General features: G+C 38.2%; 1 protein-coding gene and 1 pseudogene across 1 annotated transcript; one reads left to right on the top strand and one right to left on the bottom strand.

Moving 5' to 3' along the window:
* Window positions 1–45928: 45928 nt before the first annotated feature.
* Window positions 45929–47235, bottom strand: LOC100619790 (thioredoxin domain-containing protein 15-like; annotated as a pseudogene).
* Window positions 47236–48475: 1240 nt separating this feature from the next.
* On the top strand, window positions 48476–128423 carry MTAP (methylthioadenosine phosphorylase). The gene is made up of 8 exons (XM_007498070.3): window positions 48476–48880; window positions 69600–69686; window positions 71940–71998; window positions 75157–75324; window positions 103997–104099; window positions 115842–116081; window positions 121894–122016; window positions 125307–128423. The coding sequence occupies exons 1-8, from the start codon at window positions 48848–48850 to the stop codon at window positions 125343–125345; spliced, it is 852 nt and encodes a 283-aa protein (XP_007498132.1). The 5' UTR covers window positions 48476–48847; the 3' UTR covers window positions 125346–128423.
* Window positions 128424–144179: the final 15756 nt, after the last annotated feature.

Raw genomic sequence — 144179 nt, 5'->3', positions numbered from 1 at the left:
AGTGATAAGGACTGATCTCTTTTCTTTGCCCCAGCTATCTAAGGGCTTGGGCCTTTGGCCCAGCCTAAGCAGAGGGGGTATTTAAGCCCTATTCCCTTTTCTCCCCTTTCTCTCTCTCTCTCTCTCTCTCTCTCTCTCTCTCTCTCTCTCTCTCTCTCTCTCTCTCTCTCTCTCTCTCTCTCTCTCTCTCTCTCTTTCTCTCTATCTCTAATACCTTTCTTCCTCCTGTTTGTAATTAAAAACTCCATAAAAGGTTGACTGCTGACTTGAGTTTTCATTTAGGAATTACATAGCTGAATTCCTTGGCGACCTTAAATTAATATATATCAATCTTTTAAAGTGATTTCCATATCACATTGGCCAATTCCACCCTGGATGGTCAACAACTCTGCATCCACAGAGGTTACCCGTCCAAGAGCACTCAGTGTAATACTGAAGCAAGACTTCCCACACACCAGAACGTCTTCCAGTATAGAAGTATATATAGTATAGAAGGGGAAGCCTATAGATAGACCCCAAACTCCAGAGGCCAGACTGATCTGGGGCCAATGGAAGAGAAAGCACAAAAGAGGTCCCACAAAGATATCACCCAAAAGATGGGAGTTCCAGGAGTCAAAGAAAAGGCTTCTTACTACCTGAGAAGCTGTGTCCTCATGGAAGATCCAGGGTACAGGAGTAGCGTTCAGAAGAGCCAAAAACGTTGGGCATCAAAATGTTATGGTGTATGGATGTGTACCCCTGGGGTTTGGGAAGGATACCTTTTGCAAGAATGCAAGACTCCAAAACTTAGCTTAAAAACAAAAAGAGAAATTTATTAATTTAGAAAGTAATGTTGAGAATGGCCAGGAGGATAGCAAGGTGGGACAGCAAGATGGGGAGCAGTTGGGGGCAGCTGGGTAGCTCAGTGGATTAAGAGCTGGTCCTAGAGACGGGAGGTCCTAGGTTCAAATCTGGCCTCAGCCACTTCCTAGCTGTGTGACCCTGGGCAAGTCACTTCACCCCCATTGCCTAGCCCTTACCACTCTTCTGCCGTGGAGCCAATACACAGTATTGACTCCAAGACGGAAGGTAAGGGTTTTAAACCCAGGAGAACTATTATCAGGGAAACTCCCTTGCCTTGCATCCTCCTGACTCTGAACCTAGAAAGACCCAATGAACCCCCCTAGGGTCCTGAGATGTTTATCCTCTTTGATAGTCCTCTAGATTTAAGATGGACAAAGAGATGAATCTTCATGCCTCCAGGCAGACTCCAGTCAGATGACCACCCCACCCCACCAAATGCCTGAGGGGATAACACTCTAGGTCACATCCACAACATAGCATCTGTTGTAAAGAGTATAAAATCCCCAGAACTGATGTCATCTGGGGGACAGCTTTTCCATCCATGCTGTCCCCATGGAGGAACAGTCTTTCCATTCATGCTGTCCTCCCAAGGAACTGCTCCCCATCTTGCTGTCCCACCTTGCTATCCTCCTGGCCATTCTCAACATTACTTTCTAAATTAATAAATTTCTTTTAGTTTTTAAACTAAGTTTTGGAGTCTTGCCTTCTTGCAAACGGTATCCTTCCCGAGCCCTAGGGGTACACATCTGAACCCCATAACAAAAATGTCCATATCTATTTTTTACAAAATAGCATAGGTCCATAGTGGTGAACGCCTATGGCACATGTGCCAGAGGGGGCACTCAGAGCCCTTTCTGTGGGCACATGTGCCTCACCCCAGCACAGTGTTTGCCAGAGTTCATTACTAGAAAGCCAGCAGGGAAAGCTGCTCTTCTCCCCCTCTCCACATGATTGAGTAACCTGCCCCTCTCCCCAGTAGCCCAATGGGAGTGTTTCCTCCATCCCCTGTCTGGGGTAAGTCTCAAGGTGGGAAGGGGGTCCTCACATGCAGCATGAGGGTTGCAGTTTGGGCACTCGATCTCTAAAAGGTTTGTCATCACTGCCATAGATGATTCGTGAAAAAGTAAGTTACTGTAATCTTTTCAGAATTCATCCTATCCAACCACATGCTAATTTATTTACAAAAAAATTTAAGGTCATAATCCATTGACATCGGTTAGGATTATTTCACCCTCAGCATGTTATAATAGGTGCAGAGTTGGTTCACCTTAGAGTCAGGAAGAACAAAGTTCATATTCTGCCTCTGAAACATATTATTTACATGACTATAGGCAACTTACTCTAAGTCATAAGATATTCTTTATGATTATAATTTGCCGGTAAGATTGCCAATATGCATCAGTGGAGGGAATTTCTAGTCTTGAAATTTCTCATAGAACTGAAATCTGTACAGAAAATCAAGGAAAACAACAAACAAAAATCACCATCGCTTTTTAATGGTCATTATATTATTCTGAAGAAATGCTTGAGTACAAGAAAGTCGGGGGATTTGCTAAGAAGATTTGTATGAGCAGATACAGAGTAAAAGCATATACAAAATGTTAATGGAAAAAATACAATAAAATATATCTGAATTTTAAATAGGGTAATGACTTAATTACTAGTCAATTCCAGAGGAGAGAAAAAATTTTAAAACAACCAAAAAACTTACTTCCCTCTTCTTGGAAGGATGATGGTAGGTAGCCATCTCAACATGCTATGTGTGCTGGTTTGTTTCTCTTAATTACTTTCTTTCTTATAAAAGAAGATTTTATTACAAGGGGAGGGCGGTATTAGAAAGAAATGACTGTGGTATATATATATATATATATATATATATATATATATATATATATATATATATATACATATATAAACTTAAGCAACAAAAAAAAACCTTAGTTTTTCTTCACATAAGAACAAAAAACAAAGTATGAGGAAAATGTGCATAATGCTTTGCCTACTTCACTGAAAATGTGTTCAATTCTTTATGAATTATTAACTTTATACATATTTACATTTATTATATGTAAATGAAAATTCAAGTTTCTCTGAAATTTCTTCATTCTATACTGGTGAAGAAAGAGTTACTATGACCTGATCAGAAACAATAACCTATTAAGGTATATCCTGGTTAAAAGATTATGATCAAGTACTTCTATCCACACAATGGATACTCTGTCCTATCTGTAGGTGATCACTCCCACACCAGAGAAAGAATTACAATTAAATCATAGAAAATCATGTTTCTTCTGTAGACAAATATACAAGCATAACTTGGAAAAAGCGTGTTATGACAATTGGGTGTTTTTTTCCCCTTTTTATAAAAAATAAAGGCCTGAAGGAAATTCTAGCTCAAGAGCCTTGGCCAGATGACATAGCAATTTATCCTCCTCTCATTCATAAACAAAGGAGAACCTGAGTATCATCCCACATGAATACTCAATTCTGATTTTTTTTTTTTGTAATAGAAATAATCCACCGGTTTCATCTGCCAAGACTGGTAGCATTGGGTGTTTAGTGACATTTAAAGTAGAATCATACCATTAATTAAGCATGCCAGACTAGGTTTTCCCTCTTTAGTTCATTTCAAGTGACCTGAATTCCTTATATAGCTTTCTTTCAAAACTTTTCTACACACAATAAGACTTGAGTCTTTCCTCAGCTGCTGGAGATGGAAGAAAAATCCACAAATATGCAAAATTAGTGGTTGTCGATTAGGATGAGCTCATTTGAGACTAGCAGATTCAAGAAGAGAGACAGAGACAAGAGAGAGACAAAGAGTCACAGGCAGACAGACAGATACAGACAGAGCAGAGACTCATCTTGAGATGACTTGGGATAGCTGCTGCTTCCAGATTATGCTGATTTTCCCTCCCACATTATGGATTCCTTCACCAGGACAAGATGCTCACTGAGAAAGTGCTATAAACAGGTAGGAGGATGTTACTAATTCATTCCATCTGCTTTAGGTAGTAAAAGTATTATGTGATGTGTCTTTAAACACATGCTCGAAAGAAGAAATAATGTGAAACAATTCATTGGTCCATATGGTTTCAAAGAGAAGGTAAAGGAATCAGTAACCTGAATTCAGGACCAAACTCTGTTACTCTATTATTTATTCCTTAACCTTACAGAAGGAATTTCATTTTTTTTTAAACCCTTACCTTCCATCTTGGAGTCAATACTGTGTATTGGCTCCAAGGCAGAAGAGTGGTAAGGGCTAGGCAATGGGGGTCAAGTGACTTGCCCAGGGTCACACAGCTGGGTAGTGGCTGAGGCCAGATTTGAACCTAGGACCTCCCATCTCTAGGGCTAGCTCTCAATCCACTGAGCTACCCAGTTGCCCCCTTTTTTTTTTAACACTGTTTCTTCTCAGTTGCCAATTAAGTACTCATGCTGCCAACTTACTCCATAAAACTTGTTTCAAGGATTTTTGTACTTGTTAAATTTGTAGAGATCCCTTAAAGGAAAGCATCCTACAAGCTGCAAAATACTGGTATGTAAATTTTGTTCAATGCAGTCTTTAGAAAATTTTTTCTTTAGGAGAAATGTCTTGTATTTTTTTAGATGACCATAATTTAGCATTTAATAAAGAAGTTGTACAGAGAGAAAAAAAAAAGGTTCGACAAGATAAATAATGCACTGTAGGTAGTATATGACTTGTGAGCTTTAAAAAAATCTATTCACTTAATTTATTAGGCTTGTTTTTAATTAAAGCAGAATTTAAGATGAAGCTCAGCTGTTAGATCTCAGTTTTAAGTCTATTTCTCCCTATTGAATTAATTTCTGTGTCCCTTTTCTTTGTAACATTTATATTATCACAGAATCTAGGCCAGGGGTCCCCAAACTTTTTTACACAGGGGGCCAGTTCAATGTCCCTCAGACCATTGGAGGGCCAAACTATAAAAACCTAACCCTAATGGGGCAGCTCCCCCAGATCGCCCCTCACCATGCTGATGTCTTCCATTGTGCAGCCACACAATCCTTTTCATGGAGCCTCATTCTAAGGTGCCAGGCAAAGAATTATGTCACCAGAAGTAGTACTGTACGTGAGTGACCCCGCGCTTTGCTGCTCCACCACATACAGTGCTCCTCTCACTGACCATCAATGACCATCAACTTCCCTTCTGGAATTGTGGTGGGGGCCGGATACATGGCCTCAGGGGGCTGCATGTGGCACATGGGCCATAGTTTCAGGACCCCTGATGTAGGACCTAGAAAGAACATCTGAGGTTATTCAATAAATGCATTACCAATATGAAAATTCATTCACTGATAACATCCTCAAAAAGTGCTCAGCCTCTTCTATATATATATATTTTTAAACCCTTACCTTCTGTCTTGGAATCAATACTGTGCTTAGCCTTTTCTTGAAAACTTCCAGTGATATGTTGGAATGGAAATAAGCATTTCAAGTCTATTGTTCTTTTTTTTTTTTGGAATACTTTATTTAATTGGTCAATTTAGAACATTATTCCTTGGTTACAAGAATCAAATTCTTTCCCTCCCCTACACCACCCCTTCCCCTAGCTGACTTGCAATTCCACTGGGTTTTACATGTGTCCTTGATCAGAACCCTTATCCATGTTGTTGGGGTTTGCATTAGGATGTTCCTTTAGTGTCTATATATCCCCAATCATATCGCCCTTGACCCATGTAATCAAGCAATTGTTTTTCTTCTGTGTTTTTACTCCCACAGTTTTTCCTCTGAATGTGGATAGTGTTGTTTCTTGTAGATCCCTCCAAGTTGTTCTTATCACTGCATTGCCATTAATGGAGAAGTCCATTATATTCCATTGTAACACAATGTATCAGTCTCTGTGTACAATGTTCTCCTGGTTCTGCTCCTCTCACTCTGCATCACTTCCTGGAGGTCATACCAGTCCCCATGGAATTCCTCCACTTTATTATTCCTTTTAGCACACTAGTATTCCATCACCAACATATACCACAATTTGTTCAGTCATTCTCCAATTGAAGGGCATCCCCTCATTTTCCAATTTTTTGCCACTACAAAGAGCGTAGCTATGAATATTCTTGTACAAGTCTTTTTCCTTATTGGGGTGCAAGCCCAGCAGTGCTATGGCTGGACCAAAGGGAAAACAGTCTTTTAGTGCCCATTGGGCATAATTCCAAATTGCCCTCCAGAATGGTTGGATCAATTCACAACTCCACCAGCAATGCATTAATGTCCTGACTTTGCCACATCCCCTCCGACATTCATTACTTTCCTTTGCTGTCATGTTAGCCTATCTGTTAGGTGTGAGATGATACCTCAGAGTTGTTTTGATTTGCATCTCTCTGATTATAAGAGAATTAGAATACTTTTTCATGTGCTTATAATAGTTTTGATTTCTTTAACTGAAAATTGACTATTCATGTCCCTTGCCCATTTATCAATTGGAGAATGGCTTGATTTTTTTTACAATTGATTTAGCTCTTTACAAATTGAAGTAATTAAACCTTTGTCAGAGGTTTTTGTTATGAAATCCCCCCCCCAATTTATTCCCTCTCTTCTATTTTTGGTTGCAATGGTTTTGTTTGTTCAAAAAAAATTTTAATTTAATGTAATCAAAATTATTTATTTTACATTTGATGATTTTTTTTCTAGCTCTTGCTTTGTCTTAAAATCTTTCCTTTCCCAAAGATCTGACATGTATACTGTTCTGTGTAGACCTAATTTGCTTATAGTTTCCTTCTTTATATTCAGGTCATTCACCCCTTCAGAATTTATCTTGGTGTAGGGTGTGAGATGTTGATCCAAACCTAATCTCTCCCATACTGTCTTCCAATTTTCCCAGCAGTTTTTATCAAATAGTGGATTTTTGTCCCAAAAGCTGGGATCTTTGTGTTTGTCATAGACTGTCTTGCTGAGGTCACTTATCCCGAGTCTATTCCACTGATCTTCCTTTCTGTGTCTTAGCCAGTGCCGTTTTGTTTCGATGACCACTGCTTTATAGTATAGTTTGAGATCTGGGACTGCAAGGCCACCTTCCCTTGCAGTTTTTTTCATGATTTCCCTGAATATCCTTGACCTTTTGTTCTTCCAAATGAACTTTGTCATGATTTTTTCTAATTCAGTAAACAATCTTTTTGGTAGTTTAATGGATATGACACTAAATAAGTAAATAAGTTTGGGTAGGATGGTAATTTTTACTATGTTAGCTTGTCCTACCCAAGAGCAACCAATGTTTTTCCAATTGCTTAGATCTAGTTTTAATTGTGTGGAGAGTGTTTTGTAGTTGTGTTCATATATATAGTTCCTGTGTTTGTCTCAGCAGATAGATTCCTAAGTATTTTATATTGTCTAGGTTGATTTTTAATGGAATTTCTCTTTCCAGTTCTTGCTGCTGAAATGTGTTGGAGATATATAGAAAAGCCTAATGTTCTAAGCACTTTTCATAAATATTATTTCATTTGATGCTCACAACAATCCTTTGAGATAAGTACTATTATTGTCTTTTTTTTTCAGTAGAGAAAACTGAGTTTAAGTACTTGTCCAGGGTCACAAGGCTAGTAATTGTTTGAGGACAGATGTATCCTGACTCCATGCTCAGATCTCTATTGAGCCACCACCTGGCTCTAGCTCTCTCATATTGTCTCCTAGGGTAGCCCATTCCACTTTATGGATATCTCTAATTATTAAGATACTTTCTTTGCACAAAACCTAATTTCAGTTCTCTCTGACTTCTACCTACTGCTCCTAGCTCTATCCTCTGGAGCCTAATAGAACAAGTGGAACACCTCTTCCATATATATGCCAAAGCCATGAAATTCTTTTTCCCCCCATACTTTGTCTTAGAATGAATACTCAGTATTGGTTCTAAGGCAGAAGAGCAGTAAGGGCTAGGCAATGGGGGTCAAGTGACTTGTACAGTCACATAGCTAGGAAGTGTCTGAGGCCATATTTGAACCCAGGTCTCCTAAATCCAGTCTGTTTTCTTCTAGGTAAACGAGGGAGTAAATTAAATGAAAACTAGACTTCAGAGAAAGTTAGGTAGGTTTAGTTAAGGGCGAGGAAAGGAAAGTTTGATCTCTGGCAGCTTTGCAGGGACCAAAGCTCTCCACCCAGGTTGGGGAGAAAAGGGTGCCAAAACCCACACTTCTCTCTTCTTTTATTCTCCCTCTGACACCTCCCACAAAGGAAGTGGGACGTGTCAGAGGAAGTTGCGGTTGAGAGTCCTGGGAGATGGAGTCTCTCAGGGTTTAGGTCCACTTCAAAAAACATACAGTGCTCTCTATCCACTGAGCTACCTAGCTATCTCCTGAAATTCTTGAAGAAAACGATCATGACCCCTTTTCTCATACCTAAATAGCTCCAGTTCCTACAACTGATTCTTATTTTATTTATTAAATTTTTCAGGTACAGTTTTTGACAATATTTTCTGACATTTTAAGATTCAGATTTTCCCCCTCCTCCCCATCACACAGGTGATAGTCTGAGATAGGTTATACCAGTACTTCCACGCAATATAAAACACATCACACAGACAATAAAAATCTCATGAAGGAAATAAAGTGGAAGATGGCATGCTTTTGATCTGCACACAGACCCCAGTTACTTCATTGTCTGTGGAAACTATTTTCATTGAGTCCACCTACAACTGATTCTTGTAAGATATGTTCTCTCGTAATACCAGTCAATCAACTCCTTCCAGACTTTCTTAGCTGGTCTATGTCTTTCCTAAAATGTAGGTGCCCCAAAGAGAAAACAGTACTTCATATTGCCTGACTGTAACAGACTTAGCATGGTTTAGTTCATCTGGCCAGATGGTTTACTGGAACTATTACATACCTCATTCTACTCCACTATAGACTAATTTCCAAGTTATAATCATCTCATTAATGATTACTTTTGGATCTGGGGCATATGGGGTGATAGGATAGACTTCTACCTCTGGTGTGAGGGTTTCCTGAGCCCCTTTCAGGGCTACTTTCTTCCTTTGGCATCCATTTGCCTCCCAGCTCTCACCTATAGCTCCAAGAAGCTGTATCACACACAACAGCTACACTCCAGTAAACCATCTGGCCAGGTTGAAGATACGTAACACGTCTCAGACCCTTTGGTGAACTAGTGACATATCTATCCCAAGCATGTAAAAATTTCCCCCTTGCAGAAGGGGCAGCTGAGAACAATTTATTCCAATGGCCCTGAAGGCAGCTAAAGCAGATGCTTTAAAAAAACTGATAGCTTGGTTAGGCATTGAAGAAGCCAAGGTCTTCCACTGCATCTTGAGCCATCACCAGTCCTCTTGACTTTTTGTCCTGCCACTGAACTTGGATGACTGGAAGAGAGAGTAAGACTGATAACTTTGTGTAATTCTGCTTCATTTAAATTCAATTCATACACAAGCCAAGATATCACCCTCTGATATTATTGGTCATCTTCAAAAATGAAGAACCACTAACAACAACAACTTTACATCTAATAAAGTAATTCCAAAATGACCCAACTTTACTCATTCCTAGCTTATATGTCTTCATTTCATCCATAAGCACAGCATAAGAGGCTTTGTCAAATGCTTTGCTGAAAGTGAAGTCTGTTATACCAATAGTATTCCTCCAATATGCCTAGTACCCAATGAAAAAGGAAATTAGGTTAGTCTGGTATGACCCATTCTTGGTCAAGAAAAGCAAAACTCTGAATTTGGAATCAGAATATGTGGCAGAGTGTAAAGAGAACTGACTCCGTGCTTAGTGGATCTGGGTTGAAATTCCTACTATTGATAGTTATTACTTATGTGGCTTTGGGAAATTCACTTAAACCAATCTTACTAAGCCGTGATTCCCTTAGCTATAAAATAAGATCTACATCAACTCTGAGGTCTCACCTCCATATTGGTCATTTTTGTAAGAGTACGTTCTTACAAAATCAAAACCCCAAAATAAAACGGTAAATACACTGCTGTGAAAGATAGTATGCTTTGACATTCAAAACTCGACAGTTCTGTCTCTGGAGGTGGATAGCATTCCGTGATGAGTCTTTCAAGAATGTCTCAGATCATTGCATTGTTGAGAGTAGCCAAGTTTTCACACTTAATAATCATCATCCAATATTGCTCTTACTGTGTACAATACTACCTGGTTCTACTTATTTTGCTCTGCATCATTTCATGCAACTCTTTCCAGCTTTTTCTGAAATCATCCTGCTTATCATTCCTTATAGCACAACAGTATTCTATTACCAATATGTACCACAATTTGTTCAGCTTTACCCTGATTGATGGCCATCCCCTCAATTTCCAATTCTTTGCCACCACAAAAAGAGCTGCTATAAATATTTTTGCACAAGTAGGTCCTTTCCCCTTTTTTATTTCTTTGGGATATAGATGAAGCCTCAGACCTAAATCCTATGACTTAGGTCCCAATCCTGGCTGGGCACCACAAACTTGATAACATTGGAAATCACTTAACTTTTCTGAGTCTCGCTTTTACCATCTTGGAGTAATTAGTTTGATTTCTAACATCTTTTTGAGCTCTAAATTCCAAGATCATATGGTGTGGTGGGTCAGAGAACTGCATTAGGTATCAGGAGACCTAACTACAGTAGATTTAGAAAATGAATTAAAAGGCATTTATTAATCATCTACTATATGACTGGCCATATGAGAGTAGTTGAAGTAGTGTGGAAGAGCAGGTCCTGAGAACTGAAGAGACAGAGGAAGTTAAAACTAAAATGTTTCAGGGGCAGCTAGGTGGCTCAATGGATTGAGAGCCAAGTCTAGAGACAGGAGGTCCTGGGTTCAAATCTGGAATGATACTTCCCAGCTGTGTGACTCTGGACAAGTTACTTAACCCACATTGCCTAGGCCTTACTGCTCTTCTGCCTTGGAACCAATACACAGTATTGATTCCAAGATAGAAGGAAAGCATTTAAAAAAAACAAAAAAAAAGTAAATGTTTGAAGTGATATCATATGTTGATGTCCCCTGGTAATAAGGACTTAGAAGTTGGGACAAAGAAAAAGATGGTGATCCAAGCACTGAACTCCTTTAGAAAATAAGAATTATTTTGGAGTCAGATAGATAATTGTTACAAGGACCAAGATTGGATAATAAATTGGAATGAAGTGAATCTAAAAGAAGGGGAGGTTATTGTGCAATTGAAGTAGAGAGAATCTAGATAAATTGAAAGAGACAGAAAGAAGCATAGGTCATTCCAATTCCATTTCTAGCACTAGTGTGTTTTAAGGCTAATATAAAGTGAAGTTAGTTTGGTAGGGAGTAACCAGGGACACAATGTTAGATGTTAGATGTTCAGGGAGGTCTCTATAAGTTTGAATATCTGGAAGGATTTCAAGGGGAAGAAATCTAAAATGAAGAGAAATGTATTAACTACAAAAAAGTTATTCTGGAGGGTAAGAAGAGGTGAGCAGGGTTAGAGCAGGTCATGGAAGTGGTAGGGTTGAGATGAATAGAAATTGGGCAACCAAAAAAGGAAGGGAGGAATGGAGGGAGGGAAGGCAGCTATATTCAATATCATTAGGATTAGGAAAGAAAGAATAGCTAGATGGGTAAGGTGGGCTGGTTATTAGAAAGGGTTGAATCCAAGAAGAGAGCATTTGAGTCATCCTTAAATTGGTGGTCTTTGTAGGTCATGTAAGGCTCAGTCTCCTTGTGTCTCAGGCTCACATTCGAATGGCAGTCTGTATAGGGTGTGAAGGGAAAGTTCCTTTAGGTGATAGTTTGGAAAATTCATAAGCTACTCCTATCTCAGGCCATTGAGGCAAGTGGGATAATAATACCTCTCTTGACTCATAGGGTCCTCCCTCACTATTCCCCATGACATGCAATCCCAGACAACCTAGATTAAAATCACAAAATATAAAGTAGGTGTTACCACAATAATGTAGTCACACTTGATGAATTTATGCTTAATGTGTAAACAAGATGTCATTTACACTTTATAATCCCTTTATGAGGTATGAAGTGAACCTCTTTTGGTCAAGAAGGGAATCATAACCAGGTGGCAAACAAGTCAGTTGTGACTCTCAGGGTTTTTAAAAATCTAGAAGAATTTCACTGGTTTTCCATTTCAGAAGATTCCAGGCTCAAGAGACCCTTGCAGAAGACCTTTCCAACAAAAGATAGAGAGCAGGAGTTGTCAGTCTTTTTGTGTGTCATGGACCCTTTTGGCATATAGAGGAAACCTATGGATCTCTCTTCAGAATCATGTTTTTAAACACAAAATAAAATACAAAGGATTACAAAGGAAACTGGTTATATTGAAATACATTATTAAAAATTTTAAACAAAACAAAAGTTGATAGTATCTACTTGAAACTCCATTAACATATTATTATGGTCTCTTTGAAAGGAAATGCTGAGTTAATAGTTATAACTACCATTCTATGAGGTGCTTTTTTCAATGGAGAGAGAGAGAATTTATATGAGTTTAACTTTGAATTATCAGAGAAATTAAGGAGAACACAGAGAAAGTGAGAAGAAAATTATTTCTTGTTAGAACTTTCTTAACTATCATTTTATGGAATCAAAAAACATTTTAATGAGAATTTTTTTGAGGAGTGGATTTGGTAACTATTAGAAGATGGAATGTAACAGAAAACTGAAGGGATTGTTTCCCTGCCTATACAAGGAAATAAATTGGAGAAGACAGAGAAAGATGATTGAAATACCTTCATTCTTTAGGAAATTTTATAGCAGCAATGGTGAACTTTTTAGAGAACTGCAGGGCCCTGCCCCCTCCACTCCCACCTCCACCTCCCTCTAGTGCTGTGCCAGTCCCCCCCAGAAATTGCATGCTGTTCCCTCCCCGCCACATGCTGGGTATGCCACCCCCACCCCACCCCTTACCCCACACAGGGTAATGTTACAAGGGAATCACTTTAAAAGACTGATATATATTAATTTAAGGTCGCCAAGGAATTCAGCTATGTAATTCCTAAATGAAAACTCAAGTTTGCAGTCAATCTTTTATGGAGTTTAATTATAATAGGAGTAAGAAAGGAATTAGAGATAGAGAGAGAGAAAAAGGGAGAGAAGGGAATAGGGCTTAAATACCCCTTCTGTTTAGGCTGGGCCAAAAGGCCCAAGCCCTTAGATAGCTGGGGCAAAGAAAAGAGATCAGTCCCTATTACTCACGTGACCAAAATGGAGAAACAGTCTCAGAGGGCCCCACCTTCAGCTTCCTTCAGAGCAGGCTTCCCAGAGCACACCGCCACTACTTCCACAAACCCTCAACCACCCCCCCCCCCGAGACTTCAGACCCTCCTATCTTTAAGGAAACCATCCAAGTTCCTCCCCTCAGTTCTCCCATCTACCAATCACTGTTCATCAATTTCCCTGTGCCAATGGAGGCTCTAGCTTAACCCAGGACCGCCCAGAGGTTTCTGGCTTTTGCACATGTCTGTTGAAGGTCATATTTTCAAATGATTAAATCTTTACTCCTTTGCTACAGCCCTTTCTAAATCCTGTTAACCTGAGTAGGGTAGAGATTGGAATAATTAAATTTTGATCTAGGCTGCAGCCCTTACTCAATCCTGTTAGGACTGAATAGGGTGGAGATTTATTCCAAGTATCTCCATTGTATCAATTCTAAAATCAATCAAGACTCAAAGAAATTCCTGTTCTATGCTTAAGCATAGGTCAAAGTCCTTTCCATTGTTCAGAAAAGGGTTTCTGTCCTAAAGTAATCTTAAGAAGGGAAGAGAAGGAACCTCCCATGCCAATGGGGTTCCCATTCCAATAGACTATCAGTAAGAAATTTTCCAAGTATGAAATATCCCAATGGTGAAATTTCCAACATTTATAAGTCTAAGGAATTTTGAGGTTTACAGTAAGGAGAAAGCACTCCCATTGGGCTGCTGGATGGCAGGGTGGCTGAAGTGATGAATGTCCTCAGCTAATGTAGAGAGGGGGAGGGAAATGGCCCAAGTGCTCTGCTCCCCTCCAGCTATGCCCCCATCACCACCACTGTGAGCTGTCCACCTTGCCCCCAGTGCACTCCCATTGGGCTGCTAGGCAAAGAGGTGAGGATGTGAAAAAATGTCATCAAATATGGTTTGGAGGGGGAGTGGAGCAGCTCTCTGGAGTGTCTCTGCCTTTCTAGTAACAAAATTGGGGGTTGGGGAGAAAATGGGGGGGGGGTTGATGAGTGCCCACATCACTGCTTTATAGTGTTTGTCTTTTGAAGAGACTAAATTTGTTATCCTGAGTAAATCAAATTGTGTGGGACTGTGTTCTCAGAAATAATGAGAAATTAAATGTCATTACAAAGAATGACTCCAGCTGTGAACTTTTTCACAGTTAAAATATTATTAATATTTTTGGATTGTTTTCATTGCTAATAAATTATATATTTAAGTAATTTTTAAAATTTCATTCCAGGACATTAAGGAATATAATGGAGATGTAACTACTTCTGAGAGAGCAGGTTTCTCTAGTTTATTAAATAAATAATGCTTAATGAATTGGCAGGGAGCTCTGGGTTTAGTTGATTAGAAATATTTTGAAATTTTACTAATTAATGAGCTATAGAAACATATTCATGGGTTATTTTAGAACTCAAGATGATAAAATTAAACATGAGAGAGTAAAATTGTAGAAAAAGTGAAGTTAATGACCCCTATAACCCTGTTACATGTGGAGGAATTGACCTTCCTAACACTGTTACACATTATTCATTTGATCCTTAAAATAATATAGTCAGCTAAGTACTATATTTGTTATTACTCCTACTTACAGAATAAGAAAAAGATTCAGAAAAGCTAAGTGACTTGCCCAGAGTCATACAACTAGAGTCAAATCAAGGATTCAAACATAGATTTCTTCTGACTCTAGGTCTAGCACTCTTTGTAAAGAGAAAGTATACTCTAGATTGTTACTAAATGAGAGATCTGATACTTTTATTTTTTATAGAGCATAAGAAACTTTAAGGAAAGTGTTCCAAGAGTTAGGATTTACTATCTGCAACAGTTCCACCCCCTCTTACCCAGTCATGCTGAATTGGTCAATGAGCTACACTGCAAATACCCACATAGCTAAGTCATTACTGATGAAAAGAAAATGACTAATTAGTTCTTACTCTTTTGACTAGCCTATGTATAATTAAAAATCTATTACTCTAAGGGGGCAGCTGGGTAGCTCAGTGGATTGAGAACCAGGCCTAGAGATGGGAGGTCTTAGGTTCAAATCTGACCTCAGCCACTTCCTAGCTGTGTGACCCTGGGCAAGTCACTTGACCCCCATTGCCTAGCCCTTACCACTCTTCTGCCTTGGAGCCAATACACAGTATTGACTCCAAGATGGAAGGTAAGGACTTAAAAAAAAAATCTATTACCCTAAAAAAGAACTACATTTCCCAGGAGCCCACTAGACTTCCTGTCATTCCGTACTTCCTGAAGATAGGGGATATTAGGCAGGGACGTGGAAGGTCCCACATCTTTACTTTCTATCCTGAGCTTGGTGGTGGTAAGGCAGGTATTTGAATTGGCTGATCAGCCATGGGCGCGTGGTCTTTATTTTGTATCTTCTTTATTCCTTGATTTCTAATGATCATTAATAAATCTCTTAACATATAATATTTTTATTAGAGATTTAATTTTTATACCTAGCTTTCCTACTGATCATGTACCAATGATCAATGGATCATTCACCAATGGAGTACCCTACAACTCATGTGGTAAAATTACAAGAGATAAGTCACTAGAGATAAAGTTTAAAAGCCTTAAAGAAAATGCAAAGAAGTTTTTCTATTTTGTTATTCCTTTAAGAGGTATGAAGAAGCTCCCCCATCCATATGATGAAATTTTAGGGTGACTAGGATCTGGATATTAGAAGGATCAGTCCATTCCCCAGTAGCCAGCCAGTCAGTCAGTTCTATAAACTATTTGTAGTCTCTCTAAATGCTTCTTTCCCAGCAGTTTAGAAGATGGTGAGCAAAGGAATAACTTTTCAGAGAAACCCACTCTTCATTTTGACCCTTTGTATCTTTTCCAAAAATAGGGAGAGGTGATTTCTCTGCCCTCTACCCCCACCCCTGGCAGCAGAGTCACTTGTTAAACAAAATTTGCTATATTCAGCAAAGATCAGGCCCCTGAGAGTCCAGCTACAGAATCAAGGTAAACTCCAGAGATAAGCAGGAATATGGAACCCAAATAAGCAACCTGCTCAGCAGAGATGCTATACCTGGAAAAGCACTATGAGCACACCATGAGAAGAGAAAAGACATCAGGGACTTAAGGTATCAGAAGGGTAAGTTGCCTTGGCCATGTGCCTTCCCTATTCACATGACTATAAGATACTCTTTCCTTCATGCTTATATCTTACCTCTGAAGTTGTAATTTATTCTCTGTGTGTATGTGTGTCTGTGTTTCTTTGTCTTTCTGTTTCTGCCTGTCTCTTCTCTCTCCCTCTCTCCCTCCCTCCCCCATCTCTCTGAATTTGGATATGTATATAGGTTTATTATTTGTATATAACTTTATGCATTTTTCCCCATTACAAAACTCCTTGAGAGTGGGAGATTTTGGTTTTTTGTATCACCAACTCTTAGCACAATGCCTGGCACAAAGTAGGTGCTTAATAAATGCTTGTTGATTTGACCTAATCTATAGTCATATATTACTATATATGTTTGTCATGTCATTCTGTTAAAAGGTGTTTCTCTTGGTCCTTCACCAGATGCAGCACTTTCTAGTCCAAATGCCATATTTTCAAAGGTGGATTTTATTTTTCTGATTAAATTCAAATAATGTAATAGAACTTGGAAATTCATTTGCACTTGTGTGTTCACCTATCTCTCATTTTTAAAATGTGAAAAAAAATGTTTAAAAAACTGGATAATACTTAATTTATTCCAAATATATCATGCTGCTCCATGTGTAGACTCTCCCCTGGTCATGAAATAGTGGGAATAAGCTCTTCTTGTTATTCTTTGGAAAAGAAAGGAGCATTATAGTCATCTCACATTGGCTGGACACCTAAAGTTCCTTTTTCTCTGGATATTTTTCTTGTTAATGAAGTAGGGGAGCCCTTAAGATAGTCCAAAAAAATAAGTGACTTGAACCAGATGACCAGTGAGGTCATTTTTACTCCTAGATCTTATGATTCTATAGTTTCATCATGTAGTGATGAGGATCTTGGTCACCAACTAAATACTTTACTCCTTGAGGGACTTAATAACTAAGGTGAGAATTTAAGTATGAGTTCATAGTGTTTTATTTCAAAAACATGAACAAACATGTTGCTAACCAAGGAGTACTGCTAATTCAAGCCTAGTAATGAGAGCATGTGGTCATGTGTTTGTCCTATTAATGATAATAGCTCACATTTATATACGTATACATCATCCAATAAATTATTATTATTAAAAATGAAAAATTCTCCTTTCTTACTGAGTTCCCATTGTAAAATGGGGGGTTCCAAATATAGTGTTTTATAAGACTAGATCCAAGCTTCTGATTTGCACTATTCTGAGCATTGAAAGTGAAAAGGGAAAGAGCTCGACCAAACAAAGAATTCAAGATTTCAGAGGCAATCTGACCCAAAGATAACCCCTTTAGTGCTTTCTCTTTCTTGTTATCAGGAATGCAAGCAAGTAAATCTGATTTTTTTTCCACTTAACATTTGTTACTATACCAAAATCTAAAATGAAGTTTAAAGATAATTGAAGAGATAGTAGAAAGAAACTTTTAACACATGTTAACATGGATTAGAATTATTTTTATTTACATTTAGACATTTATTATCTAGCCATGTGGTTTAGAAATAGAAGAACTAAAATTGAAATTATGTACCTGGCTGATATCTGTTCCTTCTTTAGCTAGATAGGCATTCTGCCAGGAATGTTTAAAGTTTCGGGTCAGTCAGCTGACATCCTGCTCCAAAACTAGTGAATCGACATACTTTTCTGAACAAGTATTTGAACTCTGAATGTTGTCATGGTTTTTTTTAAATCTACCATTAAAATATTTAGTTAAAGTAGTTAAGTATTTGTAACAAGTGTAGAACTGCGATTGGGATGGGAGAGTGTCCTTTGTTGGCACTTAAAATAATTTAGAAACATTTCTTCTATAATCAGAGGTTCTTTACCAGCGATCCATGAACTTTAAACATATACATGCACATATAAATACAAATGCATTTAAATGCAATATATATGTACATATATAAATCATTATTTCAATTAAAATGGTTTCCTTTGTCCTCCTATGTATTTTATTTTATGAGTTAGAAACATTGTTCTTGGAAGGTATCCATAGGCTTCACCAAATTGCTAAGAGCTTCAGAAAAAATAAAAAGCAGAGACAGCTAGATGGGTCAGTAGACAGAGAGCCAAGCATATTGACGGGAAGTCCTGGGTTCAAATTTGACCTCAGATATTTTCTTGTTGTGTGACCCTGGATAAGTCATTTAACCTCCACTATCTAGTCCTTATTGCTCTTCTGCCTTGTAACTGATATATAAAAAAAAATCCCTATTCAATCTCCATGGTTCTTTTTCTCTTGGCTAGCCAATTGAATTTTGGAAATCTTGAAAAATGAATATGACAAAGGAAGACTCATATTGAGTGAAGCTTGAACAATTTCCAGTAAACAATTACCATTTTTAGGGGATGAGATGAATTTTTTATATGCTTCTCATCAATGGACTAATGTACTTGATGTTCACAGGACTTTTAGAATAAGAAAAGGCCCTTCAAGAATATCTAATCCAACCCTTTTATTGTACAGATGAGGACATTCGAGTAAAGTGACTTGCTCAAGGCCACATGGGTAAAAAAAGACTCAAATCCCAGACTTTGGATTATAAACTCAGTGTTCTTTCCACTCTATCACACTACCTCTCTCTGTAAAGTGTTATTTCTTTACTAAGATATCTGCATTAATCAATCAGCATTTAAGTGCTTACTATATGCCAGACCCTGCTGAGTTACTTTCCTGTAAAAGAAGCTAGTGACAGTTCTAATAGCTAATAATAATAGCTAGTGCTTTCATAGTGAATACAGGTTTACAGAGTACTTTACAGATATTAGCTCATTTTATTCTCAAAATAATCCTAGGAGGCTGATGCTATTATTATCCCCATCTGTCAAATGAGGAAACTAAGGCAAAGGTTAAAGACTTGGCCAGGGTCACATAGCTAGTAGCCGTCTGGGGAAGGACTTAAACTCAGGTCTGATTCCAGGTTCAGTCCTCTCTCCACTGAGACACCTCGCTGCCTCCTTGGCTTCTTAGGACCTTTCCAGCTCTGAATCTATGCCTGCGGTCCTATGCTATTTTTCTACTTGATTTGACTGGTGTAACTATAGCTTTCGTCTCTTCTAACATTTTACTTCTTCTATTTCATCCTATTTTATTTTATTTTCCCCAAGTCATGAATGAGTTTTAGAATCATCATATAGTAGCATGCAGATATGCTGCCATCTGCAGGGCATTCCAGCTTTGGTTCAGCAGGTAAAAAATCAGAAAATCTCATTTGATTCCTGGGATTTTACACCTGGAAAAGACTCAGAGATCATCTCATCGGAATTGACATTCTATGGAAATGGAGGTCCAAAAAGAATGAAGAGATTTGCCCAATGACTTTGATGGCAGACCCAGAGTGAGATTGCAGCTCTCCAGAACAACACAATATTTTTTGCCACAGGGGGCTGCTCTTCTCTACTTTTCACTTCTCTATTTCTTGCAGGGAGACCATATGACGTAAGACATCTTGTAACTGTCAAAGCTTTTAAATACTTAGTTGAAATAATTAAAATTCTACCATTATTTGCTGCCCCCTCCTGGTCAAGTACCAGATATTATTGGGAATTTCATTCTTTCTAGTCTTAAAATGAACCAATAATGATAACTTGATTGCTTGAAAAGAGTGATGATTTTGATAGTATTTACTGATATAGAGCCCAGGCCTTTACAGCTTGGTAGGAAGCACCATGAATTTTTGTGGCAAAAAAAAAGAAAATGAAAATGAAAAAACATCATCGACTTGCCAAATTGTGAGTGAGAAACTTTAGTGAATTTAGCTAGATTTACTTTCAGATGGATTCAGGAATTTAATCCGTGTTCTTGCATGTCCTATTTCTGTGCTCACTACCACACTCCTTTTAGTTTCACTTGGGATTATTCTTGATTCTTTACTCTCCCCAACCCACCATAAACTGGGAAATTTGTACATTCATAAAATCTTGTGCAGAAATTGATCTTCTTCCTGCTCACATAACCAGTATCCTAGCTGAAGGCCTCATCATTTCAAATCTGGATTCTTTCAGTAGAATACAAAGTAGTGTCCCTGTCTCAAATTTCTCCCCTCTCCAAAGCATCCTCTATACAGGTGCCAAAGGGATATTCCTAAAGCACACATCCCAGGACAACTCCTCAAATTAACAAGCTCCGATGGGTCCTTAGTGTTTCTTTTTTTTTAATTTGGTCATTTCCAAACATTATTCATTGGAAACAAAGATAATTTTCTTTTCTTCCCTCCCCACCCTCCCCCCACCTCTCCCATAGGCGACGCGTGATTCCACTGGGTATCACATGTATTCTTGATTCAAACCCATTTCCATGTTGTTGGTATTTGCACTAGAGTGTTCATTTACAGTCTCTCCTCAGTCATATCCCCTCCACCCCTGTAGTCAAGCAGTTGCTTTTCCTCGGTGTTTTTACTCCCACAGTGTATCTTCTGCTTGTGGATAGTGTTTTTTAGATCCCTGCAGATTGTTCAGAGACATTGCATTGTCCCTAGTGGAGGAGTCCATCACCTTCGATTGTACCACATTGTATCAGTCTCTGTGTACAATGTTTTCCTGGTTCTGCTCCTCTCGCTCTGCATCACTTCCTGGAGGTTGTTCCAGTCCCCATGGAATTCCTCCACATTATTATTCCTTTGAGCACAATAGTATTCCATCACCAACATATACCACAATTTGTTCAGCCATTCCCCAATTGAAGGGCATCCCCTCATTTTCCAATTTTTGGCCACCACAAAGAACACAGCTATGAATATTCTTGTAAAATATTCTTGAAAAAAAAGTCTTTTTCCTTATATCTGGGGTATAAACTCAGCAGTCCTATGGCTGGATCAAAGGGAAGACAGTCTTTTAGTGCCCTTTGGGCATAGTTCCAAATTGCCCTCCAGAATGGTTGGATCAGTTCACAACTCCACCAGCAATGAATTAGTGTCCCTACTTTGCCACATCCCCTCCAGCATTCATTACTTTCCTTTGCTGTCATGTTAGCCACTGTGTTAGGTGTGAGGTGATACCTCAGAGTTGTTTTGATTTGCATCTCTCTGACTATAAGAGATTTAGAGCACTTCTTCATGTGCTTATTAATAGTTTTGATTTCTTTGACTGAAAACTGCCTATTCATGTCCCTTGCCCATTTATCAATTGGAGAATGGCTTGATTTTTTGTACAATTGATTTAGCTCTTTGTAAATTTGACTAATTAAACCTTTGTCAGAGGTTTTTATGAAGATTTTTTCCCAATTTGTTGCTACCCTTCTGATTTTAGTTACATTGGCTTTGTTTGTACAAAACCTTTTTAATTTGATGTAGTCAAAATAATTTATTTTACATTTTGTGACTCTTTCTAAGTCTTGCTTGGTTTTAAAATCTTTCCCTTCCCAAAGGTCTGACATGTATACTATTCTGTGTTTACCCAATTTACTTATAGTTTCCTTCTTTATGTTCAAGTCATTCACCCATTCTGAATTTATCTTGGTGTAGGGTGTGAGGTGTTGATCCAAACCTAATCTCTCCCACACTGTCTTCCAATTTTCCCAGCAGTTTTTATCAAATAATGGATTTTTTTCCCAAAAGCTGGAATCTTTGGGTTTGTCATAAACTGTCTTGCTGAGATCATTTACGCCAAGTCTATTCCACTGATCCTCCTTTCTGTCTCTTAGCCAGTACCAAATTGTTTTGATCTAGTGGTAGTCTCTGGGTGATCGAGAATGACTATTGTCTTTGTGCAGTTTCATCTATGGTGTGCTGTAGATGAAACTGCACAAAGACAGTAGCCAGTACCAAATTGTTTTGATAACCACTGCTTTATAGTATAGTTTGAGATCTGGGACTGCAAGTCCTCCTTCCTTTGCATTTCACATTCAGAGTTATTATTACTAGCTGTGTGTTTCCCAGCATTTTGATTTCTGCTCCTTTTCCTGCCTTTTCTTTCACTATTTCCTTCTACACCAATGTTTGCTTTTGTTCCCACCCTTATTTTACTTCCCTTTCTACTCCCCTCCCTATTTTTTTCCTTATTTTCCCTGTAGTCTTTCTAAAATTAACCCCCCCCCCTCCCTCCCTCTCTTGTACTGCTTCCCTCCCCACCCGACCATTTGTTACCCTTCTACTCCCCTATAGGGTGCAAATCTATTCTCTACCCCCAATGGATTGGATTGTTTTTCCCTCTTTGAGTCACTTTCAAAGCACGTAAAAGTTGAGTATTTCCTGTCTCCAACCTCTTTACCCTTCTAGTGTATTGATGTTCTCTCCCCTCCCTCCATGAGCTTCTTTATGACATATAAATTTACCCCCATTTGTTTCTTTTCCCATTTCTTTTAATATTAACCTATTTTAAGCTCTAGTTATATATATATGCATACTCATGCGTATGTATTTTTGCATGCATATATCTATATTTATGTCTTGTCCTTTCATCCTATACAGTTTGTTGCTGTTCCCTCTAAGTATACTTCTTTTTGCTGCCCAGGTAATAATAGCAGTTTTTAAGAGTTACCAATGACCTCTTTTCTTATAGGGATACATATCATTTTAACTTATTGAGTCTCTTAAAATTTTTTTTTTGTTTTTCTTTTTTCCCCTCTTTTTTAATTACCTTTTGATGATTCTCTTGAGTTCTGTGCTTGTACATCAAATTTTCTATTCAGGTCTGGTCTTTTCTTTACGAATTCTTGCAATTCTTCTATTTTGTTGAATGACCATACTTTCCCCTGAAAGAATATAGTCAATTTTGCTGGGTAGTTGATTCTTGGTTGTAGACCTAGTTCCCTTGCTTTCCAGAATATCGTATTCCATGCCTTTCTTTTTTTCAGTCTGGATGCAGCCAGATCCTGAGTTATCCTCACTGTGGTTCCTTGGTATCTGAATGACTTCTTCTTGGCAGCTTGTAATATCTTTTCTTTGGTCTGATAGTTCTTGAATTTGGCTATAACATTCCTGGGTGTTGTTAGTTGGGGATTAAGTACAGGAGGTGATCTGTGGATTCTATAAATCTCCACTTTTCCCTCTTGTTCAAGGATTTCGGGGCAGTTTTCTTTAATAATTTCCTGTAATATAATGTCCAGGCTTTTTCTTTTGTCATGGTCTTCTGGTAAGCCAATAATTCTTAAATTGTCTCTCCTTGAATGATTTTCTAAATCCTCTGTTTTGTGAATGAGATGCTTCATATTTTCCTCAATTTTTTCATTCTTTTGGTTTTGTTTTATAGTGTCCTGCTGCCTTGTGAGGTCACATGATTCTATTTGTTGTATTCTGGTTCTTAAAGACTGGATTTCATCCTTAGTTTTTTGGTAGTCCTTTTCCTTTTGGTCAGATTTTCTTTGGAGGTCATCTTTCATCTTCTTCACCTCATCTTTCATCTCCTTTGCCTCATTTTCCAGCTGGTTGATTTTGGCTTTCAAGATACTATTTTCTGTTTCCAGATGACATCTTAGTTTTTAAGTTCTTTTCCCAATTGTCTTCAGCCTCTCTTAATTGTGTTTTGAATTTCATTTTGAGTTCTTCCAAAGCCTGTATCCAATTAGCTGGGATTTCTGATTTTTCCTTTGCTGATCCCTCCCCCTCTGTTTCATTCACTCTTTGCTCATTACCTGTGCAGAAGCTGTCTATTGTAATTTCTTCTTTTTCTGTAGTTTGCTCAAGTTTACCCCTTCTTTGCTCCCCGTATTTGGCTGTGCTCTTGCTCCTCTCATTTTGTTTTGGTTTTGGGGCTGTCAGTTTTCCCTCTTGGAGCTTTGTCAGATCTCTTGGTACAGTCTCTAGGGGAGGAATGCTAGCTTCCCTGTCCTGTGGGGGCTTTTGATTGGATTGAGTTTAACTGGGTCGGGGCTGTATGTGGTATGAAGCTCTGAGGCTCTGAAGACTCCTGGAAGGCTGGGCTGCCCAGGCTCTCTCCAGTTCTCTCCAGCTGCTTCTCAGCTGTCTGCAAGTGCCTTTGCCCGCCTCCCTAAACTCTGAGGAGTTCTGATAGAATTATGTTCAACTGGTTTGGTCTGGATGTGCCCCAAGGCAATGGTGAGACTGGAGCCTAATGGAGGGACCCAGCCACGCCCCGTCTCTCCCTGGCTTCCTCCCCGCTGTCCAAGCTGGATGCGCCGAGCCCGGCACCCCGCTGCTCACAAGGTAGACCCACCAACCAGCACCTTTGCCCGCTCAGAGGTTCCCGCTGCTGCTGGGGGCTCAGCCCTCTAGGTTGTGGGGGAGGGGTCCTGGGACCTTCGCTCTGCCTTCCCCTTAGCCCTGAGTATTCTCGGATTCCAGCTTTGGGGGGGCGTACCTTTTGATTTGAGTCCAGAAGGAGGGTTCCCCGCTTCTGTCCTGTTTTTCAGCTTGAATTTCGGTACCCTAGGAGCATTCAGTCTGTATCGGTAAGGAAGGGTCTTCCACGAAGTCTGAACTTTTGCTGCTTGCTAAGCTGCCATCTTGACTCCGCATCCCCCTTTAGTGTTTCTAAAGTTAAATATGAATCCTGTTTGGTTTCACAATCTGACGTTAGCTTAACTTTCCAGACTTAAACATATTATTCTCTTTCATGAATTTAGTTTGACCCTACATGCTGTTCCTCAAACAAGACATTTTATCACTTGTCTCTCTACCTTCTCATAGACTGACCTCAGATCTATGATGTACTTTTTTTCCCACCTCTGTCTTTTAGAATCTAGAATAATTCAAACCTTCACTGGACTAATTTATTACTTAAGGCTATAAAGATTAAAATTAATAATCAATAACTAAATATTTATTTAAAATATTTATATTTTATAAAATTTTATTAATAATAACTAACGCAAAAGAACTGCCTGAATTCAGCCTGGTCACATGTCAAAAAGAGTGCATGGGAGGAGCATACATCCACTTAAATACTAACAATGTGATCTTGCCAACGTGGAAATGCAGGAGAGATTATAGGGAATTTGGGGAAATATTAAGGACTTCTGGGAAATGAAGTCAAAGGTTCAAAATCTCCATTTATACATACTCCCTGTGATCCTATTGAGAAACCAGTTTCCCCAAAAGGATAATGGAAACATAATCAACTTAAAAATTGCAATAATTTGTGGATAAAAGGGAGGGAACAAAACCAATGATTACTAGGTTGACAAAAAGCCAATTTGGGGGCAGTCCCCTTTGGCTTAAGAGTATACATTCAAAACAAAGGCATTTCAAACCCCCCCCCCCCCATAGTTCAATTCACATTCCAAAGTCTGGATCTTCTGGTACAGCATGTGGTCTCCGAAGGCATCTATCTTCATGACACATTCTGGATTCTGGGAGGTAGCAAGTTTCTTATCCTAAAAATGCTCAAATTTAAAAATTCACAACAACAACTTGGACCCCCTGAGGTGAATAATAACAAACACAGGGATCACTCAGGGATGCATGGCTGAATTATGCAGTATATAAATAAATTTGCAAAAGAAAATAAGAAAAATGAAAAAAGTCCAAATAAAAGAGAAAAACAACTTATGGATGAAATACAAAATGTAAAAGTCTTATGTAAAAAAATCTAAGTAAAGGAAAAACAAATCTATAATAGGTCCTTGAATCAGGACCCAATTAAAATGATTTAAGCAATTATGCATTTGCCCAATCAGTAGCCAGGACTATATAAAGTTTGCCACACCATGAAAGACAGAAATGGGACTAGATTTCAGCAGCAAATAGGAGCCTAGATGGTAGCGAAAGGGAGGTGCTTGATAGAATGTGGCTCAAGGAAGTCCTGCATTTAACACATGTTAAACAGCCATAACCTCGAACCCCAAACATGTTCAAGTCCTCTTGTCTTGGCTCAAAATTATATCAATCCCACTGAGATGTGGTTTCTTTGACCTTGTGCTCCATAGGCACTTTGTAGGTGCTCTGTGCTTCTTTAGCACTGTACAGTGGCTCTTTTGTATAGTCCCTTCTTCTGGAATCAGACAGAATCACAAAGCAAAGTCCCATAATTCTTTTAAACAATCAATGGCATCATTTTTAGAGTCTAAAGCTTTTGGGGTATGATTCATATGAGAACAAATGTATTTTAAACTTATATTACTGCAAAATAAAAAAATTAAAGAAAAGTCTTCTCAATACTGTTGACGTGCTTCATATACAAAAATGACAGAAAAAATAAAATTCAGAAACTATATTGCACATGCAAGGAAAAACAATAATAAAAAAGTTTTAAAAATAAAAAATATGTAGCTTAAAATCAGTGACACACTGTCAGTCATGTGTGAGTACAAATGATTTTCAAACTAAAACAGTAACAGTAGAAAATGCATATTCAAAGAAGTGCCAAAGTCCCCAAAATTCACAATACTCCAGTTAATTACAATAGCAAACAAACCCACTATCATATTTCACATAAGTTGCATAGTGGGGGGGAATATTGAGAGATGGGGACTGAATAGATATTACCCCAGGAAGCAGGTTGGGTAAGGTAAGGTTGAGGTATTCCAAGACACACCTTCCTTCTTGTTTTCCCTGCTAATGGAGTTTAACAGATGGTAAGTCACCCCTCCCCAGTCTTCTATGTTGAATATTTTAAATTCATTCTCTCCTACTACAGATGTTAAAAGACAATTTTTTAATAGTTGAAGGTTTAATTTATTCTCTTTTGAGAAAAGGGGAATAGAGAAATTAAAAGGAGAGAGGTGAAGGAATTCCCTAAGCTATAATCCCCTATCTCTGGTAGAAGTTTTCCCTCCCGAGGGAAAACAGTATTATATTCAGCTGGGATCTTCTCTGGGCCAGACTCTTTCAATTCAGCCAGTTCAAGAAGGGTAAAAGCCAAAACACTTCTTCAGCCTTCCTCTTTTAAAGAGGTTGGCCAGAGAGAAGTGAAGTCAAGTGGTGAAGTGACCAGACCACTGAAGAAGTGTCCATAAGGCAGCTTTGGCCAACTGCTCCTCCATTCCAACCTTCCATAGAATTCTCTCCCTTCCCCCTCTGAGTCTGGAGGATTCTATCTGCTCTCTTGAGCTGTTCTTTGCATTTCATCTCTTCAGTCTTTTGCCCATTTCTCTTGATCATAGTTGCTGTATGACATAAAAAACCCTATGAACTGATTAATATTTGTCACAATTTTTACAGATGTAGCAAATCTTTCAACCTTGGCAAATATATTTTTAAACAAACAAAGTAAAATTTATTTGGGTCTAGAACATTACTAAGAAATCTAGATTGTTCCGGTGGAAGTAAATTAAACTGAAGAGGTTTGCAGGAGCTCTTTTTGGCTTCCTAATTCATAGAAACACCGGGTAAGAACATTTCTTTGTTTCTCTACCTTTAATACAATGTTCTTTACATATAAATATTAAAAAAGTCATCCATTCAGAAACTACTAGTTACTAAAATTATTTCTTTTTTTTTTTTACTTTTTAAACATTATTTTATTTGGTTATTTACAAACATTATTCATTGGAAACAATGATCATTATCTTTTCCTCCCCCCGACCCCCTCCCACCACTTCTCCCATAGCCAGCTCACAATTCCACTGGGTGTTTCACATGTGTTCTTGGTTGGAACCCATTTCCATCTTGTTGGTATTTGCACTAGAGTGTTCATTTACAGTCTCTCCTCAGTCATATCCCCTCCACCCCTGTAGTCAAGCAGTTGCCTTTCCTCGGTGTTTTTACTCCCACAGTGTATCTTCTGCTTGTGGATAGTGTTTTTTAGATCCCTGCAGATTGTTCAGAGACATTGCATTGTCCCTAGTGGAGGAGTCCATCACCTTCGATTGTACCACATTGTATCAGTCTCTGTGTACAATGTTTTCCTGGTTCTGCTCCTCTCGCTCTGCATCACTTCCTGGAGGTTGTTCCAGTCTCCATGGAACTCCTCCACTTTATTATTCCTTTTAGCACAATAGTATTCCATCACCAACATATACCACAATGTGTTCAGCCATCCCCCAATTGAAGGGCATCCCCTCATTTTCCAATTTTTGGCCACCACAAAGAACACAGCTATGAATATTCTTGTACAAGTCTTTTTCCTTATATCTGGGGTATAAACTCAGCAGTCCTGTGGCTGGATCAAAGGGAAGACAGTCTTTTAGTGCCCTTTGGGCATAGTTCCAAATTGCCCTCCAGAATGGTTGGATCAGTTCACAACTCCACCAGCAATGAATTAATGTCCCTACTTTGCCACATCCCCTCCAGCATTCATTACTTTCCTTTGCTGTCATGTTAGCCACTGTGTTAGGTGTGAGGTGATACCTCAGAGTTGTTTTGATTTGCATCTCTCTGATTATAAGAGATTTAGAGCACTTCTTCATGTGCTTATTAATAGTTTTGATTTCTTTGACTGAAAACTGCCTATTCATGTCCCTTGCCCATTTATCAATTGGAGAATGGCTTGATTTTTTTGTACAATTGATTTAGCTCTTTGTAAATTTGACTAATTAAACCTTTGTCAGAGGTTTTTATGAAGATTGCTTCCCAATTTGTTGCTACCCTTCTGATTTTAGTTACATTGGTTTTGTTTGTACAAAACCTTTTTAATTTGATGTAGTCAAAATAATTTATTTTACATTTTGTGACTCTTTCTAAGTCTTGCTTGGTTTTAAAATCTTTCCCTTCCCAAAGGTCTGACATGTATACTATTCTGTGTTCACCTAATTTACTTATACTTTCCTTCTTTATGTTCAAGTCATTCACCCATTCTGAGTTTATCTTGGGTTAGGGTGTGAGATGTTGATTCAAACCTAATCTCTCCCACACTGTCTTCCAGTTTTCCCAGCAGTTTTTATCGAATAGTAGATTTTTGACCCAAAAGCTGGGATCTTTGGGTTTATCATATATTGTCTTGTTGAGGTCATTTACCCCAAGTCTATTCCACTGATCCTCCTTTCTTTCTCTTAGCCAGTACCAAATTGTTTTGATGACTGCTGCTTTGTAGTATAGTTTGAGATCTGGGACTGCAAGGCCCCCTTCCTTTGTATTTTTTTTCATTATTTACCTGGATATCCTTGATCCTTTGTTATTCCAAATGAACTTTGTTATGGTTTTTTCTAAATCAGTAAAGAAATTTTTTGGAAGTTCTATGGGTATGGCACTAAATAGATAGATAAGTTTGGGTAGGATGGTCATTTTTACTATATTGGCTCGTCCTACCCATGAGCAGTTAATGTTTTTCCAATTGCTCAAGTCTAGTTTTAGTTGTGTGGAGACTGTTTTGTAGTTGTATTCATATAGGTCCTGTGTTTGTCTCAGGAGATAGATTCCTATGTATTTATTTTATTTTGTCTAAGGTGATTTTGAATAGGATTTCTCTTTCTAGTTTTTGCTGCTGAACTATGTTGGAGATGTATAGAAATGCTGATGACTTATGCGGGTTTATTTTGTACCCTGCAACTTTGCTAAAGTTGTTGATTATTTCAATTAGTTTTTTGGCTGAATCTCTAGGATTCTTTAAGTAGACCATCATGTCATCTGCAAAGAGCGATAACTTAGTCTCCTCCTTGCCTATTTTGATGCCTTCAATTTCTTTTTCTTATCTAATTGCTACTGCTAGTGTTTCTAGTACAATGTCAAATAGTAGAGGTGATAATGGGCATCCTTGTCTCACTCCTGATCTTATTGGGAATGCATTTAGTTTACCCCTATTGCAGATGATATTGGCTGATGGTTTTAGATATATGCTGTTTATTATTTTTAGGAATGACCCTCCTATTCCTATGCTTTCTAGTGTTTTCAATAGGAATGGATATTGTTTTTTATCAAAGGCTTTTTCTGCGTCTATTGAAATAATCATGTGATTTTTGTTGGTTTGCTTGTTGTAATGGTCAATTATGTGGATGGTTTTCCTAATATTGAACCAGCCCTGCATCCCTTGTATAAATCCTACTTGATCATGGTGGATGACCCTTCTGATCACTTGCTGGAGCCTTTTTGCAAGTATCCTATTTAAGATTTTTGCATCTATATTCATTAGGGAGATTGGTCTATAATTTTCTTTCTCTGTTTTGGAGCTGCCTGGTTTTGGAATCAGCACCATATTTGTGTCATAAAAGGAGTTTGGTAGAATTCCCTCATTGCTTATTATGTCAAATAGTTTGTATAGTATTGGGATTAACTGTTCTCTGAATGTTTGATAGAATTCACTTGTGAATCCATCGGGCCCTGGGGATTTTTTCTTAGGGAGTTCTTTGATTAACTAGATTAATACAGATAAACTTAAAAAAATTTAAACCTTAAGGCAATTAGTAAATACAATAATATAAACAAGTGAGAAGGTGCAGGCAGGCAGTGCAGTCAAAATCCTGTTTTACAAATACCAATAGACTTGTTCTATATTATAGGAGGAGAATAAACTCAAAATAGTTAGCAATAAACTTCCAGATCTCTCTTAAAGTTTTCTTCCCCTCCCCTAGTATTTATCATCCATTTCCATCTCTTTTGTCATAGCTCTGAAGTTTCTGATAGAAACACTGGACATAATTTCCACTCTGCATGTTTTGAGTATTTAAGACTTTTAGAACTTTGTCAAAATATTTCAGTTTGGTTTGTAGTTTAAGTAGCATAGTTTGGTGCATATTCTTGAGGGGAAGTAAGCAGAATGGGAAATAACCAATGAAAATATAAGCTGCTAGTAAGAGATTCAAGCAGAACCAATATGTGCTTGCTAGCTCAAGCAATTCAAACTGTTCTTTGAGAATTTGAAGAATGGTTTGGAATAGCATTTTTTTCCCAAAAAAGGTAGAATAGAAAGGAAATTTTATTTTCTTTAGTTATATTTTAAGTTTATTAATGGGGAAGTGGAGAGGAAGGAGGGTAACAAAGAACCCAAAGTAATTTCCTTAATACTATCCTATAGGCTAACTTATCTAGGCTAAATAAATTAAGTTCCCCCCAAACAGAACCTCACAAACTGAGTCCAGTAGATGAGTCAAGATCCCAGAGGTAAAGTCCAAAGTAGGTCCAGAAGAGAAGTGATGGTTCTTCTTTGGTCTTCAGTCTAGCTGCTAGCAGCCTGTTCAAGTCTCTCTTTCCTCCCACTGGTATCTCACAAAGAACCAGAAATCTTGTAGAAAGGTGGAAATCACAGCTACCTCCAAAAGATTCACCAGGAAGTCTAGTTTCAGTTGGGACCACAACCCCCTTGGAATCTTGACCCAGACTCTCATGTGATTCTGTGTCACATGCTCCCTGTCAATCAAATGCACTCTTTCTTTGCTTACTATAGAGACTTGGAAAAGTATTGCTCTTTCACCTCCTCCCTAGGGGCAAAACTTCAAGGGAAAACAATAGTGTATTTGCATATGATAGATAGATAGATATTGCTCCTTGGTGTTTTAGGTCAAGAGAAAGAAGGAAAAAAATACAAACAGGCTTATTTCCCAAAACTGACTATAAATCCTAGGATTTGGAACTAACTGTGAAAAACCTTAGAAACACCCTTCTAAACTAGGAGTCCAGGATCAGCTTTAAAAAAAAAATCTGCTTGAAAATTAGAAGGTGTGGGGTTCTTTTCTCCTTGCTGAAAAATGGCTATGGCAGGCTAGAAACACACACGTGGATTGTGGAAAGGCATTGGGAAGGAAAGATTTTCATATCTGTCACCCTCTGTGAAGTGGCAGGCAGGTCTGGTTGCAGGCTATTGGAGGGCTAGAGACTGGGCAGGTACAGTTCAGGCTGCATCAGGAGCAGGTGGAGCACAGTGGCCATGATGGCCTGGAAAACAGGTGGATGGTCAGGAGCACAGGCTTGAAAAAATATATCTGTTCTATCTTAAAAAATATTTGATCAAATCTGACCTAAGACACTTCCCAGCTGTGTGACCCTGGGCAAGTCACTTGACCCCCATTGCCTAGCCCTTACCACTCTTCTGCCTTGGAGCCAATACACAGTATTGACTCCAAGAAGAAGGTAAGGGTTGAAAACAAACAAAAAAATATTTGAGAATTCTATCTCTTCATGATAAGCCAAAATATAAAAATTAAAATTAATATACAATAACTATTATAATTTATAAAGTTTTATTAATAATAACAACTAAATCAAAAGAACTGCCTAAATTCAGCCCAATCACAGGTCAAAAAGAGTGCATGGGAGGAGCTACATCCACTTAAATATCAATAATGTGATCTTGCCAAAGTGGAGACACCTGAGAGATTATAGGGAATTTGGGGAAATACTAAGGACTTCTGGGGAATTAAGTCAAAGGTTCAAAATCTCCATTTATACAAGGCCTTTATTGATCTCCAATGTTATTTATTGCTTTCCTTCATGATTATCTTATAGTTACTACATTGTACTTACTGAATATATTACTACCTTGTATTAACTTTGAATATATTTTGAAATCTATTTATATGTCTACATATTCATCTACCTCCCCCCCAAAAAAAATAGAATGTAAGCTTTTTAAAGGTGGGGATTGTATTTATTTTTGTCTTTGAATCCCTAAGGCCCAGGTGAGTGCTTGGCACAAGGAAGGAACTTAGTAAATGCTTGGTGACTGCTTTACTTAGAGAAAGGTGCCTCATATTGAATTGAACATGAAACTGCTGGCAATGGATATAGGAAGGGGTCACTCAGGGTTGACTGCCTGGAGTTCATGTGAGGTAGCAGAGCACTGGGCCAAAAATACCCAATCTGTAACAAAAGTCACTGCAACAGAGCTCTGAAGATGACCAAACAATTTATTAGGGATCATGGTGGTCCCTAATTAACTGGGTCCAAGACCTTCCTCAGGGGTCAAGGACCCCTCTCCTTAGGGTCAGGGAATCTAATAGCATTTGGAAGGATTCCAAATGGGGAAGTACAATTCCATGATTGGTCATCAGAAGTGGGAAGAGACCCTATGACTGGCTGAGGGGCATGTATATAAATCATAACCATTTTATCAGCTGGATTTTTTTTCAACCCTTACCTTCCATCTTAGAATCAATTCTGTGTATTGGTTCCAAAGCAGAAGAGTGATAAGGGCTAGGCAATAGGGGTTAAATGACTTGTCCAGGGTCACACAGCTAGGAAATATCTGAGGCCAGATTTGAACCCAGGACCTCATATTTCTAGACCTGGATCTCAATCCATTGAGCTATCCAGCTGTCCCCTTCAACTAACTTTTTTAAGGCTTTTAAATCATCAATTCTAGGGCATCAACTGCAGATCTTCTGAGCATGGGCATTCTACTTGCCACATCACCAGAGGTTTTCATGGGAAATAAAAAAGCTTGTATTTGATCATCAGTATCCTAGAGGATAAGGAATTTGTGGGAGAAAGGAAAAGGCACAAAGGAATAGAGACACTGTCAGTAATGTCTTGGGCCTTCTGCAAGGCCATCCAGGCATCTCTTGCAGGAGTTTGGTTGACAATAATCTGGCATTCAAGAGAACCATGCCAGGCGTCCTTAGGAAGTTGTGGTTTTAAAGCAAAGGGCACATAGGAGTGACAGTACTGATTCATAGGTGTGAGGGTGTTGCTGCTGGGATGTGTTTCCTCATGATAGACTTAACTAATAGAGTAGTATGATCCTTATAACCAATAGAATGCTAATTAATCCTAAGCTACACAACTCTAAATCCAACTGTGTACTTATCAAGCTCAACTCTATCCAAATCTCACTGTCATGACTGAGGCTGATATGAATTCTGATGTACTGAAAAGAACACTGGACTCAGATTTATAGACCATGTTAGTTTTGCCTCTTGCTACTTTAGGCGAGTCACGTAAACTTTCAGAGGCTCAGCTTCTTTGTCTATAAAATTGCAAGGGCTAGTTGTACTAAAGGATCTCTGAGGTCCCTTCCAGTTCTACCATCTTGCAAAACTCATCCTATATTAATCTCAGCTGGGGTGACTATTGCTATAACATAGTATATGTTATAATATTTTATTTCCTTCTTTCTTTTTAAAAAATTATCTTCCATCTTAGAATTAACACTCTGTATTAGTTCCAAGGCAGAAGAGCAGTAAGAGCTAGGCAATGTGGGTTAGTGACTTGCCCAGGATCACCTAGTTAGGAAGTATCTGAAACCACATTTGAACCCAGGACCTCCTATGTCTTAATCTGACTCTCAATCCATTGTCACCTGCCTGCCTCTATTATAATGTTTTCAAGAAACATTTTCCCATAACTCATAATAGGGTTTACTATTTGTTATTCTTGAACATTGAAAACTGGCTTCTCTTCATGACACTCTATTGAAACTCCTTTCTCAAGAGTCACCAAAGTCCTCTTAATTAATTGTTATAGCTTTTAAAAATTCAATTTAATTTAACCCCAACCCTAAGAACTGAAAACCACTAACTACTGTCTATTTCTTGATATTCCTTTCTTCTGCTGCAGAACAGCACCATCCAATTTTTCTTTCATTTCTCTGACTGCTCTTTATTTGCCTCTTTTGTTTGCATCTCTTCCTCCTGAATCCTAAAGAGGGTATCCCTTAAGGGTTTGTATTAACTCTACCTCTGACTGAATGAGAACTTGGGGTATTTCTGATAGGAGGAAGCAGTAGGCCAGAAAGCAGTCCTGGAAAGGAAACTGCTCTTGTGGGAGGAGAAAATTTCTTTTTCTTATCTCAACCCATCACTAATGATCATGCGATATAACAGAGGATCTATTCACTCATTAGGAGACAACCACTGTAGTAACTGGAGAATGTTTGACATACAGTTTAGGAAACATAGAAACTCAGCCACCGGATGGAAAAGGAAGTATTGATATCCCTTCTACATCATGGGAAGGGACACAGAATCCCCATGTTCTGGGAAAACTGCATAAAATTTTCTGGCCTTACCTTCATAACAGAGAAGTCTAGTTTTTTTTTTCCTTTTTATTTTATGGAATATTTAACCATACCTTATTGTAAAATTTAGGTCAAGTATTTGGTCATGGGTTATATGTAGGTCAATGTTATGCTATCTCTACATTTCTAGCCTTTGTATGTCATCTGCTGGCTTTTGTATTCTTTTCACAAACTTTAAGTTTTTACTTATTTTAACTTTAAAAAAGAAATTGTATATGTCTATGGTATTAAAAGATGAACTAGGTTGTGTGACCACGAAAATATAGGTTTCAAGACTGCGAATTGCCCAAACTGTAAAGATAATTTTTAGCATCTTGATTTTATATCAAAAATAAGTGGTCGCCATGGGAAAAATTCCCAAGTATGAAATACCCAAGTCAGCTGGGTATTGTGGAGATTTTAATTAATATAAATGAAGGACTTAAGGAAAGGGAAAGTGACAGAGTAAGAGGAAATAGTAGGAAAAGTCTAGGGCCTAGACCTGTCTCTTTAAGAGAGAAACTAAGTCAGTCTTTAATCACTCACCACAAGATCTTTCCAAGCAAAACTCTAGTGTTCAGAGACCCAGCAGCCTCCTCTGACTCCTGACCTCCAATTCAGCTACCAAAAGCTAAATCGAACTACCAGAACTGGTTCAGACAGCTCCTTTTAAAGAGAAATTTCTCTTGTGTCACTTCCCCTAAATTTTAACATCTACCAATCACAGTAGATGCTTTTCCTAGGACAGCCCATTCTTAGTTTTTAGTTCTCACCTTCTCTGGGTAGATTATATCTTCTGAGTACTTCACACCTCTTTGCTAAGCTTGCCCCTTGCAAGTTGCCTGATCTTTTAGTGATTAATTTGACATTCATAGGTACTTAGCACCCTTTTGTATTAGATCTAAAAATAGACCTAGCTTAAGGGCTTTTGCCTCACTATAAGTATGGGTTGGGGACTTTTTCATTGTTCAGTAAGGAGTTTACAACTTTATCTTCCCCTAAAGTATGCCTAAGTATGGGTGGAGTAATGTTAGAGTTCCCAATACATGCCTGACCAAGTACCTCCATTGTTTAAATGGGGAATAACCTTAACCATAACCTTAAGATAATGTTCCAACGTAGAGTCTGAGAAATTTTAAGATTCACAGTTGATATTATACAATGCTATATATTTGTATTTTTGTACATTTTTCTGGGTCATTAGCTGGCCTTAGCATATCATTTGCAGCTTCAACAAAATTCCCCCAAAATTCCCATTTAATTTCTTATGCCCAACTGAGATATGCCAGAACCAAGATGGGGAAAATTGTGATGTAGAAGGGGTACCTGTAGTTTCTAGGAATGGAAGCATCTAGTAGCAGAAAACAGAGCCAGCTCATGTTCTCAAGAGAGAACTAGCCCTGGCAATCAAAGCTTTACTTTACAACTTTACCAAAATTTTACAAAACTTTATTAGCTTTACTTCAGAGAGGAAAAGCCTTGGGAAACAGTTTAGAAGACAACCACCCACTCTAGTATCTGGAGAGTGTTTGAAACCCAGTCTCCGGATGAAAAAGGAAGTAGACAGAAATACTGCACCTAAGTGGGCTTGATCAGAGATCTAAGAGAGGAGAAAGGACCTGGGGATCTTCTGCAGTGCCAGCATATTAAATTGTCTTGCTCATGTGTTCCCTTTGCCCATTTCTTACTATGAATGTCCTCTAATTTTGACATAATTTTTCCATGGATAATTTGTATATAGCTCCAGAAGAATGTACCCCAACGTTATAGAGTAAATGTTTTATAGCTAGTACTCTCACTAAGATATTTAAAGTAAATGCCTTTGCTTTGAGCTCTTCAACTAGCTGACCATCAACAGGAACCACATCATAGGCATTTTGTGAAATACTATTTAATAAGTAGCCACCCACAAGTTATCTCCTTGAACCTAAAGTTGTTACTACCCTGTAGAAACCCAATTTTGAGTATGAGTTGGGAAATATCCCAGAGGAACTATTCCATAATAATATTTATATTATATTATATTTATAATAATAATTATCTAAACTCTTTCTTTTAGTAATTTTATCCTTTCCCATGACTTTACCAACTACTTTGTTGTAGGTGACTCCCAGGTCTTTCTTCTTCACCTCTCTCTTAGTTCCAGACATATTTCTAACTGTATACTAAAGGTTACCCCCAGGATACTTTGCCAGAAATTCAAACTCAGTATATCCCAAACTGCATTAAATATCTTAAAATTATAGAACTGGAAGAAATACCAATCTCTCATTATTCAGATGTCACTTGAGGCAGAGAGAGGATAAGTGACTTGTCTAAAAGAGCATAGATAATTAAGTAACAGAATCATGTTCTAAGACTTTGAATCTAACTCTCTTTCTACTGTACCATGATCCTCTATTTCTAAAAACATTCTTCTCCCTTTGGCTTCTTTATTTCAGTTCTTGGTACCATCATTCCATCAGTATTCAGACTAACAATTCAGTTCAATTCAAAAAGAAAATTTTATATTTGTTGATATAAAAATATTTCTTCAAATATTTAAGAAGAGTGAAAGGTATAATAGGTGCTGGAGATTTAAAGATGAAGAAAAATCTCCATGTCTGTCTTTAAAAAAATTGCAATCTACTAAAATAAGACATATAAAAATAAATATAATACACTCTAGTAGACTAAAGGTTTTGTATTTTCTCCAATAAAAATAGGGTGCCATTGATGGCTTTTGAACAGGGAATGACAGGGACATTATTTTGGCAGCTCTGTGGAAGATAGACAAAAAAAGGAAGAAGTTGGGCTACTTTAATAAAGTAGATAGGGAGTGATTTGGGCCTGAAGTGTAGGTTTGCGTGTTTGCGATGTTTATGGAGAGAAAAAAATTCCTTGCTTCTAGTTCTCCTGCTCACTCACTCCTTAATCTTTTACAGGCTGTTTTTTTTTTAACCTTAGTAGAAGTCACTGGGCCTGGAGTTGGGAAGACCTGAGTTCAAATTCTATCTAGACATTTCCTACCTGTATGACCTTGGTCAAGTCACTTAATCATTGTAGGTTTAGGAGACAGCTAGTGGAACAGTGGATAGATTGCTGGTTCTGGAATCAGGAAGTCCTGAGTTAAAATCTAGCCCCAGATACTTCCTAACTGTGTGATCCTGGACACACCACTTAACCTCTGATTGCATGACAAAAAGTTCCACTGGATCCACTGGAAAAGGAAATAACAGGAAGGCAGCTAGGTGGTTCAGTGGATTGAGAACCAGGCCTACAGATAGGAGGTCCTAGGTTCAAATCTGACCTCATATATTTCCTAGCTGTGTGACCCTGGGCAAGTCACTTGACTCCCAATGCCTAGCCCTTACCACTCTTCTGCCTTGGAACCAATACACACACATGATTCTAAGACATGTTAAATTTGTGGCTGGACAGAATAATATTTTAGTTGGTCACCAGGGATTTAATTACTAAATCCCAAATGAATTACTAAAGTCAGAAATGTATTTTATGGTAGTTTATTTTACAATAAAGAGGGAAGATATTAAGGAAGAGATAAAGAGAAGAAAGAGAGAGACAGCTGCTCTGGCCTCCTCTGAGCCAGGCAGGTGTTCAAAGGCCCTAGTCAAAGGAAAAGAGTTTCAAGATGATGGGCCTTTCCAGAGACTGGTGCCTCCAGAAAGGCCAAGGGAAAGGGAGTCAGCCTTTACACTCACCATGTGTCAGTTCAAAGGAACAGGGTCACCAGGAAAAACAGGTCCAGTCAGCATTATTCTGAATGAAGAATTATAGTCTACTCCAATAGAACTGCCAGTAGAACTCCAGTAGAAATGGAAGTCCAAGTTGAACTTCCAGAAGGACTAAGTGCCTTCAGGCCATTTTTACTCTCTTTTAAAGACCTTTCTTCTGTCACTTCCCTTAATTATTACCTCTGCCACTCACAGTCAATGCTCTACTCTAGGACCAGAAGGCACTCAGTCAATTTTGATTCATCACCCACTCTTTTACACTTGGGTCACAGACCTCCCACTTAGTGTGTGAGATGGGTGTTCTTACCTTTTTTGGCTAAATCCAAAATGGATAGATCTCCATACTTAACATTTAAGTGCAGTGTTTACTCTGCACTTAAAATCTAAAAATAGACAGATCTCTATACTCGACTTTAAGTACCAAGTTTACACTTTGGGGATTAAATCCAAAAATAGACAGGGATTAAAATTCAACCTTCACAATTAAGAAAGAGCTAAGAACCTTCATTGTTACAATCAGGGGAGAGTGAAATGCAGGATTCACAGAGGGGAAGGTAAGGGTTTAAAAAAAAAAAAGAAGAGGAAATAACAAACCACTCCAGTATCCTTGCTAAGAAACTCTATGTTCCATGGGGTTACAAAGGGTAAAACACAACTGAACAAGAACAACACATTTCAACCTCATTACTCAAATTGAAACTACTGTCTCTACTGACTATTAATAGTCAAATTTGACAATCTTTTTGGAGTATTCATCCCTTTTGCCTTCCTGTATTTGGCATCCCTGAGAGTCCTTTCTTTTTGGAAGCAAGACGGATCAGGGTGTCTAGTGTTAGTTCTAGAGTCAGGAAGACTGTCATTTAATCTCTGTCTTGCTCAGTTTCCTTATCTGTTAAGTGGAGATAATAATAGCACCTACCTCCCAATGTTGTTGTGAAAATAAAATTAGATAATATTTATAAAGTACATTGCAGACTTTAAAGTATTATATAAGTATTTGATCTTATTATTAGTTATTATACTCTTTCCTGTTTGGGTTTCTAGAATGCTGTTATTTCTCTTGTTTATCCTATCTCTTTAACTATTTTTTCTCAGGCCAGTTTGCTGACTTTTGTTCTCTAATTATAGGTGATCCTCAAGGTTCCATTCTTGGGCCTTTTTTCTTCTCTCTCTACGCTCTTGTCTTTTTGTGACTTCTTCAGCTCCCAAGGATTTAATTAACAATTTCTATGCAGATGACTCACAGGAATAAAAATCCAGCCTTTCTCACTCCTGAACTTCAGGTCTGCATCAACAGTTGCCTATTGGTCATTTCTAAATGGATGTCCCAGAAGACATCTCAAACATAATATGTCCAAAGCAGAACTCATCTTTTCATCAAAACACATTCCTCTCCTTTCTGCTCCAATCTTTTGTCTTGGAACCAGGACACAGTATTGATTCTAAGATGGAAGGTTAGGGTTAAAAAGTAAAAAACATTACCGTTCTTCCATTTACTCACTCCCAGTCTTATCTTCACCGCCCAATTCATGCTATATACTCACTAGGTTGCCAAATTTTGCAGTCAAATATTGTTTCAACCTCCACAATATCTCTGACTTCAGAATCTTTCTTTACTCACAAAGCTCCTCATCAGTTCTTGCCTAGATTAATGAAAAATAATCCTAACTGGTCTCCCAGCCCAGAGTCTCTTCCCCACTCCAATCCATATTCCACCCAGCTGCCAGTATTTCCCTTAAAGGCAGATCAAATCACATCACTTTTCACTATCCAATCAACTGCAGTGGCTCCCTGTTACCAAAAAGATAAAATATATAAGCCTGTCTTTAAAAGTCCTTTAATAATTTGGCTTTATTTTCCAACCTCATAGAATCTGCCTTCCTACACTTTACATTTCAGTCAAACTGTCCTTCTTGGTGTTCTTCACACACAATTTTGCTGTCTCTGGGCCTTTGTACTAGCTGTTCTTAAAGTCTGGAACATATTCTTTCCTCATTCTGCCACACAGAATCCTTTATTTTTCTCTCTCTTTCCTTCTTTCCTTCTTTCCTTCTTTCCTTCTTTCCTTCTTTCTTTCTTTCTTTCTTTCTTTCTTTCTTTCTTTCTTTCTTTCTTTCTTTCTTTCTTTCTTTCTTTCTTTCTTTCTTTCTTTCTTTCTTTCTTTCTTTCTTTCTTTCTTTCTTTCTTTCTTTCTTTCTTTCTTCCTTCCTTCCTTCCTTCCTTCCTTCCTTCCTTCCTTCCTTCCTTCCTTCCTTCCTCCCTCCCCCCCCCCTCTCTCTCTCTCTTTCTTTCCTATTCCCTTCTGTCTTGGAATCAATACTGTATATTGGTTCTAAGGCAGAAGAGTGGTAAGGGCTAGGCAATGGGGGTTAAGTGACTTGCAGGGTCACACCTCTTTTCTTTCAAAACACAGTTCAAGCACCTCTTTCTATACTCCATCTGGCAACAGCAGGAGCCCTCCTATGAGTAACTTAACTATCTTGTATTTACTCTGTTTATTCTGTACATACTTACATTCTTTTCTGATAGAATGTAACTCTTTGAAAGTAGAGACTGTCTCATTTTTTGTGCTTGTAAGCCCACACATAGTGTGACTGATATATAGTGGGTACTTAATAAATGCTTGTTGAATGATTGATTTATGGTCAAGGACCCACCTTGGGTTGAGCTTATGAGAAAAATTGATGAGCTTATACAAAAAAGTACCAAAGTTTTCTTGGATTAAATTTCGGATTTACTTCTTAACTCTAATGAACTGGCTTCTGGCCTCTAACGCATTTCGTAGATTCGGCAAATATGGTAACACTTATGTAGGGTTTTGGGTTTTTTTTTGGGGGGGGGGGTTGGTACCTCATATATTAGGCTATCTTGCAGCTATAAAATGAGTCAGTCGGGAATTGTCCAGGGCTAGAAGAGGCCTGGCAAACAAGAGTAATAGAATATATCTAGAAGCTGAACATTGATGGGGAAGAGATATAGGATACCATTTGAGAGGATGAGAGAATTTTTTTAAAGAATATAAAACTGAGCACATTTATAAGCAATAGGAAAGGAATTGGGGAAAAGAAGAGAGTGTAGATGTATACATGTGTGCACAAGAGAAAATAGATAGAGAAGCACAAATAACCAGAAAAGTCAGTGAAGCAAGCTCACAGAAAAGGTTCAAGGGTAAAGGGGAAGTGTTGGCTTTCGCAAAGAAAAGGGAACCTTCATCCTGAGGCTGAAACAAAGGAGAAGAGGAGGAGGAAAGACAGAGATTTTGAAGTCTGAAGGAGAAGAGAGACTATGCAAGTTAGATTGACAGTCCAAATCTTCTCAGTTATTTCAGTCATGTCAGACTCTGTGATCCTGGATCTTCTCAGCAGAATAAGCTAAAGGTCCTTTCCTAGGAGAGAATGGACAGAGGGTGGAGTTGGGAACCCAAAGAAAAAGGAGTTAGTGTAGCTCCTACGAGGAATAAGAAAGAGCAACAAAAGTGAATAAAAGAATTTCTGTGTTATAAGAGGGCCAACTGGATTTAGATAGCATGAGTTTGTAGTAGATGTAGACAGCAAGTGGTTCTGATTTAGAATAGATTAAAAGACTCATAGCAAGTACTACCAAAAGCTCTAAAGCCAGAAGAAAATAGTTTAAAAGCACTGGAAGGAGTTACTAAAGTAATCGAGGCACCAAGTTGATGAAATGGATAGAGTGCTGGGCCTGGAGTCATCTTCTTGAGTTCAAATCTGGCCTTATACTTACTAGCTGTGTCACCTTAGGCAAGTGATTTAACCCTGTTTGCCTCAATTTCCTCATCTGTAAAATGAGCTGGAGAAGAAATTGGCAAAGCATTCCAGTATTGTCAAGAAAACCCCAAATGGGTCACAAAGAGTCAGACATGACTGAACAACAATAGTTCATAATCCTGCCTCAGGCACTTATCTTGAGTCTAAGCAAGTTGTTTGATCTGTCTACTTCAGTCTTCTCATTTGTTAAATGGAAATAATAGTAGCACCAACCCCCCACAGTTGTTAGGAGGATCAAATGAGATAATATTTGCAAACGTTAAACTGCTATGTAAATTATAACTATTTTTATTATTATCATTATTCCAAGGAATCTACCACAAAATGAATCTCAAAGGAACCAATTCATAAATAAAACCACTTTGCTTTTAGGTAATTTAAAAATTTCAAGTGGTTCTGAGTCTGAGAGATCACAGTGCAAAGTTCTTAGAGCAGGGAGTCAACGTTTTGGTATTTGTGGATCCCTTTTTGACAATCTGGAGAAGTTTTTTGACTCCTCGTGTTGTTAAATGTGTGAAATAAAATATATAGGATTACAAAGGAAACTAAGTTTGAAATGCTGTTATCAACATACTAAAAAAAAAATCCCACAAATTCACCCTAGTAAAGAGACCCTTCTATAGAGCAATATGATACTAAAGAATGCTAGACTAGAGATAATTAGGGATATCATATAATTGTTTACAATTCAACAATTCAGAGATATGAAGTGAATTCAAACTTTACTTTTTCCCTTGTTCCCAGATACAAGTCAAACTTCCTTTATAGACATCTTCAGAATGATTTTATCCCCTCTTCCGAATAAAACTACAAAGAAGAGTGTTGATTTTTTTTTTAATTAAAGCAGTAGGGGCTGGGCAATGGGGTTTAAATGACTTGTCCAGGGTCACACAGCTAGGAAGTATCTGAAGGCAGATTTGAACCCTGGACCTCCCATCTCTAAACATGGCTCTCAATCCATTGCGCCACCTAGCTGCCCCCTAAATTTCTTAATGGGTTAAGTTGCCCCTTGTAAGGGAAAAAGAATCTAGATACTACAGAAAGGATTGTAGAAACTGAAAATAGCCCGTTAGAGGGACAAGATGCACTCAAGAAAACAAGAAATATAAACTAACTGATGGGGAAAAGAGTCAACTGCTTAGGCTCCTAGAAGTATTAAAAAAAATTTTTATAGAACTAGGAGAACATTATATACAGTAAATGCAATCTTGTGGAATAATCAGATGCAATAGACTTTGCTACTAACAGCAATACAGACAATTTCCTTTTCTACTGTCAGGTGAGAGACTAAGGATAATCTTAATATTTTCACCAAAATTCATTTGTCCTCATTTTCTTTCAAAGCCAGACTGTTGAGTGCTCAATCCTGAAATCCTGAACCCTCAAGTCCTGTATCCTGCAGAACCACAATTCTGCAACTTTAAATTTTCTGTTCCTGTCACTGTAAGGCAAGCAAGCAGGTAGGCCTGAGAATAGGCTCCAGGACATACTCCTGCCTCAGTTCCTCAGATCCTTTTTTTTTTTAGGACATAATTAATTCTTTATTGTTCCAGAAGGAAAGACATGAAACAATACAATGCTACTTGGGAAATTACAATTAGGTTTCCAACCCTGGTAAATCCTATCATTAAAAAAAAAAAAAAAGCTTTCCATTTGTGGACTTTGAAATTGTTTTAAAAGAGAAATTAAAAGGACAGAAAATCTAAATTCTTAGAATCGTAATTTTTCTTAAACCATGCCATAGAATTTTTAACACTAAAATACATTGTCAGAGTAGCTAGGTGGCTTAGTAGAAAAAGCCAGGACTGAAGATTGGAGGCCCTCAGTTCAAATTTAGCTTCAGACACTTCCCAGCTGTGTGATTCTGGGCAAGTCACTTAACCTCAATTGTTTAGCCCTTACCACTCTTCTGCCTTAGAAACACTACCAAGAATTGCTTTTAAGAAAAGAGGATAAGGGTTTAAAAAAAGACAGACATTGGGAATTTTTTCATTAACTCATTTGTTCCAAATTTTTTTCAATTCACCTTTATTTTCAGTTCTGAATTTTCTCCCTCCTTCTTCCTTCCCTCTTCCCTATATATTGAGAAGAAAAATAAAACCCATTACAAATATTTAGTCATGTAATCATGCAAAACAAATTTCCACATTAGTTATATATAAAAAAAAAGTTTGCTTCAATTTTGTACTCTTGAGTCCATCACTCGTCTATTTGGAGGCAGATAGCATGTTTTATCATGAATTCTATGGCATTGTATGATTGGCCATTGTCAGAGTTGCTAAGTCTTTCAAAGTTTATTATTTTTGCAATATTGCTATTACTGTATAAATTGTTCTCTTGGATCTGCTCACTTAACCTTTGTACCAGCTTAAACAAATCTCAGGGTTGTTTTTAAGCCACCCCCTCTCAACCCTTTCATCTTTTTACAGCATAATAGTGCTCCATCACATTCATATACCATAATATGTTTAGCCATTCGCCAATTGATGGGCATCCCTGAGTTTCCAAATCCTTGTCACCACAAAGGGAGCTACTATAAACATTTGGATCCTTTTCCTTTTCCTTTGATCTATTTGGTGTTTGAGAGCTTTGAGAAATCCTTCCAAATTATTTTCAAGAATAGTTTGGGGGGGTGGGGAGGCCAGCTGGGTGGTACTGTAGATTGAGAGCCAGGCCTGGAGACAGGAGGTCCTAGATTCAAACCTGGCCTCAGACACTTCCTAGCTGTGTCCCTGGGTAAGTCAGTTGCCCAGCCCTTACCACTCTTCTGCCCTGGAACCAATACACAGTATTTATTCCAAGACAGAAAGAAGATAAGGGTTTAAAAAAAAATTGAATGGTTGGACTAATTTGCAGCTCCACCAGCAGTATACTAGTGTGTCTGTTTTCCCACATCCTCTCCAACATTTGTAATTTTCCTTTTCTATCACTTTAGCCAATCTGATGGGTATTAGATGGTAACATCAGAACGGTTTTAATTTGCATTTCTCTATTAATGAGTTTTTTCATATGGTTACTGATAACTTGGATTTCTTCCCTCTGAACATTGCCTATTTATATACCTTAATAATTTGTCAACAGGGAATGGCTTTAATTCTAACAAATTTGGCTCAGTTCCTTACATATTCTAGAAATGAGATCTTTATGAGAGAAACTTGCTACCAAGATGCTTTGCTTCTAATTTTTGCAACATTTGTTTTGTTTGTGCAAAATCTTTTTAATTTTATGTAATCAAAATTATGCATTTACCTCCTATGAAACCCTCTACCTCTTCTTTGGTCATAAAATCTTCCCCTATACACAGATCTGACAGGTAATTTCTTCCATAATCCACTTCTTCTGATACATCTATATCATGACCATTTTGAGCTTACTTTGATACAGTATGACATGTCAATCTATGACTCACTTCTGCCAGACAATTTTCCAGTTTTCCCAATATTTTTGCCAAGTAGTGAGTTCTTGCCCCAATAGCTGGAATCTTTGTGTTTACCAAACACTGTACTCATTTGAATCTGTATACATACATTTTTCACATTTTAAAACGTTCTTTGAAATTTTAAGTGCAAGCACTAAAAATAATAATAATAAATTTTCTGAATCTTTCATATTTATTGAAACACTAGTATACAACACTAGTGTATGATTTTTTCTGCACATTCAGTAGCTCAAATGCAAAATTATTTTAACCTAAGTTAAAATATAATATGTCTCTGGGGAAAACAATACAGGTTTCTGAAGGTAAAGATTGAAATTAATCTTTCCAATTTCACCTTCCAGTCTATTATTACTCAGGATGTTCATGTTCTTGTCCTGGAATGAGCCATCAAATACTTTCAGTCTGAACAGTAGCATACATAATAAAACTAATTAAAAAGAATAAAGAAAATACAAGCAACCAATCCACACTTTTCACCAAGGTGCTGGGAAGAGGGCTTATTTGGTCATCTTCAGTCACCACCACATCATTTCTGGCTTCTATCCCTGTCTGATTAAAAATGAAGGCTTTTAGAGTTTCCAGAGTCCAATCTGGATGATTAAATCTCGCCATTGGGTTAGCTCCTTGAAATAGCAAGATGTTGGGAACAGCCACAGTACCAAACCGGGTAGACAGACTGCTGTGCTGAGAAGCATCCAATGCCAAAAAATGAAGAGATGGAAATGCACATGGTAAAGAATTAAAATGTGGGGCCAGACTGGCAGAAAAGCGACACCAAGGAGTATAAAATAAGACTAATGTATAATCACTACTGTTTGGGTTTCAAAATTCCATCAGGTCCTGTGAAACATTTAGAATTTGTAAAGTGAAACTTTCTAAGCCAGTAACATTTCTCTCCTCACAATTCACCTTTGGAGTCTTTACATTGTCTGTACTATTATAGTCTTCTTTAGATGATGGGCTTGTGGGCACAGCTTCAAGAACCAAATTACATTCTTCTCCCTTATCAGGAATATTTGTTCCAGATGTAGTTAGAGAATATCTCTCAGATATTGCATTTAAAGCCTTCAACTCCAGCATCACAACTGCCAGTATTGAGGTCTGAAATTTGCCTATCTTTTGTCTCTTCTGGAAACACAGACATGAAATGATCACCATTCACTTCATTTCCCAGGGCTGCATAAACTGCTTCACCAGTGTTGTACAGTTCTGTCTGTCCAAGATCATGTTGCTCATTACTTATATAGACAGCCTCTGGACCAAGAGGTACTTCAGTTTCAGTGTGTCTGTGATTTTCAGACAGTGAGTCTTCATTCTCCTTTGCTACGTGACCTTCGACAAGTGGTTTTGCCCTCCTTCTTCGATCTTCTCATCAACTAGGCCGAGTGTCTCAGGGAACAAAATCCCCAGCAACAGAAACCACCACAGGAGGAAGTTCCTCAGATCTTGTTATGTTTTTTGCCTAGATTCTCTCTACCTTTCCTTCTTTCTCTCCCCTCTCTCTTTCCCTCCCTGCCGCCCTTGTGTTTTTCTCTCCCTTTCCTGTCTCTGAGGTATTATTACATTCATCTCTATAGCAAATTATTCAGTAGCAGCTGGTTTAGCATTTAATAGCCATCCAATTACTTAAAATTTCTGCCTCCTTCTGCCAGATCTTTAAATCTCTTGGAAGGACAGAGACTACATGTTCTTTTCTTTGTAGGCTCCTTAGTACATTGTGGTACTTAAGCCGACATTTTCTGATTGCTTGTTTGTCTAGTCATCATCTTTAATACCAAATGGACACAGTAGGCACTCAATAAATGTTTGACTTATTAAATAACTGTTAGTAGAGTTTTAAATGACTAGACATCATCTCATCCCACTCCTTTTTTCTAGAGAAGCAAGCTGAGGGAGAGAGTTGAAGTGACTTGTCCAAGGTCTAGTTGGTTCCTTTCCTGGATCTTGGGATTCTGTCACAAAGTCAACCTTCCCTTGGTTCCAGTGGAAAAGACTTTAAAGAAGGTTAAAATAGGTACTTCAGGCACCATTCTGCCAGGGTTCTTGTACTTCCAACCAGAAAGGAATGAGGTGGAGGTGGTGGGGTATTTTTTCTGGCTGTCCTCCATCTTGCACTTGGCACACAGTAGGCACTTAATAAATGTTTAAAGAATGAACTGAATTTAATCCATGCCTGAAAGGCTCACCCATTTCAACACTGCCAACTACCTTACCAGGCTTCCTTTAAGTCCTAACTAAAATTCCATCTTCCACAGGTTCCATCATCTACAGTGATTCTCCACCTTTCTAATGCCTGTGACCCCGCGATACAGTTCCTCATGTTGTGGTGACCCCAAACCAAAAAATTATTTTGGTGGCTACTTCAAAACTGTAGTTTTGCTACAGTTATGATTCGGAATGTAAATACCTGATACGCATCATGTATTCTCATTGCTACATATTGAGAGGTTGAGAACCACTGATCTACAGGAAGCCTTCTCCAATCCCTCTTAATTCTAATGCCTTCCCTTTGTTTATGTTTTTCTACCGTGTATACTGTATAACATGTTTGGAATGTATCTGTTTGGTGTGGTCTTCCCCATTAGATTGTAAGCTCCTTGAAGGCAGGGTCTGTCATCTCTTTTTGTATCACAGTAAGAGCTTAATAAAAAAATGATCATTGATTGATTGATTGACTGATTGATTGATTGGCTGCTTCTCCAGTTGAGAATGGAAGGGAGAAGCTAAAGAGAGTCTTGTTTTCAAGACACACCAGGTCTAAAGATTTCGGCCTTAATAATGGGGAACTGGAGAAAGAACGCAGAAGGCCAGAGGGAGAATAAAACAAACGGGGAAGGGGTGGAAGGCAGGAATAAAGGCAGAGGGGTGGGGGAAGGCGGGGACAATGGCTTGGGAGGGTGGGATCCCACTCAACCAACCGATTTAACTCCGGGAGAGAAAGAGGAGGGGCCAGGCCCCTCTCCCGCGATCTCCGCTCCGCTCCTCCCTTTGCCGCTCCCGGCTTCCGAACCCGGCCTGCAATCTGCAAGCTGTCTCACGTTCCGGCGCTGCCCTGCTCTCTCCGGCCCCGATCTCCTGCAAACATGGCCTCTGCAGCCGCCGCCCCAACGGTGAAAGTAAGTAAGAGGCTGGGGGGCTGCAGCCTGAGCTCCCGGGGAGAGGGTGAGGAAAGCCCAGCAAGAAGCTGGGATTGGGACTCCGTGAGACTTCTCCGTGCACCCCCGTGGGGGTGGAGGGGGTGGGGAACAGACGGGAACCATCCTGGGGAGAGGGAAAACTACACCCTCTATCTCACCTTCTGCACTTGCAGAAGAAGCTTTTCTTGTTTCTGGGGCACCTCTGCAGCCAGCCACACGCGGGCCTGGACTCCGGCCACAAACCGGGGTCTGTTACAGATTGCAGGGATTATGGCCTGGGGGTGAGTGGTGGGAGATAGAGGTGATTTAGAGAGGCAGGGTTCGTGGCTTCCAAGATCTAGGGCAAGAAAAGGGACCGTGGAGGTTATCTAAATCAACCCTCCCATTCTATACGTCAAAAAATAAGGCATCCCTAGAGGGGATCCGGTAACGTCTGGCACAGTTCTTGCCTTGCTGGACTCTCCCAAGTTACCGCTGCTTACTTCCTCCTTTTCTCTGTTACTCTTTTCCGCCCCACGTGTACGCACGTGGGTGGGCGCGTTCGCGTTTACTTTGCAATCTGGAGTAAACTGGGGGGTTCGCTGTTAAGAACCGTCCCACCAAACTACGAGACTTGGAATGCCCAGTGTCTGTAGCGACATAAAATCCGTGACTTGAGATTACAATAAATTTTAAAAAAAAACCTTCCCCCAATAAGGAGGTTCATTGCACTAAAGTCTCTTCCGGGCCAGATACTGCTATATCTGGCTTAGAAACGGGGCTTTGCAACCCTGAAAGTTGGAGATTCTTTTATTGGTTTGGACATTGATCACTTGCTTACTGGGTTATTGTGTAGTGGCAAGTTTTGGCAGAAGTACCAGTCTCTTCCCTGAGGCTTTCAGGCATTTATTCCTCTGATGGTATCCTTAGAGAGTAGAGTTACACTGCATTTTTTTTTTAATTAAAAAAATGTCCTGTGGGATTGTCTATTATTAGTCAAGAGCATAAATAATTTCCTCCAACAGAAAGTGACTTGTCAGCCCTTTTTTCTGGGAAATGTTCAATTTTTCACAAAAACATAATTTTTAAAAAATGTATTCATAAGCCAATCCATTTACAGTGTTATCCCTTCCCTTTCATTTACTTCTCTGGATCCCATTTTCCTGGATAGTATTTCTCTCTTGCTCTGTCCTCTTTTTTGTTGCAATCCTGTACTTGCTCCCAGGACCTGATTCAAATTTTCTCTTACTACAACCCCTGCCTTCATATTTAGGGGGTCCAGTGGAACACATTGATTTCCTCTTTGATGAACTCATAGAAGCCACTATGTTTTCCAGTGCCCAGTACCTCAGCTACGATATGGATTATTCTTATCTGTCCTTCATTTTTTGTTTTCCAGGGGGTCCCTCAATTCTTGTGACCCCATTTGGGGTTTTCTTGGCAAAGGGACTGGAGTAGTTTACCCTTTCCTTTCCAGCTTATTTTATAGAAGGAAACTGAGATAAATGGAGTTAACTGACTTGCCCAAGGTTATGCAGCTGGCATCTGAGGTAAAATTTGAATTTAGGAAGATGAATTGTTTCCATTTCCATTTACCTCACATATTCAGAAATAGTCGTATCTATCCTTCATCATACTATCACCAATAACTTTTCTATTTCCATGTTCAAGAATTTCAAAATTCCTCTCTTTTAACATCATTCATATCCTTCCATTTCTCCCATTGCCTAAATTAATAAACCTATTTTTCTAGTCTGACGTTCCTGGCCACTCTAAATTTCTTTCTCAATTTTGACCCCTTAGTTAACTAATTCAGCTATATGCAGGCTACCCTAAAAGTCTTAGTGCAGTTTTTAAGCTTGAATTTTAGGCTAAAACCATATTAAGAATTTTGGGACATTCTCACTTGTTGGCTACATTTGAATCCTATGTTTCCAAGCTTTGCCACCCCCTAAATCGTAGAGCTATTACCGTGAACATCTACATAGCTCTGTTCTTACTTGAGTGTTGCTGAATTCATATTGGAGAAAGACTCACCGCATTTGTCTGTTGCATCTACTCTCGGTGTAAGTTACCACATCTTGACTGGTCTCTCAATTACTGCAATACTTTTATTCTCTTATTCCCTATTATTTTTCCCATAGCCATTTCAACCTTTACTTACTCAGCTTAGTATAGTGATAGTCTTGAAGTATATAGTGTGTAGTGCTGTACCAGAAGGTAGGAAGACCTGAATTCAAATCATACCTCTGCCTCTTACTAGCTGTATAACAGATCATTTTACCTTTCTGAGCCCCAATGTCCTTATATTTATTCATTAATTCATTCATTTATTTGTTTGTTTGCTCATTTATTCATTCATTTATTTATTTATTAGAACCTTTGCCTTCTGTCTTAGAATCAATATTGGGTATTGGTTCTAAGGCAGAAGAAGCGGTAAGGGCTAGGACATGGGGGTTAAGTGACTTGCCCAAGATCACACAGCCAAGAAGTGTCTGAGGTCAGATTTGAACCCTGGACCTCCCATCTCTGGGCCTAACTCTCAATCCACTGAACCACCCAGCTGCCCCCCCTCCTTATATTTAAATGGGGAATATAAAAATGGAGATTTTGAATCCTAGACTTCAATCCCCAGAAGTCCTTGGTATTTCCCAGAATTCCCTATATTCTCACCTGAGTCCCCAAATTGACGAGATCACAGTTGGCATTTAACTGGCAGTAACATCTCCCATGCTCTCTTCTCTTCCTTTGAATGATGTAGCTTGAGGATTTTGAATGGGCTAATCAGCCATGGGCACGTAGTTTTTATTTTGTATCCTTGATTTCTAATAATCCTTAATAAACCTCATAAAATATAATAATTTTATTAGTAGAGATATAATTTATTTTTACAGGAGGGTGATTAGAGTTTCTATATCATGAATTTGTTGTGGGGTTAAAATGAAAAAATATGTGTAAATTACTGTGCTCCCTTGAAAGCACTCTGTAAATGCTTTCCATTCTGCAGAGTTCCTCCACCCCTACTTTATTCAGAAAATAAAGGTCACCAATCTTAAGATCCTTATTTTACTTTTTTTAATATCTCATTCTCTCTCCTTTCCTTCAATTATTGATGAGGAAATATACTCTTCCTTAATTCCTTTACCTCCCACATACACACAACCTACCCTTTGATCATCTAGTAAGCAAGCTTTACTTCTGTCAGCCTTGAAAAAAATCAACTACCAAAACCAAAATTATAATAAAGGATCTTTAATAGCTATCAGAAAGATTTCCATCTGGATTCCCTCCACTATATCCACTATATGGCACTTAAAGTTTTCCAATGAGATACAGAGAAGGAGAATTAAATAGTCTTTTGGAAGGAGAGACTATGTAAGGTTACTAGCTTTCCCAAAGGGTTAGGAGTTCCTAGTCAAGTTCTTTGAGTTCTTTCTTTTCTGGGAAAGTCAATAAAGAAATTATCTGATTACATGAAAATACTGTTCTTTTTTTTTGTCTTCAATTTTTTTATCATTATATTCTCTGCACCTAAACAATATCTAGCCCATAGTAGATGCTTGTAAAGAATCTTTTCTCTTTCCTTGACCTCTTAAACTATCGTATATCCTGGATATCTTTCTTCCCTCCAAACTCCCTCCCAAAAGCCATCTGCCTGCATTTCATCACCAGCCACTCATTTCTCAAGCACTTAAAATCTGGCATCTGTTGTCCCCTAATATCTCCACACATACACATTCAGAGATCTCCTAGTTGCTCAGTCTGATGACCTTTTCTCAGTTCTCGGGCTCAGTCAATTCTCTATGTTTTTAAATACCTGCTTCCTCCTGGATATTCTCCTTTGTTTTACTTAGCAATGATCTTTTATTTCTCCTATTTTGTCAGACTTCCTTTTCCGCTTTCTTTGCTGGATCTGCCCATGTCCACCCATGGATGGGTAAAACTAGAGACTATCCTAGACCTTCTTTTCTATCTCTATTTTAAATTTTCTTATAAATTCATTTACCATTCATTGTGATCTCATCAGTTGCCATGGATTAAATCAGGGGTCCCCGAACTACGTGGGCCACATGCGGCCCCCTGAGGCCATTTATCCGGCCCCCACCACACTTCCAGAAACACCTCTTTCATTGGTGGTCAATGAGAGGAGCACTGTATGTTGCAGTGCCGCAAAGCACAGGTCACTCTACAGGACTACTTCCGGTGACGTCATCCTTTGCATGGCGCCTTGTTCTGAGAGTAACTGAAGGAGAACGAGGCGCCTCACAAAGGATTGTGTGGCTGCACTATGGAAGACGTCAGCATGGTGAGCAGCGATCTGGGGGAGGGGATTCCACACTGTGTCTACTGCTGCTAGGTATAGTGGTGAGGGTGATGGGCCTCATCCCAGCCGGCGCTGCAGCCTCTCCTATCCCAGACAGCGGGATACAGATTTCTTCATAGTTTTTTTTTATAGTCTGGCCGTCCAGCGGTCTGAGGGACAGTGAACTGGCCCCCAGTGTAAAAAGTTTGGTGCCCCCTGCATTAAATGCTCATTTCTATGCTGATGATTCTCACATCTGCTTCTCCAACTAAAACCTCTCTGATGATCTCTAGGCTAACATCTCCCACTGCACACTAGAATACTTCAAACTGGATGTCCAGTAGACATCTTAAACTCAACAGATCCAAAATTGATCTCATTTTTTCCTTCCAAGACTCTTCCCAATATTGGTGGTGACATGAACTTCCTCCCAGTCACATTGAGGAAAACTTAGGGAATTGAAGGCATTACTTATTAGGACAGCAAATGGTAGTAGAAATTGAGGAATTTGAATGAACTACACTGGATCCACCCACTAGCTTAGTTTCTGTTCAGTTATGGATGTGGTCCAACTTAAATCATTTGTGGGAACTGAGAGAAAACCTTATTGCACTGTTTGAACCTAGCCCTGGTGGCTGGAAAACTGGACTCTAGGACCTCCCGTCTCTAGGCCTGGCTCTCAACACTGGCTCTCAACTCTCAACAACACTCTCAACTACCCAGCTGCCCCCTCATTATTTCTAGTGCCTTCTTTTAGGTTTTTTTTTCCTTCCTTTACAACTTGGGTATATATAGTTCTTTGCCTATTGCCTCCTTAATTAGGTTATGAACTCCTGGAGGGGAGGGACTGTTTTTTGCCTTTCTTCGTACCCCAGTAAGCCTTTTATTTAAATGCTTACTATGTGCCAAGCTTTGCACAGTGTTTGGCACATGGTAGCTACTTATTAGGTGATAAACTATCCATATGCTGAGAACTTCCAAACTTATCTATCCCCAATTGTCCTCCTGTTTTCCAGTCAAGAACTATTCTAAACAGGAATGCAAGGATGGTTCAATATTAGGAAAACCATTCACATAATTGACCATACTAACAAGCAAATTGACCAAAATCACATGATTATTTCAATAGATGCAGAAAAAGCCTTTGACAAAATGCAACACCCATTCTTATTGAAAATACTAGAAAGTATAGGAATAGAAGGGCCTTTCCTAAAAATAATAAACAGTATAGATCTAAAACCATCAAAACATCATCTGCAATGGGGATAAACTAGATGCATTCCCATTAAGATCAGGAGTGAAACAAGGATGTCCATTATCACCTCTATTATTTAACATTGTACTAAAAACACTAGCAGTAGCAATTAGAGAAGAAAAAGAAATTGAAGGTATTAAAATTGGCAATGAGGAGACCAAGTTATCACTCTTTGCAGATGATATGATGGTCTACTTAAAGAATCCGAGAGAATCAACCAAAAAGCTAGTGGAAATAATCAACAACTTTAGCAAAGTTGCAGGATACAAAATAAACCCACATAAGTCATCAACATTTCTATATATCTCCAACACATATCAGCAGCAAGAATTAGAAAGAGAAATTCCATTTAAAATCACTCTAGATAATATAAAATACTTAGGAATCTATTTGCAAAGACAAACATAGGAACTATATGAACACAACTACTTTCCACACAATTAAAACTAGATCTAAATAATTTGGAAAACATTAATTGCTCATGGATAGGACAAGATAACATAATAAAAATGACAGTCTACCCAAACTAACTTATTTATTTAGTGCCATACACATCAAACTACCAAGAAACTTTTTTACTCAATTAGAAAAAAATTATAACAAAGTTCATTTGGAAGAACAAAAGATCAAGAATATCAAAGGAAATAATGAAAAAATATGTGAAGGAAGGTAACCTATCAGTACCAGATCTCAAACTATACTATAAAGCAGTGGTCATCAACAGAAGGAAGGGTCAGTGGAATAGACTTGGGATAAATGACCTTAGCAAGACAGTCTATGATAAAGCCAGAGATCCCAGCTTTTGGGACAAGAACCCACTATTTGACAAAAACTGCTAGGAAAATTGGAAAACAGTATGGGAGAGATTAGGTTTAGATCAACGTCTCATACCCTACACCAAGATAAATTCAGAATGGGTGAATGACTTAAATATAAAGAAGGAAACAATAAGTAAATTAGGTGAACATAGAATAGTTTGCCTGTCAGATCTGTGGGAAAGGAAAGATTTTAAGACCAACCAAGAGATAGATTACATTAAATTAAAAAGTTTTCATTTAAACAAAATGAATATAACCAAAACTAGAAGGGAGGCAACAAATTGGGAAACAATCTTTATAACAAAAATCTCTAATTACTCAAATTTATAAAGAGCTAAATCAATTGTACAAAAAATGAAGCCATCCCCCAATTGATAGATGGGCAATTTTGAGAGAAAGAAAATAAAATTATCAATCAGCACATGAAAAAGTGTTCTAAATCTCTTATAATCAGAGAAATGCAAATCAGAACAACTCTGAGGTACCACTTCATGCATAGCAAATTGGCTAATATGACAGTAAAGGAACGTAATAAATATTGGAGGAGATGTGGCAAAATTGGTTAGTGGAGTTGTGAATTGATTCAACCATTCTGGAAGGCAATTTGGAACTTAAAAGACTGCCCTTTGATCCAGCCAAAACGCTGCTGGGTTTATACCCCAAACAGAAAATAAGGAAAAAGACTTGTACAAAAATATAGCCTCACTCTTTGTGGTGCAAAAAAATAGAAAACGAGGGGATGCCCTTCAATTGGGGAATGGTTGAACAAATTGTGGTATATGTTGGTGATGGAATACTATTGTGCTCAAAGGAATAATGAAGTGGAGGAATTCCATGGAGACTGGAACAACCTCCAGGAAGTGATGCAGAATGAAAGGAGCAGAGCCAGGAGAATATTATACAGAGACTGATACACTGTGGTACAATCGAATGTAATAGACTTCTTTGCTAGTAGCAAAACAATGATCCTGGATTATTCTTGAGGGACTTATGAGAAAGAACACTATCCACATCCAGAGAAAGAACTGTGGGAGTAGAAATACAAAAGAAACTGCTTGATCACATGGTTCGATGGGGATATGATTGGGGATTTAGATTCTAAATGATCACCCCAGTGCAAATATTAATAATATGGAAATAGGTCTTGATCAATGACACATATAAAACCCAGTGGAATTGTTCATTGGCTATGAGAGGGGTATAGGAGGCGGAGAGGGAAAGAACATGATTCATGTAACCATGGGAACATATTCTTAATTAAGTGAACTTTTAAAAAAAATAAAAAATAAATAAAAGTTGTACTTTTGGGACCTTAAAAAAAAGAATTATTCTAGTCAGGAACTAAGATCAAGAGCTACTTGCCTAGATATTTCTACCTGGATGACCTAAAGGTATTTCAAATTAAACATATTCAAAACTGAACTTTTTTCCATCAACCTATTTACTAATCTTCAAAACTTCCTGTCTTTTGAGAGCATTGTCATCTTTCCATTCATTCTTCCCTAAAATTCATCTTTATAGCTGCTAAAATAATCTCCCTAAAGCAGAGATCCAACCATATCTCTCCCCTGCTTAAACAACTTAAGAAATTTCATTGGCTTTCTCATCTCTAGGATGGAATACCAATTCATTGGCCTCCCGAATACATTTCTGTTCTTATCACACCCATTCATATGTGCCATATTTCAGCCAAACTGCTCTAATGTCTTATTTTCTAAATTTGAGATTCCATCAGCTCAGGGACCACTTTCTTTGGGAACCTTTCCTTGATCCCTCACTTAAAACAAGTGTCCTCTTTCTCCTGATTATCTTCTGTTTATACAGCTCCAATCATTTTGTTAGCTGCTTATGGGCAGGAATTATTTTTCTTTTTTGTAAGTTGTCCCAAGGTCTGGTGCACTTTACAAACTGAATCTGATTCAGTAACTTAGGAAGTGGTTTAGTTGTTTCAGTCTTGTAAGACTGTGACCTCATTTGAGGTTTTCTTGGCAAAGATCGTGAATTAGTTTGTCATTTCCTTCTCCAGATCATTTTACAGATGAGAAAAATGAGGCAAACTGGAATTCAGTGACTTGCCCAGGATCATGCAGCTAGTACGCATACTTATTTGAAAACACTACTGACTAATCATTCAGCTTACATACCCATTATCTCTTCCTTGCTTTGCTGCAGCCATTCAGCTAGGTAGTAGCTATAGCACTGGGCTTTTCAGGAAGACCTGTGTTTAATTCTTGCTCAGATTTGCCCTATAACCCTAGGCAAGTCACTTAATCAGTGTCTGCCTCAGTTTCCTCTAATGAAAAATGGGGATAATAGTACCTACCTCCCAAGGTTGGTTATATCAAGTAGTTGTAAAGTACGTAGTGCCTGACATATAGTAGGTACATAATAAATGCTTGTTTCCTCCTATAGCCAAATAGAGTTGAAATGCAAAGCAAATTGTTTTGGGGAACACTTTGGAAATTGGATCCTGCATGTCCATCTAGGCTCATCAGTTACACTAGTTCTCAGGCTAGCAAAAAAAAGCTCTAGTTACGACTAGTTACTGTTACCGTTTTATTTCCAAGCTCACAATTTACAGTGTCCAGATTCTACATTAAGGTTAATCTTTGATCTTATTAGTAAGCGTTGCTGCATGAAGATCAAATCAGCTGTGATTCTTACTTATACTTTGAAACTTTAAAGTAGTTTTTAGTGTGACATTGTAGCAGCTTTGAAAAGAATCATTTTTTCATAGATCTCATTTAAGAGGCAGTCTACCATGGTGTACCAGCTGCAAATCTTAGCTCTGAGACATACTGACTAGAGCCCCAAGTAAGTCATTTAAATTCTCAATGCCCTAGAAGTTCCTATCCCTATCCTCATTTGGCTATGGCTTTTGGTGGCTGAATAGGAAATGGCCCTTTTTTATTGTAGTGAGATGCTACTGACAGGAATGGGGAAGAGTTCAAAATAATTTCATTTTAATAAAATATCATTAACCTTAACTAATTAAGTCAGCTTACTGGTTAACTCATAACTTGCCCAGTGTCACATAGCTGGTAAGTGTCCAAGGTTGGATTTGAACTCATGAAGATGAGTGTTTCTGATTCTAATCTCCTTTACTGGATCCTCATCCAGGTCAAGCTCTATCCACCATGTCCTGGAGGGTTCTGCCACAATCCCTCTTCTCATCTTTCACTACACTATTTCTTTTTATTTTATTTTTAAAACCCTTACCTTCCATCTTAGAATCAATGCTGTGTACTGGTTCCAAGGCAAAAGAGTCACAAGGGGTAAGCAATAGGGGTTAAGTTAAGTGACTTGCCCAGGGTCACACAGCTAGGAATTCCCTCTGTACTAATTTACTTGGTTAGCTCATCAGCTCTCTCTACCGATAATTCTCAAATCTTTCCATCCTGCTCCAAACTCTACTAACCTCCAATCTCTCATTTCCAACTGCCTTTCAGATATCTTGAACTGGATGTCCAATAGACATTTTAAACTCAACTTACCCCAAACTGAGTTCATTATCTTCCTCCCTCCTAGTTTTCCCTTTATTGAAGAGGGCAACACTATCTTCCCAGCATTAAAGTGCTAAAAATGTCATTTATTATGCTTAGACTTGGAGACAAGAGACCCAGATTGTAATCCCAGCTCTCCCTCTAATGTGATTTTTTCTTTATACTTTTTATCACTTCAAAATGAAAGGGATGGGGATAGATGATTTCTAAGATCTCCTCTTGCCTTTAATTCCACAAAGCAAGCATAGCCCTCAGCAGAGCGTCTAACTTATTAAGAAACAAACACAAAATAACCATGCTATGTTCTAAAACAGTCATGATATAGGAAGGTTAGAGTACTATCTCTGATAGTCAACTCCTTGAGGACAGGCACTGGATTCTTATTTGTCTTGTGTTCTCAGCACCTAGGATAGCATTTGGCCATTAACTGAATGAATAACTGAACCAAGTTAAATAAAGGGTGAACAGAACATTAAAGTGCACAGATAAAGTATATACTTTATATGTAATAGTTATGGTTTTTTCTACATACTTCATATTTCTGTGGCTTCTGAAAATGTTTTGAGAATTTGAATTTCTTCACATGGTTTTTTGTAAAATTTAATTAAATTAATTAATTTAGAATATTTTTCCATGGTTAAAAGATTCATGTTCTTTCCCTTCCCTTCCTCCCCCCTCTTCCCATAGCCAGTGAGCAATTCCACTGGGTTTTACATGCGTCATTGATCAAGACCTATTTCCATATTGATATTTGTGCTTAGAGTCTACATCCAATCATATCCCCATCAAGCCATGCTTCACGTGGTTTTTAATTGTAGCCTGGAGTACATTTTACATACCTTTTCAAGGTTGTGCCACAAGGTGGTGCCAACATGCAAGAAATAATTGTCAGCCCTGAAAGCCATTCATTACTAACAGTAGTCTGATCATCATCCAGCAAAACCATACAATGTTTTAGACTGTTTAAAATAGAGGTGTGTCTGATTCATTTTAGTTTTCCATAATGTAATACCCATTGAGGTGAATTAGAACTACTAGGATTTATGATTTCAGTCACAGAATTTGAGATATGGAAGGGAAACTTGAAAAATTATTTAGTCTAGAAGTTCTTTGTACATTCAAAAACAATATTCTGAGAAGTCTATAAGCTTCACCAGACTGCCATGGGCAGGGGGGACCATGATAGCAAAAAAAAAAAAAAGGATGAAAAACCTCAGATTTAGTCTAAATTCATTGAGAAATTCAATGAGAAATAAGTCTAAACAAGTGAAGGCACATGCCTGAATTCATAGAGTTCTTAGTGAAAAGACCAAGGACCTTCTATTTGTTTGGCTTCCTTAAAAAGCTCTTTACTCCTCCCATTGTTATTCTTGTTGCTCAAGCTTGGTACCCAGAGTTCCTTTTTCCCCCCCTAAAAATAAATACTCACTTTGGAAATTAAGAAGTGGCACACCAGAGTTCTGGTGTCCTTCCCCACATACAGGGTTTTAAGATGTTTTTAACAAGAGAAAGAACTCTTTAGAATTCCAACTCTTCTTGTGTTATTCTAAACCAGTTCTGGGTGCTAAAAATGAAATACAAAAAGACCTTTAAACATTGTCTTTATGCCCAAAATTAGTCTTAAAGGGCAAATATGATGGTTCTCTTTGCTCTCCTTTTTCTTTTATGTTTATCCAAGTTGTGTTTGCCTTTTAAGATTCTTCTCGGATCCCATTGCCATGTGCTTATTATATCCTCAAGTTATTTCTGCTCTCTTCTGATCTCCTTTTCTTGAACTGTGTGTTGAATTTCACCCTCATACCGTGATGTTTAATTATTTCCTGTGTTATGAATTATTTAGATCCTAGGCAGGATGGTGTTGAGATACCAAAGCTGATTTGTTGCCTCGGTGCCTCTAAGTGAAGGAGGTCTATAAGCCTGCTTCACAGTGACCAGAGTGCACTGCACAAATCTCTCAGACAGGTTTGTATAAACAGGACAGGGATTTATTTTGAAACCAAGGTAAATTGAAGGGGAGGATTAAGGTATTAGGTTTCCCTATATCTAAAGATTCTAGCTAGCCTCCCCCCAATGATTTCTTCTTTTGAAACTTCCAAGCTCCCTAGGCTGTCTAAAATTCCCAGGGCTGACTGGCTAACCCAATTAATATTTTTATTTTTATATATATGTATATATATATAACCTAATTAACTACTTAATCCTCCCAAAATTTCTTACTAGGATGAAACAGGTATTTTTTTTAAACCCTTACCTTTAGTCTTGGGATAGTCGGTGTATTGATTCCAAGGCTGAAGAGTGGTAAGGGCTAGGCAATGGGGGTTAAGTGACTTGCCCAGGGTCACACAGCTGGGAAGGTGAAACAGGAATTCTGAGTAGCTTCAGGGTGAACCCTTTATGGTAGAATTCACCCCAAGTAGGGTCAGGCCAGAGTTGGCTTCTGGCCTTCCCCACCATAGACAGTTTGTACAGGCTAGCCGGTCAAAGGTCTTCTGATTAGACGGGTATTTTCAGCAAGCAGGAACACTTCTGATTTCACAGCAAAGAACAGTTTTCTCCAGTCAGGAACACCAGAGGTCACGATATACAGCTCCAGGGGGGATAAGAACTAAATCTTCTCAGCTTAAGAGAGAGAGAGGAAGTGCCAGCTCCAGACAGCCCAAGAAACAGGAAGTCGAAGAGCCCTCAGTAACTGCTGGTGTCCCCTTTTATTCCTTCCCCGTGTTCCAGAATTCAACATCATCAGTTCCACAACATGCGGCCAGCCCAGCAAACTTCCTTCTTTGCAAAATCCTCTCTGTTACCTCTTGCAACTCCTTTTCTCTTCTTCCTCTCAGTACAGTTAATAATACTCCTCTGAGAGGATCATTTTCTTGTCTATGACAGTGTTGGCCATAGTAAATGATTGCTACTTTGTGTTTGGATCAGTCAATGTTTAAGTGCCTTCTATGTGTCAGACACTGTGCTAAGCTCTGGAAGATTATAAAGTACTTACAGAAATTTGAATGTAAAAATGTCCTGAATGATTTTTGAGGTCTAGTTATCAAAACTATTTTAAGAAAAATTTATTGGAGGGAGAACTTTGGAAGAGGTTTGGACTGGGAACCTTAAGACATCATTTGTAATATCTTGCTATTAACTATGACTTTGGGCAAGTCACTTGACCCCTCTGTAGTTTTCTTATCTGAAAAATGACAGAATTGAATTTTGCCTATTTAACTTGAATTAAGAATATGGGGGGAAATCAGCTGAGAAGACATCAGCAATTATTGGTTTTATATGTCTGCTTTCTCATTTTTATAAAAAATTGGGGCACATTAGAATGAGTCCTAGACTTGAATTGGAAAGACCTGGGTTCCAGGGGCACCTACAATATTTAATAGCCATATGATTGGTGAGCCTGATAGAACTGCAGTTTCCTCTTTTGTAAAATGGGAACAATAACAGCAGTATTTTCTTGAATCGTTGTGAAGAAAGTACTTTCCAAACTTGAATGGGCTGTATAAATATGAGTTTTTGTTATTACCATAAAAGTTCTCGAGGAAGATTTTCTATGCATACATCAAGGTTATCCTTGACAAGAACCTGAAAAAGAAACACACAGATTTTTCTGAAACATTATATTTTATTGTCCTCACAGCTGAGTTGAGAAGTAAAGAGAAAATAAGATTGTGCTGTTTTTTTCATTTGAAGAAAACATTTGAGTATTCAAGGTGTCTTGTGCAAACATCAAAGTCATTCATTCACAAGTCCATGATATCTTTCTATGGAGATCATTTTATTCAGTGATTTGATTAATATTAACATTAAGGTGATGTCTTTAGAAGATTGAAACTGAAGTGTGCCTTCTGCCTTGACTGAGATTGATGGATTAGAAATGCAGAATATGACTTTTTTTTTTTAACCCTTACCTTCCGTCTTGGAATCAATATTGTGTATTGGTGCCAAGGCAGAAGAGTGGTAAGGGCTAGGCAATGGGGGTTAAGTGACTTGCCCAGGGTCACACAGCTGGGAAGTGTCTGAGGCCAGATTTTAACCTACGACCTCCCATCTTTAGGCTTGGCTCTCAATGCACTGAGCCACCCAGCTGCCCCCTGAATATGACATTTTTAGACATGGCCATGTGTTGAGTTGCCTCCCAAATATATCTTATTACAGGGTTGGGAGCTTTGGGGGAGGATATAACTTAGTGAGTAGTAATTGAGATACGAGAAAGAAAGAATAACATTAGTAGAATATTTCTAAATGCTCAGAAGAAAACAATGAAGTTTAGAAGGGGACACAAACAGGGTGATTTTATCACTGTTAAATTTTATATAAATTTTAGAAAACAACACATTCACAGCCTCACGTGAATTCAATGGTTTTTTGGTTCTTTTTTATGTTGAAATGTTGATGGTTTTGTTCGATAATCTTAAAAAGAAGAAAATTAATTGAAATTAAGTGAGAGGTAAGATAGGGAGATATATGTTCAAATTAAATATCTAGGAGACCATCAAATCCCATAAGTCTTATGTTATAATAGTCAGAGTCATGTGTCTTATTTTGTGGCAGGTGAGATTCTGAACTGATGGAAGTCAAGGGATGTGACTTGTGGGGACTGAGGTGAAACCTTGGCCAGTTGAAGGATCTTAAAGCCAGTGTGAAGCAGGCTCACTCTCTCTGCCATTTTGGGGGCTTGTGAAAGAGCTCTCTGGCTGGAGAGCTGACACTTATCTACGTTAGCCATCTCTGGCAATCCAGGAGCAGGCCCTCCAAATTCAGGCACTAAATCCAGGAACTATGATGTACAGCCTCTCCTGGGGACTTTTAGAAAATCTAAAAACCTTCTTTTTCTTTTCTTTCTCTTTACTAATACTTATAATAATACTTAAAAGTCTCCAAGATACATTTTTATTCATAACATTTAAAGTGTTCATCAGTTAAGGGTCAGACAAAAACAATGAGATCCTCCAAAACCTCCTATTCACAGATGATATGATGCTGATCTCATTGTCTTGGAACACTAAAATATTTGGGGAAGAGGGGTGGAAAATACATATTAGCCAATTTATGACATATAACTGGATAACAGCTATTAAACTAGTCCGTTCATGGGTGTTTTGGGGGCACATGCTTGCAGGTAGAATAATGAACTAGTCTAATAATAAAGCTGCAGCAATCAGGCTGATTGCAAATGGGAAAAATCATGTAGTGTTTACAAAATTGCCACCTGCTGCAAAATCCTTCCTCGAGCACCAATATTTTTTCTAGTAGTGTTTAATGGCTGTGAGTCATTGGATATCATGGTTCCAAAAGAACTTAAACTGTAAATAACCCAAAGATGAGCAAGAAAAAATGATAGAGTAGATGGGAAATGAGCCTTTTGTCTCTGACGACTTCTTGTGTTCAGGAAATGATTTAAGAAACACCAAGGGTTTATATGTTTAGAAAAGGAAATGGGTCAGGCATGTAACAATGAAAGAAAATCTTGGTGGTATCTTCATACCACAATTTGAGGATGTACAAGATGACTTCATCATTCCAAGATAATAAAGTGAAGACCTCCTTCATTTTATATAGGAGATATATGAGGAAAAAAAGGGCACGAATCATTCGAGGTAAGAAATTAATCAGTAGGATTTATTAAGTGCCTGCTGTATGCCAAGTTCTGTTTTAGGCACTGGAGAATGCAAAGATAAAACAAAGCAGTGTCTCCAGGAGTTCCTGTTCATTTACACATACACATAAGTATATATAGAAAATAATTTGAGGGATGAGAGAAATTAGCAGTTGTAGCAAGTGAGTCATCAGAAAAGCTTCCATGGAGGAGGTATTAAGGTGAGTTTTGAAGAAAGCTAGGGAATCTAGCAGAAGCAGAGTTGAGAGGAAAGGATATCTGGCATAAGTGATAACATACAGAAGCATGTCATGCATGTGGGCTAGCAATGGGAGAGGCTGTAATTTTTCCATAACAAATGATGACTAGGGATGGTTTCAGAGAAATCTGAGAGGATTTTCTGTATGGATGCAGGGTGATAGAAGCAGGATCAGGAAACTGATTTATATGACTGACATTCTAAAGAAAATCAACAGTAAAAAGACTTTTAAGAGCTATAGTCATTGTAGTGTCCACTTACAACTACAGAAAACTAATGGATAATACTTTGTACTTTTTTTTGCAGAAGGGTAGAGGACAATGACAGCTAGGTGTCACAATGAATAGAGTGCTAGGCCTGGAGTCAGAAAGACCTGAGTTTAAATCCAGTCTCAGATACCTACTTAGCTGGGTGGCCCTGTTTCTTCATCTGTAAAATGAGCTGGGGAAGGAAACGGTAAACTGTTCTAGGAATTCTGCCAAGAAAACCTCAAATGGGGGTCATGAAGAGTTCAACATGACCGAACAATAGTAGACTAGAAGTATAGAGACACATAATTTCAAACCCAATCAATGTGTGGATTTGTTTTGCTTTACTGACTTACTTGCTAAGGAGCTGGTTTTTTCCCCCCCTTTTTAAAGAAGGGGAGAGTGTTAAGAATGAACAGTATAGTGAAACTAAAAAATAGATGAAAAGAATGTCAATGAAACATTTTTTTAAAAGCAGAAGAGAGAAGGAAGTTTTGAAGAAGACACAGGCAAGATGGGCAATACTGTGTTATTTAGAATATTTTTCCATGGTTACATGATTCATATTGTTTCCTCCCCCCTTCCTGAGCTGACAAGCATTTCCACTGGGTTTTACATGTATCATTGTTCAAAACCCATTTTCATGTTATTCATATTTGCAATAAAGTGTTTATTTAAAGTCAAAAATCTCCAGTCATATCCTCATCCAACCATGTGATCAATTATGTTTTTTCTTCTGCGTTTCTACTCCCACAGTTCTTTCTCTGGAGATGGATAGTGTTCTTTCTCATAAGTCCCTCAGAATTGTCCTGGATCATTGCATTGCTACTAGTAGAAAAGTCTTTTACATTTGATTGTGCCACAGTGTATCAGACAAAAATCTTTAAGGACTACTTTAATATCTCATTGTCCCATGGACACAGCCTGGATTCTTGAACTCAGTTGAATAGAAGCTCTGAGAGGTTCTGCAAAGTCCAAAGAGTCTCATCACCAAAAGATTTTGCTATGAAGGGCTGGGGTTGGGGTGGTGGGAACCTTTAGAGGTTGGGGGGAAGGTGAAGCACAGCAGTTCAGAAAGAGTATGGCCTCCAACTGAAGTATGGAGTATGAAGTAAAGAGAATGTACCCACACTGAAGGAGTCACTGATTCTTGGAGCACAGTAAATATTGAGCTCTGAAGCAGGTGGAGAAAGAAGAGGACAAAATTATCATAAGTAGGTTTGCGTTAGGGGAAAAAAACTCCTTTCTACTAATAAATTAAATGTGGGGTGGCTCTCATGCTTCTTTTAGCATTTAGATTTTTTCCATTTTGGATGATTAGGACTATTTAATATTAGAAATATTCTAAGATGATATGATAGTCTACTTAAAGAATCCTAGAGAATCGGCCAAAAAACTAGTTGAAGTAATCAACTTTAGCAAAGTTGCAAGATACAAAATAAATCCACATAATTCATCAGCATTTCTATATATCTCCAACACATCTCAGCAGCAAGAATTAGAAAGAGAAATTCCATTTAAAATCACCCTAGACAATATAAAGTACTTAGGAATCTACCTGCCAAGACAAACACAGGAACTCTATGAACACAACTACAAAACACTCCACAAAATTAAAACTAGATCTGAACAATTGGAAAAACATTGATTGATCATGGGTAGGACGAGCTAACATAATAAAAATGACAATGCTACCCAAATTAATTTACTTATTTAGTGCCATACCCATTACTACCAAAAATTTTTTTTACTAAATTAGAAAAAACCATAACAAAGTTCATTTGGAAGAACAAAAGATCAAGGATATCCAGGGAAATCATGAAAAAAAAATGCAAAGGAAGGAAGACTTGCAGTCCCAGATCTCAAACTATACTATAAAACAGTGGCCATCAAAACAATGTGGTATTGGCTAAGAGACAAAAAGGAACACCAGTGGAATAGACTTGGGATAAGTGACCTCAGCAAGACAGTCTATGACAAGCCCAAAGATCCCAGCTTTTGGGATCAAAATCCATTGTTTGATAAAAACTGCTGGGAAAATTGGAAGACAGTATGGGAGAGATTAGGTTTTGATCAACATCTCATACCCTACACCAAGATGAACTCAGAATGGGTGAATGACTTGAATATAAAGAAGGAAACTATAAGCAAATTAGGTGAACACAGAATAGTATACTTGTCAGATCTTTGGGAAAGGAAAGACTTTTAAACCAAGCAAGAACTAGAAAAAAAATCACAATGTAAAATCAATAATTTTGATTACATCAAATTAAAAAGGTTTTGTACAAACAAAGCCAATGCAACCAAAATTAGAAGGGAAGCAACAAATTGGGAAACAATCTTCATTATAAAAACCTCTGACAAAGGTCTAATTACTCAAATTTATAAAGAGCTAAACCAATTGTACAAAAAATCCAGCCATTCTCGAATTGATAAATGGGCAAGGGACATGAATAGGTTAATTTTCAGTTAAATCAAAACTATTGATAAGAATATGAAAAGTGTTCTAAATCTCTTATAATCAGAGAAATGCAAATCAAAATAACTCTGAGGTATCACCTCACACCTAGCAGATTGGCTAACATGACAGCAAAGGAAAGCAATGAATGCTGGAGGGGATGTGGCAAAGTTGAGACATTAATGCAATGCTGGTGGAGTTGTGAATTGATCCAACCATTCTGGATGGCAATTTGAAACTATGCCCAAAGGGCACTAAAAGTCTGTCTGCCCTTTGATCCAGCCATAGCACTGCTGGGTTTGTACCCCAAAGAGATAATAAGGAAAAAGACTTGTACAAAAATATGTATAGCCATGCTCTTTATAGTGGCAAAAAATTGGAAAATGAGGGGATGCCTTTCAGTTAGGGAATGGCTGAACAAATTGTGGTATATGTTGGTGATGGAATACTATTGTGCTCCCTCCCCTCCCCCCCCCATAGCGCAATTCCACCAGGTATTACATGTGTCCTTGATTAGCACCTATTTCCATGTTGTTGATGTTTGCACTAGGGTGATCATTTAGTCTACATCCCCAATCATATCCCTGTCATCCCATGTGATCCAGCAGTTGTTTTTCTTCTGTGTTTCTATTACCATAGTTTTTCCTCAGAATGTGGATAGTGTTCTTTCTCATAGATCCCTCTGAATTGTTCTGGATCTCTGGATCACTGCATTGCTGCTAGTAGAGAAGTCCATTACATTCGATTGTACCACAGTGTATCAGTCTTTGTGTATAATGTTCTCCTAGTTCTGCTCCTTTCACTCGACATCAATTACTGGAGGTTGTTCAAATTCACATGAAATTCCTCCAGTTCATTATTCCTTTGGGCACAATAGTATTCCATCACCAACATATTCCAGTTTGTTCAGCCATTCCCCAATTGAAGGGCATCTCCTCATTTTCCAATTTTTTGCCACCACAAAGAGCATAGCTGTGAATATTCTTGTACAAGTCTTTTTCCTTATATCTGGGGTATAAACTCAGCAGTCCTATGGCTGGATCAAAGGACAGGCAGTCTTTTATCGCCCTCTGGGCTTAGTTTCAAATTGCCCTCCAGAATGGTTGGATCAATTCACAACTCCACCAGCATTACATTAATGTCTCAACTTTGCTACATCCCCTCCAGCATTCATTGCTTTCCTTTGCTGTCATGTTAGCCAATCTGCTAGGTGTGAGGTGATACCTCAGAGTTGTTTTGATTTGCATCTCTGATTATAAGAGATTTAGAGCATTTTTCATGTGCTTATTAAAAGTTTTGATTTCTTTATCTGAAAATTGCCTATTCATGTCCCTTGCTCATTTATCAATTGGAGAATGACTTGATTTTTTTTTGTGTGCAATTGATTTAGCTTTTTATAAATTTGAGTAATTAGACCTTTATCAGAGGTTTTTGTAATGAAGATTTTTTTCCCCAATTTGTTGCTTCCCTTCTAATTTTGGTTGCATTGGTTTTGTTTGTACAAAAAACTTTATAATTTAATGTAATCAAAATTATTTATTTACATTTGATTATTTTTTTCTAACTCTTGCTTGGTCTTAAAATCTTTCCTTTCCAAAGATCTGACATGTATACTATTCTGTGTTTACCTAATTTACCTATTCACAAATTTAATGGAAGGAAGGAAATAAGTATTTATTAAACAAGTACTATGTGTCAAGAACTGTGCTAGGTCCTGGGGATATGCATAGAAGAAAAAAAAAAGCTGCCTTCTAGGAAAAGGACAACATAAGAAAATAGGAGGGGAAAACCAGGAATGAAGAGGGATAACTGTAGAAATGAAAGATGAGGCCATAGTTTTGCTGGGAGGGGAATGAAGGCTGGCTCAGGCTTCTATCATGGTGGTTCCAGGATAAATTTAGTAAGAAAAGAAAGGGGGTGGGCCTTGAGAAGGCCTCAGAGGAAGGAAGCCCCAAGTACTGAGGGAAGTCCCAGGATAGGATAGCAGAGGCATGGTTTTGAAGTCTAATAATCAACAAATAGGGCTGAGTGGTGTCAAAGAAGTGGAAACTGAAGGGGTTGCCTGTCCATTGGGGAATGGCTGAACAAGCTGTGGTATATGATTTTAATGGAGTACTATTGGACCACAAATAACAAGTAAGATGATCACAAAAAGGCCTGGAAAGACTTCTGTTAAGTGATACAAAGTGAAGGGATAAAGGAATCACTGAAAGATTTATTTCTGTTTTTAAGATAGTATTAGGACAAACCATGTGATTTTGTTTTCCTTTTTCTTTTAGATTGGAATTATTGGTGGAACTGGCCTAGATGATCCTGAAATTTTAGAAGGAAGAACAGAAAAATATGTTGATACACCATACGGCAAGGTTGATATTCTGGTTTTCAAATGAAATGCTGCTTTTGGGGGGGATGTTTGATTTTTTTAAGTGATGATTACATTTCTTTTCAGAACCCCCATAATTATTTACCATGTTGATCTGTCCCCAAACTTAGTGGCACTAAGTTGAGGTCTTTTTGAAAGAGAAGAAAAATAACATCTAGGAGCTGTGTTCAGATTTTACACAAGCTAGATTTGAGAAGATAATACTTTATGCCATAGACCTTTGATTTTTTTAAAAAATTTATATGTTTAGGTATAATGAGTTGGTTTTCAATAATAATTTTTAAAATTCACTATTTTGAATAAGGAAGCTCAAATGTCACTATTGGCAAAATAAGATACAGACCTACATTTTTTTCATCCTAAGAATGCTTGATGATTCAGTGGATAGAGCACCAGGTCTGGAAACAGGAAGTCCTGGGTTCAAACTCAGCCTCAGACTCTTCCTAGCTATGTTACCTTGGGCAAGTCACTCAACCTCAATTACCTTGCCCTAACCACTCTTTGGAATTTAGTATCAATTCTGAAACGGAAGATCAGAAAATAAGTGGTTTAAAAAAAAAAGGCTGGCATTTTTTTGGGGGGGGTGGGACATGCAGTATGGAAAGTGAAATAATAAGGGTACACTGAGGTGTATGGGATACCTCAGTTCCCCTCAGTCTAGTAAAATAAAAGAAAAGGGTAGGAAAGGAATGAGGTTTCCCTAACCATTATGATTTCTCACTTCCCTCTCCCTCTAGTTCCCTGCATAGGGGAAGCCTTTGTTTTGCTTGATGCTCCCTAAGCCCTTCCGGTCTCTAGTTAATTTCCCCAAGCCAATTTCATCTACCTGACTATAAAATCCTCCCTGGTTGGTTTCCCAAGAAATAACAGTTCTCCAAGATGAAACAGGAATGACTAGATGTTCGAGTCAACCCTGCCTCAAAACAACAGCTGCCTCTTGACAATGAGGTTCTCTGTCAGGTTGATATTACATGAGCTCTTCTTAGATGTCTTTCTTCTTGTGAGGAAAGGTACTCCCAAGAAAAGTGCTCAGCTTCCCCTCCCCTATCAGCTCCCAAACAGGAAGCAGCCTCCTTGCGTTGGTGCTCCTTCTAATCCTCCTTCCAGACTAGAAGTTCCTAGCATGCAGTCAGACCAACCTCTCACTCTACTTAAACCCATTTAGCATAACCAAAGACAGGAAGTGGCAGATAATTCTTAAGAGACCCAACCAGCTTAAGTGAAGATGAAGCTGAACTTAATTTTGTGGACTTATTTTATGTGATTAAAATAGTGGCATGATCAAATCTAGAGCTGGCAAGGGACCATTGGGTGCCATCTAGGCTTACCCTCTCATATCATTTTTTAGGCCAGCCGTAAAAATAGTCACTCCTTTCATTTTACTAGATTTGTTGTTGTCATTACTCCATGCCTTTTTCTCTTAATCTCATACATTTAACAGAGGGGTGAGCATTTGTAGATCTGAACATAATTTGTCAATTTTTTAAACCCTTACCCTTCTGTCTTAGAATTAATACAAAGTAACAGTTCTGTACTAGATACTATTGAGTGTCTTTCTATTTAAAATTTTTTTTAATTCTTACCTTCTACCCTGGAAATTGCTTCCAAGGCAGAAGAGCAGTTAGGGCTAAGCAATGGGCATTAAGTGACTTGCCCAAGGTCACACTGCCAGGAAGTGTCTTGAGGCTAGATTTGAACCCAGGGTCTCCCATATCTAGGCCTGGCTTTCTGTCCATTGAGTCACCTAGCAGCTGTTCCTGATTTGGCAATTTTAAAAAATCATAACAAGAAGGTTTAAAGGATCTTCTCTGCTCCTGTGCCCAACTCCCAAAAAAAGCTAGTAATTTTTACTAGGGTACATTGGTCTGTCTCTAGATTGGGTGCCTTAGTTAGAACATGAAACCAGACGGGACCAAGATTACTAGGTTGAAGTCCACAGAGTCTCTCTCACTTGGTACATAATAATTGTTCCATATCTTATGACTGAATGTACTTTCAGCTGTAATCAGCAGGCTAGAGAATTCACAAAAATGACCACAAAGAAGAACAACGAAGATGAGAACAAAGATAGCCCCATTGCCACTCCTAGAAAATTCAGATTACCTGTTCAACTGACAAGGCAGCATTTTCATGTGTGAGGGCAGGATTATTTATTGTCATGGGGTACGTCCTCTTAGGGGATATTATGGGGGGTCATCATATAATTTCTTACCAGTGTCCTTTTCTCTCTGTGCAGCCATCAGATGCCTTGATATTGGGAAAGATAAAAAATGTTGACTGTGTCCTCCTTGCAAGGTAGGAAATCACACATTTACAACTGAAAAGAATCTTAGAGATCTTTAGAATTTAAGTGATTTGTTTTAAGGCAACAGTTAAGTTGCAGAGATGGGATTTGAACCCAGGTTCTATGACTCCAGATCCCTGCAGGAGTCCCCAAACTTTTTACACCAGGGGCCAGTTCACTGTCCCTCAGACCCTTAGAGGGCCATAAAAAAAAAAAAAACTGAACAAATCTGTATACCCTGTCTGGGATAGCGCAGGCTGCAGTGCTGCCTGTGATGGGCCTGTCACACCTTGCCCAGGCCCATCACTGCCACCACTATACGGGGCAGCAGTATACACAGTGCGGAATCCCCTCCCCCAGATCACTGCTCACCATGCTGACATCTTCCATTGTGCAGCCACATAATCCTTTGTGAGGTGCCTCGTTCTCCTTCAGTTACTCTCAGAACAAGGTGCCACACAAAGGATTATGTCACCGGAAGTAGTCCTGTACATGAGTGACACCATTCCGCAGTGCTCCTCTCACTGACCACCAGTGAAAGAGGTGCCCCTTCTGGAAGTGCAGTAGGGGCCGGATAAATGGGGGGGGGCAATTTGGGGGCTCCTGATTAAAGTACTTTTCATTGTGCCCCATTACCTTCAATTATAACCAAAAGGTTTACTTTATTTCAAGTAAGATCTTAAATTTTTTTTATCCTACTTGGTAAGGAGGGTAATAATGATTTTGCCCTTTCAAGTATTATCAATATTTCCTTTTAAACTCCAGCTGAATTTCATATTAAAATTGCCTATTGGTTAAACTCTCAATTTTGCCCCAAATCTTATGCAAAATGGCAAAAGGTATTATGTGGCAAACTGGTGAAGCCCCAGTCCTGTTTGTTTATCACCTTAAAATTTAAAAGGGTCTTCAAAATGAAGGCACATAATTATGGGATGATGAAATACCTTCTTTTATTGGAAAAGTGATGATGAGCCCCTTACTTTACTGAGAGGATCACTGTCTGAATGGCTTCTCAGATTGCATTTTAAAGAGCTGCTTTCTTGAGTCTTGCTCTTTTTAATTTTTTTGCCACAGAATGATCAATTTGGAAAGAAAGTATATTTCGGTTATATCTCAGTGCTTTCTTGTGGTATTGGTAGTTTCTATTGATGGTGGCTGAAATTAAATTCGTGAATTGATGAGTATTTTATTTCTCTTTCTTCTGTCTTATGATGGTATCCCTAGTTTGGGTTCAGTAGGTTGTTGGTTTCCCTGAAGCCTTATTAAAATTTTGCCTCCAAAACTAAACCAGAGCTGTCCTTGTTTATGAGTATGAACACGTCATAGCTGAGGGATATCTATTCAGCTTTAGGCTCATATGTTGAGCCCAAGGCCTTTATTGTCACCCATCTGTTGTATGTTTTCACTCGACAGGCTTTCTTTTATTAGAAGGGGGTTTTTTGCCTTCTGTTTTGAATTTAAGTGTTTAAATTATATAATAGCTATAAGATTTCTCTGTCCTCAGGCAAAAAGAAAATATCACATGGTCAAAAATGAGTCAAACTGCATTTCTGTAAAGGAACCACTTCCCTTAATGTAGCAAGCCTATTTTAAAATAATCAGTAGGCCTGCGGTTTTATCTAAGTAAACCCAAGTTCCTTTTGCCAGCAGAACAAGTTGAGTTGCATTTTTTTTTAACCCTTACCTTTTGTCTTAGTTTCAACATTGTGTATTGATTCCAAGACAGAAGAGCAGTAAGGGCTAGGCTATGGGGGTTAAGTGACTTACCAGGGTCACCCAGCTAGGGAATATCTGAAGCTAGATTTGAATCCAGGACCTCTTATCTCTAGGCCTGGCTCTGAGTTCACTGAACCACCTAACTTCCCCTTGAGTTGCACTTTTGTACAATTCTCTATGAGAAATCAGTTGTAGTTTTTCTGTCTTGAGTTTTGGTAATAAGGATAAATAAAGTAGCTTAAGATTTATCAGCTAGTACCTAAGCAAATATATCTCTAGTTGTATGCAAATTGTTTTCACTGTTTTTCAGATGCTATTCAAAAGAAATGCTAGAAAGAAAAGCACATTTATAAAGTATTTTTAAATCAACAGACTAAAAACAAGTGAGAGGTGAAAACAGGGCAATTTTGTTACTACTTCACTAAGTATATGCTATACTTTTTAAATGGAACATATACAAACCTTTTTGTTCTTTGAATTTTGAAATGCTTGTGATTGTTGGTGATTGAAAAGATCACAGCAGAAATTTTAAAAAAAAAGTAAATCCTAGGGACCATCTGGGTGGCTCAGTGATTGAGAGGCAGGCCTACCAATTGGAGTTCCTGGGTTCAAACTGTGTGACTTTGGGCAATTCCCTTAGCTAGCCCTTTCCTCTTTTCTGCCTTAGAACCAGAGAGGAAGGTAAGAGTTTAAAAAAAAAAAGTAAACCCTGTCATTAGCTAATTATAAATAATCAGTCAAGATGCTTTTAAAAACAATTTGGCACATAAATATTAACTTAGGTATGCTACAGCGGCATATAAAAGAGAATCTTAAAAAACTTCACTTGTGTTTTTTCTAGTGGTGAGCACTTAAGGCTCTTTGTTGCATTTTTAACAGCCTGGCATGGTACCAGGGCTAGGATGCTAATATAGAATATGTCCAGAGGGTGAATGCATTTTCTTTGGTAAATATCTATATTTATAATAAGCATATATAAAATAAGCAAAAGTAGGATTGTGTGTACCAATACAATTAGCCTGGGATATTTAGATGCTTTTAAAAATTTTACTGTAGGCTTTTTATAATCGCCTCCCTGGGAGCTGAGGTTTAAAGTATTCATAATATACTTTTGATCATCATTTTTTAGACTACAGCCTAAATAGAGTGCTGGCATTTGGAGGCCAGAGAACCCTATGATACCATGCCATGGTCATGAAGAAATTAACAAATGGACTTCGAGCATGTCTAACTGTAAGAGCAGAAATAGCAAATAATCTGTATGCTTGGCAAACTTTATGGTGCCACATCAATGTTAGCTATACTATTTATATCCATCATTTTTCCTGGGAAGACCAATTTTCTTGAAAAATTAATAGAGTCCTCATAAACCCATAATGGCAAGTAATGGGTGTTTTACTTTGATAATTTAAAAAAAGATCTGTGTTTTCTTTTTCTTATCTCTTTCTTACAGACATGGAAGGCAGCATACCATCATGCCTTCGAACATCAACTTCCAAGCAAACATTTGGGCCTTAAAGGAGGAAGGCTGCACTCACATTATAGTGACTACCGCTTGTGGCTCTTTAAGGGAAGAAATTCAGCCTGGAGACATTGTCATAATTGACCAGTTTATTGACAGGTAAAGGTCATTTTTTTTTTACAAGAGGTATCAAACTCCATTAAGAGCCTTTGCCCCTAAGTTATATGTGTGAAGATGCCTTTCCTCTCCTCGATGGGTGCAATCAGGTTTGGGTAGTCACCTTTAAAATGCAGATGGGAGGCAGGAACATTTTAAGTTGTAAAAAAAAAAAACAAAATTAGCTTCAGGAATTCAGATGCTATTATGTTCTCTGAAGATCAATTAGGCCTTGGCAGGCAGCAAAAGTCTGAGTCTGAAGGGGATTCCCAAAAAGGGTGGGAAGGAATTGAGGGACAAAAAGTAGACAGTTTTGGTGACTTCAGGACTTGAAGTCATTGGAGAAGTAAATTCGATAAAGAATGAACTTGGAATTAAGCTCTGTTCTAGAACTGGAATAGATGTTACCATCTTATTCCAAACCCTTTTGTCCTCTATAGATAGGGTTGGCAGAACTTTTGCTGGCCTGTTTAATGATTTTTTAAGGAGTGAGACAAAAATCAGAGTAGGGTATTGAGTATAGAGTGGCTTGGGGTGCCTGAGAAGAAAGGAACCGAGAACTTAGACCAATTTCTTAGATTCTTGAGCATAAAGAGTTATGACCCTTGATCCTCTTCCTCCCTCACTTTCTTCCTCTTTTCCTTCCCTCCTTCCTTTTTTCTTCTTAAAAAAAAAAAAAACTTCTATTCCAAAATGTTTTTCATTGTTATAACTTGAAACTAGCTGCCTTTTCATTGATCTCATCAGATCTAAAGTGTAGAAAGTTTCTAAGTGACTTTGTAACTCCTTCAGTGAGGATACTGTCTCACTTTTGTATTTATTTCCAATTTTGGCTCGTAATAGAGGCTTAACAAATGCTTGATATTTGATTGTTGAAAAGTTTGCAGATAACCAGTCTTATGCTCCCAGACCAGTCTTATTTGGAATGGGGAGATGTAAAGGGTCTTCCAAGCATCCACTTCTTGCTAACTGAGTCTTAATTCTCATCTTTCTTAAGCCAGAAGACATAGATTAAATTAATTCTGACTGACAGCTACATACTCTCTGACTTGGAACAACATCTTCTGTTTTCTCAGTACTACTATTTTAGAATAGGCTTTTATTATCTTATTATTATTATTATCTTCCTCAACTTTTGCACTACAATAGCCTCCTTATGGGTATTCTTTCCTCTTCCTATTCTTCATGCTGGTGCTAGAAAATCTTTTTCCCTTATCTATTTTATCACTTCCTTGTTGAAAAATCTTCCAGGCCCAACTTGATCATATCACTCCTGTCTTCTCAATAAACTCCCATGGTTCTCTGTTATCTCCAAAAATAAAAATAAAATGCTGTTTGTCAGTCACCTACAGAATAAGATTGAATTAGGACATTTCTTACCTCTTTGAAAAGAATAGTAATTGATAAATGAGTCCTTTGATCTCCTTGAAAAAGCAGAGAAATTGCTACCTTAAAGAGTCAAAGAATGAATCTACATCTCAGAAAAAGATATGTCTTGGCATAATAGATAGAATGATGGACTTAGAGACAGGAAGTTGTTGTTCAGTTGTTTTTAGTCATGTCCAACTCTTCATGATCCCATGTTGGATTTTCTTGGCAGACATGGTGGTTTGTCATTTCCTTCTTCAGCTCGTAACTGAGGTTAACAGGTTTAAGTGACTTGCCCAGAGTCACATAGCTAGTAGGTGTCAGAGGCTGGATTTGAATTTAGGAAGAGGAGACGGGAAAATTTGGGGTTCATTTTGGGTTCAAATTCTGCCTCAGAAGACTGGCTCTGTGACCATGGGCCAACACTTAACTCTGAGCTTCACTTTCCTCTTTGTTGAATAGAGAATGACTATTCCTCACATCTCTTTCATAAGGTTGTTGTGAAGCTTAAATAAGATAATTCATATAGAGTATTTTTTTTACCCCCAAAAATTGTTTTTTGCAAAACCTTTATATAACCATGTATATTATATTTTGTTATGACATGTTATATTTTGTTTTTGTCACCTTTATTGTGAATATATCGAGCCCCTACCCAGTAAGTTCTTAAGCCATGTAACAAAGAAGGGGTTCAAAAAAGCAGTTCAGCAAAACTACCATGTAGTGCTCCACTCCCATTGTCCAAAGGAGGAAGGGAAGATCGTCTCCTCATCTCTTCCTTGGGGTCATTATAATCACTTAACCTTTAATAGGGGGTGTGCCTGCACAGGTATGTAGTCTGGAAGTCCTGTTTTTAAGTTCTACCTCTGGTGCTTATTTACTTTAAGACCCTGGGCAAGTTACCCAACCTCCCCAGGCTTCAGATAGCAATCCAAGATTTTCTCTCTTCATAGAGAGAATTCCCTCAGTGACAAAAATCACTGGTACTAGGAATATCAATATATATTTTAGGAAGAGATTTTTGTCTTGGTCCCAACAGAACTGTATTCTCAAGATACCAATTTCCCAGGCATCTGCGTTGTTCATGCCCTTCCATGTAAAAGAACTTCTTTTAAAGCTTTCAAAATAAAAGTGATCACAGCAGATTTATATCACTTCAAATAAATTGAAGTCTCACCAGTCCTTCATCTCATTCAACATTCCAATCTATAAAATGCTGAGCGCTTCTGTGTGTGTGTGAGTAAGAGAGAGGGAACATGAATCATTGTGACATGATTGACTTGTGGGAAACAAGACAATGGAGTCAGGTGGATGAGGGTGTGACTGTAATAAATTTTAACTTAACAGGAAAATCTCTTCATAGTCAGAGCTACATAGGGAAGACTTATTTGGACAGAGAGGGTTATAATTTATTCATTTAACAAGCATTTATTAAATGATTAGTTGGCAAGGCACAAGATATTCCTTGCCCTCAAGAACGTGAACTTTTTTACATTCAGGATGTACATATAAGGGGAAGGGGGCCACGACAGCAGGGTGAGGAGGGGTGAGAATAACAGAGGCAAAATAAAGCCATTTTTTTTGAAAGGTTCCCGGAACATTAACAGCTGTTTTGAATCATGACAGGCCTGTGAGTAGGAGGTCACATTTGAGCTGAACCTTGAAGGGAGCTAGCAATTCTAAGAGGCAAATGTAAGAAAGGAGTTTATTCCTGGCACAGACAATAAACTGCAGAGGCATGGATAGGAGAGGCAGAATTTGTGTACAGAGACTTAACAAGGAGGTCATTCTAAGTAGAATGCAGAGATTTTCCAAAAAAGTAATTAAGAAATCGGTCTGGAAGAATGTGAAGCCAGAGTATAAAGGGTTTTTGTATTTTATCCTGGTGGTAGTAGGAAGTCTTAGAAGTTTCTTGAGCAGAAGAGTGGTGTGATTAGAATTGTAACTTAGGAATACCAGTTTGGCAGCTGTATGGAGGATACCCTTTGCAGTAGCTAAGAATTGGGACCCTAAGCCAAGGCCAGGTTCTCTCTTTTCCTTCAGTTCTCGATGGGGTAGCCAGAATATGATGCTCTGGTGGGGCAAGGGCCTGACCCCCAACCCTGCCACAGTTCTGAAGGATTTGAGGAGCTAGTAATTACTATCTTCTGGAATTTGCTGTTGAGACCTCCCGAAATCTTATTCTCTCTCTCACAGTTTACAGGGCCAGATCTGCCCCTTATGACACAGTCCTTTATTGTTATAGCATTGCTTAATCATATTTGGTAGGTATGACCCTGGTGGTGCTTTGTCCTAGTTCGTAATTTCTGTTTGTTAATGAGAAAGAGACAGACAGAGAGAAAGACACTGAGTCAGAGGGAGAGAGAGGTACCATGTTTTCATGCTGCTGTTCAGTTTTAAGTCATGTCCAGCTGGTTGTGACTCATTTGAAGTTTCTTAGCAAAGTTACAAGGGTAGGTTACCGTTTCCTTCTCCACCTTGTTTTACAGATGAGGAAACAGGCTTAAGTAACTTGCCCAGGATTGCAAAGCTAGAAAGTATATGAAGCCAGATTTGAACCTGAGAGGAGACTTCCTGATTTCAGACCCAGCCAATTAAACATAAACTAGCTCAGCCCTACATATAATTCTTCCTAGGTTTCTCTAAAACCATTCGTACCATTTCTTAGGGCACAATAATATTATATCTCTTTTATATATTATAAATTGTTCAGTTATTCTCTGGTTGAATGGGTACCACCTCAGTTTCCAATACATGGCTACTAAAAAAAACCTTATAAATATTTTTGTACATGTGAATCTTTCCTCTTTCTTTGATCTCTCGGAAGCACCAACCCTAATGTTGACATATATGCATAGCTTAAGTTTTGAGGCATATTTCCAGATTGCTTTCCAGAATGGCTGGACCACTTCACAGCCCCACACACTGTGTGCTTATTTTCCCACAGAATTTGAAACAAATGTTAAGAACGGTGAGGTGGAACAGGGAAAAAAACACTTGGAAGGACCAGGTTTTAAACCCAGTTCTTCTACTAATTGAGACCTTGGGCAATCCATCCAGACTACAGGAGTTAGTGTCCTTGGCTGTGAAACAAAGGATCTGGGTAATATTACTCATGCATACAGATGTCTGTTTTGAATTTATCTTCTCTTCAAAGAATTTAACTTCTTAGAAGTATTAATTATTAAAGGAGTGGTTTGGGTGATCTATTTTTGATAATAAAAAAAATTTTTAGCATACTTACCAAAAAGCCCCTCTTTGTAAATGTTTAATATTGGAAAATTATGTCATTCTCTTCTTTCCCCAACTATGTCATAAGCTCTTGAAAACACCCACTAACACCTTCTAAAAAGCATCACAAACAACACATACTATTAATAATTTTGACTTGGTTAGAGGTTGCAGGGAAAGAGGGAATCAAAACCCAAACCACTTTTTCAATGTTGTTTTTTTCTCTCTATCTCCTCCCTCACCAAGCCCACACAATTATTCATTAGTTCATATTTTAGTTTTCTTGATTTAGAAAAATACTCCTTGGGATGGGGGTGAGGGGTGAGATTCCTTGGTAACTGAGTTTTTTAGTTAATTGAAAGGCAGACCTTTTGTGTTGACTATACAGTTGGAAATTTTGATAGAAGATGTTATTAGATTTTCTTAATTTCATTGGTGATAGGCATCCAGATGAATAAAATTCCATATAGTTGTTGTTAAAGTTAATCCAGAGTTTACTGTTCTGGAGTCAGATGTGGTTTAGAGAAAGGAAAAGAAGAGATCATTACTAGGCTGGAGAGACTGGTCCTGGTTAAAATTCAGATGCTTTCATTTAGTGAAAAGGAATTGGACTAAGTACTAGTCTGAGACCTATGTGCAAATTAATACCATCTCAACCAGTTGCTAATGTACTGAACTTAGAATCAAGGAGACTTCGGTTCAAATACTCTTTAATATTGTAAAGGATAATTTTAGCGTTGTGACTTAAAATCTAAATTTAATTGGTCACCAGGGAAAATCCCAAATAATAAAATACACAAGTCAGCTGGAAATTTTATGGTGATTTAATTGATATAGTAGAGGAGATTAAGAAGAAGGTAGTAGGATTTCTCCCACCTGGCTAGTACCGTGCGGGAAGATTAAGAGATCTAGAAAGTAAAGTTTTGGAGTGGGAAGGAGGAAGGAGTCAGCCTGAACTCCAAAAGGACTCAGCCAAGATGCTTGAACCTGAATCAGCTCAAGGGCAAACTCACCGCCAAACCCAGACAAATAACTGCCACCACTCTCCAAGATGTTGGAATGCCTAGCACGCTGCCAGCCAAAGTCGCCTCTCCAGGGAAAGAGGGCGAAGAGAGCCAGTGACGTGCCTTATATGGACGGTTTTACGTCACTTTCCTGCGTCTCATCTGTACCAATGATAGCTTAGCTTGACTTAGGACAGCCCAGGGGTCTGTCCACTGTTTTCTGCACATGTCTGTTGAAGACCATTTTCTCAGATAATTAAATCTTTGAGTATGGAGCAGACATTCCTGACCTTGTTAAACTGAGTAGGGTGGAGAAATGTAGAGTTCCCAAGACTTGATTCTGTTAAACCAAGTATCTCCATTGTTACTACAGTAACAAGGTTACTGTATGTAACATACTGTACCGTAATGTTAGTATGGTCTGATTAGGGTGGAATAGTTCTAAAATTTACAGTATTTACTAGCCATATTACATTGGCAAGTTTTTTGTTGTTCTTGTTTGCTTTTTTTTTTAACCTTTATCTTCTGTCTTAGAGTTAAATGACTTGCCTGGAGTCATACAGTCAGGAAGTAAGGCCAAATTTTACCCCAGGACATCCCTCTCTCTAGTCCTGGCTCTATCCACTGAGTCACCTATTTGTCCCAACAGTTAACATCTTACTTCTCCCAGCCTCGGTTTCTTCATCCATAAAACTGACATTATTGACTGTGGTACCTGCCTCATAGAGTTGTAAGGCTCAAATGAGAAGTGTAAAAAATGTTTTGCAAATTTATTGTATTACATAATTGCCAGGTACTATTATTATCACCAGTACTTCTCCCTTTCCTTCCCCTTCTTCTCCAGGGTAGATCCTCTAGAAAGTAACTGTCCTGGAGGAAGATTATCAATAGAGATATCTGGTCTTTCAAAGCCCAAGAAAAGGTGCTAATAACAAAATATGGCCTTAGGTATCTATATCCAAAAAAAATTAAAGGGCAATGTGGTTAATAGTAGTTCCCACTCTTACTCCTAAGTTCCAGCTTCCCTTTTATTCATTGTTCTGAGGACTCCTCCAGACCCAATTCTTCTTGATCTCTCTAGCATTAACTTTTAGCTATCCTGTCTTTGCTACTCTGTTCCCCTACTATCTTGGTACTTTTAATTCCAAATTCTCTGATTCCTCCTCTGTCTGTTTTGGGACTCTTTCTCCTCCCACCCACTAAAAGTAGCTTCTCTAGAGTTTTAGTTCGATATTTTCAGATACTTGCAGCACATCTTTATCTAGAAGTCTGTCTTTCCCATAACACACAAATCTGCACATGATCTTTGATTCCTCTTTCTCTTTCCCCACATCCTGTTGTTCCTCCCTGTATAACAGTTTTCAAACGGGAATGGAAAAGACACCACCCTGGTTCAGTCCCTTCCCTCATTACCTCATGCCTGGGCTATTGTGTCAGAGCCTCCCATCTCATCTTTCCCCTTGTCCACTCTATTTGAACCTCGCTGCCGCCCAACTAATATATCTCCACCCTTCTCCTAGACTACTTCCCCCAGGATTTACTCTATTCATATATTACCCATTCCTTTAATTTTTTTTTAAACCCTTTCCTTCTGTCTTAGAATCAGTACTGTGTATTGGCTCCAAGGCAAAAGAGTGGTAAGGACTAGGCAATAGGGGTCAAGTGACTTGCCCAGGGTCATACAGCTAGGAAGTGTCTGAGGCAAAATTTGAACCCAGGACCTCCCATCTCTGGGCCTGGCTCTCAAACCACTGAGCACCCAGCTTCCCCCTACTCATTCCTTTTAAGATCCAACTCAAAAGCTACCCATCCTTTATTTTTATTTTTATTTGGTCATTTCCAAACATTATTCATTGGAAACAAAGATCATTTTCTTTTCTTCCCTCCCCCCCTCCCATCACCTCTCCCACAGCCGACACGCAATTCCACTGGGTATCACATGTGTTCTTGATTCAAACCCATTTCCATGTTGTTGGTATTTGCATTAGAGTGTTCATTTAGAGTCTCTCCTCAGTCATATTCCCTCCACCCCTGTAGTCAAGCAGTTGCTTTTCATCGGTGTTTTTACTCCCAGTTTATCTTCTGCTTGTGGATAGTGTTTTTTAGATCCCTGCAGATTGTTCAGGGACATTGCATTGCCACTAATGGAGGAGTCCATTCCCTTCGATTGTACCACAATGTATCAGTCTCTGTGTACAATGTTTTCCTGGTTCTGCTCCTCTCACTCTGCATCACTTCCTGGAGGTCGTTCCAGTCTCCATGGAATTCCTCCACATTATTATTCCTTTGAGCACAATAGTATTCTCTCACCAACATCTACCACAATTTGTTCAGCCATTCCCCAATTGAAAGGCATCCCCTCATTTTCCAATTTTTGGCCACCACAAAGAGCGCAGCTATGAATATTCTTGTACAGTCTTTTTCCTTATTATCTCGTTGGGGTACAAGCCCAGCAGTGCTATGGCTGGATCAAAGGGCAGACAGTCTTTTATTGCCCATTGGGCACAGTTCCAAATTGCCCTCCAGAATGGCTGGATCAATTCACAACTCCACCAGCAATGAATTAGTGTCCCTACTTTGCCACATCCCCTCCAGCATTCATTACTTTCCATAGCTGTCATGTTAGCCAATCTGCTAGGTGTGAGGTGATACCTCAGAGTTGTCTTGATTTGCATCTCTCTGATTATGAGATTTAGAACACTTCTTCATGTGCTTATTAATAGTTTTGATTTCTTTGGTTGAGAACTGCCTGTTCATGTCCCTTGCCCATTTATCAATTGGAGAATGGCTTGATTTTTTTTGTACAATTGATTTAGCTCTTTGTAAATGTGAGTAATTAAATCTTTGTCAGAGGTTTTTATGAAGATTGTTTCCCAATTTGTTGCTTCCCTTCTGATTTTAGTTACATTAGTTTTGTTTGTACAAAAACTTTTTAATTTGATGTAGTCAAAATAATTTATTTTACATTTTGTGACTCTTTCTAAGTCTTGCTTGGTTTTAAAGCCTTTTCCTTTCCCAAAGATCTGACACATATACTATTCTGTGTTCACCTAATTTACTTATAGTTTCCTTCTTTATGTTCAAGTCATTCATCCATTCTGAATTTATCTTACTGTAGGGTGTGAGGTGTTGATCCAAACCTAATCTCTCCCACACTGTCTTTCAATTTTCCCAGCAGTTTTTATCAAATAATGGATTTTTGTCCCAGAAGCTGGGGTCTTTGGGTTTGTCATAAACTGTCTTGCTGAGATCATTTACGCCAAGTCTATTCCACTACCCATCCTTTTTGAAGTATTCCTTGATCATCCTGGGGAGAAGTATTTCACTCTTCTCAGAATTTCTTCAGTCTATACTACCTTGTATGCCATAATCTGTCTGTGTGTGTATATATATATACAGACATGCATGAGTTAAAGTAAAATTTTAGTAAATCTTCCCTGTTTTGTATCATAGACCTCCCATTTACCTGCAGAGACTGGGACTGCTTTGAACTTTGGCCAGACTTCTCAGCAGCTTCCCAAGGTCTCTGACTGTCTGGAAGATAAACAGATTTCTGTGAGATTAACCCTTGTCTCCCAGAATGTGTTGTCTTCTTGACTGTTGATTAGATTTTGAGACATGTTTTGCCTGGCCACTTCTGGCAGCTTGGCATCTTGGCCTGGTCGTTGGGACCCTGGAAGCAGGGATGCAAAGTACAGTTGGGCAAAATGCCTTCTTTGTTCTGAGTTTAATAAAACCCCCTTCTAGAAAGTGGACTTTGAAGTCTCACCCATGGAAAGGATGCTTTGCCTGGGGCTTTCCTGAATGGGACCCTGAAATGCTGAACAAAGTGACTTTCCAGCTAAGAATGTTCAGGTGTTGGAGTATCTCCCATTCAGTGATGTGTCTTTCTTTTCTATCTCTTATTATTGCTGGTGTTATTTATGCTTTCTGTTGTAAGCTAAATTGCTGGATCTTTGCATAATAATAATAAACTTATTTTTTTTTACTTTACTTTATTTTTTTATTTTTATTTTTTAAAAACCCTTACCTTCCATCTTGGAGTCAATACTGTGTATTGGCTCCAAGGCAGAAGAGTGGTAAGGGCTAGGCAATGGGGGTCAAGTGACTTGCCCAAGGTCACACAGCTGGGAAGTGTCTGAGGCCAGATTTGAACCTAGGACCTCCCATCTCTAGACCTGGCTCTCAATCCACTGAGCTACCCAGCTGCCCCCTTTCTTTTTACTTTAAAATGGTGTGAAGAAACATGTGTATAGTTGGAAAATATTGAATCCCTAAAACTACATTACCCAGAATGCTTTTCCCTTTGTGCTCTGTTTGCATCTTCACATAATTGTTTATAAGTTTATAGCTCTTCCTGTTCCCTCTCTTCTAGCGACTGGGCTGGGTTTAGGCAGTGTTTTTTTTTTAACTTTAGTTATTATTAAAACTTTTAAAATATAATAGTTATTGAATATCCATTTTCATCTTTATACATATCTTATTGTAGGAGCAAATCTCGAACCATAAATAGTTGTGAACTTTAGATTACTCCACCCTACTAAGTCTAATAAAATCAGGAATGTTTACACCCCTACTTAAGGATTAAGTGTTGAGGATGGCCTATGACAGACATGTGCTAGCAAATGACAAATCAGAAACAACTGACAGACCCCTGGGCTGTCCTAAGTCAAGCCTAAGATATCACTGGGACATGTGAGACACAGGAAAGTGATGTAAAACGTCACTTCCTCTCTCCGCTCTTTTTGACAGCAGAGAGGTGGCTGGCAGCATCTTGATGTGGCGGCTGCTATTGTCCAGGTTTAGTAGTGAGTTTTCCTTGATACCATACTGGAGGAAGCCTAGTAACCTAGTTCAGGTGAGGCATCATCTCTGAGATCTCTCAGAGTTTAGGCTGATTTTTCTCTTTTACCTTCCAAACACTATCTTCTTAGAGAAAGCCTCTAATCCTCAAAGACCTTGTGGCAGAGGACTTTGAACTTGCCTGGCACTGGCCGGGTGGGAAAAATCCTATACCCTTCCCTCTCTCTTCTCCTTGATTTCTTCCCTGTATATTGATTAAACCACCATAGACTTTCCACACTGACTTGGGCATTTTATTTGGGATATCCCCTGGCGACTAAAAATCAAACTTGGATTAGGTCACAATCCTAAATTATCCTTACATAGTTAAGCAGCTTTAGATGTAACACCTTAACATTACAATGTGTATGTGTATAAAATATACATGTGTATCTGTTTGTTTGTTTTTAAACACTTGCCTTCTGTATATTGGTTCTAAGGCAGAAGAATGATAAGGACTAGGCAAACAGGCTTAAGTGCCGAATTTGAACCCAAGACCTTTCATCTTCAGACCCAGCTCTCTCCTGAGCCATTGCCCCTCTGTACATTTTTGTATCTGTCTATGTTTGTCTTTGTATATCCACCTTTGTATCTCTGATGATGCTTAATTCAGTCCCTTGCATTCAAGAAACAAGTTAGTTGAGTTTATAACATGCTTATAACAGGTTTCCCATTCAGGACTCTTAATTCAATATACAATTCAGGAAACATTTATTCAGTGACTCCTGTATGAAAGACAGCACAGTGTTGGGGACTGGGTGGGAATAGATACAAAGACAAAAAGGAGGCACTTCTTGCCGTCACATTCTGTGTGGGATGGGTTTGGGGAGTGCAGCTGGGCCATGGTTACAGCAAGATACCAGTCGGTGCTAGCAGCTGGGAGGATGTGGGGAAGCTTCACCCATGAAGGTAGGTCCCTCCGTTTATAATCACTTTAAAGGAAAACAGTAATCCTGAGAGACAAGCTCAAGGGTTGAGTTCATCCCAGGCATGGTGGACATTTGGCTAAAGGCCTAGGGGGTAAACAGCTGCTAATCCAGCTGGGTGGGATACTGAGTCTTTGAAAGGGAATGATAAGAAATAAGTCTAGACAAGTAGATTAGCTTGGGGGGGAAGGGAGAATCCCTTACCTCCTGTCCTAGAATTGATGCTAAGTATTGGTTCCAAGGTAAGGACTAGGCAATGTGGGGTTGAATGACTTGTCCAGGGTCCTGCAGCTAGGAAGTGTCTGAGGCCATCTTTGAACCCAGGATCTCTCATCTCCAGGCCTGGCTTTCTATCCACTGAGCCACCCAGCTGCCCCTAAATTAGATTTTAAATGCTAAGCTGAGAAATTTGTATTTTGTCATGGAGGCAATTAGGGGTCACTAAAAGTTTGAGTAGGAGAGCAGCATTATCTTCCCCTTGGCGTGCATTTTTTAGACTGCTATCATAGGCACTGTAAATAGTAGTAAGCATCGCCTATTATCGCTAGCATAATGCAGGGTTCACACCAGAGCGTTCTTAATATTTTATGAATGAGTGAAACATGACTAGGGGCATAAAGTTAACCTCTGCCTAGCTCTGCCCTCTTCCTACCTATGGCCCTATTTATTTTCTTGGTACTGCAAGAAGGAGAGAGGCCACCGGCCCTTCCCTTTGACTCCAAGCTCTCTTTATAAGGAGCAATTGTTTCATATTTTGTACTTGTATCCACAGCCCCTGGCACATCGTAGGCACTTGTCTAGCTACCTAGATTTGGCCATTTAAATTAAGTCCTAGAGAAGAGAGAACAAAGGGAAGGAAATCACTTTCTAGTGGTTTGATTTTATAAACTTGGACAAGTAGGAGAGGTATAAGGAGAGATGTTTCTTTTCGAATAATACCACAAAAACACATGCAATGCTTTTGAATAAAGCATGTGTCTGGAGTATAGTGCTCTTTCAATTGAGAACATTTTTTGCTGTCTTTTTTTAATGTCGCAGACTTGGGAAAAATTTAATTTTCTCTCCTTTTACTTTTATGCATTAGGTAAGATAAGGAATGAAGGATAAAATCTATTTTAAGAATGGTTAACTCAGAAAGAAGATAGCTTATCTTTCAGATAGTACTAAAGATTTAAAAAAACTTTTCTCTCTCATTTTACAATTTATCAAGTTCTTTGAACTACCCTATGAAGTAAACAGTAAAGTAAATTTATTAACCTCATTTTACAGATTAAGAAATTAAGGCTCAGAGAAGCTTAGAATCTCAGCCCTAGAAAGGATCCCAGAAACCTAGATTTAGGCTATCCCATTCCTGATTTACCACATAGATATGACACGTGGACATCCAGCCCTTGCTTTGAGGTCTATAGGGAAAGAAAAATCTACTGTGTCCAGAGGCAGCCTTTTTTACTTGTGAATAACTTTCTACTTTTTTCCTTACATAGAGCCTTTTTATAATTTTCATATATTCTTCAAACAAAACAAACCAACAAAAAGATACGGTAATGTGTGGTACAGTGAAAATCATGTTCAAGTTGGAGTCACAGGACCTGCTGTTTTACTACCTTTTGACCTTGGACTGGTCATTTTTTTAATATGAGTCTCAGTTTCTCCAGCTATAAAAGGAGGGAATTGGAATAGATAACTTAAAGTCCCCTTCTGGGACACACATTAGATCACCAAGGGATATTAAAATCCTGACCAGGCATGGCTCTCCCTGCCACCATGAAGGAATCAGAGAAGAATAAAAACAGTAAAAAACTAGCCCTCCTCCTTAGGTAGTCATCAATTATGATATTCTAGGGAAGGTCTGAATAATGAGCTTCCAAAAATTGTAGTTCATGACCCAAGATGCTGAATGCCTTTGCCTTTGATCACTGACCAGTTAATTTATTGATCATTATTTTATTGGTTATAGCCTGATCAATAAATTAATTTTCTTACCCTGAACCCAGTCTCTTAGAATTGACACAGTTGTGCCTCTCTTATTGAGGGGAATTTTTGTGGCTCTTATGTTGCCCAATGATTCATTGACTTTCCAAACCACTAAATCCTTCAGTCTTTTTTTTTTTTAGAGAACTGCTATCTAGCTGTGCCCTTTCTTATTTTGTATAGGAAAAATTGCTTTTTGAGCATCAAATATGAAATTTTATAGTTATTCTCATTTAATTTTCATCTTAGATTCAACCCCAAATGTCAGCCAATCAGATCATTTTAGATTCCAAGACTACCATCTTGGTTAGCTTTCCCCTCCTTTTAAACTTTTGAGTTCTCTGTAGTCTTTTGCATCTAACTTGGGCCCTTCAAACAACATCCCTCTTCCTACCTCTTCTTCATTTTCTCATTTTGTCTTAAGAATTTTATTCTTAATAGCTTTGTAAAGTTTAAAATTTGGGGGAAAGTGAGGCAGGTAGAAATTAGTTTCTCTCTGCAGGGAGTATTATATTTTTATGAGGTTTATTAAAGGTTAAGGATTAAAGAAAATATAGAATAAGAAAGCACATGTCTAGGCCCAAAGAGGCCTAGACAACCTCACCTACATCATGAAAGAGTTGCGTCTGCTCGGAACACCTGGCCTTTACAGCCAGGTTAAATAGAAATTCTTGACCTTGCCCAAGTGGAAATCTCAGTAAGATTAGAAGGCATTCTGGGAGCTAGCAAGGACTCCTGGGGTTTGGAGTCCAGAGTTCAAGTCTCTATTTTTACAGCTTCCCATCCCTCTTGGGTTTACTTCCCCTTGAGAATTTTAGTGATAAGGTTCCTACTTCCTCTCTGAACCTCTCTCTTCTCTCACCTCATCATCCCATAGCTTTAAGGTTTGCAAAGCATTTTGCAAATATTATCTCATTTTTGCCTCATCAGAACCCGGAGACATTGTTGCTATTATGTCCCCATTTGCAGATGAAGTTGAGGCAAACAGGTTAAATGAGTTCCCTAGGGTCACACAGCTAATAAGTATATGAGGCTAGATTTAAACCCAGATCTTTCTGATTTGGAAGTCCAGTTTTCTATCCACTGCATACCTAGTTGTTTCCAGGTTTATCACACTCTTCCTAGTTTTGCTTTACTTTTTATATCCTAAACTTGAATGATTATTTTACCCCATTTTCTTCAGCATGTGGTTTTTCCTAGAATCAGTGAAGTGGCACAGCAGAAACACTGGGCTTTTTAGTCAGGAGACTGACTACCTTCATAAGCCTGGGAAAGTCACTGAATGGCTGACCACCTCCATTTCCTCATCTGTAAAATGGGAATAATAAAAGTACTTCCCTCCCATGGTTGTGAGAATTAGATGAGATGCTATTTACAAAGTGCTGGCATATAATAAGGCATTTAATAAATGCTTATTTCTTCCTTTATCCTCTGGCTAAAATCTGATCCAGAGAGGCCAGGAGGTGGCTGAGTTGAGAGAGAGCCAGGCCTGGAGACGGGAGGTCCTGGGTTTGAATCCCGCCTCAGATACTTCCTAGCTATGTAACTGGGCAAGTTACTTAACCTCAGTTGCCTGGCCTTTACCTTACTACTTTTCTGCCTTGTGAAATAGGTGGATTGTTTAACTTGTAGTAGTTGTTACTGTTGAGATACCAACTTCTTCTGTGGGTCAGTGCACAGTTCAAAGACACAGACAGACCTAAAAACCAGGACAAAGGTTTATTTAAACACAGAAAAATGAAGAGGAGGATCTGGGATTCCCTAATCTATAAAGGTCTAGCTACTTTCCCCCCCCTCTACGATCTCTGCAGAGATCTCTTCAGCATCTTCCAAGCTCCCTAAAACCCTACTCTGCCTGTCTAGATATTCCCCAGCTATCTGACTGTCCTGTCTCCATAGATCCTCCAAATGAGATCTGGTGAGATAGGAGTCTTTAGCTTCTGAGTGACCCTTTATGACAGGGCTCAGTTTGGTTGTTAGGCAGTATATTGGCTTTACGGTAACAGATCTCAGGGCAGCTGGAACACTTCTCCGTAGGCAAGGAACAAGTGCATCTCAAAGTTGAAAGGATGTCTTCTGACTGCACACTGGAATTGGTAGCTTTGGCTTCAAGGGATAGGAATCAAAGCTCCCCCTCAGCTCACAGGGATTGTAAGCAGTAGAGAGTCTCAGCTTCAGGCTCTCCCAGAAACAGGAAGTCCAAAAATCCCTCAGTCACTCCTTGTGTCCACTTTTATCTCTTCCTCGCCTTCCAGAACACAGCCTGTTTTTTGTTCCTCCATCGAACCTCTTTCTTTGCAAACTCTTTTGTTCTTGTTGCTTGCTTGCAACCCAGTTTCCTTCTAACACTTGGAACCGATACTTAGTATTGAATCCAAAACAGAAGGAAAAGAGTTCTTTTTAAAAAAGAAAAACAAAAGAATCTGATCCAGAAGAGTAGCTTTTCTTTTCATTAGCTTTTCTTCCACCCATTAAAGGTTGAAATGATTATTACAGCAAACCAGTAATCTATTAGCTCTTCTCCTTCTTTAGTTTAAGCAAACTCCAGCATATTTTAATGGACTACTGGGTCATGCTACAGTCCTCCTAAGTTTGTGACATTCTTCAAACTCATCTATTTCTTCCATCTCTTCAATGTTGTTGATAGTAAAGTCCCATAACATAACGCAAGCATTTCTCCTTCCTTTGGCCTTAGACCAGTTTGCCTCCCCCTTTCTGGTTTCCTGATTTCCTTATAGAATCACTTCTTCCCATTATACAATGATAGTCCAACCAGTCTGCTTCCTCCCATTCCACTCGTACTTGTCCTGGTCCTAATTACACAGCTCCAGAGCCATATTTCAGTCATGGGTCCCACCCTACCAGGTCCCAGTGATTGGCATGAGATCATATTGGGCTCCCCATGTTGGTAGATTTGTGGGCAAAGGAAGGAGAGGGAGAGAAAGTATTAAAGAAAGGAACCAAGATCCAGTGAAAGTTTTCCAAGCTGAGGCAGGGTGAGCCCCTGCTCTTCAGCAGTCAGGCTACTGTTACAAAGGACTAGCGGAACAGTGGAGAGGATGTGATTAAAGATACTGAGAGAGGGAAGATTCAAAGGGAGATGGGATGGAGCAACAGAAAGAACATTTACTCTGGAGGAAGAGACCTGGATTTTTCTCTACTATTTGCCTGTGTGACCTTGGGCTAGCAGTAACGTTAGCCTGCTTTCTACAGGAAACCTTTCCAGATTCCCCTGTTGATTATTATTGTTTTTTAACCCTTACCTTTCATCTTTGGATCAGTGTGAAGTGTCGCTTCCAAGGCAGATTTGAAACTCAGGACCCCTGCACCCCATCTCCATGCCTGGTTCTCTAGCCGAACTGCCCCCATTATCCTCTTTTGTTTACATGTTGTCTTCCCCAATTAGACTGTGACAATTAGACTTAATTTAGAGAAAAAAATTTTCAGGGAGCTCCCTGACAGCAAAGGATTGTCTTTTGCTGTTCTTTGCATTCCCGGGACTTAGAATGGTGCCTGGCACATAGTAGGTGCTTAATAAGTGTTTGCTGACTTGACTGTTCCATTTCTTCATCTGTAAGGTCCTCCACTGAAGAAGGATCCGGAGGTTGAGGTGAAACTGGGGCATGAGGAGGTAGAGAAGATACTAGTTATGGGGAGTGTCCTTGGAAATCACTTATATGCTCCCAAGTGTATTTTATTGTTGTTTTCATCTCCAGTCCTGCCTTACTTGGTTTGGTACCTACCCAATGGTAGTGTCCATGCTATAGTGGACAATTGCATTGGACCAGATCATCCTCAACCAAAATGGTTGTATAAGAAAAATCATGAAAAAATTCATGTATAAGAAAAATTCATGAAAAATCGGAGTGATTGTGGGGAATATGGATGTAGGTAAGATAGGGTACTTCTACTTCTGGCTTTGCAAATCCACAAATTCTCACACACAACAGTACTAATCCTGACACTAAAGGAGCTCAACTCAATTTTTTTCTTCTGTGTCCAAGTTTTAATTGCAACCACTAGAGGGAGACAGCTTCACATTTTTAAAATCCTTGCTTCATCTGTCAAAGAAATGGAAGCATACTGTCACTAAAATTTTTAAGAAGATGTGGTAGTAGCCTAACCTTAACTTTTCTTACTCTGAACAGTCTTGTGAGAAGGCTTCTTGTTATCCAAGCCAAATATGTAATTATGATCCCAATTAATTTAGAGAAAAAAAAATTTTTTTTAATCCATGTTCCATTTCAGGAATTATTGGCATCTAGTGTTTTGCTTTGTTTTTTCTCTAAAGAATAATGTCATGTGGGAATAAAAGGAGAAAAAGACAATGTTTTTTTCTTTTTAGTTTGCTCCCTTCTCTGGGAGATAATTATAAGAGTTCTATAATTTTCATCTGTATCATCTATTTTTATAATCACCTTCATTTTGAGGGGAAGAAAGGCAGGTTCAATTTCCATCTCAGACACATTTTGGCTGTGAAACACTTAACTAGTTACTTAAATTTTTAGTGGTCTAAGCAATCTTATAAGATTTTAAGTTGTAGCAAAGGTAGTAAGCTGGTAGAGGGATATTTCTCACTTGGAACTTGCCCCATATGAATGAAATCACAGATGCAGACCTTTTTCTCCTTTTCTACCCAGTGAAGCATTCCTAATAACCAAAAAAAAATGTTTAAGGGAGAGAAAAAGAGTAGTTCAAAAAAATAAATCAATCCATTTTCCCATATCTAATAATATTTATTCCACGTGCCTCAATCTCAGCAAAATAAGGGAGAGGGGGCATCTCAGTTTCACCTTAATCTTGCCAATATTGCCTCACCCTGCAGCTCCTTCTCAGCAGATGATTTTAAAGATGAGGAAACAGAACCACAGAATCAATTGTGCGAGAGGAATATGCAAAAAGAAGAAATGGCAAAAGAGAGAAATTAGATCCAGTGAAGCAAGAAGCAGTCAATGTGGGGGAGGGACAGAAAGGAAGAGACCCAGGATTCCAAAGAGAACAGAGGCTGAAAAGAACTTTTAAAATGCCACTTCAGCTCTGACTCCTTCAGCTGAGAGCCTGACTTGAGGATTTCAGTGGCTGGGGCTCTCCCCTGGACATCCGACAGCTTCCTAGTGAACCCCTGAATTCTTGCTCACCTCAACTATTATTGATTGAACTTTGAAAAAAGCTATCTATTGAGAAGATCCACTCCAAGGATTTTCTCCACCTCTCTCTCCTCAATTTGTCCTGAACCCTAGCAATTTGACCAGAGTAGTACAGGAGTGAAGACAATCAGCAGCTGACCAGAAAGGGGTTTGAGGCTGAGAGCCTGGACCCCTTTAGATTTGAGGGGTGAAGGTCAGTCTGCCAGCTTTTAGGGATTCCTTCTACCTACTTTCCTTTACCCAAACTTTCATTTTTCCCTTCCCTGAGCGGTTCTCTATTAAAGTCTTACTATTAGATCAGGTCTACCTACTTTCTGACACCAAAGAAGGGGACTGAAGATTTGGGAAGGAAGAGGATTAGATCAAGACTAGAGTTGAGGAGTGAACCCAGATCTCAAAGGGAAAGTAGTAGTTGTGGTATTGGGCAGATTCAGAGGCAAGATCTATCCTGCCTCTCAACAGCAGCTAGGGATCAAGAAGGGAGGCAGGGGGTCATTTCTCTAAAGCTCTCTCCTCCAGTCCCTAACCTTCACCTCCCAACCCCATTCTCTGAGGAGACATATTCTGTCCCTCAGAGAGGCAAACTTCACCAAGGGAAAAAGAGGGGAACATCAACCTCTTCTCCCCTCTCATTCTTTCAACCCTTTCCCTCTCTCCAATTCACCAGTGTAGGGAGGAGTAACTTCCCTTACTGACCTATATTACACAGTCAACAAAAATGCATTAAGTGCCTACTAAGTGCCAGGCATTGTTCTAAGAAATAAGAATACAAAAGAAAAGCCCAAATTTCAAGGAGCTCGGTCTATTTGGGAAAGACAGTATACAACGAACTATGTTATATAATAACAAGTTATAAAGAGGAAAATCATTTTTACATTTTCTCAACTTAGTCATTTAGTGTTCTGTTTAGCTTTTAATTTTCAGTGTTGTAGATGTACACGTTTTTTTCTTTTCCTTGTCTAATTAATGATAGGTCATTTCAAAATTGAAATTGTTTTTAGGATTTTTTTTTTTAACGGCAACTAAGCTAATTGTCATTAGGGGATTGCCAAATATTTGCCAGGAACAACACCCAGTATAGCTATTGTGGAAGACTGGCATGTGACTTCTGAGAAATACTTTGAATAAAGAGAATTCTCTGTAGCATTACTTGGGTCCTCTGGCTCAGTCTGCCTTCCATGTGGTGCAAAAACAATTTTTTCTTCTCCCTGGTAACAACCTAGCTTCTCAGAGCCGCACCTGGATTTTTGAGTGACTTCTTGTTGGGGTTTTTCCTCTTCTCCTAGAAGTAGCTGAATCATAAGGAGCCTTTAGGGAGATTTTCTAGGCAGAGTTTAGTAAAGAAGCACTTTTGTATACATGTGGAAACATGAGAATGGGTGGAAAAGACCTTTCTGAAATGACCCTTAGCTGCCTTTCTGTCCCCTCAACTTTTCTCCCATCTTTCTCCCAAATCATAGTTTTGTTACATTTGCTGCTCCTTTGATTTCAAGGTGGAAAGACAGTCTACATCAAAATCTTAAAAACCTACCCTACCTAGTTCCTTCAAAACTGAAGCTGGGGAAGTACCCTTAGGAAATAGCCAAAGGAAGAAATCAGTGCTGAGACGAGGAGGAAACAATAGGGGGCATATAACAAAGGCCAAAGTGGCATTGGCTGGAGTCTACCCATTCAATTGACTAAAAGAAATTTAGTGGGTGGGCTTTCAAGAAATTTTGGAAAATAATCTTTTTTTCAGTTGACAAAGATTCAGTTTTTGTTTGGATTGAGGCCTGCTTTTGTTTGGTTTATGTGTTGTCATAAGATGCACTTAAAACTAAAAAGTTGTCATGCATAAAAATCATCATAAAATGTCCTACTTTATTTGAACATATATGTGTTTGTGTATATATCTATATCTATATATATCTATATATATATATATATATATATATATATATATAGAGAGAGAGAGAGAGAGAGAGAGAGAGAGAGGGAGGGAGGGAGAGAGGGAGAGAGAGAGAGAGAGAAATAAAAGGACTGGCATTTTTTGAAGTACTATTTCACCCTTTCTCTTTAGAAAAAAAGTATTTTATTTTTTTAAACCCTTACCTTCTGCCTTAACTATGTATTGGTTCTAAGACAGAAGAGTGGTAAGGGCTAGGCCATAGGGGTTAAGTGACTTGCCCAGGGTCATGCACCTAGGATGTATTTGAGTATTTCTAATACATTTTTAAAAATTATTTTTATTTATATTTTTGTTTTGTACCACCTACATGTCACAATATATTCTACCATCCCACCCAATGGAACCATCTGTTATAATAAAGAATAAAAAAGAAGAGGAAAAAAACTGAGTGAAACAGATCAGCAAAACCATCTTATCTAATGTTTGGCATTCTTTGCAGTGGTACACATCCAGAGTGTCTTTTTCCACCTCATATTTCTCTTGTGGGGCTGTGTGTGGGTGGTATTTGTAACTTCACAGCATTTCGTTTTGATTATTTAGCTGAGGTGCTCTTTCCAATTATGTTGCTATTTTCCTGGTATCTTTGGTTAATATGATTGTTAAAAGGAATTTTTATTTCGTAAAACTCATCTGACAATTGCTTGTATGTGTTATATGGGGGGAAAAAATCTAAAATAGTAGAAAATTGAGTATTACTTCAAACCAACAACGGTCCTGCTTTGTCAGGGAGTTTTAGTGATATTCCTTGCATGTCTTGTCTTGTTTGGACATTCCGGCAATTTTTGAAACATTATTTGGTCCTGTCGATGTATGCCCTAAAGGGAAATGGGGAGAGAGGGTTGAGAGATTGTTCTTCCCCTCTCTTTCTTTTGGGGAAAGGTAACCAAGTTTGGTCTCCCTGAGAGAGCAAGTATGTCTCCTCAGAGAATAGTTCTGGGAGATGGAGGATAAGAACTAGATGGAAAAGCTTGGGGAAGATGAAACACTGCCTTCCTTTTGGTCCCAGCTATTCTTGAGAGGCAATATGGACTCTTCTGCCTCTGGATCCTTCAGGTACACCACCTGCCACTCCACCACCCCCTCCCCTCCCCACCTTAAATTACTCCACAGCCCAGGAGAGATGGTTGCTCTTTGGGTCGGGTTGTTTGGATCACTGGGATCCTGGGCTAACCCTACTCCTTTTTGTGAAGAGATATGGCCCTCCCCAAATTTTCAGTCCCCTTTCCTAGTATCAGAAACTAGCAAGACCTAATTCTAAAGTAGTAGACAATGTATTTGGGTTCACACAAGGAAGGAGAAGTAAGGGTGTCAGGCAAGGGAAGTGGGTGAGCAGGAAGCCCTATTGACTTGTCCCCTCTGGGCCCCCTGCCCGCCCCCCCAGGTCCTGGGGTTGATCCCTCTTCCAGCCAGCTGCTAGTTTGGTCCCTACTCCTGAGCTAACTATCTTGAGTACTGGAGTCCAGGAACAAGTTAGGGAGAGAGATGGAGAATGAGATGCTTGTATTCATTGATGGCTCTGTGCTGTTGTTGAGAGCTGAGTGAGAGGTATCCAGGGGTTCACAGGGAAACAGTTGATCTCCAGAGAGACCCAAGCTTCTTCCTAGCCTGAGAGACCTGCTTCTTCTCTCTGAGAGGTGAAGAGAGTGATCAGCTGGAATTCTCCCAGCTTCAGATTCCCTCCTGGAACTTGCAGTTTTTTTTTCCTCCTTGCACCTCCCCCACTCTCTCTCTCTCTCTCTCTTTGCACCTGATTTCAGTCAGAAATTGCTCCTTGCACAAATTGGATTAAAGAATTTTATATAATCTCAACCATTCTTGCACAACCCCACTCACCTGATTGGACACAAATCTTACACACATGCATGTTCTAGTGCAAGGAGAAAGAAAACTACCATCAAGGGGAAACAGATTTACAAACAGCAACCAGGGGTCTAGAGCAAGAAATCATTGGGCAAGAGTTAGTTCAAGGCATGGAAAACACAGAAATCACTGAATACAATGGTACCTGTCTTGTAAAGCAAGAACCTTATGTGGAGAGCAAAGTTGGGAAACAAAACATTGTTTTAAGACTAGAACAAAATGCAACTCTGTCAAAGCTGGCATTACAAAGCTACAAACAAATGTGTCTTCCTATTTGGGTAGGGTGAGATTGTTCGGCTTTACTCCGATGGCATCTTTAGTGATTGAGGAATCCTAGGTATAGTCTCTCCGCTACACTGGCTTATTCTCAATGTCTGAAAAATAGTTGACTCATTGGAGATCTAAGGACATGTCTTGATTTTGGCAGCCAGGGTTTGCTAACATAAACTCTGGGGTTACTGTCACTGGCACAGTCTGGGGGCTTTTTGATGTTCTTTATGGTTTTGCCATCTCCCCAAACCTCTGATTTACAAACAAGTTGTGTTCTAATTCAGTAATTTGGAATTCAAAACACAATTTCTCATAAAAACTGTGTTTTAGAAGGACTTTTATGAAATATAAAGAGGGAGAGAAAGCCAGAACCAGAAAAATGTTGTACATTTCAATATGTGGGCATATGGAGGACAGTGGATGAGAACGAATGGACAGAGAAGTCTTGATGGGACCATTAGAGGGAGAAGTTGAAGAAACGTTATGCATTAGATATAGAAATAAGCATAATTATAGTTGTGGGTTGATGTTGTTGGGTTGTTGGCTTCCTTTAAAAAAATTTTTTTTGGTTGGTGACTTCTTTTACACTCGTCATTTTTTCCAGTTTGCATAATATGATGAGTTAAAACTTCCCCTAAGTAAAACCTCGAGTAATTTTAATTTGCATTTCTTTTAATGATTTGGACTATGTTGTCATGTAGTCACAAATAGTATCAATTCTTTTGAAAATTATACTTTGACCACTTACCTAATGGGATATGCTTGTGGTATTTTTCATGGACTTGAGTCAATTTCCTATATATTTTTCAAGGTGATGCAAATAGTATCCTTGTTTTCCTGGCTTTTTTTTTCCTGCTAATTCTGCATTGATTTTGGTCTTTCAAAATGTTTTGTATGTATTCCCGGTTGTCTCTTTTTATTTTACTTCATGTTCTCTTACCCTTTTTTTAGTTAAGAATTTTACCTCAGCAATGAAAGATACTTGACTTCATTTTATTCTTTTTTTGGTATTGTATGACATTTTATTGTCAGCTCAAACATTTGTTGTCTAAAGCATTGGTTTTGACCTATTTTCTTCTCAACTTTTTTTTTAGCTTGTGTAGTAGTTATTTCTAAAAATATAATTTCTAAGAAGAGATAAGAATGAAAAAAGTGTTATGTGGATTTTTGGCAGCAAAAGACATGATGTAAATTTGTTATGGAAAAATACAGTCCCTAGCACGGTAGTTTTGAATGGTCTTATTTCAACATTAATGATCAAATAGGGATAGGGACTAAACATGTAATTTCTTGGGAATAAGGAAGTCCAGGAAGGAAGATTCTTTGCAACTTATAAACTTAAAAAGTTGATTGGGTTAGGAGAGAAGCAGCTAGGTCCCACAATGTAGAGGTGCCAGGCTTGGAATCTAGAGGACCTGGGTTCACATCTGGCTCCACACATCTACTTTGCCTTCCATTTGCCGTTCCATCTTAGAATTGATACTACTAAAGCAGAAGGTTAAAATAAAATTTTTTTTAAAAGTTGCCAAAGGTACTGAGAAATTAATTGACTTAACCTAGTACACTGGAGCAATATTTGACAGTATTAGGACTTGTGATGCCTGGTCTTCCTAGCTCTTGAGGCCAGCTCTTTTAACTACTATTTTGAGCTTCAAGGCAAATAATTAAATATAACATTGACTAGATAGAATGCTGGAACTTAAAGAAAGGCAGCTTTCATTAAAGAAAAGGCAGAATGAAAATTTGTAGATTCACAGAACTGCAGAAATTTAAAATGAGAAGAAATCACAGAGTCTACTTAGTCTAACTCATGCTTAAACAGGAAATTCCTTTGTGACCTGCCCAATAAGTGGTTGTCCTATATAATTGAACCCAGGAGTGTTTGGAAATATGCTTGGTTAAGTCTAAAGAAAAGCCAGAAACATTATTACCAAGATAGAAAAAAGAGAAAAGTAATTTATTCAGTTGATTTTTGGAGGTGGTTATTTTTTCAAGGTAGAAGATAAATTACTTTTTTAATATCATATACATTATACTTATTTTTATAAGTTTTATATCAATTTCTTCACTGAATCTTCAAACAGTTCTCTGAAGCAGGTAATCTAGATAATAGGACTAATTTGCTAGACGAATAAATTAATGTTTAGAGAGATAAAGTGAGTTATTCATGGTCACTTCACTAATCAGCTCAAACTTAAACCAATGTCTCCTGTCTCCTTTTTTGGTATTCTTCCTATATTTTGTAAAAAAAAGGGGGGGGTAAGAGATGGAGAAGAAGAAAGAAGAATTAATGTGGGATGGTATAATAGAAATGTTAATCTGTGTGACACTATTTCTGGTTTCTGTAACTGGAATATATTCTGGATTGACCAGGGGCTGCTAGTATGGGACACTTGCTACAGAGATAAAGAGATACTGCTACAGATATAGAGGGATGCTCCTACACAGGGGAATGCTTTCTCCCTCACTCCCTCCCTTAACCACCCACTTCTGGAAGACTTTTGGCTTCCTCCCTCCCCCCTGAGTGGACTATAAAGATACTTTTTCTTTCTCAGGTAAGGGGTTTATTGGGACACAACAGGATGGGAAACTGAGGTAAGAGGGATGAGGGTTTCCCTAATCTATAATGAGGGATAGGAGGAATTTGGGAAATCTGTGACAGAGGAACAGTCAGAGAGATGGAGGACAACTGTTTAAAATCCTCTTTTCTTCTTTCTTCTCCACAAAGCCACCAAGGTCTCTCAGCTTAATTTCAGAAGCCCCCCCTCAAGGGTCCTTCAGTCTGGAACATAAATAATATCAGTTCTCAGCTTCTTCCTCCTACAGCCAGGCTTGCCTCCTTTCTTGGTCAGTCAACCCCAGAAAGAGACAGAATCAAAGTCTCCTTGGCCAGCTCCAAGTCCCCTCCCCCTGGTCAGCTCAACTGCCAACTCCTGGGAACATTCCGTTTGGAAACTTCTCTTTGATTGACAGACAGATCCTTCACCTTGGTCTGCAAGCCTCTATCACAATGGATGGAAAGTAGTCAAGAGAGGAAAAAAAAGATTATCATAGAGTAACATTTTAAGGATTTCTGAAGTGATAATCTGTTTTTACAACTATAGGAATACCTAGGGATATAACCTTGGACACTTGGTTTGTGGGAATTGTGAAATTGTTCCAGAGACTAGTTAGTGACTTATATATAGCAGGATTGTTATATTTTGTCAAGGAAGAAAATATACTCCTACTGTAATAAAGGGGATTTTTATGTGGGGAGAGAGGAAGGAGAGAATGGAGTCTTCCCTTTCTCAAGGCCAGAACAAAGGGAGGAGGAGTTGATGTTGGTTTTGGATCAAGACTTTCCCCCCTTTCAGTCCTCTCTAGCTATGGCTCCTCACTAAATAAACCCACCTGTTCACTCTCCACTGTTTGGCTCTTTCTAAATAGCAAGCTTCTTATTCTAGGGAGAGAGAGATCACTTCTTTCCCCCCTCAGTTCTAACTGCCTTTCACTCAGTCTTGAGTCAGATAGTTTGGTAACTAATTTATTCTAAACAACAGGGATGAAGGATAAGGTTGAAATGGCTGGTAGATCTGGGCCAGGAGGGAAGAGGGAGAAGGGGATCCCTAGCTAGCTAAACTCTTCCTCCCAAAGTTAGGTAACCCAGGTTTGGTGGCCTGAGCTGAGCCCTTGAGAGGTTCAGAGTGATGAACCCTGGCTTTTGTAAACCACGGTTTGTAAAAAGCCTTCTTGTGGACTCCTTTTCTCTCCAGGCCTCTGTCCACTCATTGGTTTGGGAAGATTGTGGTCAGGTTCAGGGAGGAAAAGATTTTTTGGATCAGGATCCAGTCAAAAACCCACCTTCTCCTTGGCAGTCTCAAACAGAGAGAGAGCAGACCAACTGACTCCTTCTGGGCTGCTCTCTTTCCCAAGGTTCCAAACTTTCTCAGCCCATCCCCCCTACTGTTAATGGAATCTTTGTAGTCTCTCCAGGCTTTTCCATTTCAAAAGTCTGGATTTTTCTCTCAAATCTCCCCATTTTTGTCTTGTCCAAGTGGTGATATCTTGATCTCACACGAATTACTTACCTTAATTCTATTCCTATGATAATCTCTCTCTTCAATTTACTTTTCCCACTTATTATCTCCCACCCAAAATAATAAATCTTAGCCCAAACTGCCTATGTCCTATTCTGAAACCTGTCTTACGCTAAGATCTGGGTTACGGGGAAAATTTTTAGGTTGGGTATATAGGTATAATGTGTAATGCAATGTAACAATGTTTAAACTATAATAACAATGTACTATGTGACCATGAAATCAATGTATTTTCTTCTACTCCTTATATCTTTTATGCTTGTGTAAAATGTGTCAATTATAATGTATATGCATGTACTATTCTTTTATGTACAGGTTGATTCATCCGTTCCCTATCGCTAACTCTGGGTACAGAATTTCCTTTTCCTCCCTAAACTATGCTGTCCCTGTCTGTTAAGGGTTAATTTGTTAATTCTTCCCTATCTTATGTTAGTTTATTAACCTGTTAGTGATCTACATATGTTTCCTTTACAAATATTACACATGGTACATACAAATTCCATATATACACATACAAGCTCTGTTTTGAAGTCATCCAGACAGGAAAGTTATTTTCCTTTTTTGCCTTTATGAGTTCTGTCAGAAATTCATTTACAATTGTACTTTAGCACAAGGGGAATCACAAGCATTGACAAAATATACAAACTCGCCACACATTAAGGAAGGGGCAAGAAGGAACAAAAGATATTGGGGAAACTGTACATTTAAACAGCATGATAGCAAATTCACAAGATGGGGCAGATTCCAGAACCTTATGTGTGGATAAAAATGGGAGAACAGAGTTACCCTTTTCTAATATTTTTAAATTAGGTATTTTGGAACCTCTTTTTTTTTTTTACAGCTCTACCTGAGATTTCTTTGAGATTGGTATAACTTTCTCTTTAAAAAATAAACCATGGGGGGCAGCTGGGTAGCTCAGTGGATTGAGAGCTAGGCCTAGAGATGGGAGGTCCTGGGTTCAAATCTGGCCTCAGACACTTCCCAGTTGTGTGACCCTGGGCAAGTCACTTGACCCCCATTGCCTAGCCCTTACCACTCTTCTACCTTGGAGCCAATACAGACTCCAAGACAGAAGGTAAGGGTTTAAAAATAATAATAATAATAAACTATGACATGGGTTGATGGGGATATGACTGGGGATGTAGACTTTAAGTGATCACTCTAGTGCAATTATCAATAATGTGGAAGTAGGTCTTGATCTGTGACACAAGTTAAACCCAGTGGAATTGCACATCAACTGGGGGATGGGGAGGGGGAACGAAAGAACATGAATCATGTAACCATGGGAAAATATTCTAAATTAATTAAATTAAAATTTTAAATTAAAAAAATAAAATAAAATACTCCATGATAGCATGGAGCTGGAAGATTTACTGAATTGGTTAGACATACCAGTAGAAAGGTAAAATTTCCTTTTAAGTTTTGGATTAGGAAAAACTTTCTTTTAGAGTCATTTCCCCTTACCTCAGAAACAGGAAATTAAATATTTTAGTTTTCAGCAGATGTTTTAAAACTCAAAGGAAACCCAAAGGAAAGATGAGAAATTTCTGTTTCCCAGTTTATCATGAATTCAAGCATTACCAGATCTCCAAGACATGAATAATGAATGGATTTGCCTGTAATTACCACTAATGAAAATGGACTAAGAGAAATTTGATATTTTGTGATTCCCAAAAAGGTTTTTCAGGAAGCAGCAAACATGTCCCTTTAAATAAGCTTTCTAGATCTGGTTCAAAATTACAGTTTTAACTTCTCTTTATTGGTTGTGGCAGTGAAGCAATAAGGATTACAAACTGAAATTGACATAAATTAGGAAACCATTTTATAGCTACTGGCTTAGAATTCCACTCTTCCATTAAGCCAGAAAATGCTCCCCCTTTTTTTTAACCTATCTATTCTTAAATATGAATTGCTTATGAGAAGGCTAATGTAAAGAAACAGAAGGTCTATATAACCCATAAACTTTAAAACTTTGGTTGCTGGATAATTGAGATTTTACTATGTTTTGCTTTTCATATTATTTTTATAGGACAACCAAAAGACCTCAGACCTTCTATGATGGAAGTCATGCCTGCTCCGGAGGAGTATGTCACATTCCAATGGCAGAGCCATTTTGCTCTAAAACCAGAGAGGTTAGTAAGTTATGATGTATAGACTTTATTGATGTGATAGGGGAAGAAGCCATCTGTTACTTCACTGATTTTCAGAGTCGATTTGGTAATTCCTGTTGGCTAAGCTTTTGTGTTCTCCTTTCTCTTTCTTTCACCCTTCCACATGCATCTCCCCCAATGATAGATTAAAGGTCTCCATTCTTTGCTCATAGGCATAAAAACAGCTTTCCCTCTGAAAACTTTAAATCCTTGTTTGGCAGTCATCTCAGAACATATCCCAGATTGCTTTGTTTCTACAGACGTCCATGTGTGATGGTGGCAGCTTTGTATTCTTTGATAGAATAAGGACCTACAAATATCTGTTTTAAAGAATTATCTGAAATTCTTTCCACAAACTTAATTTTAATTCACTCTTATCCAACTGAGAGGCATGTAACATTGGAAGACTAACTGAAGAATTATATAAGTTGTCTTAGCTTCTAAAATAGCGATTCTGTCTCCACTAGCTTCCTACCAGCTAAAAATGGCAACTGCTGACTATAAAACCCCATTGCAACTTTTTCTGCTACCCTGGGTTTGTGGGTTCGAGGGTTCACGGGTTTCAGAAGGCAAATGGAGCCATTCAACTTTAAAATTTGCTTAAGAGAGACTCACTGAGCAAATAACTATTGATTGGTTAAAGATAACTTGAAAAGTCTTACTTTGGGGGAATTTCCCTAGTACCTTAGAGATTACCACCAAACCAGCTACTTCCTCATTAATTTCTACCAATACGCTAGAGGAAATCCAAAATGGAAAAAAATTAAAGCAACAAACTGAAAAATAATTAAAACTCTGCCCTTAAAGAATAAATTGTGAATGTTGCCTCCAGACAGTGAACTGAAAGGTCAGAAACATGAAAGACTTAGGTTGTATGAACATGACTGTCTCCTGGACAGTATCTTCTGTGATGCAGGGAGGAGTTTGGAAAATCTATGGAATACAGTAAAAGCAGCACTTCGGAAAATTTATAACTCTGAGTGTCTCTATCAACAAAATAGAGAGGGAGGAGATCAATGAATTGAGCTTACAACTTAAAAAATTAGAAAGAGAACAAATTAAAAATCCCCAGATAAAAACTAAATTGGAAATTCTAAAAATTGAAGGGGAAATTAATAAAATTAAAAGAAAAAGAACTATTGAACTAATAAATAAGACCAGGAGCTGGTACTTTGAAGAAACAAATAAAATAGATAAAGTGCTTGTAAATCTAATCAAAATTATTTTCCCAATGCATTGACTTAAACAACTTATCCCTTCCCAACCCTGCTACCATGAGCAAACTTTAGTGGCTTCCCATGATAACACTAGGATAAAATGTAAAATCTTCTGTTTAGCATTTAAAGCCGTTCAAAAACTTGTTCTCTCTTCTGTCCTGCCATTCTTCTTACTCATTTCTCCTTTCTGTATGGTCCAAGCCCAGCGACCTACTTGTTGACTCTTACAAATAAGTCCTTCTCCATATTGGACCTTTACACTGCTTGTTTACCTTCTTCCTCCCCCCTTTCCCCCCCCCCCCACCACCACACATATCTCAATTACATTACATTCTCACTTCTGTTAAAAGTATATACAATTTGGATAAGGGGAAGGAAAATAATACAGAGGGATAAACATATAAATATTGAATTTATTAACAGATAAGGGTAAGAGTTTGGGAATGAAGGAAAAGGTTAGCATCTGACAATTAACCCAGTTATTAAACCCACTATTTAAATACTCTAGATTGTAAGGGGTAAATTTAGACTAAAATTGTTAGACTAAGCAGGGTGGAGTAAATCTGAAATTCACAATTCTAAATACCCAAGTTTCCTAAGGGTAGCCCAATTGGGAACCAGATTTCTCACACACAGAGAGTTCTTTGTGGTTCAGGTACAAGGATCCAGCTGAGTCCTCAATTTTCCCAGGGAAAAGAGGGTTTCTCCAAGTTTCACTCTTTCCACCAGTGTATGGATGTGTCCTCTCAACTTTGTATGGTGGAATTGAAAGAGGCTGCTTGCTGGCTGTCCAGGGGAGTCCAGGAGAGATCAGATCTTCAACTTTCAGGCTTCACCCTGAGGTCTAGTGTGCCAGTTGGGGAACTGTCTCTTCAACAGTTTGGAATCCTGACAGCCCTGGGAGAATTCTGAGTCTCACGCCCTGTCAGTCATTCCTTGCATAAGTGTATTTTCCTTTGCTACACTTCCACTCTTAGAAAACCTGGTTAAATGGAACCTATGCACCACTTCCTACAGCTGCTTTTGCATTCTTTCCAAAGCTAACTGTAATTGTACCTCATATGTACTGGTTTCTGTACATGTTATCTCCCCCATAAAGACATAAGTTTTTCAATGGAGAGGATTGGTTTTATTTGCTTTTTCTTTTACCCCTAGTACTTCACAGTACCTAGCATGTAGTAAGTGCCTAGTAAATGCTTTGTTGAATAATGCCAATCAGTTTTTCCTGCAAATAAATCTGGAGGTGTTGCGTTTTAATAAAATTTTTAATAAATGAGCTTGAAACCCTATAGAATCTCGGAGATTCTTTCTCTTCTTTTTAATTTAAATTAATTTATTTAGAACATTATTCTTTGGTTACAAGAATCATTTTATTTCCCTCCCTCCCTCCACTCCCCCCAACCTTCCCATAGATTACATGCAATTTCACTGAGTATTACTTGTGTCATTGATCAGAGCCTATTTCCATGTTGTTGGTGTTTGCAATAGGATGTTCATTTAGAATCTACATCCCCAGCCATATCCCCTCGCCCCATGTATTCAAGCAGTTGTTTTTCTTTGGTGTTTTTACTCCCACAGTGTTTCCCCTGGATGTGGGTAGTGTTTTTTCTCGTAGATCGCTCCAAGTTGTTTGGATCACTGCATTGCCACTAATAGAGAAGTCCATTACATTCGATTGTACCACAGTGTATCAGTCTCTGTGTACAATGTTTTCCTGGTTCTGCTCCTTTCACTCTGTATCAATACCTGGAGGTTGTTCCAGTCTCCATGGAATTCCTCCACTTTATTATTCCTTTAAGCACAACAGTATCCCATCACCAACATAAACCACAATTTGTTCAGCCATTCCCCAATTGGAGGGCATCCCCTCATTTTCCAGTTTGTTTGTTTTTTTGCCAGCACAAAGAGAGCAGCTATGAATATTCTTGAACAAGTCTTTTTTCCTTATTATCTCTTTGGGGTACAAACCCAGCAGGGCTATGGCTGGATCAAAGCGCAGACAGTCTTTTAGCACTCTTTGGGCATAGTTCCATATTGTCCTCCAGAATGGTTGGATCAATTCACAACTCCACCAGCAATGCATTAATGTCCCTACTTTGCCACATCCCCTCCAGCATTCATTAATTTCCTTTGCTGCAATGTTAGCCAATCTGCTAGGTGTGAGGTTATTCCTCAGAGTTATTTTGATTTGCATCTCTGATTATAAGAGAGTTAGAAGACTTTTTCATGTGCTTATTAATAGTTTTGATTTCTTTAACTGAAAATTGCCTATTTATGTCCCTTGCCCATTTATCAATTGGAGAATGGCTTGATTTTTTGTACAATTGGTTTAGCTCTTTATAAATTTGAGTAATCAGACCTTTGTCAGAGGTTTTTGTTATGAAGATTGTTTCCCAATTGGTTGCTTCCCTTCTAATTTTGGTTGCATTGGCTCTGTTTGTACAAAAACTTTTTAATTTTATGTAATCAAAATTGTTGATTTTACATTTTGTAATTTTTTTTTCTAGCTCTTGCTTGGTTTTAAAGTCTTTCCCTTCCCAAAGATCTGACATGTATAGTATTCTGTGTTCACCTAATTTGCTTATAAGTTTCCTTCTTTATATTCAAGTTGTTCACCCATTCTGAGTTTATCTTGGGTTAGGGTGTGAGATGTTGATTCAAACCTAATCTCTCCCATACTGTCTTCCAATTTTCCCAGCAGCTTTTATCAAACGATGGATTTTGATCCCAAAAGATGGGATCTTTGGGCTTGTCATAGACTGTCTTGCTGAGGTCATTTATCCCAAGTCTATTCCACTGATCCTCCTTTCTGTCTCTTAGCTAGTACCATGTTGTTTTGATGACTGCTGTTTTATAGTATAGTTTGAGATCTGGTACTGCAAGGCTACCTTCCCTTGCATTTTTTTTTCATTATTTCCCCAGATATCCTTGACCTTTTGTTCTTCTAAATGAACTTTGTCATGGTTTTTTCTAATTCAGTAAAAAAGTTTTTTGGAAGTTTGATGGGTATGACACTAAATAAGTAAATAAGTTTGGGTAGGGTGGTCATTTTTATTATGTTAGTTCTTCCTACCCATGAGCAATCAATGTTTTTCCAATTGTTTCGATCTAGTTTTAATTGTGTGAAGAGTGTTTTGTAGTTGTGTTCATATAGTTCCTGTGTTTGTCTCAGCAGATAGATTCCTAAGTATTTTATATTGTCTAGGGTGCTTTTAAATGGAAGTTCTCTTCCTAATTCTTGCAGCCAAAGCAGTAGTCAGGGGGAAATTCATATCCTTGAGTTCACATATTAACAAATTAGAGAGGGCAGAGGTCAATGAATTGAACTTGCAACTTAAAAAATTAGAAAGAGGACAAATTAAAATCCTCAGATGAAGACTAAATTAGAGGTCCTAAAAATCAAAGGAGAAATTAATAAAATTGAAAGTCAAAAAACTATTGATTTAATAATTAAGACTAGAAGCTGGTACTTTGAGAAAACAAATAAAATAGACATTGGACTGGTCAATCTAAGGAAAGAAGAAAATCAAATTGATAGTATCCAAGATGAAGAGGGAGACCTCATCTCTAATGAATAGATTTCTAAACAGGTTTTAAAAGTTTCTGTCTCTTTTGGTTTCTTAAGCTTGCACATATGAGAGGTTTAAAGGTAAAAGACTTGTATGTGTCCACCTCCAGAGAAAGAACTGATCAAGAGAAATAATCAAGACATAGTTTTAAATATACATAAATCTTTTTGTCAAATGATGCCCTCTCTAGTGAGGCAAAGGAAAGGAGTTACCTGAGTATTTTAATGTAACAAATGAATTAATTTAGAAAAAGAAAAAGTTTTAAGTGATTCTGGGTAGTGGGGTGGGGGAAGATGATGGTTAGTTTCTTATTCATACTATCATTAGTTCATAACTCAATGCAAAATAGAAACTTAGAATGATGGTTATTGTTACTGACACTGGATATATACGTATATGTGTGTATATTTTTTTTTACATATATATATATCTTTACTTCAAATAATCCTTTCAAATAATATATTCTTTAAAAATTTTGGTCAATTTGTTAGGTCTGATTAGGTTGATGTTCTTACCTCCTAATGTGCCTAATGAAGAGTCTTCCTTGTAGGAAAAGTGTTGGCTCTGCTATTGTTTTGCATGTACTTTTGTTAGTAATATCTTCCATCTTTAATTCATAGGACTCTTTTTAAGCTTCCTTTCCATTTTGTGGGAGTTAATTACCTTAAAACTAGATAATATTCTAATCTGTGAATCCTCTTAGTTGGGCACTTATATGTCAATTATAATATCTCATGTTGAAAACAAATGTGTCCATGAGGGTCTTCCACATCCTGGCGCTTCTCTTCCCTCAGGGTGCTTCTTGTACTGGGCATGACATTAAGTATCAAGTGAGATCTCAATGGTACAGTGTAGAAAAGGGCTGGGACCTGGAATTTGGAGGCCTGCATTCAAATTGAGCCTCAAAAACTTACTAATTGTATGACCCTGGGCAAGTTACTTAGCCTGTTTGCTTCTTTTTCCTCGACTATAAAATGAGGGACATAATAGCACCTAACTCCCAGGGCTTTTTCAATCATCAAATTAAATAATTATTTGTAAAGCTTTTAGCACACTTTGTCACACTTACTAGACACTTTATAAATGTTAGCTCTCATTATTATTGTTATTATTATTTCTTGCCTCTAACATTATTATTATAAATTAATTCATATATAAATTTAAGTTCCAATATTTTCTTTCTACAAATTCTATTTTTGAGACCACTGTTTAAGGTAAACCTTGCCAGATCATCTACAGTTCTGTCCATATCTTCGGGAATTTAGGTCTTGTCGGCTTTGTTTATCCATCAGTGGTCCTTCAAAGATACATAAAACATACTGAATTTCATTTGTAGCATTAAAACAGCAAGAGGAGAATTAGGAGAAGGAGGGATGGGAGTTCAAGACAGACAAGTCATCATTGAATTAATGTAACTGGTACAAGAAAGGCACCAAGTTTCTAAGCGATTTTAAGGGATATAATGGGGATTCTGTTTTGTTCCTCAGGGAAGCCTTGTTGGTTTGGTATTGATGCCTTGGTCCTTCTCCATGGCTCTGACCAGTGGGCTGGGGCCCAGAACTGACTGCAGCTCATGTCCAAGGGAGCTCCATTCCCAGTGCTCACCCAGGGGGAATCAGGGAGGCAACACCTTCCTGATTTATTGATATGGAAACCACCATGGTGGCCTTACACACACTACAGAATGTTTATTGTTGGGGGGACTGAGTAGAAACTCAGTTATAGCCATTGGAGTAGTTCAAGGTAAGGAGGACAAGAACTGAGAGAACACAAAAGGCACAGACGCCACATTTGGAGGAGTTCTTGAATATGGGGTTGGTAAGGGATTGAGTTACAGTTTTTCTTAGCTGGGAGCCAGCTTACAATGAAGTAAATGGAGGGTCCGTTGCTTTCTTTGGTCCTGCCTATACTCATACCTAGCTCTAATTTTAGTTACTAGCAAGAAAGGAAGGGGAACTGAAAGCAGATGCCAGGCTTCGAAGTACAGTTCTGAATGTTCACTCTTCAGAGTGGCATGGTTAGTCAGACTACCAAACACAATTTACTACAAACTGATAGTTTCCAGTGAAAATGTCATTTTTTAAAAGGCCCCAAGTATAATGGGGTCTTTCCACCAGATTTTCAGCTTAAACTTTGTGTTGGGGGTTTTTTTCCCCCGTTAAAATGTGAGCCCCTTGAGAGTGGGAACCCTCTTACTTTTCTATTTTCCTCCTTAGTTCCTTGTACATAGTAAATATTTCCATAAGACTGAGTGCGGTAAAAGCATAAAACAAAATTAATTTCACATATTAGGGAAATAGCATGCAACAGTACATTACTTGGAAGAAACAAGAGAGCCATCAGTCAGCATGAGACATGGAAATCTGAAGAAGCTTGAGAAGTATCCATTCAACACAACACTATTAACACCAAACCACAAACTGACATCTATTGGGAGATTGCATGTAAATAAACGAGTGCCTAAAGATTGTATACGTGCAAGATGAATAGATGTATATATTGTATAAATGTATATACTTCCTAAGTCTATAGGGTTTTTTAACCTGATATGGACATGTTTCATTTCCTTGTAGAGCTAAAAGCTTCATGCGAGACTGAAAAACCTTGTAAAAATGTATCATGTAAATATGCACATACTTGTATCATATGCCTAAAAGTAGATAAAAACTTACTAACAAATTCTAACCTATAGTAGTAACTAACCACATTAAAATAATGTCATAGGGAAAGAAGCAAGATAGGGACTAGGGAAAAGGCATGTTTTTTAGCTAGACAGCTTAGGGACAGCATAAGAGTAAGACTACAGTATATTGTTATTTTGGATAGTGATACAAACAAAAATAGGATAGATAACCAAATAAAATAATAGCATAACAACATTATTTTGTAAACATAAGTAGGTTAATATGTAGAAAGATAACGAATGATTGATAAGAAAACTGTTGTATTGTTACATTGAATTTACTCTTTGGGATTTGAGAAAAACCTGTTTGCTGTTGCAAAAATTGTTCACCCATTGCAACATAATGCAATTTTTATTATCCTTTCCTACCCAAAACTTGCCTATATGCCTTTCTTAGCATAGGTAGATAGAATCTTAGATAGAGTAAGATAGGAATTTATTGTTTTGGTGGGATAAAACAGAGGATAAGAATAGGAAAAGACAGTGCACAAGCATCGTGAGCTTTTAGCAAAAGAGTCGCGAAAATCAAAACTGGGATATTGTAATGATAGGGAGTAGGAAGGGAAAAGAGAACCACTGGGAGAGCTCTACAGAGATTGAAGCAGAAACAGCAGTTGGAAACTGAACAAGAACTTCTGGGAAATTTTCCTGAGGAAGGGGTCTTGAGTACTGAGACACAGAAGGGAGTGGAAGTAGGAGCTGTTTCTCGGGGCCATTCAAGTTACCTTTGGGAATTTCTGACACTGAAAGAAATCTTAACAACATGGGTTCCTGTCAAGAAACCTAAAAAAAAGATTTTCATTCCATGAACTTATTGAGATAGTTGGACTCAAATCGGTGAGCAGTGCTCTCTCCTTTTTTCTACCTCTCTCCTGCCTATGAGAAAACCTTTTACTTCAGTAACTAGATTTTTTAGAAAAAGATTTAAGGTCACCTTAAATCTCTCTAACCTCTTCCCCTTTACCCCAATCAACAATTAAACCAAATAAGCAGTCAGTCAGCAGTTCAATATCACTTATTTACATCTAGAGAGTAAACCCATTGGCAGACTCCATCTTGTTGCCAGTTTTCAAGAAGACACAAGGAGGAAACTTGTGAGCGCCCCAAAGTAGTGCATATCTGGATCGAGGTCCCATTTTCCTCTCCTTGTAGAGAAGACTTCCCCACCTTCCTTGAGGGCCGGCACAGCCACCAAGGGGCAAGCCTTCACCGAGGGGAGATCTCCATTTTGCCTCCCTCAAGTAATTCAGGGACTCTGGGAGGGAATAGTGAGGGAAGCCATTTTCATCAACCCTTTCCTCACTGCCTTCAGCCCTCATTTCTCCATCTAAGGAGTGTGAGTCCCCCAAAATTACACTTCCTTTCATCCATCAAGTATAATAGGACTCAAAATGATTGAGGATGGAGTATTGGCCTTGGTATAAGGAAGACCTGAATTCAAATCCTTCCTTAGATACTAACTGTGACCCTGAACAAGTCACTTAACCTCTGCCTCGGTTTCTTCATTTGTAAAATGGGGGAAATAATAGCGCCTAAACAAATTGTTGTGAGAACAGATAATATATGTAAAATGCTTTGCAAACTTTAAAACATATAACTTCCAGGTGATGATAAAGAATTCAGAGGCATGAACTCAAAAATTCTTAAACACATGGTGTTCCCTCTCCAACTTCAACTTGGAAAATCTGTGACATAATTATTTTCCCCTCTGGGCATTTTGAATATTACCTGGGCAAGATGATTCTGAGTTGTGATATATTTATGTTAGTGATCCAGTATTGCAGCTATGTTTCAGAAATTTGGATATCATCAGGACTGCTATTAGGACAGTTCATCAGACATTTAGGTAGTATAGCAAATGACACTCAGCCTGGAGACAAGAAAACCTGCCTGAGATCAAAGTTTCTGTAACTTGGAATATCTGTCTCTCCCTTAGTCATTAGGTCCATTCTTAGGTTTTTATGCCCAAAGGTATATGACTCAGGCAAAGTTTCATATTTGAGCCAGTGGTAATTGGTTTATATATATATATATATATATATCAGGACTGAAAATAAATATTCATTGTTACAGTAGTCATAGACCAATGTTTCCTTGAACGGAGACCAGTTCTGTAATTGATGACTAGATTTTTTCATTTGAATTTTGGTGGGAGCTGTTCAAGATCTCATTTTGCTAAAATTCTTCCTCCCTGCTGTGATGATGGAGAATATTAATAGGTATCCCCTGGGACAGTGTGGTAATGTAGAGGTTCTCTATAATGTGACTTAAACCTCCATCTGGGTATTCCATTCATGAGTACACAATTTACAACCCATTCATATCTTTGCCCTCCCCTAAATACTCCAAAGAAGATTGATCACATCAACATATTAGAGATATACCTCTAGGTCTTGATCTATCATCTCCAAAGTCCCAGTGTGACAGAAGGGCTCTCCTTCCATTTGTTAACCCTCATGGTTGTTACATGATTAAAAGGATTCATTTCCAAGAACAGACATCAAACCCTTAGCCACAAGTTGTCGGTCCAATGGGACTGGGATCAGAATAAAATATAATTAGGAAGTGTTTAACAAAATAAAAATACAGTTCAATGTAGATAATGTTAATGAGTGATTTTCTAAAACAGTGTGTAGCATATAGGGATCTGTTTTTATTTGAGTTTGCCCTAGAAGATATTTACAAGCCGTGTGATCCTGGGCAAGTCATTTGACCTCTATGCCTCAGTTTCCTCAACTTTAAGTTAATGATGATAATAATAGCACCTAGCTTCTAAGATTATGGGAGGTTCAAATTGGAAAATAATTGTAAAGTGCTTCCTACAGTGCCTGGCACATAGTAGGTGCTTAATAAATGCTTGTTTCCTTCCTTTCAAACCTTTTTGTGAAATAAGGATCATAAGTGAAGCCACCTAATGTTCAGACACTTTTTTTTTTTTTTAGTTTTAAATTCAGAGCCTGGCTCTTTATTCCAGGCATTAATATACTGGAGCATTTCAAGCATATATCCATTGACAGTTTAGGATTATGGATTTAGAACTAGAAAGGACTGGGTCTTTAGAAGTCATCTAGTTCAATCCCTTCATTTTAAAGATAAAGTCAGGTCCATAGATTATACTAATTGCCCAAGATGAATTACCCAAGGTCAGAACTAGATTTGGCCTATTTCTCTAAAGAAAATCTTTACCTTCTGGTCATGTTCTGCCACCAACCATTTCCATTTGAAAACTGACATCTTGGGAGCAGCTGGGTGGTTCAGTGGATTGAGAGTCAAACCTAGAGATGGGAGGTCTTGGGTTCAAGTCTGGCCTCAGACACTTCCTAGCTGTGTGACCCTGGGCAAGTCACTTAGCCCTCATTGCCTAGCCCTTATCATTCTTTTGCCGTGGAACCAATGGATCCTAAAAATGAAAGGTAATGGTAGAATGGTAGAGAGGGAGGGAGAGAGAGACAGACAGACAGACAGACAGACAGACAGACAGACAGACCTCTTGTAAGTAAGAATCATACAGAATAGAATTTCCCCAGAAGTTCTTCAAAGGCTGATGTTCTTTCTCCTCCCCCCCACCCCTTTTTTAAACCCTTACTTATTTCCTAGAATTAATACTAAGAATCAGTTTCAAGGCAGAAGACAGGTAAGGACTATGCAATTGGGATCAAATGACTTGGCCAGAGTAACATAACTTGGCAAAAGTCCAAGACTAAATCCGAACTCAGAACCTCTCACCTCCAGGCCTTGCTCTCTACTGGGCCACCTAGCAGTCCCCAGATTTGCTCTTGATTCCAAATCACTGCCTTTTTTGCTACAACATAATGCTTTAATTGCATAGGCATCATTCTAGAACTCAGTATACCGTTGTGAAGCTGAATTTCACCCCTCTCTCATCTCTAATCCTACTCCTACTCCTCTACTCATTTTTTACTTCTAGGTCAACAGTTCCTAGCCATTTCTAAAATATATATTTAAGATATAAGGTTCTATTTTCTACTGTCGAAAGATTTCAGTCTGACACACGAAATTCTCAAACATTAGGGGAAAAAAACCAGAATGATAATGATAATGCATAGTGTACATATGGATTTGAAAGGCCTCCTGGCCATAGCTCCATCCTTTGCAGATCCTAAAAGTGCACAAGATTGGGAGCCACAGCCTTAGATCCCCAAGACCTTGTTTTTTAGTTGTGCCTTTAAGGAATCTAGGGATATTCTTGATGCATATAAAATGGCTATGGGTTTTGTTTGTTGTTTTGTTTTAGGTTCTCATAGAGACTGCTAAGAAACTTGGGCTAAAGTGCCACTCCAAGGGAACGATGGTAACAGTGGAGGGACCCCGTTTTAGTTCTCGGGCAGAAAGCCTAATGTTCCGTATTTGGGGAGGAGATCTTATCAACATGACCACAGTTCCAGAGGTGGTGCTTGCCAGAGAAGCTGGAATTTGCTATGCAAGCATTGCCATGGCAACGGATTATGACTGCTGGAAAGAGCATGAGGAGGCGGTGAGTGGAATCTCCCCTTTCAGAAGTCCCTTCTTTGGTGAAGATATTTAATAGAGCTAAGTCCATTCAGGAAAAGTTTTCTGTGCTGCTTATAATTGGTTTTAGGTTTATGTAGTACCTTAGATCCCACAATATTTCTAAAACTGCTTTTGAAAAATGGAAATGAGACTAGTCTTCAGTATTTGCAGTTACATATTATAGAAAAGTTTCCTTTTTCACTTTTCAGGGGAAACTTTCATCTTGAGATCTGTTTCTGTCAGGGCAAAAAGACAGAGTTATAAGTGGTCAGTTATGCTGCATAATTTGGAAAGTGCAGCTTTAGTATGAATGGGGATTTAGTGTAACGTTTCCTGAGATTAGTGTTGTTTCCCTTTTTTCTCCTCCCTGCCCCCTAAAAGTAGGTCTAATACCCATCATTCAATTTAAACCACATAATCTCATAATTTCCATTGGCTCTGTAATGGGAAATTTGATGACTGAGATCTTCACTAGGAAGTCATTGATTTCAGAAGTGGGAAGGTATTGTAAGAATAAATTAGTGATTAATTAGTTAATTAGATTAATTAAAAAACAGGTGCTGCTTAGAAGAAAGGGGTCCAGCTTAGAAAGAGGTTTTGGGTTTTTTTGTTTGTTTTTTTTAAAACCATTATCTTCTGTCTTGGAATCAGTACTGTGTATTGGCTCCAAGGCAGAAGAGTGGTAAGGGCTAGGCAATTGGGGGTCAAGTGACTTGCCCAGGGTCACACAGCTGGGAAGTGTCTGAAGTCAGCTTTGAATCTAGGACCTCTCGTCTCTAGGCCTGGCTCTCAATCCATTGAGCTACCCAGCTGCCCTCTAGAGAAAGACTTTTAAAGGTTACCTTGAGAGAGAAGAATGTTCAGGGGGTTCCTTAAGAAGAATTCCCAGAAACCTCTAGGAAAAGGCAGTTGGGAATACTGCTGCTCACTCTCTCCGGAGTTTCCTCATTGGGAATAGGTGTCCAGGGAGTTGGCTCTGATCAGTCTTTGAAGATTTTGGTGATAACTAGCTTTGGAAAACATCTTTATATCAGAGAAGATGTGAAAGTGATTTAATTGAACTAGTGAGTGGCTGAGGCTGTTCCCTGGAACACCACAGGGGGTAGCAGAGAGTAGCATCTGTGAAACGCGTCAGGAGTTGAATCTCTGAGGCTGGCCAGACACAGAGAGCTACTTCAATCAGTGAATATCCAATTTAGAGAAAGGAGTTTAAGGATTATTATAAGTTTATATTTTAGCATAAGAGTTATATAGATAGATTTGGGTTAGGTAGTTGGCTGTGGTATAGATTAAGGAGATTCATCTGTGGTAAATAAGAAGATCCTTGAGGATCAGTTTTTTGGGGGAAATATTTAGAAATCCTAGAATTAGGTAAGAGTTTTCCTACATTACTTTCTACTTCTTTTATCCTTTCCCTGCTTCTCCAGATAGTAAATAAATAGGTTTTGTAGTAATTTGTCTCCAGCCAGTTTCATCTACTGCCAGAACCAGTTAGGCCCAACAGCTTTAGCAGACTCTATACCACCTAATCAATACCAACTGACAATCAGCTGGCCATAATCAATATGAAGATCAAATATCTACCATTACAAGTGATGAGCCCATAAGGTTTCGAACCAATAATCTTTTATCAATAATATTATAAGAAAACTAAGAACCATGTGTAATAAAAGAGATAATCTGTGGAACTATTTCTGGTTGTGGTAGATGGATACCCTCTGGCTTGACTGTGACTAGAGAGCTACTAGGGGAACCTGAGGATACCTAGTTATAATGGAAATAGAAATATTTCTTCAGAGATAGAGAGATGCTGCTAGAGGGGGTTCTCTAGGGGTTGCCTATTGATAATTGCTGATGGCTAATAAATCAATACTTTTCCTACCCTTCTCCCTCAATTCTACCCTTTACCTCTCAGTTTTCCACCCATGCCTTCCTGCCTCTTTTCCCCTCCCCCCTGTTGGTCAGCCACCTTTCTATGTAACTCAAAGGTGAACTGTGAGGTTTAGAGAAGATATTCTTGCTCTCTTTCTCAGGTAAAGAGGTTTATTGGAAAAGATAGGACAGGGTGGAAATTGAGGTAAGATTGAGGTGAGAGGGATAGGGGTGTCCCTAATCTATAAAGAGGATTGGGAGGATTTTGGGAAATGTCAGTGCTGTCACAACTATGACTCAGAGACAGTCAGAGAGATGGAGGACAACTGTTAAGTCTTCTTTCTTCTTCCAATTACACAAAGCCACCAACATCAGTTAATTCCTTCTCAGCCCAACTCTAAAAGCCCTCCCAAAGGTCTCTCTCTGTCTAGATCAGAAAAAGCCAATCTCTCTTAGTCAGAAAAACCCAGAGAGAAGAAGTCTCTCCCTTGGTCAGTAACCCCAGAGAAGAAGTCTCATTTCATCTCCTCTGGCCAGGCTCCAACTGCCTTTCCTGGAAACATTCTATTTTGGAATCTTCACCTTGATTGGCAGATCAGGTCCCCAGCTTTGTTTCTTGCATGCTTGAAGTTCTCTCTTCCTCCGTGCCTCTTCCACACATGATTCTAGGAAACATAACTCAAGATTTTACTAAAAGAATTCCTGGGTATTTTAGAGACCTTCTCCTCCCAAAGACAGGGCTAAATATCCTCTGTCTTACAGGATTAGATCTACTAAAGTTTACACCAAGAAGTGGATGTAGGGTCTTGTTGGGATTGATGATTAAGTATTTAATACATTACATCCTAACTCAAATTAATAATAGCAAGAAGAAACAACTGAGAGAAAATCAAATAAATGTGAGGTTGGACTATTTAGAGAATGTGATACTGAACAATATTTTTAATGACACTAAACTAGAAAAGGAAACCATTGAACTAAACAGAAATATTGGCAGTTTCTTCCCACTATGAGAAATTACCACACTAACCCCCCTGAGCATGAACTAATAAATATAAGACACCATCAGGGATTCACTCGGGTAGACATGAACAGTTTTAAGAAAGGTACTCCTTCTTTTGAGGAGGAATCTATTGCCATTATTGAGAAATTTGAGAAAATCGTTTAAACAGTTTGGTCCTACTAACCTTGACTTTGAGTTTTTAATGGACAAACTATTGGCAAAGAGAGAAAAAGAGAAAATTATTCAGGAGACAAACCAAAATTGGAATACCCCTAACTGGCCAAGTGAGAAAGGTTACAACAAACCAATCAAAGCAAGGCAGGCAATATTAAAAACAATGAGGGAATGCTTAGATAGCCCAGGGACTTGGACAAAATTCGAGAAACTAATGCAGGGGAGCGGAGAAACTCCTTCAACATTCATGGAGAGGCTTATAGAAATGGGAGAATGGTATATAAACTTGGACATATTGAAAGAACAGGATGCACGCCATTTACATAGGCAATTTGTGAAGAACACCTGTGCAGTGGTTAAGAACTATTTTAAGCTTCAGTGCCCAGACTGGAATACAATGGAAATTGATGAATTAAGGCATGTAGTGATGTACATTTTCAATGTACATTTTTAATTTAAGACGTGATGAGGGAAATGACCGAATTAGTAGAAGACCTGAGAAAAAAAGATAAAAGATTTAAAAATCAAATTGAATAAGGTAGTCAAAGGAGAAACATCAGTGGGATTGACTGCTGTTAGAGAATATACACCACCAAGAAGATTCAGTGCTCAGGGACCTACATGCTACATGTGTGGGAAGTATTTACACTAGTAGAGAATTCAGAAAACCAAGTGTTTAGAACTAGCTCTGTCAAGCAGGCCTGAGCTGATTTGCTTTCTTCTGTCTGGGCCTCAGTTTTCATATTTGTAAAATGTTGGGGTTGGGTTAGATAATCTCCAAATCCCTTCCATTTCTAAGACCCTGTGATGGTAGGGCAACCAACCTGTTCTTTGGTGACTGATACTCAGAGATTTCTCTGGGGAAATAACCAGCTACATAGTTCTTTCCAATTCACAAACCACTTCCCTCACTTCCTTTAGAATATAGGTAATGTTATTAATTCTATTTGCAGATGAAGAATTTGAGACAGAAATCAGTAACTTGCTCAGGGTCACATAGCTCATAAGTCAGTGATTCAGTGGATAGAGGATTGGAGGTATGAAGACTTATCTTTTGGACTTCAGACACTAATTGTGTGACCCTGAGTGAATCACTTAACCCTATTTGCCTCAGTTTCCTCATCTATAAATGTGCGTGAGAAGGAAATGGCAAGAAACTCCAATATCTCTGCCAGGAAAATCCCAAATGAGGTCACAAAGAGTCAAACACAACTGAATGACAACCAGATATGGGCCTTATTTCATAAATAGTATTCTTTCCACCATATTGTCTTCTCTTCTTTGCTGTGGAAATTCTGAACAAGTATATAAGGGGCTAGTGCTAAATTTGTTGGAATATAGCTTCTTAAGATAAATAAATCACTTCTGAAAGGTAGAGGTGGTACCAGAAGAGAGACTGTTAATGAATGATATGTTTGAATACAAGTATATAATATAAATGAGGAGAGATGTTTGGGCCCAGAGTAAGGGAAGAATAACCCAAAAAGACAGTCATACCACCCCTGTATGGTGCTTATATGTCTCAGCATTCTGATGGATATGTCTGAGGAGAAAAAGGCCTGTAAAACTCTTACCAGCCTCCCTTCAGAAAATGCTTTTATATTAATTTGACTCTAGAATTTGCAAAAATTCAGGAAGTGATTTGTGGTAACTTAAATTGCAGTTTGGATTTAGTCATGAATAATCTAAACTTTATTTTTAAAAATGCAAGCCCTGGCCTTTTTTTTTTTTGTGCTTCTGAAGCCTTGTTAGATGAAGAAATAGTGAGAGGGAAATTTCTAATGTTGAAAACCGCAGGTCTATCAGATTCCTCCAGCTTTTTGTTACTTTTTGAAACCCAGGAGTATACACACAGTAACTATTTCACCTTTCAGCAGTTCAGCCCTTGGTTGACTACTTAGATAAATTAGAATCACACATTCCCCAATGATAATTTGTTTTTTTTTTTAAAACTTGCATGTTATATTATTTATGCTATTAGATTATTATATGATTTCTCAGTTGATGTTGGAGGATCTGGAAGATAAGGGCTCTTCATTCCCTTTTTTATTTCCTTCTACACAGAGTAAAATCCTCTTCTCAGATTTTCTAATTTTTGTTCTTATGACACTAAATTTTTCTTCAAAACTGAAAGCTATTTTAAAAATTATATTAAAGCAGCATTTAAAAGAAAAAAAATTACCTTCCATCTTAAAATCAATGCGAGGTATTTATTGGTTCCGAGGCAGAGGAGTGGGATGGAATGGGCATTGCAATTAAATGACTTGTCCAGAGTCATATAGCTAGGAAGTGTCTGAGGTCATAGTTCTACCCAGGACTTCCTGTCTTTATCCTCTGAGCTATCTAGCTGCCCCTGTCTTTTTGATAAATGAAAAAGTCAGATTTAGGGCTGGAAGAAACCTTAGTGATTATCTCATCCACCTCCTTGGGAAATTGAGGTCCAGAGAGGTTATGATTTACCCAGAGCCACACAAGAAGTAAATAAAAGAGCCAGGATTTAGATCCTAGGGGTCCTCTGATTACAGATCCAGCATTCTTTTCATTGCCTGCCATCTCCTTTAGAATATTAGATATTTAGTGCAAAGAAGTCTTCAATGCCATCCTTTGATCTCATTCCAATATTTTTTCAATGAGTCATTTTCCATAAACTTAGATACATCTTCATGAAACACGTTGATATCAAAAAATGTAAAACTGTGAATTGAAAGGCATTAGGATTTTTACTGGAACTTGCTATTTTATTTAGGTTTCAGTAGATAATGTCATGAAGACTCTGAAAGAAAATTCAAATAAGGCCACCAGTTTGCTTCTTACTGCAATACCACAGATTGGCTCTATGGAATGGACAGAGACTCTGCGTAGCATGAAGGTGAGTCTCTTAAAAATAAACTTGTAGCAGAAGACATACAGACTAATCAGCTGCCTGACTTACTTACAGCCTTCTCCACCCCCTCCACGTTGTTCTTCCTATCCCTACTTCTGTCTTCACCTCTTCTATCCCCTCCTTTCCTTTTTTTTTTTAAAATACCAACATTTTACACTTCATATGTATTTTCTTACCTAGCATTACCCTTTAGGACTGTCTCATGTTTACAGATCCTGGGATGGGGGGAAGAACCTTAGAGCCCACTTAGCTCGACATGACCCTGATCAAGAATATCCATTCACCAAAACGTCCAACAAGAGGCTATTTGGCCTCTGTAGAGATGGAAAATCTTTGATACTTTTCAAGGCAGCCTACTTCACATTGGAACATCTCTAATATTTTTTAAGTACAATGATTGCCTTACTATGAGAGATATTTCATGTATATAAAGCCTGACGCTGAAAGTATTCAGTGAATCTCCAATTCATTCCTAGGTTTCATCTGGCACACTGTAGGAGCAAAAGTTTCCTGGAAAAAATAATTGGGAATATTGTTTCTTTGCAATATTCTCTTAGTAACAACAATAATAATTGTGTTATGAGACAAAGATTGTATGAAATTTCCCTGAATTATCTTGTGTTTTGTTTTTCTATTTTCCTCCATTAAAAAAGAATATACTACTCTACTGTTTACATGTACACACCCACACACATATATTTTACAGATCAGTTTCCCAATATAATTGAAAAATGTTTTGGAAACTGAAACACGACAGAAATGTCAAATCTAATTACTGTGCCAGAAGGTTACTTTTCAAATAGTCCAGAACCCAGAACATTCTCCTTACAGACATCATACACAGCAGACAGAAGGCATCCACTGACTTTGTAGGCTGGATTTGTTTTCATTATCTTCAGGGAGGCAATCTAAAATTCTGCCAAACAGGTCTCTTCTATGATCTGGAGCTGCAGATCTGCAGGATACATATAACTCTCAGAGACTATTTGGAGGAATAATGGCCTTTTTTTTTTTTAAAGTTTTTACTTGGAAAAATATTTTTCAGTGGGAGAGATTTCATCATCAAACAGAAGTGTTTTGTGAATACCTCCCATGGAAGAATATATAACTATGGTCACAGTCAGTGGAGAATTATCTTTTAATACCTGAATTGTATATCTCCAAAAATCCCGTCCGAATGCAAAGATAAAGATTGTAAACAAAACCGTTAGCTGAATGCTTAATAAGTTTTTATTATAGCCACATTCTGATTTATGTTATGATCAAGTTATATTTTTTTAATTTGCTCTGTCTACTTTTCCTCCATTTAATAAGGCAATGAGATCTTATTCTTCTCCCTCTCTTTTTCTCCTCCCATTCTGCCAATCCAAGGCTCAGTTTAAATCCTCTCTCATGAAGCTTTTTTCCTCCTTTTGCTTATTAACTAGTTCTTTCTCTGAATTAACAGCCTTTTGTTCCTCTATTTCTGATCTTTCACACTCTATCTTGTTTTGAAATTGTATTATGTGTTCACAAGTTTGTCTTTATCAAATCCTACCATGTGCACTTAATTGGCATTTTAAGCATAGTGGGAAATGGTCATTTTTTTCCCTTAACACTATAAGTAGCCAAAAGGGGGAAGAAAAAAAAACAAGGGCCAAGGAACCACAATCAGGATCACACAAAATGTAAAATAATCATCCCTTTTTAAAATAGGCATGGGGAATTATATTCCAAAATTAAAATGAAAGCCAAAATATTTTATCCAGCAAAATCAATATAATTTCCTCCTGTGGAGGAAAATGGATTTTTAATGAAATAGAAGCATTCTTAGTGAACAGTTCTAAGTGGAAACTTAACTAGAAAAGAAAAAAATAAAAGTTGAATAGGAATGTGTGACCATCAGAGACTAAATAAGAATGAAGTGGTCACTTTCCAATAAAGAGGAACATTACAAGTATCCCTCGAATATCAAACTAAGAATATAATAAGAGAGAAAAGCTAGGGGTTTTTTTGTTTTATTTTGTGTGTGGGGGGTGTTCAAAATCAAAAGAAAGCAAGGTAAGAGGAACAGTTACATATAAGTGGCAAGATAAAGGAGGGAACTCTTTCCTTCCATCTGCATAAGTAGAATGATACAAAAAAGGGAGGAAGGGACGATGAGAAGAAAACACTTACATCTGAAGTGTTCAGAAAACTAAAACTATACAGATAGATAGCTGGGTGCAGAAATACAGTGCAGTCTGTTAATCTGTTAGGTCTGTCAACTGAGTATTATTAAGCTCCTTCTTTGTGTCAGGCAGCATGCTAAGCGCATGGGCTACAAAGAAAGGCAAAAAAGTAAGTCCTTGTTCTCAAGGAAATCATAGTCTAATAGGGAAGAAGACAGTATGAAAATGACTTTGTGTAACCAAATATATGTAGAATAAATTGGAGATAACAAATAAAGGAAGGCACATGCATTAAGAGGAATTAGAAAAGTCTTTAATCTTTAATTTTAATCTGGTTTGGGAGGCACTGGGGAGTATTGCTAGAGCATTTGATCCTAAGGTGGTGTTTGACACCTGGTGTTAAGAGAAAGAATTGGAGAGGAAAGAGAAAGGGGTATGTGCATCGGTGTGTTTTGGAATTTAATACTGGAAGGAATCTCTTAGAGATCACCTATCCCAAGCTTCTCATTTCATAGATAAGCAAACTAAGGCTCAAGAAAGTTAGTGGAATTGCCCATGGTTGTTTAGCAGAATGGAATTTAAACTCAGATACTGATTCTAGAGCTATTCCTATTGTGTTGTATCCCTGATCTTGAGAATGAGGTAAGTGGTGAATTAATGACTACATTGTCTGCTTGGAGATGGGAAGCACCCTAAGGAATTAGGGCCAGTTTCCAACATAATCAAAGTTCTGTAGTCTCTTATCCCCAAAGAAATGAATCATTATAAATATTAAATATAGGAATTATTTTATTTTTCTAAAACCTTTACTATCTGTCCAAGTTACAAATCTTAAGACAAAAGAGCAAGGGCTAGGCAAATGGGAGCCCAAATGGGACAAGTGGCTTGTCCAGAATCACACAACTAGAAAGGATTTGAGGCCAAATAAGTTACAAGCATGGGGAATGCCAACTTAGAATGGAAATGAAAGCCTTATTTTTAAGCTATTTTATGGTAACTTTTCCTTTCCCCTCAGATATTGTACCATGTACTATTTTCTAGTAAAGAAAACCCAATAAGGACCTTCAGACCTTGTCTTCTTGACCTATTCCAACTCATTAATTTGTTGATATATCTTTATTTCAGCATACGGTCCAGTTTTCCATTATGTTACCAAGACACTGAAACAGTCTGGAGACCCAGAGGAGCAGAAGCTACCCCCCCTACCCCACCCCCCCAAAAATTGCCAGGATGTATAATTACCACAAATAAGAAAAGAATCACTTGCCCTGTACCACTCGTGAAATACTCGTGGAGATAAAAGATTGTATTTGCTCAAGACTAGATTTTGGTAGCTTCAGAACTAAGTGGACCTCCAGATTTCTAGGGTACTTGAAAACAGGCTGTTGGATCCCAGTATCTCTGATGTTACAAGCTTAAAGAAAGAAAATGCCGTACTAAAGAGAGTCATTTCTCTCAACAGTGAATGCTGACAGTATATTTATGCTCTAAAAAAGTAAGGTAGTTTGTTGAGTCTTTTCTGTTAGAAAAGTACTTGACATTCATCTCATTACCTCTCTTTCCAAGAAACATTATATTTGTCTAGAAACAAAGACATAATTCAAATATATACACATTTTAGTATTGTAGGCATCTTATCAGTGTATCTATTTTTTTAAATTTTTGCTGCTTTCATGGACCTGAGTTCCTTTGTATATGGTTTATTGATTTGAATGTTTTGATTTTTTAATAAAATCATTTTCTTGCCTACCGTCCAGCTTTTCCTTTTACCTTGATTGCTATTGAAAGTATTTCCAAGGAAGAACATTTAGAATTTACATTCGATGTGTATCAGGAGATACAAAGAGTATTCCAGGAAAGCTTTGCTTTGAAATTGAATGTTTGAGTTTGCATTTCTGTTGTCTGTAAAAAAGCATTCTTTGCAGCATTGTAAGCCTTTGTTGTTTCAAATGTTTGTGATCATGATTGAGTACCGTGCAATGTTGTATGTAAAATATATTCACTGGCTTGCCTTGGAGATAATATTATTTCTGTAAAAAATCATATAAGCTCGTGCAAACAACTTGTTCATATTGTTAGAAAAAAGAAACCATTGATGAATTTGGTAAGCACTCGGCTAAAAATATGGAAGAGGGAGCAGCCCTTTAAGAAATCTAGAAACACCACTGAGATGGTTGAACTATGCATTTTTCTTCAAAGCAAGAATGGTGGACCAGGGATTAGAAAAGGAGGCAAAAATGTTAAAGCCTGCAATGCTAGTGTTACAATCCTAGGTGGCAAAGACCCTGAACTCAAAGAGTATCATAGCAGATAGTGAAAGACCTGGAAGTTTTTTGACGAAAATCCTCCCTGCCTTGGAAGAGGATGTGCAGTTGCCATCACCCACAGCTCCCAGCCTCCTTTTGCTCAAATCTGATGCTGAGGAAGGTTTACATTATTACCAATATGATAAGAGTTCAGTTTCCAAGGAGATATTATGGGAGTCGAGGATGCTAAAATCAAAGGACTTTCACAACACTAAAAACAGTGGCAGTTTGTTTTCTTGTGCAGATTCTATGACAACTAGCAGGCTTTTCCAGGAATGTTTTCCTTTTTCCACTAGAGTTGTTCTTATTGGTAGAAAGCTTGAGGGGGCTATGGAGTCTTAAATATCATACTTATACTGGGCTTGGAGTCAGGAGAATCTGAATTCAAATCCAATCTCAGACACTTACACTGTGTGGGCTTGAGCAAGTCACAACCTCTATTTGCTATTGTTCCTCATCTGTAAAATGGGAACTCACTGAGAAGGAAATGGCAAGCTACTCCATTATCTTTGGCAGTCTATAGGGTCACGCTGAGTTGTGATATGACTCAACAACTGCAGTATTCTGGGTACTGTGCTAAGTGCCGAGGATACAAAAAGGGATAAAAGACAGTTCCTCCTTTCAAAAAGCTTTTAACCTACTGGCGAAGGCAACGTACAACAAATATATACCCAACAGGCTACATACAGGATAAATAGGAAATAACGAGAGACATTAGAACTTTTTTGAAGTCTTTGGCTTCCTCTTACTTGCTCAAACTAATTCTGAATTTGAAAACTCTTTAAGACATTTTGATGGACTCCATTAGTTGGCCATTATTTCTGTAGAGTACTTTTTAAAAGCTAAGTTTAGGGGGCAACTGGGTAGCTCAGTGGATTGAGAGCCAGGCTTAGAGATGGGAGGTCCTAGGTTCAAATCTGGCCTCAGACACTTCTCAGCTGTGTGACCCTGGGCAAGTCACTTAGCCCCCATTGCCTAGCCCTTACCGCTCTTCTGCCTTGGAACCTAATACACAGTATTGACTCCAAGACGGAAGGTAAGGGTTTGTTTTTTTTTTTTTTTAATTAAAAAATAAGAAAATTAAAAAAAAAAAAAGCTAAGTTTAAAGATTGTTATAGCCCAAGCAATTTGTCATAATTCATCAGGTTCAAGTTTTTCCTATTTAAATATAATGGGCACTGGCCTTGGCACCACTATTACAGTTTTCCCTTAAGGGAGGCTGTAACTCATAGAATCTATGCATGAGAGTCACTGCTGTAAGACTCAGAAACAAACTGCCAGTAATGTTTTCAGTTCTTACAGCCATGTGTCTAAAAATATCTTTCGCTCCCTCTAGGCACCTCGAAAATCCCCTGTAGTCAAGAAGAAATGTACAACTACTATTGTCCAATAACAAGTTACTTTTCATCTAATTTAATCCACTAACCCATTATATTGTATTCATTGGTGTGCAAACCTAGCTTCTGTATAGTAAAAAATAAATGATACACCAAAGTCTACCAAAAAAAAAAATCTACAGTAGTGACAATTTTTTTTCAGCAGCACAATCCCTTTTATTATGTATTCCAATGACTGAGGGTACATAGGTAGGGGGGGGGGGGGGGAACATTAAAAATGACAGCTAGGGTGAGGCAGAGGGAGAACCTGAGGAAGTGTGGATCTTGGCGTGTTAATAAATTGGACAGCTTCAGGAAGCCACCAAGATGAGGGTTTAAATAAACCATTTTTAGAAGGCCCCTATGGAGTATATTTCCCCTGCTCCAGACTACTTGAATAGACTGACTCTATGCTTTCCCACGAAGTGCCCCCTCTATTAGGTGAGTTTTGTTTTATGTTAACTTGCATATGTCTGACTTGTATATCAGATCCCCCACTCCTTTAATCCTCCCAGGATCTTCTCTATTATTTGTTAATAAAAGTTGAATGTTCAATTGGCCCCTGTTGTCATAACATCATTTACAGCATTAGAACCCACCAAGGAGCTTGTTTCCCATGATGTCCCTGACTGGCCCATGGGTCTTTCCTTAGACATAAATTGGGTCCCCAGTCAGGGATATCCCTTTCGCAGTCCTATGATGGGGGTCCTGTGCCCTGTAAGCCCAGTCCTAGAATGCAAGGGTCAAATGTCTTTTCCCAGTGTGTAATTGAAAATCTGTTACACTAAAAAGAAAACTACATTTCCCAGGAGCCCACTGACTTCCTGTTGTTATGTACTTCCTGTAGACGGGATAAATTCAGTGGGCATGCCTGCTCTGGCTCTCTTTACTTCCTGTCATGAGAAAGGTGGTGGTAAGCACAGGGTTTTGAACAGGCTAAGTAACCATGGGCATGTGTTTTTTATTTTGTATCCCTTTTATTCCTTTATTTCTGATGATCATTTAATAAATCTCTTAAAATGTAATATTTTTATTATTGAGATTAATTTTAATTTTTACACCAGGAGGGAACCCCTCTTGCCTGTCATCAAACAATTGGTTTAGTAGGCAAGATGCTGAAATAAGGACAATGTAAATAATATGGAAGTTTGCTACATAATGGGGTGTTTCAAAATAAATGTCAACTATGACTTCTACCTGGAATCGGACAAAGCTAGAGGAGCTTTCGCCTGTTATATTTATACCAGGTCAGTCAGTGCCCTTGAAAGGGACAGCATTAACATTTTATACAAATGATGAATCTTGTTCCAATATTCAAACATCTTTAAGTACTGTTTGTAATCTGAATTTGTGGTCAACTTCCTGTCATCCTAAGCAACTAAGCAAATGAGTTCTTAGATTTACCATCTCATTCATCACATGCTAATAGTTACGCATCTGTGTAACATTAGACCTGTATAGTGCTACAACTTTTCTAGATGTGATGATTAGGGATGAAAGAGTAAGTCCTATGAAGAGACATTCTATAAATTTTCAGATGAACTACAGTTAGGCTACTTTGATGTTCTTCCTATAGGTCTGTTGTTTTTAAGATTAGTTCTATACAGTCTCAAGTGGCTTTTGCCATGTGAACTAATTGCTGGAAGGCCAATCTGATTAGATTTTGTTAGGATTTATTAAATTAAAAGTTACATTTCTAGTAAAATGTAGTGGTATCAGTCAAGTGTTAAGTGTTAACAGCAGGCACAGAGGCATTGGACAGCACAGAAAGAGGCAGAAGCTGAGAAAACAGGAAGGGGAAAAACATCAGTAAACAGAAGAGGAAAAGATCCTCCATTTCCTTTCATATGCTCTGGTGCCTCAGTAAGATCTGTTTGCTGAAGAGGACTGCCCCCTCCAGATTTTATCAATGCTCAGGGCAGACATGGGTGGTCTCCAACACCAATGGGTGCATTATTGTAAGATAAGGGGGCTTATTTTCCCTTAGGTCACTGGCTAGCTCATGGGCCCTTCCTTGGTCATAAATCACATCAGGTGCAGGTGTCCAGTCCTAAAAAGCTAGAGTCCAAAGGGGAACCTCCTCTAGAAGACAGAACTCATGACCCACAAAAATCTAAATCGCTTTAATCTTTGTAGTTTGCAATTACATAAAACATTCCAAAATTGAGAACACATGCAGGCCATATTGGTGTACATCTGTTTTTGAAGGGCACCAACGGCATCCGACTTACTTGGGAGTTGGATTTAAGTGAGGCATTGTTGCATGAAGTCATCAGTCTTGCTCTCTGCATCTTCACTAAGTTCTCTGCAGCTCCTGCTTCAGCCGCCTTCGTGGCAATTAGAACAAATTGTCCTCATCTACCCATTCCAGTTTTCTCTCCCTCCTGGGTTAAGTGGGCACAAAAGCTTTTTGTAGTCTAGGGCAGTGGGGTCAAACTCATCAGAAACAGTTCTTGGCTATTTATTTACTTAGAAAACCACAAGTTGACATTACCTTTGTTGTAGTGTATTGTTATTTCTTTTGTTAAACATTTCCCAATTACATTTTAATCTGGTTCTGGAAGTAGTGTTTAGGAGTTTTTCCTGGAGCTTGCTTCCTTCAATCATTGAGACTGATATCTCTGGGCAGTTCTACCTCTCCTTCAGAACCCTTTGAAATTTCCTTTCCCTAAATTTACTGTGAAAATCAGACTATGTCCAGCTTCCCTATCTTTTTTTATCACAAACTCTTAGGAGGTAATGGACACTTTCCTCCAATGTTCTCATTGTCAGCCTAGCAACCCATTCTTCTTTGAAAGTGAAAATGGGGGAGGGTTGGGGGGGGGGACAGCTGGGTAGCTCAGTGGATTGAGAGCCAGGCCTAGAGACCGAAGGTCCTAGGTTCAAATGTAGCCTCAGACACTTCCCAGCTGTGTGACCCTGGGCAAGTCACTTGACCCTTACCACTCTTCTGCCTTGGAGCCAATACACAGTATTGACTCTAAGATGGAAGGTAAGGGTTTAAAAAAAAAAAGTGAATATCGCATCCAGTCTAGAATTCCTTTAGAAGTTGAAATTATCTTCTAAAAAAGAAAAATGAAATTATCTCTTAAAGAAATGTTTAAATTATCCTACAAAGACATTTTTAGCTACTCTTTTAGAAGAAATATCTGGATAATTGAGTTACTTATGCATCTATGCCAAGCTTGATATTTTTTTACCTAAATTTCTTATCTATACTCCTGAGTGCTAACCCAGAAATCTAGAAAGAATTTCTAATCAGATACTGGTTGTCCTAGCTGTTCCTTCCAACTTATATGTTTCTGTGATTCAGATAACTATAAAATTCTCATAATCTCACATCAAGTTGATCTGCCTTTTGAAAAGATATTTAGTCTTTGAAAAATTATATGAATATTTTTATAAGGGTTTTTTGCTTTTCTTTTTATTCGTTTTATTCATTGGTGGCAGTGGGTTAGGAGAGGATTGATTATTGTTAACTGAAAAAAAATAATTTTTAAAATGATTAAAGAATTATATTTTCAATACATCAAATCTTTTTTCTTTTTTTAAAACCCTTACCTTCTATCTTAGAATAAATACAGTAAATTTAAGAAAAATATCTGGGGCAGGTATTTGGCTCAGTGGAATGACAGGCAGGTCTATAGATGTGAAGTCCTGGGATTAAATATGATCTCAGACACTTCTTAGTGTCTAGATCCTGGACAAGTCATTTATCCCCAGTTGCCTAGACCTTACTTCTCTTTTGCTTTGAATCTATACTTTAGTATTATTCTAATTCAATATCTCCAATTGCCCTGTTTCAACCTGAATGTTCCATAGACATCTTCAATTTTACAGGACCCAAATGGAACTCATTTTTCCTCTGAAACCCACCCAATATCTAAACTTCCCAATATTTGTCAAGAACACCAGTGTCTTTCCAGTCATTTGATGATGATGATGGTAATAACAATAACTGCTACATATATAATGCTTTGAAAGGTCTCCAAAGTTATTTTTCCTTCCTCTCATTCAAAACTCTCAGTCCCTCTCTGAGAATTGCATACGTTAGTTTGCTTTACTCAAATATCTAGTTGAGAAAGGAAAACCAAGTTATTCCATAGTTTTGCCAGATATGATTGGTTAGTTGTTGTCCTTTATACTCAGAGGACCAAAATGATGTCACTCCGTTGGGCAATGTACAATGTGTCTTGAGAGCAAGATGAGTTCAGAAAGCTCTAGCACAGATTGGGTACAAATAGTCCAGGTGAACATTTGGGTGGAGATACCTCTGAGTATGCATGACTCATTCCTTTTGAGCTCCTGATATAGTGATCTGCTCATAGAGCCCAGCACCTCGTTTGGTGCAGACACGCACCAGTCTTGTAGATAGTCTCGTAACAGTGTCTCCCATTTTGTACAGTCAGTACCTCGCTTCTTCAGACAGACCATCAGAGTGTACTTGTATTGCTTCTTCTGACCTCCATATGTGACTTCTTTATAAAATAGTCTTTTAGGCAAACAAACGTGTGTTTGGCATCCAAACAATTTGGCCAGCCCATCCGAGTTGCACTCTCTGCAGTTGAGTTTGAATGCTTGGCAATTCGGCTCCAGAAAGGCTTCATTGTCAGGTAACTTTTCTTTCCAGGAAATTTTCAGAATCTTCCCAAATAAAAGCAATTGCATTTCCTAGCAGAGCACTGGCATACTGACCAGGTTTCACAGACCTCCAACAATGAGGTTAGCACAACGACTCTAGAAAAGACAGACCTTCCGTTTGATAGGCAACCTATTATCTCTTTTTCCCCACAATTTTCCAACCACTGCGATAGCTCTGGCAATGAGTGTATCAATTTCATGAGCATCTATGTCTGCATCCCTGGAAAGCACACTGCCAAGGTGAGTGAACTTAACCAGAGCATTCGAAAGTTCCCCATGTGTTGTAACCTATGGTGTCCATGGATAGATGGTGTAATATTGGCTAGTGAAGAGCCAAAATTAGCACAAGTAGCAGAGAATTGATCCATATTCGGTTGCATCTCAGTCTCAAAGGCACAATCATCTGAAAAGAAAGTCTCTACTTCCACTTTAGTCTTTGCTCATAGCCTTTTCCCATTGAACCATTTTCCATTAGTACTATAGCTGACCTTGATGTTATTTTTGTCCTTACTGAAGATGTCTGACAACATTGTATGCTAAAAAAAGAAGGAGGAGGAAGAGGAAGAGGAGGAGGTTTAGCTAAAGAGGGATTGATTTCAACCTAAGCATAAGTAAATGGCATCAGCATTGATTATTAGCTGTCAAGAACCCAATCTCTCTAGGATCGTGTTCTCTTTTTATGAGCATTTTTTCCTTGCCCCCCCTTTTTAAAAATTTAGAATATGTTTCCATGGTAACATGATTCATAGTCCCCTCTCCCTGCTCTCTCCTCTCCCCTCCCGAATCTGACAAGCAGTTCCACTGTATATATGTATCATTGTTCAAAACTTATTTTCGTGTTATTCATATCTGAAGTAGCACAATCGTCTCCCTCTCACATTAGGTGATGGGATCATGGTGATTTCATCTCAAGGTTCCCATACGACCTTAAGCCCTTCATTTTCTTCTCTGTTACATTGTGTACATTCTTCCAATTGGAGTCTTCACCTACTTGGGATAGACATTCCCTTAACTTACCAATGGGTTTGAAGCCTGTCGATTACTCATTACACGATTTAACCCATCTGCTGAGACAGACCACTGCTCGTGCTACATCTTCTTGGAGTCACAGGTGAGAGCTGTGTGGCCAGTGGACACCAGAAGAGGACGAGCAGCCCTGAAAAAAAGGGCTGGGCAAGGCCTCACAAGTTGAGTACAAGTCTTCCCTGAAAATCCCATCAACCCTTTCTCAGATAAACTTGCATAATAAAAAATGACACTTATTCATGAAAAGACTCCAGTTTGGAGAATGTACACAGTGTAACAAAGAAAAATGAAAGGCTTATGGCAGTATGGGAAAGAGCATTCTTTGTGTATCTTGAGATGAAATCACCATACAAGTGAATTGCCTAGTTTGCTGACAGGAAGACCAGTCTTGCCCACATCCAGCTTTTCACCTGCTTATAATACTCAACCGTGACTTCTGCATTTTTCTGTTCCCTAACTCTGCCCTAACGGAAAAAATGAAATTACGATTCTGGCACACTACTTTTCAAAGATTACTGATCCTTAATCTAACTTGACCCATTAGGATTATGAAATTGACTAATTCATTCAACAAATATTTACTAAGCATTTACCATGGATAAGTCAGTGAGTTAAGTGGCCCTAGTAGTCTGATAAGGAAACTGAGGAGAGTTGCTTTCCCAGTTGAATCATCTTTTTTATTTTTTTTTTATTAAATGCAGATCTATTTGTGACTTTGTTTCTTATTTATCATAGCCTCCTTTCACATTTAGAATAAGCACAACCACAAGAATTTCTTGATCTTTTTATCTGGGGACCCACCTATTGGCTATATAACTTTCTGACTTTATATTCAGCATTTTTATCATATCCTCATAAGCAAAGATAGGATCCACCTGAGTAAGTTCTCTTGAGACTTGTAATGTTTACTTTGAATTCAATCCAGTATTTTTTCTCAATTCAATATTTATTGTGTCTACAATATATAAGCCATGGGCATAGAAAGATGTAATAAAGCAGAATCTGCAACGGCCGACCAGCAACTGTTGCATAAAGGTGGGTAATAACTTGAGGAGGAGAAAGAAGTCGGGAGAAAGGGTTAATAAATCAAGAGACACGGACAAATTAATTGTAATAAGGGACTGTGCTTGCCCCTTTAATATCTTTCTTTATAGGGTATTCTGTGAAGGAAGATATGAACAACAAAGAACGCATGGAATAGAGGATTCCTAGATAGGAATAGCTGGCAAGAGCATAGGTGAGAGGGAAACAAAAAGAACAAAGGAAGATCTTTAGAGACCATTGTGGGGCTCCAGAGAAGGAGCTATCCAGATGGCAGAAAGCCAGAGTCAGAGAGAGAAGGAGGGGCAGTGACTTTCTTGTCTTTTATTATGGCAATGACTGGGAGGTATGTAATACATATGTAACAACACATAGTGAATTCACATTGGTTTGAGATGCTAATGACACGTTCTAGGGAGCTTGGGTTTTGTGCCAGAATATTAATGAGTTTGCCAAGAACAAAGGAAGCATGGTGAAGCCCAACTTTCACTGCCCTCCAGAGGACTGACCATGCGCCTTTCAAAGGAATGCTGTTTGACCAGGTTAGAGCTAAGCCTTCTGTTTCTCCGGCCCATAGATTCTTCTGGCCTTTGAACTGTCTCATTAACTGCTCTGACCAAGTATAATATAATATCAACACATCAACCATATTTTCCAGATGTATATGCCTGGAATCCTACAGAATCACTATAAACTAGTGCACAAAGCATAAGAATCAGGAATGTGTCCTCTGCTCTCATCAGATCTGATGTAGTTCAGTTTGGAGCACCACATTTTAGGAAAGACACTGATAAGTTTGACTGTATCAAGAGGAAGGTGACCAAGATGGGAAACAAATGTCCCTTCAGAACTTTAATGTCTTCAAAGAGTATTGAGGAAGCTAAATAAGAAAAACCAAAGTCATGAGGTTGGATGTCTCAGTTCTGAGGGTTAAGGGAAGGAGGAATACATTGGCTCAACCAGGGGCAGGGTGGAGAAACTGCTTTTTCTCATAATCAGGATGCAAGAGAAAAAACATGCAAACATGAAGGAAGGATCCAGGTAGTGAGTATCAGATGAATTTCCTAATTCCTTTCTAAAATGAACAAAAGAGGATTGAAAACACACGTGTGGATAGATTAGTGAGAGAATAATTCAAAGTCAATAGGGAAACAAGTGGAAACAGACTAGAAAGTTATCAGGAAGGCTAATACTGGGGAGGGATTCTAAAAGAAGGGAATTTAGATTATTTCTCGGACTGGAGAAATGGCTGAACAAACTGTAAGAATGGATTGGAATGCTATTATTCCATAAGAAATAACAAAAGAGGTGATCTTGGAGAATCTTAGGTAGCATGAACTGATGAATAAAAATAAATGAACAAATAAACAAATGCACATATACATAGTTTGGGAGAACAAGATCTTCATAGGTGAGGTAGAAAAAGTATTACACTGGTTCTTCTTGGTCCCAAGGGCAGAAGCAAGACCCACTGGGAAGAGATGCATGAATGCAGATTTGTTTTCATATAAGAAAAAAACCCAAAACATTCTAACAATTGTCCAATGTAATGAGCTGCTTTGAAAGTTCCCTGTTGCTAAAGATTTTTTAAATAGAGGAACTAGTGAGTAGACCAAGAAAGGAGCTGACTCAGTGGAAAACTATTTTTAAAAATTCTAACGTGCAGAATCGGAGCGATAACTCATAGCAAACAAATTCTCCCCTCAAAGTACGTGAACAGGGTGAAGAAGGGAGGATAGGAATTTGATTCAGGAACAGCCTCTAGAAAAGGAGCTTTAAAACTAGCTGATTCTTCTCCCGTCTTGCAAAATGCTTCTGGTCTCGAGAGAACTGGTATCAGCAAGAGTTCCCCAGGCGACGAGATTCGCTCAGACTTCTGGTCTAAAAATTAGGTACGGGCAGTTGTGGCTTTTGGTAAATTCTCATTTCGCAAGTTGGATTCCCCAGAGGAGGGGCGGGGGGAACAGGATCCAAAACGGGCACCTTCCAGGGAGTGGCAGTTAACGCTCTGCTTGTAGTCCTCCACTCCAGGCATTTAAAGCCATTCTGGCTTGAGGACACTGAAACAGTTCGGGCACCAGGGCCAGCAGAATCGCAAAGGAAGCAGAACTACACCGAGGCCGGTGAGGGGAAAGGGAAGTCTACCGAACCGTCCACTTACGTTAATCGAGAACTTTGCTGGTCCTTGCGTGGAGAGAAGTTCCCAGAATTTACTTATGTAAGCCCCGTTCTCTCCTCATTCTCTCTCCTCCTTCCAGTCTTCAAAATGCTTTTTCGAAGCTGATTATTCTCTGAGCCAGGTTTATCTCAATGAACATGCCTTCACCAAGTCAGCAATGGCTGTCTCAAGAAAATGGTCAGACTTCCCCACCCCAACCCTATTAAAAAACAAAAAACAAACCAAAAAACCCAACTTCCTTACTCAGCTCCCACTCCTAGCCCAGTGTTCTCAAGTTAACGCCAGTCCTTCCTTTTTCATTGGCTGTCACTACGATTTTATTTCCTCATTTTAATGGAAACCATCTCAAAGTCAAGGAATTCAGGTCTTTAGAATCTTCAGAGTATCCAATACATCCCTGGACATAAAGCAGATATTTATGAAATGCTTGATCCAAGTGTTTTGAAGGAATTGATTGCAGAGCTTAGGTGAGTGGGCATCAGTGAGAGACATTTGAGTTTCTGTTGTTTAATTTGTTTAACCATTGCCCTATCAAATGGGCAATTCTTTGCTATTTACAAAGTGCTGGTATAAGGATTTTGGTGTAAGTAGAAGTTTTGGGTGATAATTTTAATGAGGAAAAATGCCAATGTAATCTACAGAAAAACATGACCATGAAAGTAAGAAGGCTTCCTGTGGTTCAACAAGTTCAAAATTTAGATCAAGCATTAATGTGCTCAATAGAATCCTTGGCAGAAGGTCATATCTTATTCATTACTTCACCCCTGATCTGGCACAGGAATAACAGAACAGAAGACTGCCTTTTAGCTGATTAATGTAACATACCATACTAAACTCAACAGAAGGAGGAAGCTGATAACATTAATGATTATGTGATGAGGGTTTTGTTTCTGGTTAAGGCTGTTTTCCTGATGAGTAGAAATTAGAATAAAAATGGAAACTATGAAGTAGAAGGAGAAGCAAAACATTTAGATATAAGACAATGACTTACCCATCAGGAAGAATTTAGATTTGTCTATTCATCAACATGTATATAATATAATGTCCAAAAGTGACTAGTTACTGAGAAATTTATATTATATATTAGAAGCCAATTAAGTCTAACTATACTTTTTTTTCCCCTAATCACTGCTCCTTCCAGGTCACTGTAATGAATTAATTGAGAACTTACTCAAGATGAGAGTAGCCAAGTTCCCTATTGATGAGTAAATGTAGCTTGAAGTTCATTCCAATTAGGAAGGAAATAAAGTTGCTCTTGCTTTTTTATTTTTATTTATTTTTAACATTCTTTAAAAAATTCTTTTTTGAATTTCAAATTCTCTCCTTCCCTCGCCTCCCATTCAGTGAGTTAGCAAGTTGTCATTTATTTATGTCTGCCCTTAATTTAAAAAAAAAAACTTACATTATGTTTTATAACTGACACTAAATATTAGTTCCAAGGCAGATGAGTAATAAGGAAGTGGAGCTGTGACTTTTCCAGGGTCACACAACTAGGAAGTATCCAAGGCTGCATTTGAGCCCAGGACCTCACATCTTCAGCATGACTCTTTATCCACTAAACTACCTAGCTGCCCTTGCCCTTAATTTTTAAAATAACAGTTTACAATATCCATTTCCTGAGTCTGCTATATAAAATTTGAATCCACAAGGCAAATCTAAAAGAGGAACTGTTGCTGTGGTATGAGGCCTGAATATCTGTTCTGCTCTATTCCCTGTTTTATACTCAGCCATAGCATTCAGTGGACCAGCTTTAGTGCTAAGAAGCTCTGAACATAATTAGGCAGATTAGACTCTCCATTCTTACATTCTTTGGCTTACTAAGAAACAGCATCCTGGAAATGATATTAATTATTTTTAGTAGTTATGATTTGAAAGTCTTAATGTGTTTCCCAAATAAAGAGATGCAAAAAGGTAGCCTGTGTACAAACATATGTGTGACATGGGGCAAGTAATTTATTCTTACACAAATAAAAATGCTAAACATAAGAGGAATCATAGTGTATATATTCTTACAATAATATACTCTAATTATTAATAACAATTAATAATTATTATATTAATCATTAACAATACTGAATGATTCCGTTAGGATTAAGTAGTTTAAGATAACTGTGGTTATAATCATTTGGGAGTTAAGGCTTATCAGATAATGCAACTGTTTGAACTGTTGCTAAGGAAGCCTTTCTCTTTTTTTTCTATGATTCTTTTTTAAAAATCATTTCATTCATTTTATTGAATTTTATTTTTAAATTACATGTCAAAATAATTTTTGACAATTGTTTTCTGACATTTCACAATTCAGATTCTTTCTCTCCTTTCCCCTCTCTGAGGCAGTGAATAGTCTGATAGAGGTTATAGCAATGCTTTCATTCTATACATATTTCCATATTTCCTCTCTTGTAACTGAAGACACATATCACATATACAATAAAAAACTCATGAAGGATTGAGTACTTTGATGTATAATCAGATTTCGGTGGTTCCTTATTTGGCTGTGGATAGCAGTTTAAATTTTTTTTTTTTATCATGAGAAGCTTGGGGTTATTTTGGAATGAGAAAGCCTTTCAATCTACCAGGCTATATTTTATCTCAACTTGACCCAACTCCTGCTTTCTACCTATGATTGAAAGCGACACTGATCTAGTGTTCTTTCTGTCAGCCTCTCCAAACTTCCTCTGCACAAACTTCCTCTGCCTTCAGCCACTGCCTTCATTCTTACTGATGAGACCTGTGAACTTTGAATTCACAAGTTCCTTAAGACACTTCCCTCTCACGGTCATTGAAACATTGTAGTTAACTAAGAAAACCAGCAAAGAAATTAATTGAAATTATAATTTGTTTTTATTTTTATTTTTTTAAAGAGCCCATTTGGGGTTCTTATTTGCCCAACATCAGAAAAGAGTAAATATAAAAAGGAGAAAGGCCCCTTTAATGTAAACCTGCCTGCTTGAATCTATACTCAATGTGGAGAGCAGTGGCAGAGTGACCATGATATCAGAAGAAAAAACAAAAAATATAAAACATTCTTCTCCATCCCTCACTAGAATCAGACTTTGTCACCTGGAGAGTCAGAGCAAGGAAAGGGTCAGCCAGAAACTGTCTCTTTTAAAAGAAGCAACACCATACCTCCTTGCTTATTTCACAGGGCAACAGGGAAGATGATGGGACCACTCACATATCATATCTATCTATCATATCACATTAAGATGCCAAGCCCTTTCACCTAACAGTCACCACATGGCTAAAAGTAACTCCCAATCCCCCATGGTGTTGGCTAGATGCAGGCAAAGAATATTTGCACTTATTTCAAACCATCTATGAAGAAGTAAAATTTTTGAACATTTTCCATTGCCTTATTTCATACATATAGATGTTGTTGGCAGTGCCATTTATTGACCTCTCTAAAAATCTAAAGGCTATTCTTTATATTTAGAGATGATCATCATTAAAAAAGAAAATCTTGTACTGTTAAATTTAAAGGGACATGCAAATTCTTCACATTTCATTGTTATTTGTACAGTATTGGCATTATATTTGTAGCCTTGATATCTGTGATCGCTAAGATCAAATGCCTGAAAAAACATTTTCCTGGTTCTGCTGGCCTCACTGTGCATTGGTTCATACTCTTCTTCCTCTGCTTTTCGGAATTCTTCATGTTTATAATTTCTTAAAGTGCACATTCTATATATATTGCATTAATGTAACATAATTTTTAAATGAATTAATTTTTCAATAAATATGCTATTGGTATTCTCAATTCATTCCTATTGTGGTGCATGTTGGTGATAGAATACTATTATGTTATAAAAAGTGATAAGCAAGATGATTTCAGAAAAAGCTGTAAATATCTGTAGGAACTGATGCTGAGTAAAATAAGCAGAACTGGGAGAACATCTTACACAGTAATAGCAATATTGTATAATCAATTGTGAAAGTTGGCTACTACTTTTAGCAATGCAATGATCTGGGACAATCTTGAAATACTTCTGTTGGAATTTGATGGATGCAAATCAAAGTATATTATTTTTTGCATCAGTGTATTTATGGTTTTATTTTGGGATTTGTGTTTTGTATGAGTATGCTCTTATAACAATAACATATGGAAGTTTGTTTTGCATATTAAAAAATTCAATTCAATAAAAAAGAATTTATATTAAACAGTTCCAAAACAGAGGAACAGTAAGGGCTAATTATAATTAAGTGACTTGCCCCAGGGATGTAGAGCTAGGTAGTACCTGAGGCTAAATTTGAACCCAAGATGTCTTTCCTCCAAGCCTGGCTCTCCATTCACTGAGCCACCTAATTGTCCCTCCTGGCTTAGTTTTAGGAGAGAAGTTCCTAAATTTGTTTCCTTTATTTTTAAAAAAACAATATTTAACATAATTTTTGGCATCTAATAGAAATTTAATTAATGTTTATTACATGACCATAGACTGACCAACTCTGATCTTTCTGCCTCAAAGACAGGATGAGAGAAGAGAGGAGAGACCCAAATGATGGCAATACCATTGGTATCTAGAAAAGCTGGAAGGACTACCTTACTTGCCCCAGGTTCTTTCTTTACCCCAGGCCTTATGGAACCTATGGTGTTTGTGGATCAAGCCCCAGAAACAGGGGGTGGTGAGGAGATGTCAGTTTCAGATTTGATGCCATTTTGCAGAATGATGAATTTCTAGAGACTATGAAGTCCAGGAGAGCAGTTGAATTGAAAATGATCAGGGAACTGGTCACTATTCACCCTTAACCACCTTAATGGATTTTAATAGAAAACTAATATGTACGCATATGATTATATAGGTATATATATGTATATAGTGTAAGAGATAAAAATTAAAGGTTGGACTACATTTATGAGAAATGTGGTTGCTGTAATTATTACTCAGGTCAGAATGACTATTTATAAAATAGAGGGAAAGAGTGAATGTAGAGAAATGAGAAAGAGGGAAAAGTAAGAAATCTAGCTTAAAGAGCTAGACTATTTGCTTAGGCTCTGGCTTTATTCTGGCAGAGCTCCAGAAGCCCCAGCCTAAGGGCACAGGGGTCAATTAAACAAGGGTTTTAGCCAGGAGCCCTCCTTCAAAATGAGGGGTCTCTTTGGAAGTTGGTACCTCTCAGAAAAAAACAGGAAAGAGAGTCAGCCTTTTTCACTCATTCATGTGGTAGTTCTAAGGGGAAAATCCAAGAACAGTCTAAAGTCCCAAGCCAGAGCTCCTTCAAGATCAAGTTAAAGGCAAAAAGACCTAGTCACAGGAAGTTCTTGGCATTTTTAAAGACCATTCCTTTTGTCACTTCCTGTGTCTTCTTTCCACTTTATATGGTTACAATTATAGCTAAAGCTTTGCTTAGGATTGCCCAGAGGGCAGTCAGTCGATTCTGATTTGTCACTCACTATAGCATATGTGGGTCACAGACCTCCCCATACTTAAGGATAAGTGGGGTGTATATGCTTCTGGTAATTAAATCTAAAAATGGGCAGGGGAGAGTTAATCCCATCTTCACAATCCCACCTGTGATCATTTGGGAGACTAGTCTCCCCAATTGATCATTTAAAATAACCATCTTGTACCCCTAAAAATCTTCTAACTATAGGTGCATATAATATTGCACCTTCTAAAAGGAAACTACAATAGTTAGAGATAAGAGGGAAATAGAAGAGAGAGAAAGCAAAACCAATGTTTGCTAGGCACTTTGACAAAAAGCCAATTAGAGGGCAGTCCCCTTTGACATAACAGTTTACGTTAAAAATAAATGTATGCAATCCCCTTCAGTTCAATCAGTTGCACCCCAAAGTTCATTCCAGATCTTTTTGATGGAGTATAGATTTCTGCAGACATCTTTCTCCAAACAGTTCATTTTCTGGATTCAAGCAGTTAACAAGCTTCTTTCCCTGAAATTTTTCTCAATCAAAATTTTAAATCTTGGCTTTTTATGAAAATGCAATACAATTGCCCGCCCCCCCCCAGGAGGGTGTTGACCAACACCCAGATCAACTCAGAATACATAGTTGAGTTATGGGGTGTAAGAGTCAATTATCAAAAGAAAAAAAACAAAAACATAAGAAGAAAAACAAATAGAAGAAAATATTGAACTTTGGGAGAAAGAAGAAAATTCAAAATCAGAATCAAAATATCAAAAATCTATGTATATTAAAATTTCAGAGTAAATAAGAATAAATTCATAACTGGCCCTTGTATTAGGGTACAATTGAATAAATTCATAATAGGCCTTTGTATTAGGGTCCAATTAAATTAATTTCTGTCTCACAAGTCTGTAGGACAAAATGTAGTAATATCACACTTACCTATTGGCAGCCTGGACTATAGGAAGTTGTCATACTATAAGAGAGAAAAAAGGACTAGATTTCCTAGTGAAAGGGAAGGGTCATTCTCTGGTCTGGAGGAGCAAAGACAGTAGCCAAACTTTGGTACTTGTCCAAATGTGGCACAGGGAAGACCTGTGCCTGAAGTATGTCAAACAACTGCAACCTTGAACCTCAAACAAGTCCTCTATCTTGGCACAGATTCTCACCAATTCCACTGGAATTGGTTTGGTCTTTTCAACCTTGTGCTCATACAAACTATGCAGATTGCTCATCAGTCTGGGACTGGTTGGTCTCCTTGACCTTGTGCTTTTTGGCACTATATAATGGCTCTTTTGTGCGACCCTTGGCACTGCAATGGCTCTTTTGTTCCCTTCTCCTGAAATCAGGCACAAACAGTAATCACAAACACATAACATTTATCAATAAATGGCAGGTTTCCATAGTCTAAAGCTTTTGGGTATGTATTAATATTAGAACAAATATATGTATATGTTAAGTATTATGTTACTGTAAAATCAAAAAAATTAATATTGATTATATGTACTTTAAATATAAGAAATAAGAAAAGAGGGAAAAATCAAATATTCTAATAAGATAAAAAGAAAATCAATAGTAAAATAAAAATTCAGGAATTCAATGTGTTCCCCAAAACAGTGTCCACTTGTCTATGGACTATTATCTCCAATGTCTGTGACAAGATAGAGTCAATCATTATCAAACTCTCTTTACATGTGAGCAATGAATCCAATAGTCCTTTTCTCCAATTTTTATAGCTGTTGGAGTTGTTAACAATATTTGAAACATCCCTTCCCAGAAAGGCTGAGTTGTTTTAGTACAATGTAAATTCTTTATGTATACCTTGTCTCCTGGTTTGAGGTCATGAAGTGAAAAGTCTATTGGTCCTGCTTGTACTACAGCTCTGAATTCATGGAGTTCATGTAGTTTGTGCTACAATTCTTTTATATAAGAAGCAATAGAAGTATCTCCCCATAATAATGATGTATATGCAGGAAAAAAAGACTTAGCCTATATAGGGGGATGTTCAAAAAGCATCTTAAATGGTGAGATGCACCTGCTTCCAAGATAAACTAAGACCAGAGAGAGAAT

This window comes from Monodelphis domestica, chromosome 7 (genome assembly GCF_027887165.1).
Source record: "Monodelphis domestica isolate mMonDom1 chromosome 7, mMonDom1.pri, whole genome shotgun sequence".
Classification (NCBI taxonomy): domain Eukaryota; kingdom Metazoa; phylum Chordata; class Mammalia; order Didelphimorphia; family Didelphidae; genus Monodelphis; species Monodelphis domestica.
Note: the sequence above shows the minus strand (reverse complement) of the source record. Positions and strands in the feature narration are given on the sequence as shown.

Coding starts and splice junctions, on each gene's coding strand:
- MTAP (XM_007498070.3), top strand. CDS start 48,848: ATGGCCTCTGCAGCCGCCGCCCCAACGGTGAAA. Junction 75,325..103,996: donor ATTGACCAGTTTATTGACAG/GTAAAGGTCATT, acceptor TTATTTTTATAG/GACAACCAAAAGACCTCAGA. Junction 104,100..115,841: donor TTTGCTCTAAAACCAGAGAG/GTTAGTAAGTTA, acceptor GTTTTGTTTTAG/GTTCTCATAGAGACTGCTAA.